This window comes from Convolutriloba macropyga, chromosome 4 (genome assembly GCF_964194025.1).
Source record: "Convolutriloba macropyga chromosome 4, txConMacr16.3, whole genome shotgun sequence".
NCBI classification, from domain to species: Eukaryota; Metazoa; Xenacoelomorpha; order Acoela; family Convolutidae; genus Convolutriloba; species Convolutriloba macropyga.
In genome coordinates, this window is record NC_134471.1 from 1,887,495 (window position 1) to 2,031,673 (window position 144,179).

The 144,179-nt window shown below is 35.7% G+C and overlaps 2 protein-coding genes across 2 annotated transcripts; one reads left to right on the forward strand and one right to left on the reverse strand.

Annotated features, from left to right (window-relative positions):
- Window positions 1–12,374: 12,374 nt before the first annotated feature.
- LOC142337404 (uncharacterized) lies at window positions 12,375–43,415 on the forward strand. Its single transcript, XM_075386579.1, has 5 exons — window positions 12,375–13,247; window positions 35,669–35,889; window positions 38,876–39,012; window positions 40,175–40,321; window positions 43,029–43,415. Exons 2-5 carry the CDS (start codon window positions 35,670–35,672, stop codon window positions 43,299–43,301), a joined length of 777 nt encoding a protein of 258 aa, XP_075242694.1. The 5' UTR covers window positions 12,375–13,247; window position 35,669; the 3' UTR covers window positions 43,302–43,415.
- A 27,251-nt stretch (window positions 43,416–70,666) lies between these two features.
- On the reverse strand, window positions 70,667–126,432 carry LOC142338205 (sialin-like). Its single transcript, XM_075387851.1, has 9 exons — window positions 126,306–126,432; window positions 125,807–125,939; window positions 123,032–123,207; window positions 99,095–99,312; window positions 96,191–96,371; window positions 91,462–91,618; window positions 82,418–82,640; window positions 74,293–74,533; window positions 70,667–70,975 (listed from the first exon to the last, which is right to left on the reverse strand). Exons 1-9 carry the CDS (start codon window positions 126,340–126,342, stop codon window positions 70,761–70,763), a joined length of 1,581 nt encoding a protein of 526 aa, XP_075243966.1. The 5' UTR covers window positions 126,343–126,432; the 3' UTR covers window positions 70,667–70,760.
- Between the last annotated feature and the right edge of the window lie 17,747 nt (window positions 126,433–144,179).

The following is a 144,179-nucleotide window of genomic DNA, read 5'->3' on the forward strand; positions in this document are numbered from 1 at the left end:
TTTTACGCTTCAAATAGTTTGCTTTTCGCTTCTGTGTTCTCAGTTTTCTACATAACCGAGCCTGAAACTTTTTGCGCAAATTTGACTTCTCGTAGATAACAAGAATTTTTTTTAAAAAAATTATGGTGAACAGAATTAAAAAATAAAACAAAAAAGACAAAACGCCAAAATAAAACTCAATTTCCTTGAATTGTATAAAACCTACAATGATTTCAACACCAGCCTAACCAGAACTTTGCAGCTGTTAATCAACAAAAAATAGATATTAAATGAATACAAGAACTGCAAATTTATCAAAATTTGAGGAAAACGCCTAAGAACACAGAGAAATGTACATCAGTACTCCGAGATTGGTTTGTAGCAGGGGTTCCCTCCCTGTAATCTCTTTTTGAATTTTTAGTGCCGAAAAAAAATATCCGTCGAGAGCTTGAAAAATTTGCCCCGATTATCTTTAAAATTTCTATATAAAATGTGATATTTACTGAAAAAAATTACAGTCTGAAATATGAATTCAGCATAAAGAATTACAGGAACGCTGAGATGTTTTTACAAGAAATAATTATAAAATAATAATATTGAGACATACGGAGCGTTAAAAAATTGAAAACTTTATTAAGACGCAATTAGATAAAATGGACAAAACAATATAGGACAAAATAAACTAAGATAATAATCCTAATAATTTTGTTCTCCACCCACGTCTTAGACTTAATCCTACGTAATAAGAACTCAAGCTCAGAAAAAAAATTATTTACTGGAATTTTTCTATGAAGAACATTTCTGAGATAAGAACATAATCTTCTTACCCCAGAAATGTAGGTACTTTAAAAACATAAGGTAGCGATGTACTTTTCGATTCAGATTTACGAAAACAACACTTAATTCAACGAAGTGTTCTCCAAAACATTCGCTGAATGTTAGTAACTCAAGCTGCAACATTAGTTTACAGGAAACACCAAAAAAGTTTTTTGGTGTGATAGTCTTGAGCAACGGTGAAATTTACACCGTTTTGAAGTTGTATTTTTCAAAAAAGAAATTCTCTCTAGAAATCCTTCTGCTAATTGTGACTACGTTTTTTTTACAAAAATTTCATCTCCTAGTTTTAAGTAGCCCAATTAGGAATTCAGATTGATTGCGCAAGTAGTCCTTCTTGAGCTAAAATATCGATTTGCATTTTTATACAGTTGTCAATAGTATAACATAGATTTTGACAAATAATAAATCGACATAGTTTTTCTCTCTCGAAAAAAACACTACACGATCGGATAATTTTTTTTCAGGAAAAATCAAAATTTTTAATAAATTTTGGAAAGCTTTTAATTTTTGTGACGGACACTTGTTTACAAATTTCAATATAAAGCTATGTAGCTGCAGTTAAAATTTTTCAATAAATCGTAAACCTAATTTAAACTTGTTTTCTAGCGCTTTTAGACCACAATAAAAATAATTTGGCCAACAATTGGAATATAACTTGGGCCAAAATTGATCCATTATAATTGGTTTTCTGTTTTCGACACAATTGAAATGCATTATCCTTATTTTATTTTTGTATTCAAACCATAGAAAAAATTGCACCACTTATATTCTTTGAATAAACTAGGATTGAACTAATTCTCATATTTGCGAACAAAAACATTGCAGAAATTCTTTAACCTACTCAACCAATTTAAACTTTGCAGCAATTAAGATAAATTTTTTTACTGTTCAGATGTATTGTATCTTTTTTATATTTAAAAAAATGTAACAAAAAGAACAGTGTCGACATTTTTTGTCTGTGTTTGTACAACAAAATTTTAAAAAACTGAACATTATATCTCTGCCCCTGTAAATTGATATTGGTTATCTTTTGTGAGAAAAAAAAAACACTTCGCTAAATGCGAAATTCGTTTTTATTAACAAAAAATGAAGTTATTGAGATTCCGATATTTGATCCCCAAAAGTCGGGAACAATTTGAAGCAATTTTGGTTCGGCTTTGAATTATCGATGTTCACCTCCCTAGCTGTAAACTAATGCCAAATTTGCAAACATGTGCAAATTTTTTCTCAAAATTGCCAAATTTGTAAAAATTTGCAAATTATCTCTTCACAAGATCAAATTTGCAGAATTTTGCAAATTAATGTTAAGTTTTTAAAATTTTGCAAACGATGTGCCGAGCTCTGCTTTATTTATCAATGTGGGTTATTTTCCTAGCCATTTCTCAGTGAGTGCTTAATTTAATTAAAAAATGCTCAAAGTACATCTTGTAAACAGTGTCCCGCTTTTTCTCCCCTATTTATTTAACCCCCTATCATTTAACCCCTATTTATCCACCCCTGTATCTTTTAACCCCTCTATCATTTATCCCCGATTTTAATCATTATAAAACAAGGAATAATAAATTAACAATATATTCATTTGGCCATGCCTCGCGGGCCACGGCCATGCCTCAGCGGCCCGTGGGACTTGATATGAAACTATCACAACCGAACGTGGGATTAATTTATCCACTTAATTATGACAAAACATGCCTTTAATGTCAACTGCTAATTGGCGGGATGAAATGATAGAGGGGCGAAATGGTAGAGGGGTTAAATGATAGAGGGGTGATTAAACCGGGGTTAAATGATAGGGGGTTAAATGAATAGGGCTGAAATGAAGTAGAAACTTTGTAAGCGATTTGTGTGGTTAAAACGCCGTACAAGGCCAACTGCGAACTATAAGAGACACAATTATTCTGACCTATTTGCAAATATTTATAAAAATTAATGCATTATTCTACAAAATTTGCACACTTCTTTATAAATAATTGCAGATTTGACATTGAGTTAAAACTAGGCTCTCAACAGGTTGAAAACACCCTTCTAAAATGGAAAAGTTACGCAACTTCAGTGCATATTTTGGAAAGCTAATTTTTGTACTTGTATTACGATTCACAAATTCCGAAAAACAAATTGAACATTTTCCGTTTTTTCAGACTCAATTCATCACGCCAACTTTGGCAAGAAAAAGACGGGACGATTTGACACCATGACTTTTAAACTAAGAAACTAGGAGATTCAACATTGCTCTTCTCTCAGAAATATTTTAACTTTTCTGTCAGGGCTCAACCATTCGCCATCTTTAAACGTATTTCTTTCTTAAATCAAATTATTTCTTTTTCATTTTCTGATTAGTTGATTAGTTAATTAAATCAAAAATCAAAATTTTGAGCTGAGTATATCGATGTATAAAAAATGGGTGAGCTTGAGATTGAATATGTTTTCACTATTATATAAAGCACAAACGCAAAAAGAGAAGAAATGTGAATAGAAAAGAATTCAAAAGTTTGCCAACTCTGAAGAACAAAAAAGAGAAAATTTGTTTGAAAAAATTTTGTCTGTGTTTGTACAACAAAATTTTAAAAAACTAAACATTATATCCCTGCCCCTGTAAATTGATTTTGGTTATCTTTTGTGAGAAAAAAAACACTTCGCTAAATGCGAAATTCGTTTTTATTAACAAAAAATGAAGTTATTGAGATTCTGATATTTGATCCCCAAAAGTGGGGAGCAATTTGAAGCAACATTGGTTCGGCTTTGAATTATTGATGTTCTCCTCCCTAGCTCTAAAGTAATGCCAAATTTGCAAACATGTGCAAATTTTTGCTCAAAATTGCCAAATTTGTAAAAATTTGCAAATTATCTCTTCTCAAGATCAAATTTGCAGAATTTTGCAAATTAATATTAAGTTTTTAAAAATTTGCAAACGATGCGCCGAGCTCTGCTTTATTTATCAATGTGGGTTATTTTCCTAGCCATTTCTCAGTGAGTGCTTAATTTAATTAAAAAATGCTCAAAGTACATCTTGTAAACGGTGTCCCGCTTTTTCACCCCTATTTATTTAACCCCCTATCATTTAACCCCTATTTATACCCCCTGTATCTTTTAACCCCTCTATCTTTTAACCCCTCTATCATTTATCCCGGATTTTAATCCTTATAAAACAAGGAATAATATATTAACAGTATATTCATTTGGCCATGCCTCGCAGGCCACGGCCATGCCTCAGTGGCCCGTGGGACTTGATATGAAACTATCACAACCGAACGTGGGATTAATTTATCCACTTAATTATGACAAAACATGCCTTTAATGTCAACTGCTAATTGGCGGGATTAAATGATAGAGGGTTGAAATGGTAGAGGGGTTAAATAATAGAGGGGTGATTAAACCGGGGTTAAATGACAGGGGGTTAAATGAATAGGGGTGAAATGAAGTAGAAACCTTGTAAGCGAATTGTGTGGTTAAAACGCCGTACAAGGCCGACTGCGAACTATAAGAGACACAATTATTCAGACCTATTTGCAAATATTTGTAAAATTAATGCATTATTTTCAAAATTTGCAAACTTCTGTATAAATAATTGCAGATTTTACATTGAGTTAAAACTAGGGCTCTCAACAGGTTAAAAGTACCCCTCTAAAATAAAAAAGTTATGCAACTTCAGTACATATTTCGGAAAACTACCTTTTGTACTTTTATTACAATTCACAAATTCCGAAAAACAAATTGAACGTTTTCTGTTTTCAGACTCAATTGATCACGCCAACTTTGGCAAGAAAAAGACGGGACGATTTGACACCATGCCTTTTAAACTAAGAAACTAGGAGATTCAACAATGCTCTTCTCTCAGAAATATTTTAACTTTTCTGTCGGGGCTCAACCATTCGCCATCTTTAAACGTATTTCTTTCTTAAATCAAATTATTTCTTTTTCATTTTCTGATTAGTTGATTAGTTATTTAAATCAAAAATCAAAATTTTGAGCTGAGTATATCGATGTATAAAAAATGGGTGAGCTTGAGATCGAATATGTTTTCACTATTATATAAAGCACAAACGCAAAAAGAGAAGAAATGTGAATAGAAAAGAATTCAAAAGTTTGCCAACTCTGAAGAACAAAAAAGATAAAATTTGTTTGAAAAAAATTTTTTGGTTTGAAAAAGGTGTGCGGTTGAGAACTGTAGTGATAAATTGTTAACGATTAAGATATTGAGGAGAAGAGGGATTCGCGATAAAAAGAAGTACAGTTGAGGCGTCCAGAAAAACAAACCAAAATCTGAGCCCCTTTTCCACTTTTCGAGCTTTTTATACAAATACATGATTCAAAACTTCAAGTAACTTCAGGTGTTGGTGCCGAAATGAGTTAATGTCATCAATTTTCAAATCGTTCAAAAGATTATCATGACTGTTTAATATTAGCTTGTTAAGGCAGACCAAATGTGGGCTCCTTTTACAGCCTTAAGGTATAAAGAGCTAGGGCTACTTGATTCATCGCGCGAAGTAGGCTTACCTATATCTCTCAGACTAACCGACTCTGCAAAACACTGAAGGTATAAATCAATTCTAACGATGTATAAAAGAGTTAGCACCGGAGTCAGAGGTATACACATCGTGCAACTACTCTATTAGACTGACTGCAGTCAGTGGAGTTACTGCTATATAAAAGAGAATAGTGTCTTCTCAGTCTCTGATTGGTTGGAGGAGCACATCAATTATTTCTACTGCTACATCCAACCGGGGTGAAGAGTTTTAAATCCGAATCTATGAGTTGTAGCAGAAATACGTCGGATGAGTGATCCTCGTTGTAGAAGGGAGTGAAGATTCGTGTTGTTGTTGAAGTGACGGTTCGAGTTCAAGCTTATTGGATATTACAATATATAATTTTTCGCATTGAATATCTTGTTCGATAAGAATTTTCACTGAAACGCAAATTTTAAACCTTTGAGATCTGATGATAAGATTGCAAAAATCTTGAGCCAACTTGTTGTTCTGCACTGGTGTAATTTTATGCAATCAATTAAAAATGGGGTCATTTTTTAGCCTTAAATCCGAATCTGTGAATTGTAGCAGAAATACGTCGGATGAGTGGTCCTCTGTGTAGGCGGAATGAAGAGTCGTGTTGTCGTTGCAGTGAAATAGTGACTTCTGTCGTTGTCTGGAATCCTTGTCAGTGAAGTGTTGACTAGTGTCGTCAGTAAATTGTCCACCTCAAATTTGTAGTCAGTAGGGGTTCCACTTGCAGGGTTTGCTGGCCAGTAACGTCAATCCTGTCAGATTACCCAACTGTCTCCCTCTGTCCTGTAAAGAGGTTTTGTTCCAATTGGAGGATCGCTTGTAGTCTGTAGTCTATGTCTGATTGTACAAGGAGATTTCTGTTTATCTCCATCTGGTATAGGGTTTTACCAGTTGGATTTAACAGCGTACCTTCTGGTAGAAATCCGTCTTTTAGCTACTGTATGAGCTACATATTCTTTTAAACTTTTAGAGAAATTTAGTGCCTGCTGAGTAAGCTCCGACCGGAGAAAAGAAGAAAAGAACTGATCCTAATCTTCATTTGTGGCAAAGAAAAAAAGATTTAAAGAGTAAAAAATATAAAAGATACATAGAAAGAAAAGAAAAGAAAATCAGTTTAGGGTGAGTTTTTGAGAACAGGGAGTCTCAGAGTTTTTGTGGGTCTGTGAGCCCGAAGTGGTAGGACTGTGGTCTACGTTCGAAATTCGAATTCGAAATCAGGGACCGATTGTGCGAATCCCCGAAGAATTCGAGAAAGTCCTACCATGCAAGACAATGGGCGTGTGCCCGTGGATAGAAATCAACTTCGCAGTGTGGTTGCAACACGAAGAGGTGGTTGAGGATCTGTGTCTCCTCTGCTCTGGTGTCGGTTCTCGATTGGCGAACTTGTCTACTATCCAGTCCCTGTGAAGGAGTTTGAATGTGTGTCCGTACATGCATTTCGTTGCGCCTCCCTATACACAGTGAAAGTATTCAATAGGGACAAGTATCAGGCGATGTATTTTCGCTTAGAGTGGCGAAAACAAGAAAAAAAATTGATGAGATCAAAGTTTCTGAGTGTTCCCTCGCAATAATTGCGTTCTATTATATAACTATAGTTTAGATAATAAGGCGATATTAGTTTAGTGTTCGCATATTGGAGACAAGAATTCATATGTACAAGTGGGTTTGTCCGGTGAAAGTGGTGTTGGAGGAAGATAAAACTGTGAATTGTGCGTAACATTTTTGTCCTGTTGACTTTCTGAGTTTAGTTGTTTACATCCATCTGTGTGGGAGGACGCATAAAAGCAAACTTTAAGTAGAAGGGGGTTGTACTTCTTAAACAAGCAGTAGGGGGTGACATCTCTCGTGAAGAAGGTATTGAAATAATCATTTTGATGATCTGCCAGGGCGAAGAATTACTTTGAAAGGTGCCAAAGGCGTTTTGTTAATCGGGGATTTATAGGGAAGTGGAAGCACTCAGGTGGGAGGACCTTATCCTGTCCTTGTTCAGTATATTCATTTTACAGCTGACCCAAGGAACATGAACTTGCTGTTGGTTTCAACGTATGGTGTGGGGCTATTGAAACGTAATTAATCCTCTCGGAGACATAAATACCGTGATCCGTGTTTATGCCCGGAGGATTTGTAAGTTGGTGGAAGTCAAAGTTGGGACCCGAGGTCCTTTGCATCACATCTTGAGTAGGGGCGAAGGGATTGACTCGACCCTTGGAGGATGAGGGCTGTGGGCCTCTGGGAGGGCTTGCATCATGCCGTGCAAGCGACTGTGAGGCCTGCATTGGTGAGGAGCGAATTGGGTAAATCTTGTGTGCCATGGCCCTGGGGCGTCGTCGTGGGAAATGGTCCGCGCAAAAATAATTATCGGTAGATGTTGGCCGATAGTAAGGAGGGGTTTGGGGAAAGGTTGATTGGGGCCGGTCTGGAGGTGTTGTCGGGTCATAACAGTGTGATGGCGGAGTAGTAGCGACAAATGACAGTGGTGAGGGCATCACTAGTGGTGGGTAGGTCAGTGGTTGGCTAAGTGGACTTGGGCCACGAATTCGACCAGAGTAGGCCCAATTTGGGACTATAGTCTCGGGTGTTGACCGACCCGATTGTGCCGCAGAGACTTCTTCAGCCCAAGAAGAGCTGTTCGGGAGTTGAAGTGATAGCTGCGTTACTGAGAATGACGGTTGTGACGCCAGGGAGAGTATCTGTGGTGATTGCTACACCTTTTGAGAGCTTAATAGAAGTTCTTGTGTTGAACTTTTAAGTCCCATTTGTGTTGGAGGGCTTGAGTGTCTCTCTATGTACAATTCTAATTCCCCTGATGAGGAAGAGGAAGTAGCGGATGAAGACAGTGGATTCACTCGCGCATGAGTTGCCGGTTCCACAGACTGTGGCTGTGGAGAGGCTCAGGCAATCGTGAAGAGGGCCGGCATTTGCATCTCACACAGAGACTTTGGTACTGGTAGAGGTAGCACCAAAGGCGTAAGAGGATAGGGCAGGATGACGTCGACATCCAGCATAATGAGGTCATTTGCTGTTGGGTTGACATTTGGGGGGATAGGTGATCCGCCCTCTTGTGTGCCAGGACTGGCCGCTGTGGTGTCCCTGAAACAAATAAAGGTGATAAATACGATTACTTGGTGAGTTTAAAATCAGTTCTTCTGAGATTTCTTGATAATCAGGATCATTCTCATAAAAATCCTTCGAAAATGATATTGCAGGTTAGCGTTTAAGTTTGCTAGGTTAAAAAATGTGTAAGTGCAGTGCTTGAAAATCAGAGTTTCGATTCGATTCTATCGGTATTTCATGGCATTCATAAATAGATGTGGGGAGAGTAGAGGCTCTATTCTTGTTAGAGTTATTGTGTACGGGAGAGGAAAAAACTTCTTAAGAAATTTTCGAATTTTCTGTGAAATAGATTCGATTCATTTTAAGATTGCGGAGTATTACAATCAACCGAGTGTTTTTGTCGTTTCCTAGTTTTTTGTTGTTTTTATGGTTTAGTGTCAGATTGTAATACATGAAAGATAGTTTGTGAAAATACTCCAACAAATCCAGAGGTGATAATCTTAGCTAACGTGATATTAGGGTTTAGTAGTGACTTAAGATTGAAAAATGCGCTACGAAATAGTCCGAACAGGCACTGTAAAAAATTAAAAACAGTACATATTATGGTTATTTCTTTTAATAAGTTCCAGGGGTATACAAACATTCCTATGAAGGATTAGTTCAAATAGTTGCCGTTGATTAAGTTACGCCAATCGAGACGACGAAGTGTAAATTCTTTTCCGTCAAAAAAGAGTTTGTTAAAATAATTATTGTATTGACTTCGTAATTGTGAGAATTGTGTTTATAATTGTGCTTGTTTTGCAAGGTTTGCAAAATTGACTGCTTGTTCTACTTCAAATTTTTCGGCGGCGTCATCTACTAATTGGTTAAATTTCATCTTATCTATTGAGTTTTCCAGTCTCTTTCACTATATATGCTAAGTTGATGTGCTGTAAAGTCCGCGTGGGTGAAGCGGATCTCAAATTCGTCGGTTGTGAAAATTTTAATGTGGTTTAGCGCTTTAATTCGATAAGGCGTTAAGCGATATGACTCATTGCCATCCGGATCAAGTGATATTTGTTGATCAAAATTTTCAGTTCGACATGGTGCTACAATAGACCAAAGGAAAGTTTTTCGTTTAACTTGGTCAACAAATTGGAATTTTTTTGATAAAATAAAGGAAAGTGTTCTAAACAATGGTTCTCTAGAACATAAAGTGTTCAAGAGACAGTTTTCATTGAAAAAATGAAACAACATTAGAGCTTTTGATTGTAGCGCATGTGTTTCTCTGTCCTGAAATAACATCCAACAAGCGGGAATTTTTGTGTTAAGAGAATAAAAGCGGTCTGTTTTAGATCGCGATCAAAATTGCAGAGTATTTTTATAAATGAATATAATTGTGTAATTTATTTCAAGTAGTACTCTTCTAATCAAATAGTTGCGTTTAGCGTCAATCTGTACATTAAGGTGTACGGCGCCAAACCAAATTTGTTTACGAAAAAATTCGTATTTTTAAGATTTTCGGTATACTGGTGGTTCTCGTGGACTTACATATCCGTTACGGATATCTGTTCTAGTATACGATGTTATTGAGGGTTCTTTATTTTGTACAGTTAAGTGGACTTCTTTAAATTCGTGTGATGATTTTCCAGTGACAAAATTTGAACCTTCGTGATCTTGTATAAGAATATTTTGACATTGTGATGCGTATTAAGGGCTATCCTCATGACATTTATAAATAGGTTTAGTGAGTACTTCAAAACGAGAGAGTGCTTACTCATCATAAAGGTGGTTTTGAAAACGACTAGTATACATGTGCGCGTTGTGTTGGTGTCCCCGATTTGTTTCGTTACGTGCAATTGTTTCAATACAGTATTCTTTTGAAATTTTATCATGTGTGCATGAGATCTACCAACATCAAAAATTCTGGAGTGATTTTTGGGCTCCCAAATAACTGTGGCTTTAATAGCGTGATTTGGAGGGTAATAGCCTCACTGGTCAATAGCCTCACTGATCGCACCAGTTATGGTGGACCCAAGGTCATCTTCTTTTACAGCCTTAAGGTGTAAAGAGCTAGGGCTACCTATTTCTGCGCGCGAAATAGGCTAACCTAGATCTCTCAGACTAACTGACTCTGTAAAACAATGAAGATAAACTTTAATTGATACGGTGGTAATACAATACAGCACCGGAGTCAAGAGTATACATATGGTGTATCTAAACTAGGAGACTGACTACAGTCAGTGAAGTTGCCGCTATATAAATGAGAATAGTGTCTTCTCAGTCTCTGATTGGTTGGAGGAGTATATCCAGTATTTCTACTGCCACACTGGTGCAATCAATGTATTGAGAGGTCATATAGCTATCTCTATTCGAGACCTGGAATTTATGAAAACACCTATTAATTCCATGTGGTCATGTGGTGGAGGGGGGTAAATATTGAATTAAAATACGCGGTCAAGGACCCTAGTTAAAGTCTAGGTTAATTCTTTTCATAGTTCCATCCAAATTCTTTCCATACAAACTTCCATCCAGCCAAATTCTTTTTTTAGAATAGCAGTAAATTTAGCGATGAATTTTTGTAAGAACTGCAAGTTTTAGCGGTGGAAACAACTTTTTCACCGTATAAGGGGTGAAAAAAAATTATTCGCCGCCTAAAATTTTTTTTCGCCTCATTCATCGCATATCGAATCTTACACTTTTTAATCAAACCCACCGCTAATCTTACATCTTTATTGATTTTTAGCGGTGAAACCTTGACCCGATTGGACCATTTTTTTACTGTACAAATGACATTTGTTGTAGCATGTCCTCACTTTTTTGAGTTCAATACTACATCGACAATTATGTTTTTCATCGACAACTTGATTTCTCTATGTTTCCAAAAAAATGAGCTAGCAAATTCCAAAACAACTGATATCGATCCAGCCGAATTCTAGAACACGTTTTTGTCCAGCCAAATTCCATGACGTATGTTTTAGTTCCAGCCAAATTCTAGGACGGTTGTTTTATTTCCAGCCAAAGTCCAGGACATCGCATTCGGCCCAGACAAATTCTTTTCATACCTTAAATCTGTCGAGGACGGTCTTTTCATACCTTAAATCTGTCGAGGACGGTCTTTTAATAATTCTAGGTCTCGACTAGGGATGTATAATACTGCTTTTTTAATACGAAAAATAATCGGAAAACCTGTAGGCACTAATCAGAGGCTATGTTCATTAATAATTTTGAGGATTTGCAACCAAGAGTATAATTTTAAGTGTTTCATGAGTTATAAACGATGTACATAAACTCTTCTGTTTCGTTTCACTGGCTGCGAGGTATGGCCGAATGATTATAGAATCAATATTAATAATACCAAACACATAAAGGATTAAAATTGGGCTGAAATGATAGGGGTGGAAATGGGACACCGTTGTTTTATTGTATTATTTGCGCAAAAATCTTAGTGTTGAAGTATATATTTAAATTCATATCTGCATGTTTTCTTCGACGTCTATGCAAATCTATGATCAGTTTAAAGTGATATCATTTTAGTAGTGGGCGTTGGGGCAGAGTTGGGGGAGGGGTGGGTTGGGTTCTGGTGACATATTCACACGATGTTTAATGAGCCCACTTAACTTTGCCCTTCTCTCAGATCTCCATCAGAAGAACAGAACAAGGGTCAAAGTTCAAATTTCATCACCCCAAGAAAGAAATTTTGTTGACCTGTTCTAATCTTGTAACTGTATCGATACACATACAAACACATTAAAACAATCTCTCTTTGCTCTGTTTTCTGATCACAAAAATCGGTCAGAAATTGGACTCTGACTTTGTTCAAAAAATGAGAATTCAAATTTCTTGGCATTTTAGTTGCAATAATATTTTTAACCGCTACATCAATTAAATGCTTTTCGAAATGCTGAAAATGCCGGAAAAAAATGCTGAAAAAAATAAGGCTTTCGTAACTCTTCAATCTGAAATTCTGATTCAATTTTTCCATTTTAAGAAATAAAACATCGGAAATCGTTTTCAAAATGGTCAAAACTTGAAAATGCAGACAAAATATCCAAGGTTAATAAAATTACTACTTAGTTATCAGTAGAACTCCTATTTATGAAATATTCAGTATAATTTATTACCAGAAATTACGAGGTTTAAAGCTTAAGCGAACTTTATTTGTACAAATTTTGCAACCTTGTCGGTCTTTATCACGCCTGAAATTAATATTACCGTGAACTCATCAAAATTAGTCCATTTTAATCGATTATTGAAAACATTTGAAGGATAACTATCTAAATATAGCGCCAACCCTCATATTAACCCAAGATTTATTGTCATAATAACTTGCCCAATTTAACAAACTGCCTAAATTTTGCAAAATTTGAAGCTGTTTCTTCGGAGAAAACTGGTTTATATCTATTTATATCCTAATTATGTATTCGACCTTATGACTTGTCGGTTTGTTGATCAAATAACCACACAATACAAGCAGTCTGAAATTGGCCTCATTTATCGACTGTTCAAGTTATGACTCTAGTTATGACTCTTATCGAAGGTTATACACTCTCAAGTCGTCTGATCTTTCGTGCCATTCAAGTACATTTCTTTGCAAATTTCAAAATCCACAAAGATCATAAATTTTACTGCTTTATCTCAATTGTAACTCCTCGAATTAAACGGATTTGACAAAAGAAGAGGCGAAGTTTCTATTAAAAGCACACACCTGTTCTTGATTTAAGAAGTGACATTGCGTTTTATTACCCTAAAATCCTGTGATATTAGCAAAATTGGCCTATTCTTAGGGACAATTTGTCGCCAAGGAGAGAACTGAAATATTCTTAGAAATCGTGAACCAGATTCATCTACGATATCCTAAATTGTTCACAGATCTACACATCAATCAACATCGTTTGGGTAAGCTGTTAGCTTTCAAAGTTTTCAAACGATGAGGTTGAACTAATTCTCGCTGTTGAACTCAAATTTATTGTAATATGAAAAAAAAATGACTAAAACAATTATCAGAAAATATTTATCGATCAATGACTTATTTGTTTGAATTTTTACTTTTCTCAGCAGACAATTTTTTTATTGCAAACCTAACTAGGTTATACAAAACAAGGCGGCTCGTTAATTTGCGTTCGCACATGATGTTTCGACCCGCGCTCATCTACATTTTTGACTTAACTGTCTTTTGACTTAAGTTTTTGACAATGAGATAAACAAAAATAGATGTTTGAGTTTAAAAAAATTGTTACACAACCAAACTAATAATTGAATTAAGTATTGCCATGCTTCATTACAACAAAATCTGCCATTAAAAAGACTACGAGAAAAAACAACAACAACAAAAAAGAGAAACAAATTGCACGGCAAAAATTCAATATCTAAAATTAAAAGAACCTATTATCAACGTCAAATTACAATCCGACAAAACCCTAACTACACAAATTTAATTTTTCCTAACTACGCTGCAAATAGTATTTTTCCTTAAAAAGACTAGGTAACAAGTTCACAAACGGAAGAAATAATGAGGCGATAATCAAAAATCAATTAACATTTTTTAAACCAAATAATTTCAAAAGTCTTAAAAAACAATAGCTTTTAACGAAATACCTCTTGATAAATTTACTAAAAAGTCATAATGAAACCAATAGGACCTGACTGTGGTTAGACTAAGCCATCGGAATGGACTAAAGAAGCAGAAACACTAAAAAATTACGATCAGCAGTTTACAAACATTCTGAAAACACAAACTATTGATGCCATTGAAATCATTAGCTATTGTCTGAAAAAAATGCACTTTTTTTCCAATTTCTAAGTTTACTAACTCAGATAAAATTATATTGAATGAACAAACAAGTTCAACTGGGCCATATTTGAAAATCATTTGGATCTGTTATAACGCGATTGTGCTAAAGGAACACAAATACACCACTCACATATTTTTTTATCAAAACGCATTTTGTCCAACAAACAAAACATCCTTTATTTCAGAATATCGGTAAAAATGATAATTTTGAAAAAAAACAAGGAATTGTATGGGACCTCTCAATGATGAGAAAAATTCACAAGTTGACGAAAAGAACCACAAAAACTGAAAAAAATGACAAATCCTTCAAAATCTTAAATATTTATAATATCATAAACTTCAAAACTATTCGCTATAAACTAATGCTTCGGGTAACATAATTTATTCGATCTTTATTTACGAGCTGATGAGAATGGTCAACACTTTACGGCTACCTAAAGAATAAAAAACACAGGCAAGAGAGCAATTTCAAAAAAAAATTGAGCGAGAAAATTGTCGAAGCTATTAAGAAATGAATTTTTCAGTAAAAACTTTTCTACTTTCAAATAGTTTTTTAACAGCAAAGGGATACTTCTTTTTAACAGTTTGACTCCAAGAAATCAACAAACTTGAACAAAACATTAAAACCACGAAATTTTTGAGAAAAACCGTAGTATCAACGCAATTAAAATCAATAGCTTTCAACGGAAGCTAATAAAGACGCTATGTTAAGTCATGAGGAGACAAAAAGGATATTTGTCATTCATAAGTCATCAGAAGGACATTACAATAAAAAAATTCACTATGAAAACCAACAAAAACAGGCAAAATCCAAAAATTAAATAGAAAAGTGCGAGAAGAAATTGTCGAAGCCGTTCAAAGCATAAACTTTTCTCTGAAACTTTTACGTATGATCTCTCTAACGTCTTCTCTAAGCCAATGCAACAATCAGAAATAGGATAATGTGTTGAAATTCCAAAAAGAACCAAAATTATGAAAAAAAATATCTTAAAACTAAAAAAAAAATAAAAATTCGTGCATCGAACTCATAACACCTATAGTTAGCAGATAAAACCGCTAAATAGATTAGTTTTAGTTGACTTAGAAAATTAGGGGGTTTGGTCATTCCTGAGACAGACTTACAGTTCACGAAAATAAGTTTAGGACTGGTTAATTTTAAAACAATTTCCCGAAAAATCATTAAAATGAATATCTTAAAAGACATTAAATTCAATAGCTATGAACGAAAATTAATAAATACGCTCAGTTATGCCTCAATTGGAGGACAAGAATTTTTGTCGTGCATAGATAATCAATAAGACATCAAAATAAGTCTTATGGCTATGGAAGCAACAACAAGTACAGGCAAAAACCAAAATTTCATTAGAAAAGTGCGAGAAGAAAGTGTCGAAGCCATTTAAACCCTAAGCTTTCCTCCGAAAAAATTGACCATGATCCATTTGAAATCTTTGCTAAGCCAATGAGAGGTATCAGTATCAGGATAATGTGAAATGAGTTCAAGAGGAAACAATAATAAAGAATATCCATTTTTTTTTAAAATTTTGAACTCTTGTGGCATTGAAGCCATATAACTAATAGTTAGAAGATGGAACCACTAATCAGGTTAATTGTTGCTTCAATAGAAAGATAGGAGGTCCTGTCACTACTGAGACTGACTTACCGCTCACGAAAATGAGTTTAGGTTCAGTTAATGTTAAAAAAAATTTCTCGAAAAATCATTAAAATGAAAGTTTTAAAAGACATTAAATTAAATAGCTTTGAACGAAAAATAATAAATACGCTCAGTTATGCCTCAATTGGAGGACAACAATATTTGTTGTGCATAGGTAATCAATAAGACATCACAATAAGTCTTATGACTATGGAAACAACAACAAATATAGGAAAAAACCAAAATTTCGATAGAAAAGTGCAAGAAGAAAGTGTCGAAGCCATTTAAACCATAAACTTTTCTCTGAAAACTTTAACCACGATTCATTGAACAATTTCTGTAAGCCACTGGGAGATATCAGTATCAGGATAATTGTAATATAATTTCAAGAGGGACCAATAATAAGAAAATATCGAAACTTTTTTTTAATTTTGAAATCTTGTGGCATTGAAGTCATTTAACGAGTAGTTAGAAAAAAGAGCCACTAACCAGATTAATTGTGGTTGCAGTAGAAAGGATGGGGGTCCTTTCATTACTGAGACTGACTTACAGTTCACGAAAAGAAGTTTAGGATCGGTTAATGTTAAAAAAAATTCTCGAAAAATCACTTTTAAAGTCTTGACAGCCGTTAGCTGTCCACTCAAAGCTCTAGATAGGCTCAATTATTGCTCCTTACGAAACTTATTGCACTTATAGTCAAAGAGTCTATGCAATAAGACTCCAAAAAATTAGTAAAACCTCAAAAAGGAAATCAAAAATTCATTTAAAATTACGAAAACTATGAGTCGTAGCCAAAAAATTACACGAGCGATTCCCTGAAAACGAATTTTTTGTTCATTGGGCTTCATTAGACTGTAAATCAGGTTTGTCATTAACGGAAATTCGATATGAGAATTGACTAGTCTCTAGGTGACTTAAGAAAACAAAAGACATATTAAAAATTTCTTAAAAAAATAATTTGAATTTGAATGAGCTCTAAAAAATAATTTGAATTTTTTTGATAGTTAACTTCCCTATGAGACCATATCTAGACTTTTAATCGCCTTTCGTCTATTAGGGACTCGTAATTGATCAAATTTGTGGCTTGAAATCAAATTTTAAATTAATATTTTTATTTAAAAAGATCTTATTTTGAAGAAAAGTTACACTAATTGTGACCAAAATCATGCTAATTATCCCGTTTTCGCACAAAACTTCAATCCTCGATAACTCCTCGAAAAACACGAATTTCAAAAAAAATCTTTTTATTTTTGAATTCTACGCTGGACGGACGAGCTTTTTAATGATACCACTCACATTTTTCTACGATGAATATATCGATCGGCCAAAATTGACTGAACAAAAAAAACCCATTTGAGTATATAGTTCCTCCCCCCCACAAGTGGGGTCGGAACAATAACAACGAACATAACTATTATTTTTCCGAAGAAAAAGTTATCTTTGATTCCGCTTTATTGGGGGTTGATGGAAAGTTGTATGCGCAATGACGTTTTTGTAACCCATGAATTGGTTTTTAGTGATATCTCATTTACACAATACCGCTTTTATCTGTCGGGAATTTTTAATCAGGATAATATTTCGGCAAAAAATAGACCGAAATAGATGCAAAATTTTTCTCAAGCAATCAAATGTTTCAATGTTTAGATGAAAACGTCTTCCACATTCTTTATCAAATAAAACGTTAAAATTGATGGCGAGTTTAGAAACAGCAATCGTTTGAGCTAAAACGGTTGTAACTATCAAAAAATTGATATCTTCTTTTTTGGCGAAGATGTAGACAGAAACTATTCAGTTTTTATGCGATTTGTTTTTGTTTTGTAAATGTAGTACACTGACAGCTTCACATGCCATACACTCGTGCCATAAAAGAGATAAACGTCATGAAACTATTGAAAACGCAAAGCCGAAATCATTATTATTTGTTAGGTTTATATCTTGATTAAAAATTATATTCTATTCTGGAGCTCGGTGGATTCAATTTCATAAACAGCCATGATTTAATTGTGGCCAGATTTCGAAATTTTCTTGTTCATGCCAATATTGCGGACACAAAACAGCGAGAAAGGTATAAAATTATTTTGGTATATTATTCAAAAATTAAAATTTTCCTGGAAAACATTCTGCCAAAATCTGAGAACTTTGAAATAAATAAGAAAAAAAGAAATGTTCTCCAATATAATTGATTAAAAGTAAAGCAAAAAATGTACCAGTTTTTTTAAGAAATTATATTGTTCATGCTCGTTTGGAAACTTGAACTATATATAAGGCTATAGTTTGACCTCAAAATTACAATTTTCTTGTAGATGATAATTAGGGAGCCTAGTACACAGTTTATTCTTATTAATTGTAATTCAATTTTCAGGGGTGCAAACCTAAAGAAAAGAAAATACTTCACTACCGCATTTTTTTTTTTTGAAATAGATCAACAATACAAAGAAGAGGTCATTGGTTGTCTACCTTCGGCGGGGAAGTAACACAGCAATTAAATATCCGCTCTTTGTGAGTCTCTGTGAATGTGTATGTAGGAACAACGAATAACTACTAGTTGAAATAATTGATTTCAAGTTGTTTGAACATAAATAATAACATAAATTTTGAACGTAGCGAAATTCCATAAATTTTTGAACGTAACGAAATTCGTATTAATCTATTTTACAAAGCTCGAAGCTTGAATTCCGTTTCTGAACGTAGCTAAATTTCTACTAATCTATTATACTGAGCTAAGTTTAAATTCAAAAATAGCTTCGAAAAATCGCTCAGCTTAAGGTTTTGAAAAAAGTCAGACACATCTCAAAATTTTAACTCAAATTTAATCATCATTTTAGCGACCGTTTAATCCAATCACTATTAAGAGCAAATAAGTGTATAATTAGCTACAAAACCGGGCAATTTAATAACACATGTTGTCAATTTTACCATTGTGGAATTTGGTTATCAAATTGTGAATTTCAATTACCGGATGTTGTTACAAGATTCCGTTTTCGAACGCAACACAATTCCATAAAAAATGAAAAACGATTTTTTTGAAGACAGGCTACCAAAGATGTTACCTGAATTGTGCAACTTATCGTTACTGAATTCCACCAGAACAAAATCAGCCAAATACAATTCAGATCTGCCTTTGAGGTGTAATGTTTTATTATCAAAAGTTGCTATGGAAATTTTACAATATTCAGCTCAATTTCAGCTCAGTTTCAGCTCTGTTTCTTTCTAAAACTCAAAACTCTAAATCTAGATCTAATCCATATATTGTCATGATTTTCAACTCTTTCGAAAATTTTTTTTAAATGTAGTTGAAACGACATTGCTCTATGTATTAGGCAGCTTCTCAATTATTTTCATTTAATTGTATTTTGAATTTTATCAAAGTAGTACACAAATATGGGTGTATGGTTTTGCGGGGACCCTAATATCCTTAACTTCTGAACTACTACTGCAATGATAAACCTTGCAACGACTTGCACGATCTTGCCAAAGCGTAAAATTTTCCACAACAATTTCTGAAAAATTTTATCAAGATCAATTTTTCGATATTTCGTGGTATGATCTTACTAAGGTTTTCAACGAACGAGTAAAAAGTTCAGAGAAACAGTGAATCATCGATATTTTGTTCATGGTACATTTCTGCTGCTTATTGGTGATATTTCAGGATTTAATTGTCTTGAATGTCTTCATAAGAGTACATAAAATTTGAATAATATTAAAGAGATAAGTTCACCGGATTGTTTATAATTTAACATTTACATGTTAAAACATGAGAACAGTCAGTGATATGGTCTCCACAGAATTACAACCTTTACCCTGGTTATTTAAGAGTTCAAAGCTTGAAAGAATCGTACAACATTTTGATTTCATTTGAAAGGTATCTTCACATTTATGATAACTCTCTTCTTAATTTGCTTCTACCTTTTCTATCTTTTTAGAGGCGGCTGTGTAGGTGCTAGTGCCAAGTGCTATATTGTATGAAGACGAGTTACCGTTGCAATATTCTTTCTAATAAAGGCTTTTAATTGCAAGTTTTTGCTAAGTGCTATTCGGAGCGCGGGTTCAGTAAAAACGCTCTTTTTCTGCTACAAGTTTTCAATTCAAGTAATTTAGTAAGCAACTGAACTGTACTGAGCAGAATCGTCTGTATGAATTTCAAGATAATAAATGCGTGCTGTATGAATTTACAAAAGTCTTTTTCAACCAATCAAAATTTAGCATCGTCATATTACGGTTCTTCAGAAAAAGCGGAGGCGATGGGTTTCGAACCTTTAATCTTATGATTATAAACAGGGTTGCCTAGTGTGCTGTGCCAAGTGGGTCTTGATTAGTGGTATTGCCAAAGTCAAGGGATTTACTGGGTTAATTAAGTATAAATGGAAAGCAACATCAATAGTGGTTTGTTCTAAGTTTTTATTGAGTATTCCAGATCAAAATGCTGAAAGTTTATTTCTGTTTGCTCTTTTGTGGCCTTTTGTTTTCTCATCTCATGTATGCGAAGAAATTGAGCTGGGGAACGCGACTGCTGTATGTTGTGAAAAGAATACTACATTCCGCGTTGGCCAAGTGGTTGTGAGTTTCGTGCCATATCGGAGCCATATTTGTCCAGATGGTGATGGAGGGATTGGTGATTTGTGTCCTCGATTCTTGCCAAGTTTTTCAATGATGTTCGTGCTGATCGTGGCAGGCATAGTACTCATGCAGTAGAAAAATAAAATCGTGCAGTTTTGTAGAAAAATAGATTCGTGCAGTAAAAAAATAACTAGATGAATTGATTTGTTGCTCTTGTCAGGTTCATCCTGAAGGCGCGTGTTCGTCCCCTGCAAACTTCTTGAAGTTTTTGTCCGTCCTCGCTCCTCTTGAGGACGAACACGCGCCGTGTAATTAGGTCCAGGTTGTGCGGTTGCCCTGGCCAGATGTACTCCACGATAAAGTAGCTGGAATAGATCGGGTTGTCCGATGCTACCATTTTCGTTAGCAGTGCCATTCTGTTATTCAAATTAAATGGAAGAGGGGGATCGGCTGCGAATAGAACAGGCATGACTGAGTTTAAAATTGATTTTTTGGGAAGTGCGTTTTGTGACTTTGACTGATGTGGATCAACAGAGATTTATGCGGGTTATTAGGTGTAGTTGATTGGTTCCTCTTCTGGGTTCATTTGCATTTTTCCCAGGAAGATTAATGTAGCAGTGATCTGTCACGTATGGCAGTTCCATTTGCTCCGCGTTGTGAGGGGAGTAAAGTAATGAAGTAAATCCCTCGGCATGGCAGTAAATGACAGTCACTAATGGAGTTTTCGCAAGTAATTCCCTCGGTGTGGCAGTAATTGACAGTCACTAATGGAAGTTTTGGAGGAAAGTAAATTGAGAACAGTGTGATTGACTGCTCTATTGATAAAGTTATTCAGAATACTTTTTACTGCGAAGAGGTCAAACTTTAATAGCGGCGTTATTCATCGACTGTTGGATATTTTATCGAAGCTTTGCAAAAACGATTAATTGTAATAACGAAGAGACGGGATATTCTATTTTATCAAAGTATGGAAACTAAAAGGTTCGTTAATTACTTATAACAATTTAGGATTTCATAGGCTAGCATTAATTTTTTTTTGTAATTTTAAACAGAATTATCGTGTTTAGAACGACACGAGGCAGACAAGATTTGCTAATCGAAATGAACGAGTTCAAACATCAGTACTACGATCGGAAAAAATTAACAAGTCTCGGATGGAAAGAAGTGGAAACAGTCGATGGGCGGGGTATAAATAGTTGGAACTCCTTAAAGAACAAGTTAATTATAGAAGGTAGAGGGGGACTGGTTGGAGAGAATGGTTGGCCAAAGGTACCATTGGCAGTAAATAACGAAGAAATTGTGGGATTACAAGAAAGTTTAGTGGAAGGGTTCCGTGGCTGTAGAGATCAGGGCGATGTGTATAATTATGTTTTTGAATTAAAGTTGGAGAGTGGTGATAGCAGGTTGTATCAAGAAGTTGGGTCGTATGCTGGTTTGTGTAATTCAATAGGTTGGACGTTTTGTGTGGATGGTTTGATGAGTGGTGTTTTGCTTGATGGTTATACTGGTGTAAGGAGAGATGCCATGGTACAATGGAATGAGTGGTGGACGGCGGCACATGTTGAGATTGGGGGTAATGATAGTGTTTCGAAAACGCCGTGTGGTGAGAAATTGTTTCTGATTTGTGGAAGTTATCAGACATCAAGGGATTTTAATAATGTTATGGGTACTCCGCAATATTTTATGGATTTAATTAAGAGGGGTCCTTCTGCAAGTGGTTTGGGAAAGGATGTTTGGTTTTTCATTCCGACGAAAGATAATGTGTTGTGCCAGCCTTCGTTGTGTGCGCATGCTGTTTTAACTTTTACAAAAGGTTTGTCGTTAGTGACGGGCTGGGAGGCGCGTGATCAATCGAATCAAGTTGTTGTTGATCGGACTTTGGGATCGTTTGCTTATGGTGTGCGTAAAGGTGCGGTAAAAAGAATTGTAATGTCAAATAAAAATAAAAAGGCAGTGTTAGACTGGGCGAAAGAAAGAGAAGTATCAACTGGTGGTGCTAGTGATGTGAATGAGCATGTGCAAAGTTTCGCTAATAGTGGTCTAATTTTAAAAACAAATAACAAACGAGGTAATCGAAGAAAATGGGGTGGGAAACGGGAAACGAAAACGCAATCGAACGAGAACGAGAATATTGTGTATTCGTTTCTTCCTCCAAAGGATCCTTCAATGGAATAAGTGAGTTGTTCAACTTTAATTTACATTTTTTTAGGGTTGGAACTATACTGCCGGGTTTTTTTTTACTTTTTTTTGAGGTTTTATTATTTCAAGCCCGTGCCCTTTCAACGTATTTTGAAAGGATTATTTTTTGTTGATACTGGGCAATCGGTAAGGGTCCTGTCTGTGTTAGTTTGGTGTTGTTTTGGAAAAAAAATGATGTTTCGTGAGTTTTTTGGGTCGTTATTTTGCACAGTCGTATGTAGTGTAAGCAATTAATATTTTGACTTTCAATCGCGTGCCCTTCGAAGTGATAACAAGGTGGGATGTTAATTTTTGTTGATAATGGTTGGGAATAGATTGGTTAATAATAGTTTGCTATGTTAGGGGTGCTTGCGCATTGTGCTCACGAGTTATGACTCGCGAGTAATTTTTTTTTGGTCAGAAGCAAAAAAAATAAATTGGTAAGAAATTAAAGATAAGAAGAGGAGGCGTTACATTTGAATAATTTGCGGTGCTTATAAAATAAGTACTACATTAAATTAATTGCGACTCATGAGAGAAAAGATTTAAAAAAATATTTCGAATAATAAAAAAAATTAAAGAAGTTTATGCAAGTCTAAGTGAATACACGGATGCCAACAGGGTCAAACTCAAGGGGGTCGTCATTGTCCATTTGAATAAAATCCCAGAATTGGTGGGTGAGTTGGGTACCTTGGGATGAAGTAATGAAGTGGTAAATGTTGGTGTAGTATTCCCAGGTTGTGTAGAAAAAACATTTTTTCGTGAGAAAGCCTGTATGGGAGTGTGCCCAGACCACGATGGTTCCATTTTGTAATATGACATATTCATTGAAAAAACATTCCCTGTATTGGATTCCTACTTTCACGCAAACGTTGATGTTGTGGTTCGTGTGTAATTTTGGGGCGATGTCTTCTGGGCCAACGTAATTTAGGATTTGGTCCCAAATGCTTGTCATGATTTTTAAGAAAATTCAGAATTGCTAGGTTTTGAGATTTGGAAATATCAGGGAAAGAAAAAGTAAATATGGTTTTAAAAAAAAGAAATTACAGGTCAAATTCGCCTTCTAAAAATTCTTCTTTGGTGTTTTGTAAGAAATTCAAAAATGCAAGAAAATTTGGATGATCTGGTTCCAAAGTGATTTTTTTGTCTTGATTATTATCCAAGAAGTTAATCCAGAAGCATAAGGTGTTGCAGGGGAATATGAAGTTTTCAGAAAAGACTGCAAGTTTTATATCAAAATCAGTAAGAAAGTAAGCATAAAGTGGAAATTGGTTTGGAATTGGAGTGATGTAAGGAATGGTGTCTTCTGATTGGTCAATTGTGGTGAAAGTTGGGGTTGGTGGATAAGACATATAAGATTTTTAATGGAATATAAATGCAAATATTTGAGGACATTTACATGGAGTCATCTGGGAATAGAATGGGTGATGGGGGAGAAATTGGAATATAGTTTAATTCAGTTGAATTGTGGTCTGATGTAGGGTCAGGGCTTTCGGGACTTTCAGAAATGTTTGGTTGCGATGGTTCTATTGCAACTGGTTCTCCTTCTGAGTTAAGATGGAAATTCACATTAATATATTTATTTCCCGATTGTATGCATTGTAGAATTGTTTGCCATACGGCTGATGTCTCATTCACTGTAAGGGGGATAAAAGAAATTGAATAAATATTGTTGTTAATATTGTCCTGTTGCATGTTAATACTAATTGTTGCTTCACGATCTGTAAAAAAGGCAATGCTGTATTCAGTAATATAAGCTGGCTGGCCGTTGAATGTAGTGTTAATGCGCGGCTCAACTTTAATTCTGAAGTGATATACTGGGTTCATTATAAAATGTTTGAAATAGTGCAAAAGGTAAAGTTTTAGTTGTAGGAAAATTGTTTAAGTTGTTTGAAATAATTTCCAAGTTTCTATCCGCAAAGAAATTGTAATAGGTTGAGAGAATGAACAGTTAGCAATGAAGAGTGCTGCTGGTAGTTAGCAGGCAGAAAGTAGTTTGAATGATTGATAGTGTTGCGGGGGAAGTGGGGGAAATTTGACATTTTGATTAATTGGGATTGTGGGGAATTATCCCTGGTTGGATTAATTAGTGTTCCATTATAGGCTGTCATTGTGACTGATAGACAGTTCGCCTTCCGGGTTAATGGATTTCCTTCTTTTTCTCGCTTTGACAGATAATTGATAAGTTTCCTTTAGGAGTTGCATCTTATTACTCGGTTGCTTAGTGCGTCAGTATAAATTCTTTTTTAAAAATAAATTCGTCGCTGGATAAAGAGGTAGGGAGCATATCCCCGACTTTAACAAGGGAGGTTTAAGGGGAATTGCTCTGTAATTTTTCCTTGTTGATTTTTCTCAAAGAATAATTCCAAGTAATGAAAATTTCGGTTTAATACTCGAGTAATATCAAAATTTTTGAATTAAGTTTTCGCAAATATAATGGTAGGTACTTTCCAGATGGAGGATAGGTCTCTCTGGTTTATTTAGGGCTATTATAAATGTTGTTAATTAATAATTGTTTTTTTTTAATTTTTTTTTTTAAAGTTTTGTTTTCCTTGCTCACTGCTAACACAAAATTTCTAATTTGCGGCAGAGTAGAAGTGAATGTAATTGATAACTTTTAACAAGTGACTTAGTTCAGTGGTTAGTATCTCTGGCCGTTGAGCTGGTGTTCCGGGTTCGAATCCCGGCGGGTTCCCGGTGCTTCCATAATGTGGGAAAATCTGGGAAAGGGCAAAGGGGTGTAAGGGTAAGCTAGGGTAAGGGTAAGGTGGTAGAGAAAAGGGGAAGGGTAAAAAAATTTAACTTTTTTTTCCTTTTTTTTTAATTTATAAGCTGTTTTTACGGACCACGCGGCCGTCCCACTTAGCGCAGTTGGTAGCGCGCTGCACTCTCATGCTGAAGTTGAGGGTTCGAGTCCCGGTCAGGTTTTTTTTTTTAAACTTTTCCTGTATTGATTGTTCTGAGAGGGTACGCTCCGTAATGGGATATCGGTGGGTGTTCCGGTATATGTGTATAGATGGGCTGACTCGGTGCGGCAGGCCTGTTGACATGATCAATTTTGATAGTTGGTTCTTCGTTACGTTTTAGTCTCCTGATGTAGTCTCTTAGGAATGTGTAAGGTGTGCGAGGTTTATTTATGTTTTCTTCGTTTTGGTTTTCGAACTCAGTTTTAATTTCGAGTGGTAGTACTAGTGAGCATTTGTGCAGGGGATGTTCTGGATGTTCTTGTAGGTATTCATAGTCATTTAATGCGACAACTTGTACTGGTTTTGTTTTTATTCGCCGTCCTTCGTGTGTTATTCGGAAAGGGAAACGTCGGTGAAGTTTTGCCCATTTGTGTAAAAGATGCGAATAAGTTAGATGTAGTAATACGCTAATCAAGAAGGATAAAAATCCGAAAAGAAGAGACATTTTCCATGGTATGTACTGTTCGAATCGGTGTTCGAGTTCTGGCTTGAATGCTCTTATTCTTTCTAAAATTGGTTCGGCCATTTGTTCTATTGATTTGCTGTTTGTTCGTCGTGTTTCCATTTGTTTAAACTCTGGTTGAATTTGCTGAAGAATTTGAATTTGTGCCTCAGATCTTGATGAGAAGTTTGGTAGTTCATCCAATGGGGGCAGTAGTTTGAAGAGTGTACTTATTGGATCTGGTAATTGAAAATCTAACCGTATTGCCGGTACTGTGTCACAAGCAGTGAGGTCTGAGCGAAGATGAACATTTGGTCCTCTAAGCTGTTTTCCACATCCCAGTGTCATGATACACACTCTGCACCCAGGATGCTCAATTCTTGCCAATGGATTGCTGCCATTACCAGCGCTTTCGATGATTGTATAATCGTCTTTGGACGATGTTATAACGACCGAAGCCGAGATTGCGTGCGAAGCCGAGATTGCGTGCTTTTTCAGTCAACAGCAATTCTACTACATCCAGTTGACAGCGTTGCAATGCAAGTAGCTCGTCATCGTGGTAAAGTAAAGTAGCCATACAGGACTGATAAGTTTGTTCTGTTGGAATGGCTTTGGTGCATATTGCGTATTTTTGGGATCCGATACAATTTGCGAGCTCGTCTTCATCGATAAACGCTAGTTCTTCTAGTCGCCAAACTTTTGGCTTCAAGTCGCCAAACTAAAGCTTTACCCGTATTTGGCTTCAAGTCGCCAAACTAAAGCTTTACCCGTATCCCCGTACGGCATTGGGATCGGAATGGCATGCAATACGTTCATAACTGTACTTTTTGAAGCCATTGGAATTGCAAGTGTAATTATAAGACCTGCGTCAATTGCCTCGACTTGTGTGACTAATTTCGTTTCATAGTACGAGAGAATCTCTTGGATTGGTACGGCTAGAGATAATCGATCCTGTTTTCCATTTTGTTGCAAATGAACAATCGTAAGAATTTCATGCAACTGCTCCCTTGGGACTAATGACATTGGTAATAGTTGATTCATGGGAGGCGTCAAGGCATTCAGTATGTTGATTCGAAACGTATAAAGGACCGATCGGTATGTTTTGATGTTAGCAAGTAGTGCTTGAAAAATATTGCTAAGTACAAGACTATGTTGATTGATTTGTTCTCTTACGTATAAGTATTGGATGCAGTTTCTCATGTGGTGCACGTTTTGTCGTAACGCCTTGAATTGTCCTTCAGCAAGTTGCCAGTTCCTGTTTTGTGTCTCTATTATTTCGTTCTGGGCTTCTTTGATGGCTTTCAGTTCACCTGATACAACATAGAATTTTTCATTGTTTTGGATTGTTATTTGTTCAACATGATCGGTTAGGTATTGAAGATAAGCCATTGCTTGTCTGATGTTTTTCTGGTTTCTAGCCACTCTTTTGTCGCATCCTCCAAACACTGATTTGATGAAGCATAGTAATTTGTTGCCTTTTCCTATTCCAATTCCCAGCACTGCGGCTGCTGCTGCTGCGGCAGCCGCACCGCGGGGTTGTCTTTGCAGTGTTGTAGAAGTTTGACTGTTTGCTCATAGTAGTGTGTTCATTTCCAATTTGAGGTTTACAATGTCGTGTTGGGCCTGTTGGTTTTCTATCATTGTTTGTTGCGCTATCCGGTGGAGGCCTGCTGTCGAGTCAGTCATATTTGTGAAGTTCAATGGGCATCCATAATTTTCTGAAGTCCACATTTTGTCTATCTCTTTTGTCAGGTTGATCAGTTTGTCTTCCACTGTTTTGTTATATATTGGGTAGGGGACCAGGATTTCAGTTTTGACAAATTTTTCTGTCAATAGAATTTTCTGGTGAAGGTTGAATAATACTCCATCTTTTGTTGCCACTGATGGTTGGTTCGTTTTCATCAAGGGTAAAAGTTGTAGTAAAAATAGTACGATATTGAGCATTTTGCTAACTAGGCTTGTTTGTGAAATTGAATCAGAGTCCTTGTGCGACCGATTTTGAGGTACAAAATTTTGGAAAATGATTTGAGCTGTGTCTTTTCTCCTTTTAAATTAGGATTTTTTTGGAGTGTTTTCATTGGTTGGTGGCGTATCTAATGTGTATGTATAATAGAGAATTGGTGCTCAATTCCTATTGGCTGTCATCTTCGAAGCCAAAAGTTTGATGAAGGTTTCCGTTGATCTCCCGACGGTGAAGTGTTAGCGGAACAATTCTTCGTCTGTTTTGAAGCGTTGGGCCAAGGTCCGCTAGTTATCTGTTGGATACTCTTTGAGGAAGTGGTGAAGATGTTCTTGGGTTGTCGTGTTGAGCAATAGCACTATTGCTTTCGTTATTTTCAATTTGTGAAATGGTGCCTCCTATAAGGGAGTGCTCATTGTTCTCGTCGGATCTCGGTTGTTGGACATCATCGCTTGAGGTTGTATTGTTGTAAATATCGTTGATCGAGTTGGTCCGGTAAAAGGTTTCGCCTGTAGTGTCTAATATTGGGGGCGTGTAGACGGGGCTATTAACGTCATCAAATAGATCGCCAAGATTTTCAGATGAATCGAACGTGAAGTCATTGAGACTCTGGTTTCGCGACTGTGAGCTTGTTGCTTGTGAGTCTGCAATGCTCTCACCGTGATCAGTTTCTGTTGTATCAATTGTCAGGTTTGGGTCTGGGATGTGGTCAAGTGGGAAGTAAGTTATTACTTTGACCTGTTCTTCCTTTGCTTTTTCCGATGGTTGCAAGAGGTTATATAGCGAGTTTTCCCGGGCCAATGCCAGATGATCATTTCTGCGAAGGTTGTATCGTCGATTTGAGCCAAAACGACTGTCGGACGGTAAGAAGTTTGAGTTGTTTGAGAAGACGTAGTCTCCTGTATCAATTGATTCTGGTGTTTCTTGCGTGTTTGCGCTTGGAACTGAGCCTTCCACGAAGAATGCATCTTGGTCAAACGTCGGTTCGCGTGTCATATCATGAAATTGTATTGGTGGGTCTTCAGAAGAAAAATTAGCTGTTTGGATGTTTGAGTTGAAAGAAACTGACTGGACATCTGGTGTTGTTATGGGTAGCTGCATGTTGTCTGCGTTAATGTGGTGCCTGACTTGATTGTCGAACAGCTGTGGTTCTCTCTCTTCTTCTGGTATGGTGGGATCTGCTTCAAAGTTTTCGGGGTCTACATGTTCGAGGTCTTCTACTTGATATTGAGGTTTCACAGGTCGAAGTCTCATTCGATGGATACATTGCGTGTAATTTGTGTTGGTTTTGCGTACAATGTAGTTTGCATTCGTTAGCAAGTTTTCTACTCTGTATAATGGTATTCACCTGCTTTGCTGTTTATTCATCACTGCTACTTGTGTTGTGCTTTTTGGGTCAAGGATCAGGCAATATGATTTGGGTTTTAGTGGTGTGGCGTTGGCTTTTCTGTCATAGTACTTTTTATAATTCAGATAAGACGAGATAAGGTTGTCTTTTACGCTGGAGAAAAGCTCCGTAGTTTTGTCTTGTAGCTCTTTAATGCAGTCGTATTTTGGGTGGGACTCCCATAATTTTGTATTCTGAAATCTGAGGTCCAAAGGATTTATCGGTGTTCTGCCGTGAAAGACGTCAGATGGCGTGCACCCAAGAGCTGGTGCAAATGTTGTGTTGTGTATGAATACTGCAATGTCAACGTATCTATGCCAGTCCGAGGAAGTTTGGTTTTCGTTAATTCTCAAGATTTGTTTGAGCGGTGCGTGGTTTCTTTCAAGTAAGCCAATGGTTTGCGCATGTTTCAGTGTGCAATGTTTGTGCACTACCTCCAATAGGTTTGCTAGTTCGCTCATTAATTCGGATGTAAACGCAGTTCCAAGGTCACATATTATTCTTGAGGGGAATGTAGGAGTGTCTCAGAAAAATTGAGACAAGGGCTCGTGCTACGATGTCTGCGTCGCCTTTCATAAGAGGTGTGGCGAAAAGGTACTTCGAGAACACGTCAATACCTGAGAGAATGTACGTGTAGGGAGAAGGGTGCATCTTTCCCACCAGATCTATTAGTAAAAGGTCTGCTGGGAAGTTTTGCAGAGACGAAAGTGGTTGTAATGGAGGTTTCAATGCAGATGTTGGTGCTGGTTTTGTTTGCAAGCATGTGAGACAGTTTCTGATATATTCTGTTAGGCGTTCAGTGAAGTTCGGGAAGTAAAATCGTTTTCTAAATTCTGCTATTGTCAGTGAGACTCCTTTGTGCCCACTCCAAACACTGTTATGAATTCTGTAGAGTACTTCCTTCTGTAAGTGCGACGGGACGCAATATTGTTTAATAAATTGGTTTCCAGTGTGTTTATAGAACTTGCGATGAAGGACGCCTTCTGTTATCGATAGTCTTGGGAACTGCTTGAGATACTTTTTTAGGTCACTGGATAGATATTGTCTTGTAGTCGGTGAACCTCTCTCAAACCAGAGCAGTACCCGTTTGATATCTTTGTCTTGTTGTTGTTCGGCACGCAGGTCTAAAGGTCCGTGCCCATGAGTGATGAATTCATCCAATGGGTTTTGTTCATGCATGGCGTTTATTTGTTGCGTTGCAGGTGAAAGAATTTGCAGTTGAACGTCAGCTCGAACATTCATAGGATCTTCTCCGCTGGTTTGTTTTCTCTCAAGTAAGTATGTTTTCATAATTTTGGGGCTATCGTCATTTTCTGAGCTGCTCAGATAACTGATTGAATTGTCAGGTGTATCTGCTGCTGTGTTGATATCGATTTCGTGCATCGGTATGCGTGAGTTGATGCGTAGCTCGAGCTTCTCTTTCGGGTTTATGTGTATTCTCGACAGATAGTCCGCTGCTAAATTGGCTTTTCCGGGTATGTGTCCCAGTATGATGTCGAAGCTGAGTACATGATCGAGAGCATTCCAAAGTGTTGGCGGTATGATTTTTGTTTGAAAGAACCTGGTTGCTGATCTGTTGTCTGTCAAAATGAGAATTGATTTTTTACATCCCCATATAATATTTGCAAAGGTATCTAGGGCAAAGTGAACTGCGAGGAATTCTTTCGCATATATCGAAAGTTTGAGTTGGTTTTGGTGGAAAATTCTAGATCCAAAACTGACGGGTGCATAAATTTTCAGTTCCTGATTATCATCATTTGTTGTGTAGTCTTCTATCATTAGTACGTATCCGGCTGCGTAAAAGGATGCATCAGCCATTATTACATATTGCTGGTCAACTTTGGGTAATCTGAGTGAAAGGTCACAGGCTGTTCTTAGATCATTTGTGAGCTTTTCCAGCATAACTTGGTGTTCTTCTTCTATCACGAAATTGGTGTCTTTCTTAAGTAGACGATAGAACGGTAAAAGTTTTTCAGCAAGTTCAGGGATAAAGGCTTTGTAAAATTGAAAAAATCCGATCATTCGTTTGACTTGTTTTGGGTTTCGCGGCATTCTGAATGTTTTCAGAAAGGTTGTAATCTTCTGTGTAATTGGTGTGAGACCCTCAGAGGTTATCGTATTACCAAGGAATTGTATTTCTCTGAGTCCAAATGCGCATTTGTCTGTTGCGAGTTTCATTCCTGATTCTCGGATGCATGTAAAGACTGCTCGAAGTTTTTCTAACATGTCGTTTGTGTCATGTGCTCCGATGCCAATGTCGTCGACGTACTGAAAGCATTTATCCGCTGTTATCACGGGGTCCAGGTTTTGACGCATGAATGAGCTAAAGGCGCTGACACTTCTGCTTAGTCCTTGGGCTAGTCTTTGAAAAGCATATGTTCTCGATGCGAAGTTGAAGGCCAGTAACTGTACTGATTGTTCATCTGCCATTGGTACAGAGAAGTAGCCGTGGCTGCCATCCATCTTGCAAAAGAGTTTCTTGCCGGCTAAGTGGGTGCCAGCATCTGCTAGTGTAGCTATCGGGAAGTTGTTATTGTTGTAGTCGTTTCTAATGAGATGGTTTATTTTTCTTAGATCTACTAATATTCTGAGCTTCCCGTTTGGCTTCCGTTTTGCAAATATTGGAGATGAGTAGCGGCTGAAGGGGAGCGTTGTTATGACTCCGTAGTACTGGAGAAGGGCTAGTTCAACAAGCAAATCGTCTTTGAGATGGATTGAAATTCTTTGAGTTTTTGAGTATACAGGTCTGTTTGTGTCTGGCGTCAATTTGACTGAGAATTTGTGAGTGTAGCCAATGTCAAGGCGGTGCCTTGTGAATATGTCATTGAATTCGATTAGAAGCTGTTCTGTTCTTTCTTTATCTTTGTCAGAAAGTACGCTGTCGCTCCATTTGAATGCGTTAAGAAAAGTTTTCCTGTCTTCGTTTTTCGAGAGTGGTTGAATTGCTTCAAGATTTTTAAATTTAACAAGTTCGTCATATATGCGTTTTTCAACTTCACTCATCTTCGATGTGTCGGGATTGGTTTCTGGGGTCGGAAACCAGAATCCGTTTTCGTGTTTTATTGTTATATGATTTATTTCGCCTTTTGCTGTTCTCTCTATAGATTTTTCTATTTGCTTTATTGTTTTCTTTGAGTCGCTTGATGGGAGAAGTTTTGGTTCAAGTGGTATCAGGTAGCGTGCTTGCTCTGGTGTGATGATTTCGAATGCTGCTACTGGAGAGTCTTGTCTAATGTGCAGTGGAACTTCTGTTGTATTGATTGCAAGTAGGGTGGTAGTTTTATTTTTTGTAAGTTTGTCAAGCGTGCTTGTTAGACCAAGGCCCAGTTTTTCAAATTTGACAGTAGGCTCTACGAGTCCAATTTGTTCTTGTGCATCAGTTTCCTCCGATGGGATTAGTTCCAGAAATTATTGTTCCCCAGGTGATAGCGTATAAGTTGTTTTGGTTTTGAGCATGATTTTTTTTCGGCTGTTGAGACGTTTTTGTTTGTTGTTGCCTTTTATGTGCATTAGATTTAGCTGAAAAGTAAATTCTGGTGTTTGGAGTAGTCTGTTGTGGGCATCAATAATAATCTCATTTTTATCAAAGAAGGGAAAGCCAAGAAGGATAGCGGAAAGTGTTTCAAACACCATGAACTGTTCCTCAAATTGTAAATGGCCAATTTTGAATGTCAGTTGGACTGTAAATAAAATGGGTGATTGGTGTAGGAAAGCTGTAGAAACGTTTATTTCAGGAGGATTTGTTTTTTCTGGTTTTTGGTAGAGGTTTCTGCTTATTTTATCAAAATGTTTCTTTGACATGGCGCTGCTGAATGCTCCAGTGTCTGCTACTGCTTTCATTATTAATGTTTCGAACTGCAGAGGTATTATGAATACATTTTCGCTATAGTTTGTCATGCTATCTGGTATATGTTGTAGAAAAACATGCAGATTATTTAGTTTTTTGATTGCTGATTGAATGGCATGTTTCCATCGCGGTATGCTGGTTGACGTTCTGGACAATCTCGGGCAGTGTGCTCATTGCTAGCACATGTTCTGCAAAATGTTCTCATTGGTGTAGGAGATCTTTCGGTACGTCCATCACTTCGGTCGTTTCGTTGGAAGTTTTACCTTCCTCTCGAATAATTTCCTCGACCTCTCTGAAAGCTTCCACGGTTACGTCCTCTGCTGTTGTAGTTGTTACTGTATCCTCGGGCATTTTGGTTTCCATTATACTGGTATGTTTGTCTGTTGTGGTTGTAGCCTCTGTAGTTATTTCCTCTTCTGTAGCTAGGGTACTGAGTACTCTCCACGCGTTGATGCGGTGGCTGTGCTACTTGCATTGATGCTATGCCTGCCACCATTATGCTTTCTATGGCTTGGGCCACAGCAGGGTTTCCTGATCCGTTTAGTGTATTGAATGCCGTGGTGTATTGCGGTCCGGGGTTTATCTGATCAATTCTGACTCGTCGTTTGATGATAGCGCATAGTTCGTTTACAGTGATGTTGTCATTCTCTTTCAGCAACACTTTCTTGTACTTGAAGGGCATGCCTTGAATGAATTGTTCTCTTATTCGCCTTGTTCTTTCGTCAGTGCGGTCTATGTGAGCTGCAGGATCGTCCACAATTGCGAGGTTGGCGAGGCGTTGCAGATCTGTGAGGAAGTCATCGGGTTGTTCTTTCACTGGATCAAACTTTCTCGATTGCAGATCGAGCTGAAAGTTTCTTCTTTGGTCTGCTCCTGCATATCGGTTGCGTAGTTGTTCAAGCGAATCGTCTAGATCGTTTCTTGTGTTTTCGGCGAGTCGAAGGTAATAGTTGAGTGCATTACCGGCTAAGTGTAGGTGAAGATATCTTGCACGTTGGTGGTTCGCTTCAGGAATTCTAGATACAGCAATGCTTGCTCTCAGTAGTCCTTCAAATTCAGGCCAGTTTTCGTTTGGTAGTCCTGAGAACCTTTTCAGATGTACGTGAGGCGGACTTGGATCTGCCATTTTCTTTTAGTCAGTTCGTTTTTGAAGTGTTTTTGTGGAAAGAGCAATTTGTGCGCTTCTCCAATTTAGCTGTGTCACAGAGTTTGCAGTTTAGGCTATTTGGTTAGTCTTTTTTGTTCTTCGCTGCAAGTTTTTGACTTACTTTTCTGTCGATTGTTTTGTCGTTGAAGAATACGAACGGGTTTCTAGGATGATAGCCTTCTAATAGTGTCATAGAAGTACTGTTGTGGCTTGAGTTTTATCTTCTCTTTGCTAGAAATGCTCAAATAATTTTGAATGGGTAAAGTTGGTTTGTGCTTGTGGTTTGGTTAATTTCTCGATTTCGGTAGTTTTGAAAGAAATTGTAAAGTTCTGAGTCTTTTGTAATACGGATCCGTTTGATATCTGTTTGATTGTCTTCTTGTGCGATAAAATAAAGGCTAATTCCGGTGTTTGTTTTTCTAATGGTTCGAAGATTGTAAGTTTTTCCGTTAATGGCTAATTCCATCAGTTGCAAATTTTTCTTTCTTTTTAACAGAAGTAAGCGTTCAACATCTCTGTCGCCATATGATAACTCTCTTCTTAATTTGCTTCTACCTTTTCTATCTTTTTAGAGGCGGCTGTGTAGGTGCTAGTGCCAAGTGCTATATTGTATGAAGACGAATTACCGTTGCAATATCCTTTCTAATAAAGGCTTTTAATTGCAAGTTTTTGCTAAGTGCTATTCGGAGCGCGGGTTCAGTAAAAACGCTCTTTTTCTGCTACAAGTTTTCAATTCAAGTAATTTAGTAAGCAACTGAACTGTACTGAGCAGAATCGTCTGTATGAATTTCAAGATAATAAATGCGTGCTGTATGAATTTACAAAAGTCTTTTTCAACCAATCAAAATTTAGCATCGTCATAATATTTTTTCCAAAATTAGAATTTCTAGTTCTCTAAATTATATGGATTTTAACAACTTACATTACGTGGCCATAGTGTCCGAAATTGTAAATTTTGCAGAGGCATACACCAAGTCACTATTTTTCAAGGATCAACGGAACCCGTTTCCAGGTAACACACGACCGTAACCCAAAATCGAGTAAACTGACTCGAGAAAGCCGACTTCGGCACGTAATGTAAACATAAATTACTTCCAGTGCTAAGTAAGGAGCAAAAAATTTTTCTGAACTACTGTTGCGAATTAATACATTAAACTTTTACCTTATTTCTATTAACAACTATATAATATTTGAAAAATAATGATGCGGCAGAATTTGGCATTAGAGAATTCTCAAGAAGCTTACTTTTGTATTTTTGTTTTCCAATTTTTTGTTCGAAAAAATTATAACATCATCTTGCAAGTGAATTGGATATGTTGCACGATTCTTGTAAGATACAATTCCATCTTTACTAGGGCTTCGTGTGCAACCTTTGATTTGTACCATTTTAGCATGACCTGTAGTCGCCCATCTCTTCACAGCCACATATCCTTACAACCCTCCTTAGTCTCCTACCCTGCAGGGTCCAAAGTCACCTTCGACTGCAAACCACCCTCTCAAGTGGGAAGCAGTGTCCCTCTCAAGTTCTTCGGGTCCACTTACGCCAAGTGCAATGGGTCCAACAGTCAGTGGGTGTTTGAGATCCCAAACCATGAACCACATTGCGAAAACGGTAAGTCAACGAGAATTTCTAAAACTGTTGCTCTTTGATCCAGTTCTGCACGTCAAATACGTATCCGAACAAAATACCCAATAAGAAAAGATATAAAACAAACTCAATATTTATTACCCTATTGTTCAAATTATCAAAAAGACTATTTACATAAGACGATAGTAATGCCTAATGTATACATGTATACGCATTATTATGCTAAATAGTCTTTTTGATTCTCCTGCAGAAGTTGATTTTTTTCTAGTCATGAGTTTGTTGACAAATTACTTGGTTGTAGAACTCTTGGTTATTTTTGATAACAAAACCAGTTCACTCAACAGCAGTTGATATTGCGAAACGATTCAATTGATTAAGACATCAAAATAGCTGCAGAAAGTCGTAAATAGGGTCGTAAATTTGAGCCAAACAACCCACATTACTTGACAACTAGTTCTTTTTAGCGAATGTATATACTCGCGCTTGTCAATGTTTTCGGCAGCGTGTCAAAGTGACACACAAGAAGGAAGACCTAATTTGTAAAAGATCTTAAAAAGTCGCTCGGATGACTAATTGCAGATTAAAACGATAATGCGCAGAGTGCGAATATCATGTCTCTTTGGAGGTTTGGTATATTAATTAGGTCATAAGCAATTAATAGCAAAAAAATTACTGAGAAGACTTCGGATAATTGAAAAAAGTTTCCGCGGAAAATTGTGACAAATAATTGGTTTTTTGAAACCTCTATTTGCCAAGTAATGGCACAATCGTATTTTTCGTTTACGGATGGCACTGCGGCAACCAGACCTCTGATTGAACGCCATTTGCATCTGGCTGTAAATAGTTTTTGTCGAACTATATCTAGTCTCTAACACCGTTGCTCATTGATAACAAATAGGTCATCACGGATATTTAACAATTTCCAAAATGACCAGAGTGCCAAAACCCAAAATGTACCCAATTTTTGCCCTATTGTCAAAATTTTCAGAAAGACTGGTAAGCATAATGGAATCAAAGCAGAATGACATTAGTATTTCTGCTTTCATCCAATTAAGCTTACTAGCCTTTCTGACAAACTTTATTACAGCATAGGTATATTGTAATATAGTTTGTTTACCAAGGTTTAGATGCAAAACACTTTGATTTAGCCAGGCCTCGTAGAACATGGCTACCCGGGTTTCATATCATACAAAACTCTTAGTAACCATACTAGGTCATAAACGATTCTTAGTAATCATACTATGTCATATACGATTTGTATGAACTCTTGGTAGTCATAAAAGGATCATATTTGGTTTCCTAGAAATCATACAGGGATCACACGAGAAATTTCAAAGCCTGAAAACTCTATGATTTTGATTTTCTATTGAAGTTGAGGAAATTTCTCGGAAATCATAAAAGAATATATATGACACATACAACTGGTGCCACAAATTTTCGTATAATGTAGTCAGAGGACATATTAAAAAATTATAACGCATTTGCTATGATGAAATGCACAGTTGATTTTTTGTGAATGCTAAAAGAATAACTTTACAGTTTGAATATATTCACAAAACGAATTTGATGTTATGTGTAAAAAAATTGTTTTTAATATTTCTTATAAATGAACATTTATACGTCTAAACTGGCTTCAGAGAAAATCAAAATTTAGTTATCTATTTGGACTTAGTCTTTTATTTATTGTCCAACTTTGCAAATCATACTGTACGCTAGGGTCTCGTAGTGGATCACAAAGTGATGCCGGGGAATCAACTAGGCGATGCCTTACCGAAAAAAATTTTTAAAAGATGGAAAAATGGTAAAAAGATATATGAAAAATAGAAGTATGATTCTTGGTAATCCTGCTAGTTTCATATATCTTTTCATGTTAATCATACAAGGGTCATGTATGATGTCCTTGTAGTCATTCAAGGATCGTACTGGGAAGTACGTGATTTGTATGACACCACATATGATCCTTGTATGACTACTAAGAAGTGGCGACTCGGGATGCCTCAGCAGCCCGTGGAACTTGATATTATACTGGAACAAACGAACATGAGATCAAATTATCAAAAAAATTATGGTAAAACATGCGGTTAAAACGGTTGGTTGCAAATTTGTAGTCGGATTAAGGAAGGAGAAAATCATAATGATTATTTTATCTTAAAATTTGGTAGATCATTTTACCATCAAATACTTCTGTTTTTTTAGTCGACAAATGATTGAAACTAATTTGCAGAAACCGAGTGAAATTGAACGTACAGTTATAGCAAGATGCGATCAAAATTCTCAGAATTGTTTGTCTAGATTTGCTCGGAGGTCTCGACTGTGCTTGTGGGGTATACACAGATCAAGCAATTGACTCCATTAGAACATAGTTTTCTCTTACATAGCCATAATTCTATTAACTCTACATAGTGGTTTGTTCATCTCCTCTTAAATTACTCAATACCATTGCAAAAAATAATTAATTTGTTCGAATCGGCTGATGAAAGCACCTGTTGATAAATTCAATTGATAAAAGTTCAATTTGATATATGAAATTTATAGAGATGTGTACTGGCTAGCTTCAAAGTGAATTATGTAATACTTTTCTCAGAACAGCTGCATGTAAATTTTGTATTGAAAATTGTACTAAAAACTAGTATTAAAATTAACTTAGTATTAAATTGTATTAAAAATTTGAGTTTATGGTATTAAAAACTAGCTCGCCAGAAATGATTCACTAAATATGACAAAAATCTTCTCATCTTTCACTCCACCTTTTTTAAGTATATTTGTTATTACTTTTTATTTTGCTTTTACATTCAACACCGAAGAAGGGAACAAAAGAATTGGGAATTGGAAGCCATTTTCAACATTTTGCTTCCAATGTCTTATTAAAGCATGGGTAACTTAAGAATTTGGTAACATTCAGAGTTTTGGTTTAATTGTGAAATACTGAACGAGACAAAGTTTCCGTATTTGGTTTAATTCTGAAATGGTCACTTAGACAATGGTTCTAGTTTGAATAACTTTGTTTCAGACGTGGGTAACTTTGAGAACAAAGTGCAGATTGTGGTGACAGTGTTTGCGTGTACTCTTATGGCATGTCTTGTCTTTCTCATGTTCACTTTTGGGTTCAAAGCTTACAACTACAGGAGAGAATACAAAACCATGCGGGTCAGTAAAAAACCCACAGTTAAAAGTAAGCAACAGTTGCCCAGGTTTAAACCTCGACTTCTGAAAAGACCATGCTCGACCGAAAAGGGGGTATGAAAAGACTGCAATCTACCCAAATCGCCTATATAATGTCTTTAACTCGATTTTAGCAAACAGTTCCCGTACCTAACTCTGAGGAAAATTTCAGTTCTGAGTCAGAGTCTAATTCAGGTCACATTTTGCACTGAATTTGTCTGATTCAGAGCCAATTCAGTGATTCATTCTGAATTATCTTCCGATTCAGAAGAACACTGAATATCTTTTCTGAATTTTGCTCTGATTCAGAGAAGTTCTTAAATCACTTCACAGTTGGTTCTCTGAAATCCTTCTGAATCAGTATCAAAAAATTAAAACTTCTCTGAAAATGTTCTGAATCAGTACTGATTGTCACTGAACCTTATAGGTACGGGTTGAACGTAAGCTCGGCAAAAATGATCCAGGCTGGATTTTAGATAGACCCAAAATGTTTTGCTCGACCCAATGTTTTGCTCGACTCAAAATACTGAGCTAAAAAAATTATTCTAGCTATAGTCAAATCACAAGTCGAGGAAAAGTTTTTTTGAGTCCGTTTTCATCCTCAAAGAAATTACGTGCACTTTCATTGCTCAATATTGCTTCTTTTAACGTAGTCAGCAAGTATACTCCTTCATATGTTGCAATTATGAACAACCACTAATTAATCGCAAATATCTGTTTCCTTATTTATTGTTTCCCAGTTTAAGAAGGGAAAACAACTGTAAGACGCCTCATTTTTGTTAAGGCTAATGGGAAAAATGCCATTACAATTGAACTGTCTAATGTCATTCAATCACCTAATGTGGCAATATAGTCCAGTTGCGATTACCTCTCTTCTTCAATGGGAAATTTCTAGCCGTCTTTTTCAATTCCAACCAGAGATGGGCTGCTCTGGGGCAATGATTTTGGGTTCTACTCATTTTATAATCAAAACTTTTATTGTGTAAGAATTAATATTAGAGAGAAATAAGGGGGTAAATTATAACGAGTCGGTAACAAAAGCAAAATAAAGCATTTTTTGGGGCATTATTTTCTCTTATTTCGTCTTTAGCTTGGACGAATTTTACAACTTCTGTTTGTTTATTTGATATTTGTTTCGTTGCTGCAGGCAGGTAAACCCCCAAGTTACAGAGATGTTATGATGAATCCACATTCATACCCTCCCTCTTCTAATGAGTCTCTCACTCTCTCGTCCTCAACCATCACTGTCTTCTCAACTGAGCCACCCTCCCCAATCAAGCCAAGTATCCGACACGTAAGTTTTATCACTAATTACACTAGCCCGGAAGATCAAACAAAAACAAAAAAACTGTGGAAAAAAATGTTTGTTTTTTTTTGTTTTAAACTTAACATATCGGCGGTGTGGTCGGTTTTGAACAGCAAAAATAGGTGTTTATTTGGTGAATTTGTGAAAACTGAACACATCGATGATACTGAAGAACAAAGGTAAGGGCTTCTGTCATATTTGTCTAACTAAAACCAAAAGACCGACGATTTCCCAATGTATCACATCGAACTTATCTGGAAAAGGATACAACTGAGTTGGTTGTCCCTGGTTGATATTTTTGTCCAGAATTATGTAAGAAAACAGCTGGGAACAGATTCCTTCCTGCGTGAATAAAAATTCTGTCTTATTTTGGCATTCATAATGATCTCGTATTCTCTAATAAAAGGAGGAATAATCCTTTGCAATTTATTTACACCATTATAAAAGATCATTAGGAGGGGGGATCTTTTCCGTTTGTGTCCCCCAATATGTCAGCCCCCAGTTACACAGCGCTTACCATTACATAGTAAATCATTATATTAAAAAATGGCACATGCGTCTGGAGGGTGCAAACAATATGAACATACTAAGCTGTGCACAAACGGAAAATATCCAAGAAAGATTTTAATTATAAAATATCAACTATGAGAAAAAAAACACTGTTCAGTTCTGAAAACAAGGACGAGTGCTGACAATATCGTGATTAAGCACTTTACGCACCTAGACCAAATTTTTCAGCATATTTACTTCAGCAAATTTCTTACAAAATTTCCAAACATTCAATAGATTTCTAACAAACTAATCCGTTTATCACACACTAAATCTTGACTCATGGTCAGGAATAAATCACTTTGATGTCATTGCTACTTTTTCGCTTCCGATGGATCAAATTTTTATCGTAACCTTTCCAAATTTGGTTTTTGAATGACTATTTCTAACTTATAATGTAAGATTAGTGTGTTTTGACAAAACTTTGTAACTTCAAAAATTGTTAGAGAGCTACGAGACCTAATAAAAGCACACAATAAAACAAAAAATATTATGAAAATATGTCACTTCAATAGAGTTAACAAGGCAGGGAGTGTCACAATTAAAAAACTCAGTTCACCTAAGCGAGTTCGTTAAACGCAACGATTATTCTGTTTGATCTGAACTGCTATTAAACCTATGAAAAAAAGCATTTATTTCCTTTAGGTGTCCCGAAACAAAAAATTTTTAAAAAATTTAGTAACAATTAACTTAAATAAACAAACTGTTGCTTTACCACATTTTTTGTCCAAATAATTTCCTGCCAGAAGCTTGCTAAAATTTACTACAGCAGGCCGTTGCTATGTACAAATGGACACATTTAGTTGTATCAGATTTTAATCTGAAAGAGAGAAGATTTTTAATTATCTCTTGTATGCCTTAATCTCCATACTGTTCCAATTTCCATTTCATGTCACTTATGAGAAACATTCTCGTTTCCGTTATATGGTACTAAATGCAAAAAGATGCGTGACAAAGATAAAGGCGTAAGAAAAATCCATTTTGAAACGTTCTCGCCCATGTATGAGTATCATAAAATGGAATGGAGTAAATTTTCCTGCATCTTAAATGTGCCAATAATTACGTAGCTACATAGCGACGGACAAAAAGCTAACTGAAATAATTCTGTTTGTATTAACACTTGTAAGTGAATGAGCGGGTACGGCATTAGATTGTCTTATTTTTTTTTTCAAAAACGTGGGAGCAATTACTATCCCTAATTTTTCGTTATGTTTCACTTCTGATTTTTTAATCAGCCTGATAGAACAAAAAATTTTCTGAACTTGAAATGACATAGTGTGAAATTGAAGTCTGAATACGCTCGCAAATGAAAAAATACCGCCATTTTTTTCTGGCCATTGGTTTTTATTAAAAAGCACCTGGCTCATTATTCAACTGCTTTCACGAGTTCTTCTCTTAAAGTCGCCTATTCTATCATCATGTGAGCAATTTAAAATCGTCGCCCAGTCTCTAAAATTTACAAAAAAATTACAAAATTTCCAAAAATTTACAAAATATACGAAAAGATGTTTCTGAATTTTGCATAAACAGTGAAACGAAAAAAAAAAACAGCTATGAGTTTGATATTTGTATACTGAAAACCCAAATAAGCCTTCGAACACTATGAACCAGTACTTCTGTTTACTTCTGTTCCTTAGTCGGGGAGTCCACTCAAGTTCCGCTCAGAAAAATGCACGAGATGACCGGAATGAGCGGAATTTGACCAGAATGAGCGGAATCGTTGAAAAAAGATGCAAGAAATTAGCGAAATTAGAGCGGAAAAAAGGCAAGAAATGGGCGGAATTCGACCGAATCAAAAAATGTATGCAATGAACGTATGAAGCAAGGAATATATAACAGATTATATTCACAATTTAAAAGTATTCGTTTTTGCATAGGATAAGATAGGTTTGTAGTCTCTATATTGCGCTTTTTTGGGTCCCATTGTTCCGCTTGAACTCCGCTCATTTCTTGCATTTTTGATTCCGCTCAAATTTCGGTTATTTCTTGCATTTTTTTGCTCATTCCTCGACTATGGTATTGCAAATCACCGATTGATTATTCAGTACTGGTACTTCTGGGGTCTTCGACCGCAAATACGAATTAAAACTAAACATTAAGTCATCTAATAATAAGTTATTTCTAATAATCATTCCACACTAACTAGGCCGCCAGTACGACAACCCGCTACTCATCAACAATCTGCTCCGCCACAACACCCGCAAGTGCCAAAACCCCACAAAGACAACAACCCCACGCAGCCCCTAGACGAATAAAAACAGTCTCGTTTTCAGACGACATTCTCTTCGAGGTCGATTCAAGAAAGGAGGCTGAACAAATTGGAACGAGCGATGAGAAACCGCCGCCTTACTCAGAAGTCAGACAGGAATCGAGTGTTGTCGGAACAGTTTTGTCCGAAGGTGAAGAAACCGATTTATGACATCATGAAGAACTGCAAATTGAAAACTAACAACTTTAACCACCCCGAAAAACTGTAGATTTGCTTTTATGATCAGGACCCCATTAGAATGTTTAAAAGATTATATTTTTATTACGCTTGTTTTTTGGAGAACTTTATGAGATTATATTGAGGACCTTGCCAAAAGTGTAAAAAAAATAGACGGATATTTCGCACAATTGGTCTCGCTTCGTCTCATATAGGCTTTCTTTCAAAAATTGTCATTTTCTTTCTGCCCCCGCCGTATCCTTTTCTAAAAAAACAGTTCTAGCCAAATAGTGTTTAACTTCATTTCAAGAAGAATCATTGGTTTGACAAAAAAAACCTTGAAATTTAATCTTAATACAAAATTGAGGTTTTAAAACTGAACCTGATTTTTCATTTTTAATGATCTGTTAACAGGTTTGCGAACCATTGTTCCATTTACCTTCCTCTGATGCTCTGAAACGGTAAATATAACTTGATTTAAAGGAAGTAATGAAAAGATATCATGTTGTTGACGATGTTTGGAAATAAGTTCATGAAACCCAAAGCAATAAAATTGAACCACTGTTAAAAAATTAATTCAGCAAATATCACTATCAAAATAAAATTCTATCTTTATATCAATTAATAATAAAATAAAACTCTAGATCAGTTTTACCAGAGCCTTCTTCATATTGTTTTGTCAGTTTTTCGAGTGAGTTTTCTCTCTTTCATTCACCAGACTTTGTGGTAAAATTGTTATTGGGTGATCGGCATGTCTCTACGAGTTCACTCCTGGCCCTAGTGTTGTAGCGTTTCTTTACCATTTTCTTTTGTTTTCCGCCCACGTGCCGTCTATGTTAGCTATCAACTCCAAATTATCTCTAGATGATTTGTGCTTCCTAGAGACGATGACCACCATTCTAGTTCTAGCTCTACAACCAAAATCAAGTTAAACGTAAACCATAATCGGATCTATTCTGTTCCCCCAGTGTTTTTTACGTTCCCCAGTTACAAATTTTATGTTGTTGTATAGCACGTTACTGTGTAAAAAATTAAAGCCCACTAAGCTGGAGGGGGGGGGGGGGCAAAACAGAATAGATCCTCAGGATCTTTATCTTTTCACAATTTTTATTTCGTTGATTTTTCTGAAGTAGTGATGCTGCTGCTGTCTGTCGTCTCCGGAGAGATTAGTGATCTTGAAGAGTTTTTTTCATAGAGGTGAGGCATTGGGTTGTACCATTGCTTTGTTTGTTTGTTTGTTTGTGAGGTGGGAGTGGTGGGACTAGAAGGCTTCTCATAAACTTATAAAAATAAAAAAAAGAAAGAAAAATAAACATATAAATACAAGCTTTTTCTTGTTTTCCGATCGGTTCTTGCTCCAAATGGGAGCAGCGAATTTCCAATAATTTACCATTTTAGATATTTGAAATCTTTACGTGCATCAATGAACAGTATGCGTATTCTGATTATGAAATCTCGAAATGAACGTCAGGTCTTAATCAGTGCTCATTCATTGAAATGCAGGTCTTGGATCAGCACTGTATCAAAGCTCTGATGATGTCACTTTTTAGACTTGGCACGTCTTAAATCAAGTCTTAATTCTTGAGCAGGTCACTGTTTGCTTGTTGGTTTGCTTTCGATTGGAAATGAAAGAAGGCCACCATTTACAGTGGACAGCCCAAAAAACTCTCCAAGGTGAAAAAAGAAGCACAAGATAACACAAGCACTCCCACAAAGTTCATTTGATAGAGAACGAAAAAAAAAATTCTGATATCGCCCAAAAATACAAGTCATGGCCCCTTTTTACCCATTGAAGAAAAAATTGTTTCCGGCGTGAATATATGGGAGATTTGAAGTTGCTATAAGCTCAAATCAGAGATAGCTTTGTCATATTAGCAACTTTTTCAAAAAAAAATTATATAAATTTTGAAAATTTTGAAATGCAATAATTATAAAAAATTTCTTCTTAAAATTCTACTTTGCCTAACTGCGTATTAATGAAAACTTGCCCAGTCTTGGTCAAGACATGACTCAAAACTTGTCAAGGCTTGGTCAGGATTTGACTCGAGACTTGCCAGGTCTTGGCCAAGACTTGACTTAGACTTGAAAAGTCTTGAGCAAGTCTTGACATATCTTCACAAGTCTTAAGACTTGAGATAATACGTGATCAGTAGTGATTTGTTAATTCAAGACGTATATAAGACACTGAAGAAGTACTGGTCCAGACTTGAAATTCTTTCCTGGATGTTTATGTTGCACTCACTACCCAGTCTCTTGACAATAATCTGTTTCTACGATAGCTCAAAATTACTAATCTTATCAGATTACATCTTATCAGCTTATCAGCTGACGCACAGTTAAATATTTCTGATTATGATAAGCAGACAATTTGCAGCGCTTCCACAAACGATTGTTTTGTAGCGATTCTAGAATTCATTGACAGTTACATTTCGAGCGCTGAAAAACTCTGAGAACAAACTAAAGGTATAAACAACCAAACTTTTTGAGCAAATCTTTCTCATTAGAATCAGCAAAAAGGTTCAAAACTTTTACAGAGCTTATTGTAGACAACGATGCTCAGTAATGTGTGTCCGCGCATAACAGTCCAACCCCGCTCAACCACGTTTTTGACTTAATTGCCCACCAAACGAGGAAGAAATAGAAAACGTTCAAAAAATCACTTATTGTTCGAAAAAAATAGTTTATCCATTTATAATATTGCTTTAGCTCTAACCACTATACGAATGAGACAAAATTTCACTTCCGATGACTATTGTCATTAAAGGGCGTAAGAGACAAGGCAAACCACGAAATCAAATAAAAAAACAGGCATTAACTACGATCAAAACTCCATGTCTATCCATTTTTTTTAAAAAAACCTAATGAGAAGGTCAAAATAGCATCAGATAAAAAATGAAATAAAAACAGAAAAACTTGCATTTCATCAGAAAATATTTGGGACCTGTCTTTATCGAGAATAAATAACAAGTAGATAGAAACAAAAAGAGCAAATTTAGAAAATAAGCTTATACTTTTTGAAAAAAAAAATAAATTCAAAGTACTGGAAGGAATTAGCTTTAAACTGAAATCTTTCAATGGCTTCACTTATACCTTAAGACGAAACTATTGAGAGTTGATATTACTAAAAATCTCACAACACTACAGAAAGAACAAATACCGACAAAATGTACAAAAGGGTGAAAGAATAATTTCTTTTTTGCAATGAAAGGGTGTCGAAGTCTATAAGATCAAAATGTATTCACTAAAAATATGGAATATAATCAATTGCGCCTTACTTTAAGGCCATAATTGTGATATGCGAATCGTCACTAATGTGCCATTAATGTGATGATCGGACGAGGCAGCAAAATAGAACCTGAAAAATTAGAAAAGTTTTTGAGAATCGTAGTACCAGCGCCAAAAATTTGTGATGTAAAAATCAAAACAGCAGTTAAGACTACAATTTTATACATTGGTAAGAGAAAGCAAGTCATCTCTTTGTTGAGATTACTCTAAAGGTTGCAAAATTGAGATTGAATCTGGTAAATCTAATAAAAAAAAACAGTTTTTTTTTAAATTCAAATACTAAGACATTACAACGGTAAACTTTCAAATAAGAAATGGCAAACAGCTTAACATGTAACTGTTAACTGCTGAAAAAACCCTTTGTGTAATGTCATTTTTGTGACTAAGTCAAAATACTACACGTCAACACTGAATACGGACAGAATTCAAAATTCCACGAACAATTTTTTGCAAACGGTGTTGAAGCCAAAAAACAAAATGCTTTTCGCTGAATCTGTTAAGTATGATCATTGCCACGTAAATTCAATTTATCGATAATTGAGGTTCGATTTGAAATCATTCTGGTCTGTAAAAAACATAAAAAACAAAAGTAAATCAAAATAATATATAAAGCGGCACTTTACAATCCGAATAATTTTTGCACTAAAAAAATCTACAACTAGACCAGCACTGGTATTTCTGTTGCTCTTCTTCCTTCAAAACAAAATTGAACAAAATCTAAAGTCAAAAATGTTACCGAAATTTGACAAAGAAGTAGTTAGAACAAAAATAATTTTAAATTGGACACTTATCGAGTTATAATAACAAAGAAAGTACTATGTATCAACCGAAAGCATTAAATAGTTTCTTTAACAGCTCTCTAGATTCCGAATTAGACGTTTAAGTCAGTCTACTTGGTCATGAAACTATGAAAAGAACATCAAATGCTGGCAAACCTCAAAAATTTAATGAAAATTTACGAAAGAAATTTGTCAAGCCATTAAAAACCATGAGATCTTAATAAGAAAACAAAATTATGTTTCATTGGAGCACTTCCGAAGAAAAAGGGACCTTAAAATAACTGAAACATTATATGGAAAAAGACTGTCTAATAATTGAGTTGAAAAAAATGCAAAAAAATCAAGAGGATAGACCCAAAACAGAAACCGAATAATTTTCATTGGAAAACTTAACGATGAGACCAAAACTGGTCTTGTTATCGCTGCGCTGCTAATAGAAAAAACAATTGTTCTAAAATATTTGGTAATAGTTTCTGGCAAACGAAAACTTTAATATATTAATAATAAACTCTGCCTTTTTTAAAATATCGGTTTAAATTAGCGAATGACCACAAAATGCGGAAAACTTTCTTGGAATCCGGAGATGCAATTAGCCCACATCCGAGACAGAAAAGATAGTGTTAACATTTTTATATCTGTACCACCGGTCCAAACAGGCCAAACGGGACAAAACGGGCCAAATGGGCATATTTGATGCCTTTTTGTTATGAGGTATAGAGAAACTGCTGAATTTCAAATTATGGGCTTCCTAAAAATTTAACCAAAACAGTTTAACCCAATCATGCTAAACCTCCGTAACTCCATGAAATAAGCGAGAATAAAAAAATATGTTTGAAATGCTAAGCGTGACAAATTTCTATTGCTACCACTCACAATCCTGTACGATGAATAAATCGATCGGCAAAAAAGACTAAACAAAAAGAAAACCCAGTTGAGTATATAGTTCCTAATATTTGATCTTCGTTGTTTTTCTTCGCTGATTAATATAGGCTTGTAATGAGTAAACTTTTAGTGTAGTTACCTTTTCTATTACAACAATATGGAATAATTATCTCTGGTGACTCTTTTTTTCGATCGTCTGCTGTGCGAGAGACTGAACTAGTAACGTATAATTAAGTCAAAAACACTACTTATAATAACATTTAGCAACAAAAAGGTCAAATAAAAAGCAAATAATATACCAGCTATTGAAGGAAACCGGACTTAGAAACGGGACTACCGACCGGACTTGGGTCGGAACAATTAGAAAAATTTTAAATGGAAGATGAACAAAAATTTGGCGGTGATTTCATTGGAGTTTTAGTAGTAGGCTGCAGCCTATTGAGATCAGCTGATTAGAGCTGTGCTTGTTTAGAGAAAATTCAAGCAGAAAATTTCAAAAAGTCAGCTTAAAAGACACCAATGTCTACAAAAAAATTTTGGACAACTCATCGAGCGAAAAGAAATATAACCAACAAAATTTTTAGTTGTCAGTAGTAAGTCAGTAGAATAAAAAAACCGAGTTTTGGCAATCTGAGAAATCAGTCACTCTATCGAAAATTTTAAATTTAAACATTGGTCACAGAGAACTGTTGTGCTGTAATTTTTTTGGACACTGAAACTATTTGTCAAAACACCTAACTTCTTCCAATCTATGGCTCCAACTAAAATATTGTGTTAGAAAATCTGTTAGAAATATTCTGTTAATTTAAGCCTAATGTCAAACATTAATTATAAAGAAGTTCGTAAATTTTGAAAAACAGCGCATTAATTTTACAAATATTTGCAACCAGGTCTGATTATTTTTGTCCCTAATCGTTAGCAGTTGGCCTTGTAGGGTCATTTGACCAAACATCGTTTACAAGGTGTACTTTACACATTTTTCAATTGAATTAAGCAACCTCAGGGAAATGGTTAGAAAATAACCCATATTGCTAAATTAAGCAGACCTCGACCGGAACGAACTCTGCCGATCGTTTGCACATTTTTGCAAAATTAACCTTATTTTGCACAAAATTTTGCTAATTTGAACTTGAGAACAGATAATTTGCAAATTTTTACACATTTGGCGATATCGAGCAAAAATCTGCAAATGTTTGCAAATTTGTTATAAGTTTTGAACTAGGGTTTACGGTTTTAAGAATCCAATTTTGTTCTTTTTTTCCAAAAGCTCACAAACATGTTGTTATTCGAAGAAATATCTGTCAAAAATCAAAATATAAGCGAAAAAGCCAACGGTCAAAAATTTGCGTTTCTTCTGAAAAAAACGATCATTTTACCAGGATCTCATCCAAACAAGACAAGATCAAAAATCAGTTTATAAATGAGTATGATCTCGCATCGTGTTTTAGCAACAAAATCAGGCAACAATACGTTTCTTTGTACCATTTCGTTTTACTGAGTGGAAAGAAAGAAAGAAAGAGAGAAAGGCAAAAAGTTATGAAAAGACCTTAAAAAAACAAGTTACCATGTCAAGTTTGGTAACTTGAAGGATCCATATGACGCTTAACAAGCAAAAACTTGAACACTTGAAATAATCTGAGCTGCGTCGAGGTGTCACCGCTAAAAATCGCAAAAAGATTTGCTGTGAATTTGTATAAAAGTGTAAGATTTACGTTCAATGCGATGAATGCGGTAAAAAAAACTTTTAAGCTGTGAACAATTTTTCGTTACCGCTTAAGCGTTGGGAGAAAGTATTTCACCGCTACCAGCAGAACGCGGTGAAAAAAAGTTTTCACTGCTGCCAGCAGAATGCGGTGAAAAAAAGTTTTTCACCGCTAAAATTGCAAATCTTACAAATATTTACCGCGCTAATTTCAACGCATAGGTTGAATTCGCAGAAATATCATTGTTGTACGTGAGAGATGGAGCAGTGGAATAAGAAGTTGTTGACATGCAGGAGGTGCGAGGTTCGAACCCGTGTACGGAAGTTTCTTTTTTGTAAGAAATCCGGTGAATGCGGTGAAAAAAATTTTTCACCGCTAAAAACCGCAAAAATTCACCGCATTCAACGCTAAAAGAAGCGGGCGCTTTGCTGTGAAAAAAGTTTTTTTTCACCGCTATTCATCGCTAATCTTACGTTATTTTTTGGTCAAACCTGGACCCGGGGATTTTTAGGTGATAGAATTGAATGAGCACTGCAACAAAAGTTTTGATGTAGAGAAGGCTTTAATTCAGTAATACGAAAAAAAAATCATTAAAAAATGAATTCATGTTTGAAAACCAATGGAATACAATCTCACACATGATAAAGTTGTTGGCACAAAAGTAGTTGCAACACAATCATACTAAGGAGGTAGAAAGAAAAGACAATATCACTATGCATTTTGTTTCAGATCGCCAGTTAAAGATACTTTTTCTCATTTAAGCCAAGCTATAATAAAATTTGACTAAAATGACAACCTTCAAATTTAAACAGCCCTTTGCAATGCATCTAACTTTTTCGTTTTATTGACAACATTCTAAGAAAATTTGTCATACGGCAATGGATACCCATCATGTATCCATATCTGTATTTTAAACTAATTTATTGTTGTAAGTTCCTTTTGAAGGGCGAATGCCATTTTAGTTCAGTGCTATATACTTCCTCCCATTTTTAGCAGTTAAGTCTGTTCATCCTGTCTGTACCGGATATATATTCATTCACGTTGTAAACAAATCAAACTTTGCTTCCTTTATGTATGATTAAAACCTGAACAAACTTTCTTTCATAATCTGTATTATCATTAACTTTCATTGTCCAATTTGCAGCGCTAACGCTCAGTTTAATTTAATCCTTGCAAAACATTTCTCGTTTTAACTGAGTAGTTCAGTTAGAGTCAATCGCACCGCGGTTGTCCAATCTAGAAAGAATCTAGTTGAAAGTAACAACTAAACCTGCCATTCGCGACGCAAGTGCCTATCTCAGTACTTGCAAGGCCATTTGCGATTCAATTGACTATACTCCTTGTGTATGAGTATAACATGGCGCAGTCAGCAGCGGACTCAAAGAAAACACCACTCCATATAGAAGCATTTTGGGAGAAACCGACAGCAACACCTTCTCTGACATGGATCAAATGGACGCAGCAATGGAAATTGGCTCTACTTGCTAAGGAAGGGATCCAATTGGATACCCTGTTGAATGATCCACCAGCAACAGTGACATACCCGCCTGAGCCTACCTATGAAGCACCGGTGGAGAACCACACACAGGCAACGGAAAGAGATCGTAAAGTCCAAAACCAGCAATTGAAAGTAAATTGGCAAAATCGTTGCGCAAAGATTGGAGAAATCGGGATCCTCTGTGGCGACAAACCATGGGGAATTTGTGAACAGAAGACAATATCATTGCTATATCTAAGCATTGGTACAGAGGGACGACGGATCTTCAAGAGCAAATACCCTCATTTTCAGATCGAGAAGCAACCTTTTAAAGATTTGTGGCGAGCAATGGAGGACTCATTCACAAAGGTTCGTAATATAACTTACGATCGCTTCGTTTTCTACTCGTGTAAACAGCAAAAAGGAGAATCGGTAGAAAGTTTCTACGGCCGTCTCATAGAATTGGCGGAGAATTGCAATCTTGGTAGTGAAGAAACTACACTAATTCGTGAAGCATTCATACTAAATATGCTTGACCACGACACTCAGAAAGAGTTGTTGAAGGAAACAGTAGATCCACCAAAAGCATTGGAGATCGCCATACAAATGGAAATGGGAGCACAGAATCAGCAGAAAATTAACCAAAACTTGATGTCAGGTAATACTTCAGTGAATTACATCAATAATAACTCAATGCGCAATCGCAACGCGAATGGACCTTCAACAAAGCGAGACTTCACTCGCTACGCATCTATCCCAAAAAACTATCAATATACGAGTATTTGTATGGATTGTGGTCTTCGCTGGAGCCACAACCATAAGCAGATCTGTCCCGCGAATGGTAAAAAATGCCATAACTGTGGTATTATGGGTCATTTCGCCAGAAAATGTCGAAAACCAAAACAGTCACAGAATCCAATTCAGAAAACTCAAAAATCAAATGTAAACCAAATCGATCAGACGCCGGAAAAAAGTGATGATGAAGAATCAGTAAACTATATAACGAGCTATCAACAATTGTACGACCAGGTGTACGATTCAAACTATGATAGCGATTCTGACGACTACGTAGCAGCAATTTCTTCGGATTCAGTTCATCAATTAGAACCATTAAACGTGGAAGTGCAAATGGAAGAAATACAAACATCTGCTATGATTGACTCTGGAAGTGCTGTGAGTATCATCACACAAAGTCTAGCAAACAAAATCCTACAATCTACAAACTGAGCCAAATGAACAGAATCGACGGAAAAAAGGAATTTGAAAACTTTTTCAAATGAGCCGATCAAAGTCATTGGACACTTGGAAACCACAGTAGTCTACAATCAATGGCAAGACAAATCAGCAATATTGACTGTGGTAGATGATGGACATAAAAATATCATCGGACGAGATCTGTTCACTACTTTGGGACTTGCAGTTGTCCAACAACAACCAGAAACTGGTAAATGTGTTTATAACATCAATAATCCTACATTTAAAATTAAAGAGTCAATCGCGACGCAATTTCCACATCTAGTATCGAGAATTGGTTTATCTAAGACACATGTAGCAAAGTCAAAGTTTCATCAAACGTTTACAGCAAAGCATCAAAAAGGTCGACGTGTTCCGATAAATCTTCAACCTAGAGTATCAAGCGAATTAGAAAGACTACAGACTGAGGGTCATATCGAAAAACTATCTAGTTGCTCTGACGAACACTTCATCTCCCCGATTGTAATTACAGTGAGAAAAGATCAGTCGATAAAACTCGCATTAGATTCAAAAGTATTAAATAAAGCATTACATAAAAACAAATACCAAATGCCTAATATTGAAATGTTAATCGACACCATATCACAACACCTCACAGATACACAAAACGGTCAACAAGCATATTTCACCACATTAGATCTCAAATATGCATATAGTCAATTAAAACTACATCACGATACAGCAAAACACTGTAATTTTAACATCATATGTGGAGAATCTACAGGTACATATAGATTCAAAACTGGTTTTTATGGACTTACAGATATGCCGGCAGAGTTCCAAAAAGCCATGGATTATACTCTGATAGGTTTACAAAACACCTATTGTTTCTTGGACGATATTATAATCGTTAGTACCGGCACTGAAGCAGACCATTTAGCCTTCGTTCACAAATGTTTAAAGAAATTAGATGACGATAACTTGAGAATTAACCTCCAGAAATGTCATTTTGCTAAATCTGAAATAGAATGGCTCGGTTACAAATTTACACAGCCTGGAATATCACCTTTAGAAAGCAAAACAGCCGCAATCTTAACAATACCACCACCAACAACATTAAAACGTCTTAGATCATTTCTCGGGTCGGTACATTATATTGGCAAATCTATACCTCACCTAGCACAATTATGTCATCAACTTAGACCACTTCTAAAGAAATCAGTAAAATTCATCTGGACAGACGAACACACTAAATATTTTAATCAGATTAAAGAAAAAATAGCAAATAGTACAGAAAATAGCCATTACAACCCTAAACTGGATGTTCGTGTAAAATGTGATGCCTCCCGTTCAGGATTGGGGGCAGCATTGGAACGAAATACACCGGACGGTTGGAAACCAATAGCCTTCGCGTCGCGATTCCTCAATTCAACGGATGAACGCTACAGTGTCAACGAATTGGAACTATTGGGGATAGTTTGGTCAATTGATTATTTTAAATACTACTTATACGGAAAAAACTTTACGGTAGTGACAGACCATAGAGCTCTATTGTCAATACTTAAAGAACACCGATCAAATAAGTCATACAATAGTCGACTGTCTCGATGGATAGATAGATTGCTATCGTACAATTTCACAATTGAGCATATGCCAGGTGCAAAAATGGGACTCGTTGACTACATTTCTAGAAACCCTTTTGCAAGAGCCAAAAAGATATCTACATACGACGAGCACTTTGTTGTAGCAACAATTTCTAGAATCCGTGATTCAATGAAACATTTAATTACCAATAGACAAACAGCAACTAAAAAATTTAGAAACATATTAAAGTCGAATTTGCCCTCACTAAAAGTTACACAACCATTTGCATCGCGATTAACCATACCACAAAGTGATAATTCAACTAATTGCGATAAAGCATCTGCATCACAATTAACCGTTTCACCATTGAAACCTCCATTCGCACCGCATTTAACACATGCTAATTCTAAACTTAATCCGTATTCTGTACATCCATTTGCGTCGCAAATGCCACCTAAAGTTACAAAATTACAATTTGTACCAAATCACCGTAAAGTAAATAATTCACATTCCATTAACAAATTCGCTGCAAAAAAGGTGCAAATATTAGACAGTAAAGAATGTGAACAATCTGAACAATTATCCTTAATGCAGCCCATTAATGGTAATAAGTCAAGTAATACACCTAACAACACTAAATTAAGCGCGAAAACACAAATCCCCAAGTATAAATACCACTTACCCAAAAATCACTCGCTTTTTGCCCAAATTCTGCCTAAGAAACACTACTTTGTGAATAAACTCAATAAACCTCTCATATCAAATAATTCAGTAAATAGTCTCAGCACGATGTCAAAAGCCAAAGCAACCCGCTCTAAATCGACTCCTACTAAAGCAAGAGTAACTTTCTCCGACACGACACCTTCAACACCCGAATCAAATGCAACAACTCATACAGGAACCCCAACTGGTAGTATGATAGATGAGGCCGAGGACATAATGTTCACCGGGACCCTAAATGAAGTGTTCAGTAGGAAGTTTCTAGCAATACTGACTGGAAAAGACGCGATATTGAAAGAAGTAAGGGACTGTGTACTTCGAAATGATGCAGAACGACTACAAGAAATCAGTCCCTATCTCTTTTCATATTGGAGAGATCTAAGCGTGAAACACGCGTGTGTCTGCCTAGATGAGAGAATTGCGATCCCAAAATCCATTAAAGATGCGGTGTTGGAAGACATTCATTCCACACATCCAGGCAGTTTTGCTATGCTTTCCTTAGCTCAAAACATCTGGTGGCCCTACATCCACAGAGACATACTGGCAAAGGCCAGTGAGTGCAATGCTTGCACGGATATTGGTAAGAATCTAAAATCAGTGATTTCGCACCGCAAATGGACACCTCTACCTAAATGTAGTGAACCAAATGACGAAATACATTTAGATTTTGGTGGCCCAATTTTAAATGAGAAAGGAATAGAACAATATTTTCTTACTAGTATAGATAGATACTCTAAATACCCCACAGCAGAAATAGTAAACAACGCATCAGGTCCAAATGTAATCAAATTCTTAAATAATTATATATATCAACATGGAGTACCTAGAACTATTAGATTAGATCAAGCTAGATGTTTTACAGGAAAAAAGTTTGAAACATTCTGTACAGAAAATAATATTACACCTATATATGCACCTGCAAATGACCATAGAGCAATCGGATTAGTAGAACGTATCATTCAAACAATTAAACGACAATTATCTTGCATGAAATCACAATTAAATAAAAAATTTAATTTAGAAAATTCACTCAAAGCAATAATACAACGACTCCGAATATCAAAACAAAAAACAATCACAACCACGCCCTTTGAGGCACATTTCGGTAGAAAATGTAACACACCTATATCAAATATTACAACTAAATCTGATAGTAAAAATCTCAACTATAATGCAATAATTAATTATTATTTAGACGAAGATACAATCCCGGGTCGTTCCTACCTTACAGATGAACAGTGGGCGGATACAGCTCTTTGTTCTGACACGGAAATTGAACGAGTCATTTGCGCCGCAAGTACCCGTGCAAGAACAGAACAAGAGAAAAGGAATGACGGGGAAGATCGTTTTATAAAGCCAGATGTCATCCACCGTGCAATTCCCTGCTCCGAACGCAGCGTACAGGCGAAGTTGGCCCGCAAAATACATGAGAACCAGCGCCAAAAGAAAAACTTGGACGGCCTCTATGAGGTATTATCACCTGGCAGCACAGTATGCAAAATAAGTCCAACAACGAGTGTCATCAAAGAACCTTCCAAACCTGAAGTACGGGTCAGGAATTCTGACATCGCCAAATTTGGAACGCGGGCTGAACGGGAAACAGCTTTAGCACAGTACATAGAACGACGCCCAAAGAAAATAAACGAAAAAACTCTCGAACAAAAAATTCAACAACATAAACGAGATCTTTTTCGAAAAAATACTGGAGAGAAAAAAGATAAAGCGAAATAGGAAACACACAGACGATGTAAGTGTCGTTTCGTCGGCACGATCTTGTATATCTACAGCTAGCAATATAGCAAGATCATTGAAGATGAGAGTACCAAAAAGAAACCCGAAATACGATGAGGCATTCCAAAATCGACCCGATCTTAAACAAATATTAAATTTCAGTCCAATCGCGCCGCAAGTGGTATCGTCTGATACAGCAGGGCCATCCGGAACACAAACAACCTCCTCAGCTCAAAAACAACCTACACCCATCTTGCGGAAGACTTCAAAACGCAAAATCACGGTCAGTGATACATCGGATTCGGATACGTCTTCTATTAGAAAAAGCAAAAGGACATTGAAAAAGAAATCCCAAAAATCGCAAACAATTGTCGAAAAAGTCCGTAGCACAGAAGGTTACACTGATTACCAAGACACTGGCATTGCGGGAGGGTCAAATGAAGGAGCTGAGTATTCGCAAAACCAACCAAGGGAGATGACAGTTCTCCAGGCCGAAAATGCTGAAAATAGCGACAGCGAGTGATCTTCGATAAAGAAAACTTTCATAAACTTTTATTCTATCTATTATTTAATGTTTTATTACTTACTAACCGGTGAATATTTATTAATTTTCTGATTTTAATCTAGTAAATTAATTTTTCTCCAAGAGGGGGAAATGTCATACGGCAATGGATACCCTTCATGTATCCATATCCGTATTTCAAACTAATTTATTGTTGTAAGTTCCTTTTGAAGGGCGAATGCCATTTTAGTTCAGTGCTATATACTTCCTCCCATTTTTAGCAGTTAAGTCTGTTCATCCTGTCTGTACCGGATATATATTCATTCACGTTGTAAACAAATCAAACTTTGCTTCCTTTATGTATGATTAAAACCTGAACAAACTTTCTTTCATAATCTGTATTATCATTAACTTTCATTGTCCAATTTGCAGCGCTAACGCTCAGTTTAATTTAATCCTTGCAAAACACTTCTCGTTTTAACTGAGTAGTTCAGTTAGAGTCAATCGCACCGCGATTGTCCAATCTAGAAAGAATCTAGTTGAAAGTAACAACTAAACCTGCCATTCGCGACGCAAGTGCCTATCTCAGTACTTGCAAGGCCATTTGCGATTCAATTGACTATACTCCTTGTGTATGAGTATAACAAAATTATTGCGAATTGCAACTCAAGATTGACTTTCGTTTTTTGAAAAAAAAGATGACACGGGAAACCTGGTTCTGTTGCATAAAAGTTCCTAAATTTTTAACTGTCTCATCTACAATGCATAATTTGAAAGGGTGCTGCAGATGCCTGCATACACAAAAATTGTTTTGGATATCCTGAGTTTGCAGATTTCAAGTACGAATCCCGATTTATAAAATTGTCATTTGTAGGCTGACAAAAATTGAGAAGGCGTAAGCTCCAAAAAATGTCAAAAGAGCAGATAAGATAACAAGGAGGCTAATTAATGTGCGTTTGCACATGATGTTACGACCCGAGCTCATCTACACTTTTGACTTAATTGTCAACCAAATGTAGAGATAACAAAAATAGATATTCGACTTTAAAAAAATCGTTACACAACCTAACTACTGATTGAATTACACGATGCCATGCCTCATTACAGTGCCGACAAGATCTGAGATCTGCCACTAAAGAGACTACGAGAAAAAAACAATAAAATACGCAAAAACAAAAAATTCACGGCAAAAACTCAATATCTTGAGAGCACCTAGTAACAACGCCAAAATGATGTCAGATAAAACCCTAACTACCCAAATTTATTTTTTTTAACTCTAGAGCAGATTGGAAATTGTTCTTAATGAGACTAGGTAGCAAGTAGCCGAAGAGAACGGATAATGAAGTCAAATTCAAAAATTAATCAACATTTATAAACAGAAAATAGCTTTTAACAAAACAATCCCTAATAAATTTACTTAAAGGTCATTATGAAACCAACAGGACCTCTTTTTGGTTAGACTCAGCCATAGAAACGGACTAAAGATGCAGAAAAACTCTTTTGCGAAAACAAACCTTTTGTGAAAACAAAATTTATTGATACCATTAAAATCATTAGCTATTATCCTAATAGTGTACTTTTGATTCAATTAATTTTTATACTAATTCAGCTGAACAATTTATACTGAGCGATTACATAAGTTCACTTGGGTCACATTTGAAAACCATTGGGATCTGTCATTACGCGATGGTGCTGAAAGAAGAGAAAAAGAAACAAAAAAAATGCCCTCTCAAAAAATATTTATGAAAACGCATTTTGTCCAACAAACAAAACATCAGTGACGACATAACATCAGAAAAAAAATTTTTATTTGAAATACAAGAAATTGGATGGCACCTCTCAATGACGAAAATAAGTTCCAAGTTGACGAAAAGAACAAACAAAAAACTGAAAAGTATGGAAAATATTTGAAAATGAATAATATCATAAACATTAAGGCTATTCGCTATAAACTGACTGCTACGGGTAACATCATCATTCATTAAATCCTCAATTAAAAGCCTATGAGACCGTTTTTGCAATTTACCGCTACGTAAGGAACAAGAAAAACAGGAAAAAATAGCAAATTCAGGAAAAATTTGAGCGAGAAAAGTGTCGAAGGCATAAAAAATGAATTTTTCAGTTCACACTTTTCTATTTTCAATTAATTTTTTACAGCAATGGGATTCTTATAATTTAACAATATGACTTCAAAAAACAAAGAAATATGAACAAATACATTAGAACCACCAAATTTTTGAGAACAATCGTAGTAACAACGCCATTAAAATCAATAGCTTTCAACGGAAGCCAGGAAATACGCTTAAATAAGCCTCGATGGGTCGAAATGGATGTTTGTCATTCATGAGTTATCAATAAGACATTACAACAGGTCATTGACTATGAAAAGAACAACAATTACAGGTAAAAGCCGAAAACTTTGTTTAAAAAAGTGCGAGAATGTGTCGAAGCACTTTAAACCATAAGCCCTTCTCTGATAACTTTAACTATGATTTTTTGAATGTGTTCAAGGAGACAATCGGAACTCTCAGTAATAGGATCATGTGATAAGTTTTAAAAAGGAACCAAAAATAAGAAAAAAAAATCCGATATTTAAAAAAAGTTTGAAGACTCGTAGCATTGAAATAGTAAAACTAACAGATAGAAGATAAAACCGCTAAACAGAATAGGGGGCTTGTCAACATTGGGACTGATTCTCATTTCACGAAAAGAGTTTAAGATTAGTTAGTGTTCAAAAAATTTTTGAAAAATTCTTTTTAACGTTTTCACAGCAATTAAATTCAAAAGATTTCAACAGAAGTCAAAATACGCTCAGATATGCTCTGATGGAAGACAATGATGTTTATTATGCATAGGTAATCAATAAGACATCACAATAAATCTTATGACAATTAAAACGAAAAGAAAAACAGGCAAAAGCCAAAAATTCGGCAAAAAAGTGCGGGAAGAAACTGTCGAAACCCTTGAAGCCATTAGATTTTCTCTGAAATCTTAATCTATGATCCATTGAACGTCTTCAGTAAGCCAATGGGAGCTATCATTTTCAGGATAATGCGATAAGATTTCAAAAGGAAACAGTAATAAAAAATATCCAAAAGTTTTAAAAAGTTTTTTCAAATGTTGTTGCATTGAAGTTTTGTAACCAATAGTTATATGATTGAACCGCTGACCAGATTAATTTTGTTGGCAAAAAGAAGGTTACATATGACGCTTAACTAGAGAAAACTTAAACATTTGAAATAATCTGACTTAAGTTGATAGAATTGAATGAGCACTGCAACAAAAGCCTTGATGCAGAGGAGCCTTCAACTCAGTAATAGGAAAAAATTCATTAAAAAATGAATTCATGTTGGAAAACCAATGGAACACAATCTCACACATGATAGAGTTGTTGGCACAAACGTAGCTGCAACACACCTATACTAAAGACGTAGAAAGAAAAGACAATATCAATTTGCATTTTGTTTCAGATCGCCAATTGAAGATACTTTATCTCATTTAAGCCTAGCTATTATAAAATTCGACCAAAATGAGAACCTTCAAATTTAAATCGCCCTTTGCAATGCATCTAACCTTTTCGTTTTATTGACAACACTCGAAGAAAATTATTACGAATTGAAACTCAAGACTGACTTTCGATTTTTAAAAAACGATGACACGGGAAATTTGGTCCTGTTGCATAAACGTTCCTAAAATTTTAACTGTCTCATCTACAAGGCATCATTTGAAAGGGTGCTGCAGATGCGTGCATACAAAAAAATTGTTTTGGATATTCTGATTTTGCAGATTTCAGGTACAAATCCCGATTTATAAAATTGTCATCTGTAGGCTGACAAAAATTGAGAAGGCGTAAGCTCCAAAAATCGTCAAAAGAGCAGATAAGATAACAAGGAGCAAGGAGGCTCATTAATGTGCGTTTGCACATGATCTTCCGACCCTTGCTCATATACAGTTTTGACTTAATTGTCAACCAAATGTAGAGATAACAAAAATAGATGTTTGAGTTTTAAAAAATCATTACACAACCTGACTACTAATTGAATTACATAATGCCATGCCCCATTACAGCGCCGACATGATCTGAGATCAGCCATGAAAGAGACTAGGAGAAAAAAAACAATAAATTACGCAAAAACAAAAAAATTCATGGCAAAAACTCAATATCATATTTGAAAGCACCTAGTAACAACCTCAAAATGATGTGAGATAAAACCCTAACTACCCAAATTTAATTTTTTAACTATAGAGCAGATTGGAAATGGTTCTTAATGAGACTAGGTAGCAAGTAGCCGAAGAGAACGGATAATGAAGTGAAATTCAAAAATTAACCAACATTTTTAAACAAAAAAAATAGCTTTTAACGAAACAATCCGTGATAAATATACTGAAAAGTCATTACAAAACCCAGAGGACCTGTTTTTGGTTAGACTGAGCCATCGAAATGGCCTAAAGATGCAGAAAAACTCAAAAAATTACAAACGATTTGCGAAAACAAAAATTATTGATACCATTAAAAGCATTTGCTATTATATGAATAGTGTACTTTTAATTCAATTGTTTTTTATACTAATTCAGCTGAACAATTTATACTGACCGATTACATATGTTCACTTGGGTCACATTTGAAAACCATTGGGATCTGTCATTACGCGATTGTGCTGAAAGAAGAGAAAAAGAAACAAAAAACTGCCCTCTCAAAAAACGCTTATGAAAACGCATTTTGTCCAACAAAGAAAACATCAATGACGACATAACATCAGAAAAGATGTTATTGTCTGAACTACAATAAAGTGGATGGGACCTCTCAATGATGAAAATAAGTTACAAGTTGACGAAAAGAACAAACAAAAACTGAAAACTTGGAAAATATTTCAAAATGATTAATATCATAAACCTTAAGACAATTCGCTATAAACTGACTGCTACGGGTAACATCATTCCTCGGTTACAAGTTTGTGAGACCGTTTTTGCAATTTACGGCTACGTAAAGAACAAAAAAAACAGGCAAAAATAGCAAGTTCAGGAAAAAAGAAGCGAGAAATTGTCGAAGGCATTAAAAAATAATTTTTCCGTTGACACTTTTCTATTCTCAAATAATTTTTTAACAGCAATGGGATTCTTATATTTTAACAATATGAATTCAAAAATTGAATAAATCAGAACGAATTAGAACCGTCAAATTGTTTGAAACTCGTAGTAACAACGCCATTAAAATCAATAGCTTTCAACGGAAGCGAGTAAATACGCTTAAATATAACCTCGATGGGTCGATATGGATGTTTGTCAGACTTGAGTTATCAACAGGCCATTACAACAAGTCATTGACTATGAAAAGCGAAAACCGAAAATTCAGTAGAAACGTGCGAGAATGTGTCGAAGCGCTTTGAACCATAAGCTCTTCTCTGAAAACTTTATCTATGATTTGTTGAACGTCTTTCCAGAGACAATGGGAACTCTCAGTATAAGGATAATGTGATAAGTTTTGAAAAGAAACCAAAAATAAGACAAAAATGTCAAAATTTTTTAAAAATTTTGAAAACTTGTGGCATTGAAGTAGTAAAATTAAGAGATAGAAGATAAAACCGCTAACCAGAATAGTGTTTGGTTGCAGTAGAAAAATAGCGAGCTTGTCAACACTGGTACTGACTCTCATTTAGTTTAGAGTTTAAGATTGGTTAATTTTCAAAAAAATTTCGAAAAATTCTTTTTAAAGTTTTAACAGTCATTAAGTTCAAAAGGTTTCAACAGAAGTCAAAATACGCTAGGGTATGCTCTAATGGGAAGACAATGATGTTTATTATGCATAGGTAATCAATAAGACATCACAATAAATCTTATGACTATAAAAACCACAACAACAAAAACAGGCAAAAGCCAAAAATTCGGCAGAAAAGTGCGCGAAGAAACTGTCGAAACCCTTGAAACCATTAGATTTTCTCTGAAATCTTAATCTATGATCCATTGAACGTCTTCTGTAAGCCAATGGGAGCTATCAATATCAGGATAATGCGATAAGATTTCAAAAGGAAACAGTAATAAGAAAATAACAAAAAATTTAAAAAATTTTCGAATCTTGTTGCATTGAAGTCTTATAACCATTAGTTAGAAGATTAAACCGCTAACCAGACTAGTTTCGTTGGCAAAAAGAAAGTTACATATGACGCTTAACTAAAAAAACTTAAACATTTGAAACAATCTGACTTAAGGTGATAGAATTGAATGGGCACTGCAACAAAAGTTTTGATGCAGAGAAGCCTTTAACTCAGTAATAGGAAAAAAACATTAAAAATTGAATTCATGTTGGAAAACCAATAGATACAATCTCACACATGATAAAGTAGTTGGCACAAACGTAGTTGCAACACAATCATACTAAGGAGGTAGAAAGAAGAGACATTATCAATTTGCATTTTGTTTCAGATCGCCAGTTGAAGATACTTTTTCTCATTTAAGCCAAGCCATAATAAAATTTGTCTAAAATGAAAACCTTCAAATTTAAACAGCCCTTTGCAATGCATGTAACTTTTCTTTTTATTGACAACATTCTAAGAAAAATATTGAGAAATAATTTTCAAGATTGACTTTCGATTTTAAAAAAATGACAACAGGCAAAATTGATTCTTCTGCATATAAGTTCCTATATTCTTAGCTGTGTCATCCACAATGCATCATTTAAAAAGGTGCTGCTGATGCGTGCACGCACAAAAAATGTTTTGGATATACTGAGTTTTCAGATTTCAAGTACAGATCCCGATTTAAAAATTAGTCATCTTTAGGCTGACAAAAATTGAAATTGCGTGAGCTCCAAAACGAGTCAAAAGAGCCAATAATATAAAAAGGAGGCTCGTTGATGTGCGTTCGCACATGATGTTTCGACCCGAGCTCATCTATAGTTTTGACTTAATTGTCAATCAAAGGAGATAACAAAAATAGACATTCGACTTTAAAAAAATCGTTACACAACCTAACTACTGATTGAATTACACGATGCCATGCCTCATCACAGTGCCGACAAGATCTGAGATCTGCCACTAAAGAGACTACGAGAAAAAAAACAATAAAATACGCAAAAACAAAAAATTCACGGCAAAACCTCAATATCTTAATCTGAGAGCACCTAGTAGCAACGCCAAAATGATATCAGATAACTCTAACTACCCAAATTTACTTTTTTTAACTATAGAGCAGATTGAAATTTTTCTTAATGAGACTATGTAGCAAGTAGCCAAAGAGAACGGATAATGAAGTGAAATTCAAAAATTAATAAATTTTTTAAACCAAAAAAATAGCTTTTAACGAAACAATCCCTGATAAATATAATGAAAAGTCAATGCAAAACCAAGAAGACCTGTTTCTGGTTAGACTGAGCTATAGAAACGGACAAAAGATGCAGAAAAACTCAAAAAATTAAAAACGATTTGCGAAAACAAAAATTATTGATACCATTAAAAGCATTAGCTATTATATGAATAGTGTACTTTTAATTCAATTGTTTTTTATACTTATTCAGCTGAACAGTTTATACTGAGCGATTAAATAACTTCACTTGGGCCACACTTAAAAGCATTGGGATCTGTTATTAGGTAATTGTGCAGAAAGAAGAGAAAAAGAAACAAAAAAATTGCCCTCTCAAAAAACGTTCATGAAAACGCAGTTTGTCCATCAAGCAAAACATCAGTGACGACATAACACCAGAAGATTTGTTATTCTTTGAAATACAAGAAATTGGATGGGAACTCTCAATGATGAAAATAGGTTACAAATTGACGAAAAGAACAACAAAATCTGAAAAGTTTGGAAAATATTTGAAAATGTTTAATATCATAAACCTTGAGACTATTTGCTATAAACTGACTGCTACTGGTAACATTATGCTTCCAATCCTCGATTACAAGCTCGTGAGACCGTTTTTGCAACTCACGGCTACGTAAAGAACAAAAAAACAGGCAAAAAAGCAAATTCAGGGAAAAAATGAGCGAGAAAATTGTCGAAGGCATTTAATAATGAACTTTTCAGTTGACAATTTTCTATTTTCAAGTAACTTTTAACAGCAATGGGGTTCTTATATTGTTATGAATTCAAAAAATGAACAAATATGAACAAAATCATTAGAACCATCAAATTTTCGAGGTAACAAAGCCATTAAAATCAATATGCTTCAAAGGAAGCCAAAAATTACGCTTAATTATGCCTTGATGGGACAACATGGATGTTTGTCATTCATGAGTTATCAATAGGACATTACAACAAGTCATTGACTATGAAAAGAACAACAATTACAGGCAAAAACCAAAAATCCAGTAGAAACGTGCGATATTGTGTCGAAGCACTTTGAACCATAAGCTCTTCTCTGAAAACTTTATCCATGATTTGTTGAACGTCTTTCATAAGACAATGGGAACTCTCAATATTAGGATAATGTGATAAGATTTGAGAAGGAACCAAAAACAAAAAAAAAATGTCCGAAAATTTAAAAGAAGTTTGAAAATTCGTGGCATTGATGTAATAACACTAACAGGTAGAAGATAAAACCGCTAAATAGAACAATTTTTGGTTGCAGTAGAAAATATTTGGGCTTCTCAATACTGGGACTGACTAAAAATTCAGGAAAAGAGTTTAAGATTGGTTAAAATTCAAAAAAAAAATCGAAAAATGCTTTTTAAAGTCTTAATAGCCATTAAATTCAATAGGTTTCAACAGAAGTCAAAATAAGCTCGGATATGCCCTGATGGGAAGACAATGCTTTTTATTCTGCAGAGGCAATCAAAAGGGCATCACAATAAATCTTTTGACTAAGAAAACAACAACAGAAACAGACCAAAACAAAAATTTTGAAGAAAGTGTCGAAGCACGCAAAACCATTAGTTTTCCTCCAAAAACTTGATGTATGATGCATTGAACGTCTTCTCTAAGCCAATGAGAGCTATCAATATCAGGATAATGTGATAAGATTTCAAAGGGAACAATTAATACTAAAATATTGAAAAATTTTTTAAAAAAGTTATTGGTAATCTTGTTGCATTGAAGTCTTATAACCAATAGGTAGAAGATTAAACAGCTAACCAGACTATTGTTGGTTTCAAAAAAATGATGGGGGTCCTGTCATCACCGACACTAACTTACAATTCACGAAAATAAGCTTATGATTGGTTAATGTTAAAAAAAGTTTTAGGAAATTTATTTTTAAAGTCTTAACAGTCATTAGCTGCCGACTGAAAGCACTGGAGAGGTTCATATAATACTCATTAGTGAATATATCTAACTTTTATTCAATGAGTCTACGCCATGGTACTCCAAAAATTTAGTAAAACATCAAAAAGAAAAACAAATCTTCAATTAAAATTACGAAAAGTCAGAGCGAAGACAAAAAAATGAGCAATACCTTGAAAACGATTTTTTTGTTCACTGGGCTTCATTTGACCGTATTTGAGGCTTGCCAGAAATGGTACCTCGATATGAAAAAATTCTATACTATTTTTTATAGAAAATAACGTAATTTGCAGAAAAATTACATTAAAGTGAGCAAAATCATGCCAAATATCCCGTGTCCACATAAAAGATCAATCCTCGGTAACTCCTCGTAAAAAAACAAAACTCAAAAAATCTTTTTAATATTTGATTTTACGCTGGACGAGCTTTTTAATGATACCACTCGCATTTCTCTACAATGAATATATCGATTGGCCGAAATAGTCTGTCCAAACAAAGATGGCTGATGTGTTAAATCGATGTTAACACCTATTTTAAACATAGGAAAATCAACAGTCCTATAAATTTGCAAAAACACCTTCTCTAGATTGATCGCACTTCACATGTTCATTGTGTCTTTTTATAAGTTTTTTGTAGATTCGCAAGTGACATCAATTTTGAATAGTGAGTTTTCAAAATTTTCCCTGGTCGAATTCGATTGACTAACATATAAGAACATACAAGTTTCTTACAAGTTCATACAAGGCAATGCATCCCCCTGCAAAAATTTTCTTCCAAAAACATGCAAGTTCGTAGAAGATAACCGTTCGACTTACAAGTTCTTACAGGTTAATCATATTTGACTTAAAAAACCTTACAATTTAACAATTCGACTTACAAGGCTCTTGAAAGTTACTCATTCAACTCACAGGGTTCAACATTCGACTTAAAGCATATGGTCTCAACAAAGTTCTTAGAAAATAAATTCCTACAAAATAACCAATCTGCCAATAATGTAGAAAAAAAGGTCGCAAGATATGAGTGTAATCATGAAAATTTACAACAAAACGCATTGATTCTGGAAGTGTGAATTGAAATGGTAAAATTGAAGAAAATGGTTAAAAAAACGAGGGCAAATGAATTTTTTTGAGAAAAGTGCTGACATGAGGTGTGAAACTTCAATCAACGTCAATAAAGGTATAAAGTTCTACCCGGACGTTCCTCTCAGACAATTTCAGCTATGATTCAGAATTTTTATATGTATTTTTTTTCTGCTAAGTATTTTGATCATGTCACTTTTCGGACTGATCCTGCTAAATTCGGAGCGTCTTTCTGCATTAATTATCCTTAGTATGAAAAACTCTATGAAGTTTCTCTGAGCAGAATAAAATTTCTATGACCCATACGCTGAACTTTATCAGAGCAGATTGAAAATTCCGCTGATTTTTTAGTGAGCTTTATGATTAAAACTAAACTTTGAGGGAACAGCAGAACAACGCCTATTGATGCCTACCTACTTGAAAAAAAAACAATAAAAAGGATTTCAAATTGAGAAAAATCAAAATTATCTGTAAATTCAACAAAATGAGCATTTTTATTTTCAGAATATAAATAAAACTATAGATTAAACTGTCCTGTATAATTGAACAATTTGAAAACCACCCATCTGTTTGGGCTCAGTTTCAGGACGATTTGATCGCAGGTATTCAAAATACTGCCCGCTACTGGCCAACCTTCCGGTGGTTCAGGAAGGAGCGATACGTCTCGAATATTCACGGAAGAATCTCAAGAGTCCGAAAAATGTAGGAATGGCTATGGTGGGGTGAAGAGGAGTAGGGGGTGCAGAGGAGTGGGGGTGCCTTTCCTGTTTCCTGAAGCTTTTGTAATAGCCCTCTTCTCCTTTTCACCCCCCCCCCCCCCCCCTCTTTTTCACCCCACCCCCCCCCCCCCCACACCCGTTACCCCGCCCACTTGAATTTGTGGGGTGGGGTAACGGGGGGGGGGGGGGGGTATCGTGAGGCATGTGTAACACTATATTTTTACATTAACACCATAAAAGCTACTGATGTTGAAATGTTTGATGCGCTTTTTGTCACTGGATCAAAACGTGTGGCCCATTTAGTAAATTGGTAGTCTAATTCAAATTGCTTTCATCCACCTTTGTTCCAGTTAGAGCAAAGAGTGATAATAATTGGACCGGAAACCTTGTTAAATCAACACTACCTTACTTTAATTGAGAGCTCCAACTGAGAACCCTATCACCCACACCCCAAAATTTCATTATTACTATGATTATACTCTGATCAGAAAAAACAATAAACTAAGAATGCCCAGTGACGATTCTTGAAAGAAATGTTTCTGGGTTCTGTCTGCCCATAATGCGAGGTATATTTACCCTTAGGTCACTCTGATTCAGTACTGATTTAACCTTTTACCATTGAATTTTAATGAATCAGTACTCAAATTCTCCAACACGAGGCTACGGGTAGAAACATTTTTTTAAAAAAAAGCAATCCGGAAGAGCTTAATTGAGATCTACCCTAGTGATTGTGGAATTTTTATCGTGTAAGATCTGATAAGATGCTGACTAGGAATTTTTATCGTGCAGATCTTACACGATAAAAATTCCTCTTATCAGAACTTACATGATAAAAATTCTGTTAAGAGCGATTTTTATCGTGTAAGATTTCATAAGACATCTTATAAGATAAACATTCCTCTTAAAAGAATTTTTATCGTGTAAGATTTGGTAAGATGGAATTTTTATCGTGTAAGATCTGATAAGGCGGAATTTTTATCGTGTAAGATCTTATAAGACATGTTTTAATGATTTCAATATAGCCGTATAACGTAGTCATGTTCCTATGAAAGTAAAAAAAACATCGGGCATCTAACCAATTATGAAACAAAAAAATGAGTGTTGACTCTGTTTTGGCGGCAGTTTTATTCTGAGTGTTAAATGGGTACTTTGACTAAATTTAGCAGTTAGAGATAGTTTCGGTCTTTGAAAAAAATTTTTCAGCCTAGTTTGATAATCAGCGCTTCAGAGAAATCCCTTGCCACTGGAATAAGATATTTTTACAATACCTTTAATGGTCTTAAAAGACAGTATAAAATACTTTTCTCTTTGTTGCTCTGACGCTTAAGTGTTGCATGCTGTAGCTTTTCGGCTACTGCTTGAAAGACACTCTGAATTGTCTTAAATTTGAAGAGCATGTCATACTTCAAGAACTTTTAGAGTCATACTTTTCCAAATGTTTATCATGTAAGATCTGATAAGAGGAAATTTTTATCGTGTAAGATCTGATAAGACGGAATTTTTATCGTGTAAGATCTGATAAGAAGGAATTTTTATCGTGTAAGAACTTATAAGAGGAATTTCTATCGTGTAAGTACTTATAAGAGGAATTTTTATCGTATAAGATCTGAGAAACGTCTTATCAGATCTGATAAGAAGATGCATCCCCTTACACGCTATTAGCAAGATGGTTTTGTCAGAAATTTGTCAGATCTTACACGATAAAAATTCCAGAATCACTGGGGTACTATCTACTATTTTTTATTAATTGAAATGCAGGTAATTCATCTCTTGCAAGAAACTTGAGAGTTCTTACAGGTTAACCATTCGGTCTCGACCCGGGTTTACATTTCAATAAGCTGAGGGAAAAAACTTGTTATATTTACAATACCCTAAATTTCGATACATCACTGTGTTTATCAAGGGCAACAATTGATGCAAGTGTCCACAAATTGACGAACTTGAAATAAAACGCGGAGAATGCCTTTTGGCGCTAATTTATCTTAATCTGCATCCGTAACTTCAAAATCTTGGCTTAGCAACTCAAACCACTGCTGCGCTTTCATCAATAAAAGCCAGAACCCGCTATTGATTCCAGTTGAAATGAACAAAATGACAAAATGCAATGATGTCAGAACTTCAAAGTTCAAATATACAGTGTAATATGGTGCAAGTTTGAAGCAACATAGCCAGGACTGAGATTTCAAACTGTTAAGTGGTCTTCCTCAATTAACTCATTTATTGTAAAATTACCTGCAATTTCAGGTACGTTCAGGTACCGCGCAGGTAGTGTGCAGGAACGCAATACTACATGCACAGTTCGGGTAAGTTTACCTGCACGTTATTAAGAGTTCTGGTCTGCCGTCTGAAAATATCTGCAATATACGTTATTTTTTTTGTAGTGTTTGCTGTGGTTTTAGCGCAAAAACCAATCACCTTTTTAATGGCTATAACCCTCAAATCTGGGCCGGGTTTATTATTAGCAGTTTTAATACGGCCTACATTTTTTGTGCAAACTGCAACAAGTTTTTTTACTTTATAATAATTCTTTCATGTTACAGGGAATACATTTAAATACACAGTGTAAAACTGATTTGCTAAAAAACATTTCAGCCTTCATCAGAGTCGACCGACAGTTCAGTTTCAGTTACAATTTGTTTTTCCACAATAGCCCAAGATTGGACCTCGCCTGATGCCAAAAGAATAAACATCAGCCCACCGAACCAACTCACAGCTGCGAATAAATAGAAGGAATATCTCCACAACTCCTCACTGTGAATATTGTCATGAGTAATCCATTCCACTAAAATTGGTGCAATGAACCCTGAAAAGAAATTTAACCCAGTTTCTCAGGATTAAAGCTGAAGAACAAAAAGAGCAGACAAGGAAACTGAGCTCTTGTCCCAGACCGAAAATCAGCATGTACAGATGTACAGCAGCCGTCAAAGCTAATCACAATCATCTAAAAGATTTTGAAGCTGTCAAGTTTAAGTTTATGTTAACTTATTTCAATTCTGTGTTTGAAACAAAACAAAATGCGCCATAATGATGGCAGAACATAACCTTGAAAAAATCAGTTCGAAAGCAACCTACAAAAACCACTATTACATCAAAAAAGTATCAGTCAGAAAAGCTAAAAAACTGTTGCAAATAAAAACTCAACTACTAATTAATATAATCATAGAAAGCGTCTTGCGTTTTAACAATAAGGCAGCCCAATATTAAGTCCGCATCCTAGACCGATGTCAGCCATAGACGAACTGGAGTTGCTGATTGGGGCGGAGGGAGGTGGCTGAGGGTAGGCCAGACCATTGCCATATAACGGACCCTAGGCCGCTCCTGATCACGCCAATCCGACCAGTGCCAGAACCCAGGCCAGGGCGAACAAACACTCAACTAGAGCAACACTCGCAGCTGATATTGCTTTGAGCTGTCCTAGAGCGGAGTGTAATATTTCATTACTACACTTAATGTGCTGATTAGTTTGCAGTGGAACTTCTGCTCTGTTTTGTAGAAAGTGTTGAAAGATATTGATCAAAGTTTCACTCAAAGATTTGCTGTCTAATCATACGAAGCTTAAAAAACTAAGGTATCTTTTTCGTTTGTACCCCTATTGTAATAGTGGATAATGCTTACAACGACAAGCACATTTTCTCTATATATAGTATCACATAATGATTAACTATGTAAAAGCACGGGTTTTTTTCAATAGGGCACCTAGCGTCCTGGGGTGAATAAAACTCCAAGCTGACAAAGGAAACTTTTCTGTGAAACCTCAATTTTTAGAAAAATGGTCTATTCGCATCGTTGTAGCACTCCGACAGAAATTGTTCACGAACCATTAGAGAAATTTCATGATAAGCAACGGTAAGTTCTCAAAAACATTCTGGGTACCGTTTTTAGGGATAAATCATGTCTCCAGGCAACACTGCCTACACTTTTATCAGGTTTAGACGCTCGGCAGCGTCTGGACCAGTTTAACTCTGCTTTTGCTAGCTCCGTAACGTCACTTGACGTATTAGTGGCAATTATAACTAGTTAGAGTCCAAAAAATGACAAAAGATTCCCGGAAAACTATGATAGCCCCAGTTCCTTGAACTTGGCGGCCTTCTCTCAGAAGAAAATTTGAAAAGTTCTCGACAACAAAAAATCTTAAACACTAATTGAAAGACAGACCTGTACGAGAGAAAAAGTGAGACTCCCATCTTTATCTCTCTGTTATTCAGCGGCATAGCTATCAGCACCACCAAAACCAGCTCTCGGACTTCATTTGACTGCACAAGAATTTTGGGTGAGTGCAAAGTACAGATATGGCGTAACTATTTATGATACAAATAGGAAATGTCCGGACTGCAAAGCTGGCAAACTGGAAAGTTATAGTGAGTGGTGATTATGTTGTTGTGATATAATAGCCAGGCATGAGAGAATTTGCGATGGATTTGTATCACCTTTCTCCGCGGCAAACTTGGCCCCAATAGTAGAAACGAAGAACCTTTTTCCAGACAGCAACTCACGGCCAGACGACATCTATGTTCATCTTGACAAGCACATAGGTCAGCAGGCTTCGACATGACTGTGACTTCATATTTGTAAAGCAACTTAGTTGCAAATGCTGGTTTGAAGGCTGGTCATGCTCTTGAAGCAGCAGAAGAGCGGAAGTATGGCACACATGAAAGCAACTGTTACGAAAGAGGAATTTTTTTGTTCCACTTGCCATTGAACTATAAGGTGGTTTCTCGCAGACATTCAAGAGGACGCTGAAGCGAATGGCTGCTATTGCTGTCACAAGAAGCTTCATTTTTGGGGGTTTGTCAGTTTTCCATAAAAAATTCACTCAACGAATTTAAGTAATTGCCATGCGAGAAGCCGCATGCATGATACTTCTTAGAGCCCTATGATATCTCTTATTGTTCTGATAAAAACTCACCTAAAAAGAGGGGATTATTGGGTCTAAACGCATTCATCAACGAAACGAAAAAACAATGAGCAAGTTCCGTACCTGGTTGTCTCACGCAATGAGTGGGAAGACTGAAATTAACTACCAAACTGCACGATGAGGCTGGTCAATAGGACAAAGCAACAATGAAAACCCGATTGTACGGGTAATAATTTCAAGCTATTTCCAAAATACAAATTGATCTGTTCATGATTTGAACTGATGGGAATTTAGCGATTAACTCAGATTCCATGAATAGATGTCTAACAAAGGAGTCAACTGAGTTTTTGTTTCAACGCACAGAAAGATTTGTAAGGCAGGTATTATATAAGTACCACGCCATAAGCGTTGAAACAAAATTTTAACATTTAGAATTAATCTGACAAAAGCAACAACCATCAGAATTTGGGCAATGATAAAGATCGCATATTGGTTCCAAAAAATAATGTGAGTAAAAAATTCCAAAGATTCCGGAGCCGAGTTTTCGTCAAAACTTAAAATACGAATTGCGGTAATTAGTTGTGAACCATTTTTTTCAGCCCGAAACGCCCAAATTCATAAGCGATAACTTCAAGGAGGGCTGTGATTTTTTGTATTATGTGCGGCTCACTTCTAAGATGTTTCTCGTAAGCCTAAATCAGATTCAATCCGCAATTATGGAAAATATATTTGTTGAATTTTTGTAAGATTTGCAACTTTTGCGGTCAAATTTTTTTTCAACGCTTAAATAGTGAACAAAAAAATTTCTATGCTAAAAACTGCAATTCGTATCAAAACTCACATCGAAAAAATTGTGATTTTTTTTTCGGTGGGAAAGAAAAATATGTGAAATTTTTATTGTTGACAGTTTTATTTTCACTGCTTTCACCGCATTTGTTACATTTTTTTTCCAATTTTACGAATTTTAGCCTGGATACCTCGACCCGTGTTAGAATAAGATCTATCAATCCTTACAGGACGTTTCTGTGTGAACGAAAATAAATATTATTTCAAGGGTCAACTTTTAGTCCTGCTCATGATACTTATTTGCTCAAAAATGCAAACTGTTGATCTGCTTACATTTATCTGATTAGTTTTAAATATAATTTGAAATAATCTCGGCTCTGTGAATTGCTATTGCATATTTGGGCCACAATTTATGCACACTAAATAACGGCCGTAAATTTATTCTCATGTGTGATGTAAATTAATTAACACAAACTAACCAGGTACAGTAGCAAAGGTGTTCGTAATAGAGTAGAGAACTCCGGCAAAGTTTGGCGCAATGTCCAAATTGTTGCAGTTGTAGCCAGACCAGTTGGCTCCAAAGAATACCATTGCTAGTACTATAAATGTTATAGCCACAGTAGCGTTGCATTCGGCGTACCCGGCTAGTACCAGGAACAGACCAGGGAATAATGAGCCCACAAATGCGTTGATTTTTCTAATTGCAGTAGTCGAAATGTACTGGAAATTTTTCGGGATTGCTTTAGATGGACAATGTTTTTCAATGTTTGGCCTTTGCACTTTACTATATTTTTTTCGGTTTTGTACTTCGAATAAAAATCTTCAAAATGTTACAGCGGACCTACAAACAGTACGGGAAAATGAAAAGAATCTTTCGTATAAACATTTAGAAGATGCAATTGTTTTGCACAAGTGGGGTGTTAGTTTTTGAAAAACTTATAATCTTGCAAGAATTTTGCGAGAAATTTTACAACTTCATACCTCTTGAATTAATTCAATACTTCTTGAATTTCTTGAATTAATTCAATACTTCTTCTTAAAGGCGAAAGATGTTATGATGCTAATTTCCCGGTTTTTGCTTCCTACTTGAGTACAATTTGACGCCGCCATAATATGTGCGTAATTTGTCATGATAACTAGTTCCACCAGTTGAAGCTGAATTTTTAGTTACGGAGCACTATCAAATTTTCTCCTGTATAGATTTATACTATATAAGGCTCTCGATTACCCTGGTCGAGACAGGATGTTAACCTTGCAAGATCATGCAAGATTCCTGTAAGAAGATGTTAATCCTGCCAGATGATTTTAATCTTGAAAGATCTTGCAAGAGGATGTTAACCTTACATGATCTTGCGAGAGGATGTTAATCTTGCAAAAAAATCTTGCAAACAATGGTTAATCTTGCAAGGTCTTGCAGGAAAATCTTGCAAGATTATGCAGAATCTTGTAAGATCATACAAGACAAGGCGGCTCAGCAATGTGCGATGGCACATAAGGTTCCGACCCGCCTATCCACAATTTTGACATAATTGTCTACCAAATGAGGAACAGATAGAAAACCCAAAAATTATTTTTTGGGAATCCCAAAAAACCCAAAAAAGCCCAAGTATTTTTCAAAAAAATTGTGTATGAACGATAAGATAGCCTCAAAAGCAAGTAACTCAGTGGAGTAAATATTGAAGCATTAAATTGCTGTGATATGCCAATATTAAGAAAGCGAGTCAAGACGAACAGCAAAATCAAACAACAATAACAACAAATGTAAAAGAAACCAATTTGTCAAATTAAAATTACTTCCAATACTTAAAACAAACGTTTTCGAACTTTACGTTCATCGTCAGGTTAAAACTGTTTTACAAATTGTTAAAAGATAAAATGAATATGTATTTACATTTGTCTGAGATGACAATTAAAACAATTCTAGGAAACATTCTAAAAAATTCAATCGAAAATTTTTCCTTATATACAATATTTAGCCTATTTACAACACATATTTACATCTGTTATCAATTTACATAAAAACATTCCTATTCCGGATTTTTCGATTTTGTCCATGTTCTTGTATTTTTAGGGTTATTCCGAATTTGCCCTAACCATAAGTATCCCTCTTGTGGAGGTTTTGCAAATTTCGTTTTGTCATGCACAAAATGTTTTTTGCCCTATGCATTCTCATTTAGTCAAAATTATGATTTGAACTAATATTTTAGCGTGAGTTCCCTCCCCCTATATTCGTCGCGTGTGTTTAGTGCCGGCTTCAGCTTGCTGATATATATAGCTTCGATGATCATTAGTTTTTCTACTGACCGACAGGCGTCCAGAATTATCCATTCAATGTCATTCGTGGCGCCACGACATTCAACTAGATGTTGACCCACCTGTGAATCCTTCTTTTGATGTTCTGTTATCCTTGTGGTAACATGCCGGCTGGTTTGCCCAACATAGATGGATCCGCATCCATTACATTTAATTTCATATACCACGTGGGATTTCAGATCTCTATCAAAGGATGATTTCAGGGTGGGGAGGCACGATCTTAATTTTCGCGTTGTAAAAACTACTTGCAATTCGCATAGTTTCTTCAATTTGCTTGCGAAGTTTTGAGTGAGGTTGCCTCTGTATTGTAGAAAAATAGTTGGCTTATCATTAGATTTAGTCTTGCTTTTTTGATGCTCTTTTGGTGTTGTTCTTAATTGGTCTTTACCGCCACTTATTATTTTTTCTAGAGTCTGATTCACAATTTTTGAAGACCATTCCTCTGGATATTGATTTTTGGTCCAGCAAGATTTGTTCTTTTCAAGAGCCTGATCGAAGGCCAACCAATTAGAGGTTGCATTAAAAACCCTGTGAACCGTCCCTTGAATCACATTTTTCTTATGTTGAAGCGGTGCACAGCTGCGAAAATTCAGTATTATTCCAGTGTCAGTTGGTTTTTGATACCAATGACAGGTGATATTATTTTTGCTGCTCACATTTACGTTAATGTCAAGAAAAGCCAAACCCCCATCCATGTTCACTTTTTCTAAGGTAAATTGCAGGTTGTTGTGTAATGAATTTGCAAATTTTAAATACTCATCCGGGTCACCACGAACCGTGCAGATAATATCATCCACATACCTTTTAAACAATTTCATCTCCTTATCGTGTCCCACTGTCTGTTGGTTGCTGCAATAAGTACAAATCCAAACCACATCCTGCATGTTGGCGTATTCCTCATTCGATAATACTGTCTCCAAGGTCTTAATCTCCAGCCCAGCTTCCTGATGCAGCTGAGAATACTTTCCTGGCTGCGTCTTCCTTTTTCTCTTCGAAATCAGGTGCTTGGTTACGCTTAGCACCAGTACCTCGGACTTCAGCAGCTCCTGAAAAATATCCTCTGTGCCTATACGTCGACAGTACACAATAGCACAGAAGCGGTCTTTGTTCGTTCTAAGAAACGATGTCAACTCCGGCACGCTGCAGGGTTGGTAGTTGTTTGACTTGTGACGTGAGATTGTGTTGTTTATCAGGTCGTGCCACACTACCAAGTCCTTCCTCTTGCTCAGATGACCCTTCTGAAGGAGATTTCTCGCGTTCTTGAACCAATTTCTGGAATTTCTGTTGAAGGAGAATCCGGGAACTGATGTTACTTTCCCTAAAAACTGTTTCTTGCTTGAATATGGGAGACTATTTACGGCGTGATGAAGCGAACTTGCAGCCAAAATATGCACCATCTCGGTAAATCTATAAAATTCATACTCGCTAAAACACTAAAACAGTGAAAACTTCTCAAAGTATTATGTAATGAGCCCCTCTATAGGCCTTGTTTTCAAAATATTTGACAAAGTAAATAATGTAAAAGAAACCAATTTGTCAAATTAAAATTACTTCCAATACTTAAAACAAACGTTTTCGAACTTTACGTTCATCGTCAGGTTAAAACTGTTTTACAAATTGTTAAAAGATAAAATGAATATGTATTTACATTTGTCTGAGATGACAATTAAAACAATTCTAGGAAACATTCTAAAAAATTCAATCGAAAATTTTTCCTTATATACAATATTTAGCCTATTTACAACACATATTTACATCTGTTATCAATTTACATAAAAACATTCCTATTCCGGATTTTTCGATTTTGTCCATGTTCTTGTATTTTTAGGGTTATTCCGAATTTGCCCTAACCATAAGTATCCCTCTTGTGGAGGTTTTGCAAATTTCGTTTTGTCATGCACAAAATGTTTTTTGCCCTATGCATTCTCATTTAGTCAAAATTATGATTTGAACTAATATTTAAAACAATTAACTTCAAGGTAATTGTTTTAAACGTTAATTTTTTTAAAAAACAATTACTTTCAAGGTAATTAAAACCATTAGAAATCAATATTAGTTCAAATCAATATTAGTTCAAATCAATAACAACAAACATTAATTACATCAAAAACTTTTTGTCCGTTTTAAAAAATAAAATTTAATAACAAAGTCAACATACCGTCAGATGAACCTAAAACTAAGCAAAATAACTTATCAATCACCAGAAAAGATATGGACCAGTCTATAAAAAGTTTTGGTAACAATAAGACAATAAAGAACAAAAAGAGTAATGTTAAAAAAATCGCTTTTTTAAAACAATTAACTTTTAAAACAATTAACTTCAAGGTAATTGTTTTAAACGTTAATTTTTTTAAAAAACAATTACTTTCAAGGTAATTAAAACCATTAGAAATCAAGTAAATTATCCCAAAGGCTTACGATTACCAATGCTACTATAGAAGGGCAAAAGGACCTGTCCTTATTCTTTTTTTTTAAGCGGCTAAAAAGAACAACAAATAAACAACAAAAAAATTCAATTGAAACTTGCCAGAAAACGCTGTCAAAACCGTCAAGCCATATTTCGACCCTCAAAATATATTCGTTTGCGCCTCCTTCAAACACCGATAATGTAGTATTTGGCCATTTACTAGTGAGACTAGGTAACAAGTAGACAAAAAATTATATCCAAAGTCATGAAAAACATTAATTACAAAATGAAATAATTAAATACGGTCGTTTTTTCATCTAAAGGAATTCTCTGAGACCTGCAATTATCCAGAATAATTCTTGCGTCTACAAAAAGAATGTCAAACATGACAAAAATCAAATTAATTTACTTCTTTTGTGAAAAACAGGTGTCGAAGTCAGTAAGGTCATAACTCATTCTCTTAAAAAATGGATTTTGTGACATCAATCCCTTTTGACAACCTCCCCTGACAACCATAACGTCATATTTGACCTGTAATTAACGAGATTAAGTAACAAAAAGAAAAATAAAAAGAACAAACTTGAGAAGTTAAATAGTTTTTTTTTTAGTTTTGGAAAACGATTGTTTTCAAAGTCATGAAAGCCATCTGCTATCTACTAATATCAGAATATTGGCTCGTCTATTCTTCCAGAGAAAGCCAGTGAAACCTATCACTGTACAGGAAATTTCATACAAATGAAATGACAAAGTAAAAATGACAGTTAAAGACAAAATTAAAAAATTCAATTAATTTCTTGAAGAAAGACGTGTCGAGGCCGTTAAAACGATAATCTGTATCTTTAAGGATTTTAGTATGTTCAATTGTGTTTCATTTTGAACGCTAGGAATGTGATATGAGACTTGTCAGTAATGTGATAATGTGACTAGAAAACGTGAAAAACTGGAAAATCACTAAAAACAAGAAAAAATCTGATATCTAGTGGTATCAACGCCAGAAAACAATAACTTCAGGCTCAAAAACGCAATCGAAACTAAAATTCAAATCAGCATAATGGAGAAGCATTCTTTCTTTGCTGCAGGTTGACCAAATTAAGAAAAAAAATGGAGGAAAACTTCATTAAACCATTATTTATTTAAGAATCATTTTTTTTAAAAGTCGAAACGATCATAAACTTTCAATTAAAAAACTAAATGCATTAGCTTGGAGCTGCTTAGGAGGCCAATTGGACCTATCACTCCTGAGCTTTCATTTGATATGTTCTGTTCTTTATTATTAAAAAAAGGGTCTTTTTTCAAAAAAAAAGACCGACTGATTGCAATCCGAACTCTTTTTGGATTGTAACAGTCCAAGATTGGCCCAAAACTATCCCTGCTAATGCTCATTGTCCGTTAGGAACTATTGATTTTCCGAATATTGTAGATATAGATAATTTATTAGTTGAAAACTCAAAAAAAAATTCTGCATTTTTGATAATAAACGATTGAAGCTAGCAAAAAACGGCAAAGTTTTAATTACAGAGCACTCTCAGTGGAAGTTGAAGTAGGAATAGCCCCCTTCGGAGTCTATAAAGATTGTATTAGTGTTGTTTGGGGGTCTAGTGTCGGCCAATTTTATCAAAGTGGACTTCAGTAGCTTATTTTGTGCTATTTTTGATGAAAAAGGCTGAATTTTGGAAAATTTATTCAGAGTTTTTGACCAAAAAAATTAAATCAGAATAATCAACAAGGCTTGTTTGTCCCTAAAAATAAAATAAAGGGCGCTATTCGTAAAAATTTTAAAACTTTTTAGCGAAATTGACCAAAAATTAGGCAAAAATTTTGGAAAATGTGAATAAAGCAATTATCCAGAATAATTCTTGCGTCTACAAAAAGAATGTCAAACATGCCAAAAATCAAATTAATTTACTTCTTTTGTGAAAAACAGGTGTCGAAGTCAGTAAGGTCATAACTCATTCTCTTAAAAAATGGATTTTTTGACATAAATCCCTTTTGACAACCTCCCCTGACACCCATAATGTCATATTTGACCTGTAATTAACGAGATTAAGTAACAAAAAGAAAAATAAAAAGAACAAACTTGAGAAGTTAAATAGTTTTTTTTTTAGTTTTGGAAAACGATTGTTTTCAAAGTCATGAAAGCCATCTGCTATCTACTAATATTAGAATATTGGCTCGTCTATTCTTCCATAGAAAGCCAGTGAAACCTATCACTGTACAGGAAATTTCATACAAATGAAATGACAAAGTAAAATTGACAGTTAAAGACAAAATTAAAAAATTCAATTAATTTTTTGAAGGAAGACGTGTCGAGGCCGTTAAAACGATAATCTGTATCTTTAAGGATTTTAGTATGTTCAATTGTGTTTCATTTTGAACGCTAGGAATGTGATATGAGACTTGTCAGTAATGTGATAATGTGACTAGAAAACGTGAAAAACTGGAAAATCACTAAAAACAAGAAAAAATCTGATATCTAGTGGTATCAACGCCAGAAAACAATAACTTCAGGCTCAAAAACGCAATCGAAACTAAATTTCAAATCAGTATAATGAAGAAGCATTCTTTCTTTGCTGACAGTAAGCTGCAAGTTGACCAAATTAAGAAAAAAAATGGAGGAAAACTTCATTAAACCATTATTTATTTAAGAATCATTTATTTTTAAAAGTCGAAACGATCATAAACTTTCAATTAAAAAACTAAATGCATTAGCTTGGAGCTGCTTAGGAGGCCAATGGGACCTATCCTTCCTGAGCTTTCATTTGATATGTTCTGTTCTTTATTATTAAAAAAAGGTCTTTTTTCAAAAAAAAAGACCGACTGATTGCAATCCGAACTCTTTTTGGATTGTAACAGTCCAAGATTGGCCCAAAACTATCCCTGCTAATGCTCATTGTCCGTTAGGAACTATTGATTTTCCGAATATTGTAGATATAGATAATTTGTTAGTTGAAAACTCAAAAAAAAATTCTGCATTTTTGATAAAAAACGAGTGAAGCTAGCAAAAAACGGCAAAGTTTTAATTACAGAGCACTCTCAGTGGAAGTTGAAGTAGGAATAGCCCCCTTCGGAGTCTATAAAGATTGTATTAGTGTTGTTTGGGGGTGTAGTGCCGGCAAATTTTATCAAAGTGGACTTCAGTAGCTTATTTTGTGCTGTTTTTGATGAAAAAGGCTGAATTTTGGAATATTTATTCAGAGTTTTTGACCAAAAAAATTAAATCAGAATAATCAACAAGGCTTATTTGTCCCTAAAAATAAAAAAAAGGGCGCTATTCGTAAAAATTTTAACACTTTTTAGCAAAATTGACGAAAAATTAGGCAAAAATTTCGGAAAATGTGAATAAAACAACGTGAATTCACTCTACTTTTTTCAGAAGTTTAAACCTCGATAACTCCTCGAAAAAAAAACGAAATTCAAAAAACTCTTTTTAATTTCGAATTCTACGCTGGCGAGCTTTCTAATGATACGAGTCTCAACTCTCTACGATGAATATATCGATCGGTGAAAATTGACTGAACAAAAAAAGCCCATTTGAGTATATAGTTCCTCCCCCCTCAAGAGGGGCGGAACAATTAGTGCGAGAATAACATCCTGAATCGACTAGGGTACATGTTGCTAATGCTCGAACATCGGCAGTTATCTCGCAAGATTCTGTTATCTTGTAAAAATCTTACCAAACGGTTATCTTGTAACATTTTACAATTACCGTATAATCCTAGAAAATATAGCGGAAGAAGATGGTTATTTTGCAAGACCGTATACCACATTTATAGCTGGATTAAATATCAGTTTAAAAGAGGTTTTCAAGATCATGTAAAATTGTTGTAACATTTGTCGTTAGACTATGGCATTTTTTAACCATTGTTAAGAGGTTACAGCGATCCCTTTTGTCCTCGGAGGTAGTCAGTCACCCCACATATAACCCAAGTAGAGATCCAGGAGCAGAGCCAGGGCAGTGAAGTGAGAAACCCATTTGAAGATATGTCGAAATTGAGAACATTGGAGAGATATTGTGGCAAGAGTGACATGAGACCATAAAATTGGAAGTTGCAGCTGAAGTGGCAAATCAGAAGACCATAGAACGCACGACAAGTCAACATTTCACGCCTTAAAAGACAGCCAGCGTTGAGGACCCCTGGAGGTTTTATTTTGTGGTACAGTAGTACATTTCATTCTGGGGCTAATGATTTGCTATAGCAAATCAAGTTATGTTAGTTAAATTTAAATTAGTTCACTTTCCTTCGCCATTTAATTTAATCATAATTTTAGGTCTTGTTTCAAGATCAAGTCTTGAGTTTTCACGTTTTAACAATTTGTTTATATCCTGTGCCTGATAACTTTGTCTGTTCATATTGTTCATGTCGTCTTGTGATCTTGAGTTGCCGCAATTGGAATTCAATTGTCGTGATCAAATTGTTGATCAATTTTAGTTATTTTAATTTTATTTCATTCTGCTCATTTTCTTAATTCAAATTAGTTGTCTCTCTCTTAAACTAGATTTTGCTCCGCCAAAGCATTAAATTGTATCAGATCATTTTGAGTCCTATTTCGCTAAGCGAAATACCAGTCTAATAATAGAATTAAATTCCGCTCCGCCAAATCTACGCATATTCTGTATTCAGAATACTGAATCGTTCAGCTACATATTAATAGTAAATTCGCCCCGCGAATTAACCAATTAATTTGGAATAGTAAATTGAATAATTCGGCACCGCGAATCAACCCAGATTACAGATTTCGAATCTATATGACATGGCGCAGTCAGCTCGTGAATCTAGAAAGACACCATTGTCGATAGAGCCAATTTGGGAACGCCTACCAATCAGATGGGAGAAATGGCGGATTCAAGTAAAGCTTGCGATTCTCGCGCGCGAGAATATCACACTGGACACGCTATTGCAACCGAAACCAACGATGGTACGATTGCCAGCTGAACCAAAGTACGAGATGCCAATTGAAGATGCAACAAATGAAACGGAGAGAGACCGTCAGATACGAAACAGCCGATTGAAGTTGCAATGGGACTTAAAATGTCGAAACATAACAGAAGCGGGAGTACTATGCGGGGAACGATCATGGCATCTTTGCGATCAAAAATGTGTGTCTCTTTTGTACCTCAGCATCGGTACAGAGGGAACACGCTTATTAACACAAAAATTCCCTCATGACAATATTTATGACCTGACTACCCTCAAACTTTGGGAGATGATGGAGATGGCTTTTATCCGCCCGAGAAATATTTACATTCGATCGGTATGTGTTCTTCTCAAGGAAGCAGAAAAAGGGTGAAATGGTAGAACAATTCTACAGCATTTTGAAAGCATTGCGGAAAATTGCGATTTTGAAAATCGTGAGGAGGTGATCATCAGGGACATTTTCATCACAAACATGTTGGATGATGATATTCAACGCGAACTTCTCCGCGACACAGTTGACCCCGAAAGAGCACTTAGTATTGCAGTCAATATGGAAGTGGGCCATCAGAATCAGCAGAGAATATCATCAAATAACGGTGCAACTGGCAATACGGTGAACGTAATACAATCATTCAATCGATTTCGCGGCGCGGGTGCACGTGGAAATCAACCAGGCAGCGTAGCAGTTAACCGTGCATCAGTTGGTCAATGTAGAGGTTGTGGTCAAGCTTGGACAACAACGCACCGCCAGGTTTGCCCTGCTATGGGTAAGAAATGCAATCATTGTGGTTTGCTCAACCATTTCGCCAAGGTATGTCAGAAAAAACTTAATAATGCACGAAATTGACGTCAAAATAATCGTATTAACAATCTAGAATCTGCCAAAACTACAGATCAAAATACAATTCAGGTAAATCAAAACGTCAATTATATTAATTATAATGAACAATTTAATTCTGACTATGATTCCTTGGACGACAATTACGTTGCGACAGTAGAAAACGTTAGATCACCGCCAATAGCGTTGCAAAATATGACGATAACGATCGGCAACACAGATTGTCATTTGCTCCTCGATTCCGGTAGCGGTTGTACGATCATCAATATGTCGCTCGCCAGAGAAATTATGTATAACTGTGCGCAATCACAATGGTCGGAGAAAAAACTACTAGAATTAAAGTCTTTTTCTAATGATAATGTCGAAACTCTAGGCACTTTAAAAATGCCAGTTCGGTGTAAAGATTGGAAACTTCAAAAAACAAAAATCACGGTCGTAGCTGATGGTTTTCGTGCAATTCTCGGACGAGACCTCTTCGATAAATTAGGCATAACAATATCACAAAAACCTTGCCCGAATACGGAAGTCAATAAAAAAGAACCACCTTAAGCAATTAAAAAATCGTTTGCAAAGGAATTTCCAGAATTAATCTCCCGAATAGGAAAATCTAAACATCACACGGTCAACTCAAAATTCCACAAAATGTATCGAGTTACACATCAAAAAGGAAGAAAAGTGCCAATTCATCTCCAACCGAGAGTGAAAATCGAACTTGAAAGATTGCTAAACGAAGGACATATTGAAAAACTAACTAATTGCTCTGATCAATTTTTTATTTCTCCAATAGTCATTACGGCCAAAAAGGATCAATCAATTAAAATATCATTAGATTCCAAAAACCTGAATAAAGCTATTCACAAAAACAAGTACCAAATGCCTAATATAGACTCGCTAATTCAAACGATTTCTCAAACACTGTCAACCCCGCCGCAAGAGAAGGCTTATTTTACAACTATAGATTTGCAGTACGCATACAACCAACTCAATTTACACATTGATACGGCCCGCCATTGTAACTTCAACCTCGTAAGCGGAGATATGACCGGCACATATCGTTTTAAAACTGGATTTTACGGCCTTACGGATATGCCGGCTGAATTTCAAAAAGCGATTGATTGTACTCTCGCAGGCCTGGATAATACTTTCTGTTTTTTTGGACGATATATTAATAGTCAGCAGAGGAGGCATAGAAAACATCTCGATTTAGTACGAAAATGTCTGATAAAGTTAGATCAAGAAAATCTCCGAATAAATCTTGCTAAATGTCATTTCGCAAAAAATAAAATCGAATGGCGCGGACATAATATTACACAAACAGGTATAACACCATTGTCAAATAAAACAGATGCAATCGGAAAATTATCAGCACCTTCCAATCTCAAAACACTCAGATCCTTAATGGGTTCAGTTCATCACTTAGGAAAATTCATTCCGAACTTGTCGCAATTATGTTACCCACTTCGACCTCTGCTTAGAAAAAATACAAAAATTATATTTACTGATCAACATGAAAAACAGTTCACATTAATTAAAGAGAAGATTGCAGAAACAACCAAAATTAAGCATTTTAACCCTGACTTAGAAACACGTATAAAATGCGACGCTTCACGTAAAAGTTTGGGGTGTGCATTAGAACAACGAACCCCAAATGGTTGGCATACTGTGGCATTCGCATCGCGATTTTCGAATTCTGTGGAGGACAGATATAGCATTAATGAGCTCGAACTGTTGGGTGTTGTCTGCTCCGTTGAACATTTTAAATATTATTTATACGCAAACCCTTTACCGCAATAACTGACCATAGGGCTCTTCTTTCAATCATGAGCTAACAAATACTACAATAGTCGGTTTAGTCAAATCCTACAATAGACACGTTGGGTAGATCGACTACTGCCATTTGATTTTACAATTGATCATCTCCCTGGCTCAAAAATGGGATTAGTAGATTATATCTCTTGCGACCGCAACAAAAAGCTGTTAATATATCTTCATATGACGAGCAATTTATAGTAGCAAAATTGGATGTGATTAAACGCAGTGCGAAACGCTTCTTATTAAATGCGGAAAATTACGTCGACTTCTCAGCGCGAAATCCGCTTACAAAACAAGCCTCAAATACTCCAAATTCGACTAACAAAATAGGCAGTGAATTCGCACCGCGAAATCCAGAGTATTCTTCAATTACGGACAGTGATAACTCAATTAACAAATCAACAACAAATGACTCAAATTTTAATATGCAAATCGAGACAGCTAACATTCCTCACTCGCGTTTTGCCTTAAATCGCCCTACCGATCAGTTGCTATCCCAATTGAACAATTTTCAACGAATTGCCAATAAATTTAAAACAGTCTACATGATGTCACACTCGAACTCAGATGAAGAAACTTTGCTGCAAATCAAGCAATCGACGCCCTCCAAAGTGAGATTTGCGGACGAGGCAGGACCATCGACAGCTCCAGCGGTACCAGCAACGCCAGTCACTCCTAATACAGACACAACAACAGTAACGTCCCCCTCAGTAGACGACCTCTACTTGGATACATTTAACTTCGCCCTTTCGAAGATCTTTTCTAGCACGCTAATGGCCAGCCTCAACACCAATGATGCGATATTAAAGGAGATACGAGACTGCATCTTAACTGAAAATGAAGATCGCTGCAAACAAATATCGCCGTACATAAACTCATTCTGGAAAGACTTTCATGTCAAGAATGGATGTGTCTGCATCGACGACAGGATAGCTCTCCCTCATGCAATCAAAGATGCCTATGTCGAAGCCATACATGCCACTCACCCTAGAACATGGGGGATGACAGATATGGCAACCCGCGCATGGTGGCCGTACATGCACAGGGACATAATCAGAAAGACGGCAAAGTGCAATCCAGGTGTAAAAATGGGTAAACATTTAAAGTCTATTTTTTCTGCTAATGAATGGGCACCATTAAAGTTATGCAAAGTTCTAAATGAAGAAATTCAAATTGATTTTGGAGGACCAACTATAATGAAAAAAATCAAGAGATTTACTTTCTGTACTTTCTGGCATGTATAGATCGATTTTCAAAATTTCCAACAGCAGAAGTTTTTGATAGAGCTACTGCAGATAATATTTTGAAATTCCTACAAGAGTATGTTTTGCTACACGGAATACCCCGTTCACTTAGATTACATCAAGCTCGATGCCAAACGGGACAACAAATTAAAGCATTTTGTAGTCAAAATAATATACAGTTAATTGAAGCACCAATACACGATCACAGAGCAATTGGTTTAGTTGAGAGGCTAATCCAAACAATCAAAAATCGCCTAGCTTGTATTAAAACGGCGGCGCGAAATCAATTTAAAAAGAAAGAATCGATAAATTGAATTATTTACCAGTTACGAATATGCCGTCAAAAGACTATTAATGTATCACCATTTGAAGCCCATTTCGGTAGAAAGGCTAATACTCCATTAAGTAATATTTCGACGAAACCTGACCCAAGTAGTCTGACATATAAAAATATTTTAAATAAATATTTAGATTTGGAGACAGTCAGATGGGAGGAACTAATTTTCGAAGAAAACTGGGACAACGAGGAAAGGAGTGACACGGAACTCGAATTGAACAGAGATAGATTAAGCAAGGTCGCAGGAAAACGGAAAAATGAGGACACAAACAAAGAATCCAGAGTGATCCCCCATACAGAATTCGGACTGTCGGTGCCACGAACTGAAGCCTCTCTGGAAATTAAGCTCGCCAAAAAGAGACCACGAACGAAACGCTCCAAGGAAAGCCTGGACGGACTATACGATGTGTTAGCGCCCGGTTCTTCGGTAATGAAGACAGATAAATTTACATCAGTGATAAAGGAGCCTGGGAAAAGAGATGTGACCATTCGTAGTTCACATTTGACTAAATTTGGCACAAAGGCCGAACGCCAAACTGAATTACAATTGTATGCGAATCGACGACTGAAAATACCAACGGGAAAGATTACTGAAGATCTTATTAGTCATCATGAAAAAGAGTCCAGACAAAAATTAGAAGGAGGCAAACGAATGAAACACCGGAAACTAGCAGACGATATCAGTGCGGTCTCCTCAATACATTCAAATGTAACTCGAGCTCTTCGAGTACGAATGCCCATAAAACCAAAACGAAGAGTTATAACAGCGCCACCAAAGCCACCAGCAGAAGTAACAAGTGATTTCGCGGTGCCAATGGAGATGCCGTTGTCATCTATCGTAATCGCGGAGCCCCCTAGTAGACCGAAACGAAAAGCTGCTACCAAGGCTTCAGCGGCACTGAAACCGTTCAGAAGACAATGTTCAACGCCTTCAGTAACTGAGTCGGACGAATCATTTGCGCTTGTGCAAATTTGTCCACCCACAGCCTCTAGTTCCAGTGCACCCTCGCGAAACAAAAGGAGACAAATTATTAAGCAAACACAGATCCAAAACAGGTCTATCATTTCAGCTATAAAGACGGCCGCAGCTCAGAGTCAGCACAACGAATCAGATTTTACAGTCGGCCCATGCTCCCCTGCACAGTCTTACCCCACACAGTACTATATTTCGCCTAACTACAAGGGACCAGAGACATCAATGACGGTCGGCGAGGCCAAAAGATTTTATGAGAGTGACAGTGATTAAAACTTGCCGAACGTTAAACTGCTTTGAATAAAAATTTTTCAGAAATAAAAACATTATAGTAGTAATTATAGTAACTAGTAAATATGTTATTAATTTTATGATAAATAACTTCGTCGTTTATTTTGTCAAGGGGGAAATGTGGTACAGTAGTACATTTCATTCTGGGGCTAATGATTTGGTATAGCAAATCAAGTTATGTTAGTTAAATTTAAATTAGTTCACTTTCCTTCGCCATTTAATTTAATCATAATTTTAGGTCTTGTTTCAAGATCAAGTCTTGAGTTTTCACGTTTTAACAATTTGTTTATATCCTGTGCCTGATAACTTTGTCTGTTCATATTGTTCATGTCGTCTTGTGATCTTGAGTTGCCGCAATTGGAATTCAATTGTCGTGATCAAATTGTTGATCAATTTTAGTTATTTTAATTTTATTTCATTCTGCTCATTTTCTTAATTCAAATTAGTTGTCTCTCTCTTAAACTAGATTTTGCTCCGCCAAAGCATTAAATTGTATCAGATCATTTTGAGTCCTATTTCGCTAAGCGAAATACCAGTCTAATAATAGAATTAAATTCCGCTCCGCCAAATCTACGCATATTCTGTATTCAGAATACTGAATCGTTCAGCTACATATTAATAGTAAATTCGCCCCGCAAATTAACCAATTAATTTGGAATAGTAAATTGAATAATTCGGCACCGCGAATCAACCCAGATTACAGATTGCGAATCTGTATGTCAGACTTACAAAACCTGATAACTAGATAAACTTTGCAAAGAACTTCCCAACAAAGAACTACACAACAAAAAACTTCCCAATAACTAGTAGATCAGAAAGCAGCAAATTGAAGAAAGGTTTAAGATTTTTAATTTTTGTCGTTTTTGTCAAAGTCAAAGATAAGAACACTTTTTGGTTCCTTTGGTTAGGCTTTGCCGTTTTTACACGTTGATCGTCATTTTTTTCGTGGTTTTTGTTGAGAGAAGAAGTCGGCTTTAACTATTAAAACTCAACGATAAAAAAACACGCAGACTTTAATTGCTTTAAACACGCAGACTTTAATAACTAAAATCAACAAAAAAGCTTTTATCCAAAACTGCAAAACTATGCAATCTCGAAACAGATGGAAAAGCTTCATCAACCGAACAACCTATTTTTCTTCCTCCACACGGGCTTTTGGCAAAGAAAACTAGGAATTAAAACAGATCCAATAAAAGATTATTGTCCCCAAATAACAACACACTTAAATTAAGATATATGAAGATGAAATTGCATCAAACTATCAATACGATGTCTATATTTACTATCATAAAGCTTGGAACAGTAAAAACAATAAATGAAATGTTGACTCTGTTTCAGTACTGAATTTACTAAATCTTTACAAAATTGCAACTGCTTTAACGCAGCTAAAAAAGTTATCGAAGCCTAAAAATCATCAGATAAAATCCGAGGTGTAAACAAGATTTATCGTATAATGGGGATTTTTCTCGTGTGTCACTTTTCCCGTCAAGTGATAACACACATTTGGTATCTTTTCTGTTTGTGTCGCCTCCCGTTCGTTATCCACCCCCAGAGCACACGCCAATACATAGTAAATGATTGTGTGAAAATATGACACGAGCGTCTGAGGAGTGCAAATAATATGCACATTATCAGTCGGCGGAAACAACTGGTAACATTACGCGGCCGATGTGGGATTTCTTGAGTAAAATTACTTGATATTGTCACTATTTTCCATGACCATGTTTAAGGATTAGGGTTATAAAGCTGAGTGAAATTTCAGAACAGTATGCAATCTTAGTTCAAATTTGCTTCAAGTTTGGATATATACGCAACTAGTTTTCACGAGGCCAACGGGAACAAAAGTGACAAGATTTTCTAGTAATTTTCACGCAATAAATGTCTCATTTCATAGCGTCACCTTTTTCCACAGTTACAGTATCTCTTAACTAAGATATTGTAAATCAGAACAATACGAAAAAACGCGTGTGGTTGATTTCAGAAATGTTCCTCCCAATACTAATTGAGAATTATGATGACAAATAGCGGTTTTTCAATTACCCCTACCACTAATGGCAACAACAATTAGGTCTTTGAATTGGTCTCAAGTAATTACTATTGAATTTCGGAGAATAAAGTTCTAGGCAAATCATATGCTCAAAATCCTGGAATTGGGTTATGTTCATCCGTGAATGCTCGTGGCAAACTGTTAACCTTTTTAAAAGGTATCGGTAACATATATCAATAATTTCTGTAACAAAATTTTAATGTGGAAACTGGTTATTCAAAATAAAAATTGGTTAACAAATATTGTCTCTCCTTTCCACAAAACACTAATTTTTTTGAAATTTGCCTGCTCAAACATTGGCCACAAAATGAAAGATGCCACATTTTTTGGTTAAACATTTCGCTTTTTGGAGTGTTTCATAGGCGAAGCGTGTGATTACGCTGCTCTCGAAACTGTCACGTTTTGACCACTTCTGATCTCCAAATACTTACCTGACTTCGAGAGTTATAAGTTTAAAACTGAAATCTTACCACGGTATAGATAGAGGTTTTTGTGTCTCTGATATTCCGGCTTTGATGTGACGTTTCTCTTCATCCGATATTCTGGGATGTTCTTCGGGCGTCTCGGATATTATGACACACCAAAAGACGTACCACATGAGTGTCAGCGCTCCATTAACGTAGAAACCTAAATTGACATTACACGCCGTTGGCAGAATATGAGATTTTTTCCCAGCAGAACGGCTTTTGGATACCTTTTATTTTCTTCAATCCAACATCACTCGGATTTCAATTATATAAAGCATATGAGACGCATTATCTTTGTTCGTTTATATGATAATAACTTCAAAAGGCGGCAAATCTTAAAGGAAAAGCTCTTTCAATGCTCTCCCATATATGTTAAGTTTTCGAAACAGATTTGCAATCTAAGTATTTTCTCTAGCATAATACAAACGGAAAATTAGATCTGGCAGAGGCCTGCAGTGATAATGGTTGAGTATTAAGAGAATTTAAAATTAATATAAATATGGTCTTTATTTCATGTTTACTAAATTCGAATATCGGTGCTGTGTGTGGTAAAATTTCAAATTTTCTAGGAGTTTTGTTTTAAAGGTAAAAAACTTTAACTTTTTGTAAATTTTAATGTAATTTGGATACTGCCCAGCTAATTTCTACAACCAATTCAAAGGTATTCCGTGAACAAAGGGAATAAAAGGGGAAACAAATTTTAATTTCAATCGCAAAACCTACAACTAATTTCTCCGAGCACTTATAGTACTTTCTACAATCAAGTAGTTTAGGCAAAACACACTGTATAGGCAGAATCATATTGTGATTGATATCTAACCCGAAGCTCGAGCAAAATCAAAGCAAAGTGTCGGAAATAATTGAGCTGAATCAGAGAAACTGGGCAAAAACTCAACAGAACCCAGCCAAAAAACTGAACAACATTCATAGAGATAGAGCACTTAAACAACAACGGAACAACCTTATCGGCATATGATACTACGGTTCTACTTCTTTTCACCCCGATTCATTTAACCCCGCATACTTTAACCCCGTATCTTTTAACCCCTCTATCATTTAACCCCTATATCATTTCACCCCCCTATCATTTCATACCGCCAATTAGGAGTCATTAGGAGTCGACACATTAAAGGCATATTTTGTCATAATTAAGTAGATAACTTAATCCCATGTTCGGTTGTGATAGTTTCATATCAAGTCCCACTGGCCGCTAAGGCATGGCCATGGCCCGCGAGGCATGGCCAAATGACTATATTGCTAATTAAATAGTCCTTATTTTACAAAAGATTAAAATCGGGGTGAAATGATAGAAGGGTTAAACGATAGAGGGGTTAAATGATGGAGGGGTGAAAAAATCGGGGTTAAATGATAGGGGGGTTAAATAAATAGGGGTGAAAAAGCGGGACACCGATACTACAGGGGGTTGAAGAGAGAACGCTAAAAATGCAAAAAACCACATTGCGGTTGCAGTGATGAATGGCTGCATGAGTTCCAGCTTTCACCGGTCAATGCGGCAAATTCGCTGAAAACATTTCTTTCACACGCTAAACCTGCAAATCTGCAACGGGAAAAATGTGACTGTTTTCCTTCGAGAACCAGTCAAAGGATTGCTTTTGGTTAAAACAATTCGTAAATGCTGTGGGAAAAAATCACACCTAAATTCAAAATATTACAAAAACTCACTCACTACATTGGTCACTGAAAAAATCGGGCATTTTGATGTGAACAAACACTTTTCACCACACTCTGTGAAAACCCTTAACTTTATCTGTGAAACCCTGATCCGAGTTATCCTTTGACCCGATTTTCTAACCTAATGACTGAAATTGATCTTGTTATTACAAAATAAACCTGGCTGGATGACAAAATTCAGGATTGAACATACCACAACGGATAGTGTATTTTCAAAATTCAGCATTGAAGATGATGACCTGAGAGCCGAAAAAAATTCAATTATTGAGCCGTTATCATCATACTTGATAAGCAAAAAAGATGATGATGAAGAACTTTTTGGGGTTAAAATCTATATGCATTACGTACATCTGCCGGCACCAAATTTTTGATTAAATTTACTCTATTTTGTAACCAGATTTCACTTTTCCTATCTTAACACATTGTATTTAAGACATGTACTTACAAATGGATAATATTTAATTTGGAATAGAAATCAGGAATTCTTTTGCAATTAATGAAGAAAAATTATTACTGTGCTTTCTTTTCTTGTTTGGGGAAACAGATCAATCAGCCCCAAAATTGTGGACAATTAGGGTGTTGAAGTCACGTTGTAAACTTAGAAAACATCTCCATTATTTGTACATAATTATGAGTACTAGATTTTCGTGATCTCCTTGCATAAAAACCAAACCCGACAAAAATTTGTTGAGCTGATATTAATTGTCCTAATTCGCTTCACTTTAAAAAGGACTAAACTTTTGTGAAAAGCCTATATCGCCGAACGTAACTACTATTCACATTTCTTTGGAAGTATTTTCCATCTTAGGCCGTTTAGTTGCCGTGTGGAAACTATTTACACGTAGTATGAGCGCTTTCTACATTGGGTGTCAAAAGACGAGAGCAGGTGCCAGCCAAATTTTTTGTAACTAGTTACCTTTTGGTAGCGGTAGACACTCAAATATCTACAGCGAGAGAGTAAAAAGTGCAAATTTTAGAACATTTTAACCTGGGAAACTGTGCTTACTAGTCTTGAGCGAGTAAAAAATATTTTCTAAAATGATTTTTGTGCTTACGCAGATTGAAAGTTATTGATTTTGACAAAACTTTTTGCACCCAACTATAATTTTTTAAGATAACTTTCCACAAAAAAGTTTTTCTGCAATAAGTTAGTTGACCGTAAAAAAATGGGGTATGAGAAGAGTTTGTCGACATTTTTATTTTTTACTCTCATTATTTTACAATCCAAATATTTGGATTGTATCGGTGAGCTGTCTTCTTTTAAAGATCTGTTTACTCTTTTTTAGGTTTTTCTCGTTTATTAAAAATCAAATTAGATTGGTGTTATTAGTAGCGCTGAATAACTAAAGGCAGCAAAAAACCGGGTAGGGCGTTTAAAAGTGGAAAGAGAAATTAGTATTTGAACAAATTTTTTACGGAAGGAACTTTTCTGCACGTGCTTCAATTTGATTTCTTTTTTCACTCTTTCTTTTCTTGACTGCCATTGAAGCGATGCATTTGTATTGTAATTAGGCCTATTTTCAATTATTTGACTTAAACTACAGGCAATTATAGCTCTTTATGAATTTAGCACTATTTGTAGTCAAAAAATTTGAGTCAATATTTGAAATTTGCCATCTTTTTTATTCATTACCTATGTTCTAATTTTAGTACCCTTAATGACAGGTCTTTCTCGTTTCTAATCAAGCTTAAATGAAAACAATTAATTGTATGAGTCCATAGTTATGGTTTTCATGATTTGATATTATTTGTTCACAAATTTTTTTCAGAGTTTTTGAGTTTTTTGTGTAATTGCCGAATTTTTTGTTGTCTTAACATTTAATTGTATTAGAGAAAGATCTCTAATATGTCTCTAATAGACATGAAATTTATTGTTGAAAACTGTTCATCTTTTTGAGTTCGACACTCAGTGTTTTTAAGAAATTTTCCCGAGTTTTTGTAAACTTTTTCTAGTCTTCTAAGTAATGTTATTGTCACTTATTTGTCTTATCTCTTAGTTTTATTAAATACAGAACTCATGAGTTCCTGAGAATGCTTCAACCCATCGAATTAATCTTGTCAGGTCATAGCTAATGCTTTTTATGTAATATACGCTGTTAGTTTTTCAGTAATTATTTATTTCCATTTTGTTTTCTTATCTCTTAGCTTCTTTATTGACAGGTCTCCTGAGTTTCGAAGAGGGCTAAAATCAAGTTAACTTTGTCAAGTAATAGCTATTACTTTATTTGAATTATACGCTGTTTTTTTGTAGAATTTTTGTCGACTTTTTGGCTTTTTGTCAGTTTTAATTGACACTTTTTTTTCTTAACTCTTAGTTTCATTAATGAGACGTCTCATCAATTGATAAGGATTCTTAAATAAATCAAATTATTTGCTTTAGCTTAAAACTACCGCTTTCTTTGAATTATACGCTGTTCGTTTTTAAAAAGTGCCAAAGAATTTTTTTAGTTTTACATGTAGTTATTGCAATTATTACTGCCTTTTCGCATGTTCTCAAAAATAACTGGCCTTATTGGATGCTAAAAAAGATTTATTTAATCGAAAAAATTTTTTCAGTGCCTAGCCACCGCTTGTGCTGACATTTGTACAAACTGCCTGAAATTAGTTGCCTGAGTTCACACAAACTGATTTTTATAAAAAAAATATAACTATCTTTTTAAGAAATGAAAGTTGATTTGTTCTGGATTTATTTTGTTGTTTTTTCGCTCACTCTTATTAACATGTCTCTCACTCTAAACAAAATACCGTCCTAATTGACCTTGTAGTGCGGCCTGGTTTTAATCAATTGGGTTTTATGTTTTTGTGTTTTGTGTTGCATATTGAAAACTGCATATTGAAATACCTATTTGGAACAGGAGTTTTGGTTGATTAGCTTTACTTCGGCTAAGTAATTTTAGATGAACTACAATTAAGATTTCAGCTATGGCGAAGATCTCAATTAGGTCATACACACACATCCAAGCATGCAAATAATCAGCCATACTCTTTCATAACAAATAAATTCCATCAAAACAGTCCCCCCTCCCCTAACCCTGCTTACCCAACGGCCATCCATCCCATAATGGTACAGTGCACAGGTAACCTACAATTGGGTTCGTGATCACGTTTCCCAAAGTGGAGCCTGAGTAAACAAATGCGGAAAAGGAACTCCTCTCGTACTTAGGAGCCCACAATCCCATCAGGTGGTTGAAGGCTGGTGACGTCACTGCTTCTGTCATACCCTGGACATAAATTTTATAGAAATTAATTGTCTCCTAAGTGAGATCTATCCAAAAAAAACTGTTCTTGATTAATCACAGCAAAAATTCTTGTTGCTGCTCAGTATAAATATTACGCCAAAACTATTACAAATTTTTCTGGTGGATTGCAAAACACGTTTTTCAAGATTCTGCTGATAAGCAGTTCGCCGCGAAATGTTACTTGGTAAACAGCTGAGATTTTGGACGTATTTTGCCAATATTTGGTCACTACTTTTCAATCTAAAATCTAGTGACGTCTGTATAATGAACACATCATACAACTTTGATACGGGAAAAATCAATCAAAGATGAAACAGATGAGCATGCAAAAGTGCTTCAACGCCCTTGAGCTAAACTACGCTCTTATATAGAACTTATTTCCACACTTTTATCTTGTAATTCCTTCAACTGTGACTTGAACAGTATTTGTACGTTCCGTAAAGTGACTTAATAACCATTTGAGCTTAACACCGTAGCATATGAAAAATTTAAAATTCAAGTTTGGCTTTAATTCAGATCCCATTAGTATAAAAACAATTTGGAGTGCATTTTGGTCTAGTAAAGGTATTTTGGTATAGTAAAGTAGGTGACCGCCGTATTTGCCAACAGGGCGTTTAGCCGACAACCAAAAAATGAGAAAATTAACCGACAATTTAAGTAAAATGAGCAATAAAACTTTTTCTGAAGCTGTGATTGGCCAATTTAAAACAATATTTCGTGAGTGGACAAAGTGGAACCGTATTTAACCGCATCTGGCCATGCCTCGCGGACCATGGCTATGCCTCTGCGGCCCGTGGGACTTGATATGAATCTATCACAACCGAACTACTGATTTATGGACCAATGAAGACTTTTATGCCCAATTATGATAAAACTGCCGGCTAAATTCTTCATTTTTTGCTTGTCGGCTAAACGCCCTGTCGGCCAATTTTCCTAGTACCAGTAAAGTAATGTATAGTATAGTAAAGTTTCACAAAAACATAGGTAAAGCTTATTAGTCAACGTTTTAGGTTATAAAGGTATCAATAGCAATTCCAATAAAATAAACCTAATTATTTATTACCACACACTAGAACTCTGCCTGTGCATTTCTTCTACTGTGACTGCGCGATTGATTCAATAAATCTGAAGCAGTTTTTGGAAAACTTTCAGTTAACTGTTTTAACTGAACGGAAAATTTACTTCAAATACAGCTTTGAATTAAAAGGTTTCTGATAGAAAATGATGTTTAGCAACAACTAATACCTAAAAACTAGATATTGGTGTCTTAATGTATCCCTGCAACGGGAGAAATAGATAAAGAATTCGCAATTTTTCAGAAAAAAATTGTTTATTTTTGTAAATTTTTCACAAAAACCAATTTTCTACTTTCTACATCATAAAAATATAATTGGTCTACCAATTGGTCAAGCTAATTTGATCTAAATGTTTAATTCTGTTAAGAAGGAAGGGACTGTCCGTTCAACTATTTGAGCCTAAAACTTTTTGAAGCTGTTCTTTTCTTATTAGTTAGAAATGAACTGACAAAAATTTTAAACAACATTCTGGCTCTCTGATCTCAAAAAACACCATTCAGATTAAAAATTCTCAACATTTTGAAAAAGTTTGGATTTCCGACCTTAATTTTTAAAAGTCATTAGTTAGAACTTTAAATTATCATGCATTTTGAAAATTCCTTTATTGAGAGAACGTATTACAAAGCAATTTTTCAGCCGCGTCTGTAAACCTGGAGAGTATTTTTTTTCAGTTTTCACAATCTGATTTGTCAAATGAACACTCATTGTCATTGTCTCTCCCCTCATAAGTAGCCAATCATACTCTTCATAAAGACAGAGCGCCCGGGTCGAGGTGTGAGCGGGAGCCAGCGGAAAATTTTGTGAGCGATAAATGCGCTGAAAATGCTGAAATTAAGTTAGCAAAATGTTGAATTGAATGTGTTGAAAGTTTAGCTTCAGTCGCTAAATGTGCTGAATAAAAACATTTTCAGCATTTGTCCTACAAAATTTAGCACATTTTTCAGCATATCTAACAGATAGTTTTAGCACTTCTCAATAAATTGATTTCGGCGCTTTCAGCTCATTCCTTACTCAATTTCGGCTCATTTTTTACAAAAAGGAGTTTTTTCAGCACATTACTTACACAAAGTCAAGACTTCAAAATATCAGCACTATTCTTACATGATTTTAGCACTTCAGAGAAATACAGAATTTCAGCGCTTTCAGCTTATTCCTGACATAAAAATTTTACGTGCAATTTTATTGATGCTCGCTATTGCTTGTAACGTAGTCAGCTTGTTCGCTCCTTGATCTTTTCAAAATTCTGAAGAGCACCACTAACCAATCAAAAATCTGCATGCATTGTTTTTAAAATAATTTTTGGGAACGAGAACGACTGAAAAATGTCACTCTATTGTCTTATCTAACGGAAGGAAGACAACTATACATAAACTACCCGATTTCATTCAATCATGTTATGTGGCAATATACTCCAGCGGCTATAACTGTTTTATCATAAGAGTTGACAAAAATTCTTTTGTCTTTGGGCAGTTGTCCTGCTGTTTCTTAAGTTGTTATTGTGCAATACTGTTTAGTCTTGCTCCGTTGCTGTTTATGTATGTGTCAAACTTCTGTAGTTTTTTTGTTAAACTAGCCTCTCGGGGAAAAAAACTTGCAGTATATCAATATGCAATAATTCGAAAATGTTACCTCAAGTATTCGCAGGGCAATCAGCCAATAGACTCCCAAGTGGGATGCCAGAGGGGTGAGAAGGGTAAAGATTCCAGATAGCAGAATGCCCAGGCCAAAGAACAGTTTTCCACCATACCTTCTGGCTAGAATTCCAGCAGGGATCTGAGTCACGGTGTATCCATAGTAAAAAGCGCCCAGAACAGTGGCTTGCTGGCTTGTTGTCCAATCGAAAGTGCCTGAATTATAAGGTAATAATGAAAACGCGAAAAGATTCAATTTGATGAGAACAAATGAAATTATCCATCGGCTTCCACATTGCGAAAAATTTACATTTCTCATTCAATCCCTTACATGTTAACTTTTTAAACCTAAAATTGAATTGTCAACCCGGACGTTAAATTTTACCGGTCTAAAAGTGAACTGAACACGAACAAAATGTTAACTTTCAGTAACTAATCTCCTTGAAACTTTAATTTAATACCTTTCTGAGGTATTAATTTAAGTTCTTCACTCCCAAACAGAGATATAAAGACAAAAGGACGAAAAAAATTCCCAAACATTACTTTTAATTTTTTTCAAACAAAATTTTTATCCTAGCTACAAACTCCAAAAAAAGGACAACGCAAAGTCTCAGGCTACCATAAAAACAGCTCATCATATAACAGAAAAACAGATAACAGCGTGAAATGTCGGAAAGCATGAAAAACTTTGCATTTTTTCAAAATTATACTTGAAGTTTTTGTTAACATTGCCCTCAAAAAAAATTTGATATGCTAAAAACAAACTAAACTGCACGATAAGAATAAAGTCAGTAGGACTCACATTAACGCTAAGAAATTTGTTGTAAATACGAATTTTGGTGATTGAAGAGAAAAGCCAAATTCAATACGCATTTTTTGTAGTTACCAACTACAAACACATACACCTTAAAAGTCCCTATCAAAGACAAGTTCATACACTATATGCAGTACCACTCTGTAGATTACACTGCTAACAAAAATACAGACTAGGTGGCAGTTTAATATATGTGTAAGTCACTCACAACTACAAAACCGTTTTGGATTCCAAATATGTAAATCAAGAAAATATAAGCAGATGATTAAACTTTTCCATGTTTCGCCCAATAAATTGACTGTACTGAAAAATAATTGGTAAAAATATTCATTCGCCCTTCATTTCACCCAATCATTTGCAGCTTCACCTCTTAGGTGCAAATCGTGCAAGTTTTAGGTTAAATTAGATTTAAATTCAGATGGTAGAAGAGACAAACAATTATTGTGAAGCACTAATTGAATTCATCATCAAAGAGACCACTCGAGTCAGATGACTGACGACTGACTCTCCAGAAGGTGCCCGAGGATCTACATAGACCTGCACTACCTAATAAAGCATATCAAAAACATCTTTATTATCCAAACTATATGTTCGAAGGTTAGTCCGAAATGAAAAAAAAACTTCATTTTTATCTACGCAATTTTGGCAAAAGATTTTCTTTATCAAGGAAATTGAAAATTTTATAATCGGAGATCTAAAGGATTTATCCTAAGTCTGTGTTTTGATTTTTGTTATTTGAACTTTGAACGAGAGGATTAACGGATGACCGTGTGTTTGGCCTGTTACCAACAACCTTGCGAAAATCAAAATAACAATTTTTTGCTATCTGATCCAGGACCTTCTTTACAAGACTGTCAAGACCTAAATCAAAAACTGAAAGCGTATTGCAAAGCTTGAAAAGGAAAAAATTTCCCTTATTGTTCTTAAAATGAATTTTTGTAGACAATAAAAAAGTAATCAGTTAGTTTTGATGCACAGACGTCAGCAAAAATGCCATACTACATAAATGGCTCGTCATAGCTTCTATATCATTGAATTAAAAACGCTTTCGAGAAGAAATTTCTTGCTCGAAATAATATTTCGTTAATTTTTACAAGTATTTGCAATTTTGTTTAATATGGAGTTTGAAATCGAGACGTTTGTGAATGGAAACCCAAAAATAATTGACGGAAACTACAGCTTAGAGTACTTCGCGTAATTTATGGGTTGCATGCATTTCTGCCCAAGCCCATATTTCTGCTTTTTACTGTTGATCACACGTTTGTTCTTAAAGACAGATTTTCGATTTCTTTCGATGCTTTCGGTTATTTCGAACCTATTTTCATCTGATATGAATTGTGGTAAAATCTGCAGAGAGTTTTAATTTTGAATCGTTCGCAACAAATCTTGGCAGTTAAATAATATATAAAAGAAAAAAGTTTGGACCCAAACTAGATCCTTGAGGAACGCCTACTTTATTTTTTTTGCGGACTGTTTTGATCCTTGGTCTACAAATTGTTTTCTAATCGAAATAAAAAAATATCGGTGTTTTTATTTTACCCCAAAACCCCATTCTTTCCAATTTTTTCAGACGAAGTGTATGATCAATTATGTCTAACGCAATTATGTCTTCGAAAATCTATGAAACAAGCAAAACCCACGTTTTGCGAACCTAACACATTTCGAATCCTATTCGTAATTCAATCAAAAGCATGTGCGCATGAATGTTGTAAACGAAAACCGAACTGTTCGGAAAAGAGAAGTTTTTTGTTTTTCAAGTAAAATCAACTGTTCTTGTGTTCTGAAATTCTTGTCTTCTGCTCAAACACTTTGACTAAAGATGACAAGAAGCTAAATGGCCGATAATTTGAGGGGTTTCCAAAGCAAACGTATTTGTGCAGTGGAATTACGTTTAAAACAATAAGACAAACCGAAAATAAATAATTTTGCATGCTCCTATTTATCAATTTAGCCAACTGAACACCAACGAGTGATTGTTTATCCCATCATGGCCAGCTGATTTTGTGTTTTCTATAAAAAAAATTGGCATTGAAATTTTGTCAACAGGAAGTAAGAAAAAAGTCTTTTCATTGAATTGTAGACTTGTCTCATTGTTTTTCTCAAATTTTTCTTTGAAGTGAGTGTTACCCAAATTTATCTCTCTATTAACAAAAAAATTTTTGCAAGATTCAGCATCAATGTCTTTTTTGATTATTTCTTTAGTTGACCCAAAAATTCTCCGAAAATTTTACAATTCTTTCATGGATCTCTACTTAGGCACAATTTTTGTTGCAATAGTGTCGTATGCAAGCGTTTCGTACAAACTTTGGGAACAAATTTCGTTTAGTTTATTCCGTCTTTTTAGCTTATAAGATTTTTTGAAAAATTGTTTGTCAATCAATCTTTTCTTACAAATTTTGTTGAAAGCTGACCATTTATCATCATAAGCTTAAAAAAATAGTTTGGCCTAATTTTTACTAGAAGCAGATAGAGAAAAGGTAGTTGTTTTTGTTCCGTTTAGGCGTTTTAAAAATTACAGCCATAAAAAGTTCATCCCTTTGACATGACGCAACGAAGACACCTAAACCAATTAGCCGACAGTAAAAATCGCTAAAAATCTATTTCGGTGTTACAACGTTAATGAATATTTTCGATAAAACCTCATCAATACAATTGCTTGACAAAAAATTTGTTTTGTGCGCTCGGTGTTTTGTAGTTCAAAGTCAAATGACTCAATCATATTGTTATATTGCTTATGATGCGTTTCAGATATTTCTATGTGGAAATTGCCACCAATAAATGTTTCAAATTTCCGTGCAATAAATTTGAAAAACTGATTTTTGAATCTTTCAAGGAACGTTTTCATATGCTTGGAAAAAGGCCGGTAGCGAAGGGCAAACCTTTCTCATTGTTTTTTGCTTTTTTTGTAAAGACCACAAGTTCAATGTCCACCTGAAACGAGAAAGCATATTGCACATTACAGCCTTCTCGCAAAAAAAATCTATGCCTCCTTTTTTTGTCGTTTCTGTTTTTACTGTCAGCGGTTGGTACCCTGATGAGGAATATACATATACTTATATCATTGTTATCAGTGAGCCAGGTTCTGCATAACACAAATACAGCTGGTTTGGTCACTAGTGTGCACAGAGATAGTCATGGTGGAGTCTCAACTATTGCACGTTTATAAACAAAAATGTTAATGATTTTCCCATTTCCAAGTATTAGACGATTGTCCAATTCTTTGTTGCGAAAAATTTTTTCAAAAGAAAAGGAGGACCAAAAAGAATAGAAGAACTGCGTCTAGTTTTCTAAGCCGCGTTTTTTCAATGAGTGGACAATCATCCATTGGACGGAGTGCTGTTGTCATTAAGTTTTTTTCCCCACAAAGTGTTGCTCCCAGGTGATAAACTGCATCACAGCTATCTCAGTCAACTACATCTCCGAGTCCTTTGTTCTGCGTTCGATTTGGAATTAGGCATGGTTTTGAATTGTTAAGCTGGTTACTTTGAAAAGGAGATTTTTTAATTGCACGGGATCTGAAAGCTAATGAAGTAAATATAGAATCAACCAAAAAATTAATATAAATTACAAACAAACAGTCAATTTCTCACCTTAAATCGCACAATTAATCCAGTCATCATTTACTCTATAAATTGCAGATATCGACTCATATAATTAAATCAATAATTCAACAAAGTTTTTTGCGGGAATCACTTCTAAGACCTATTTCTATAACTAAGTTGTTAAGTTGAAGAAAATCATGTAAATTGACAGGATTTTTCGTGTAACCTGATTTATCATGGGTAGCTGCCATAAAATATTAACACGAGTATAATAATAAGTAATATAAGAATAATAAATTTTAAAAAAATTTAGATTGTTGATTTTTTTAGAAACTCTGCAAACCAGACTGCTGATTGTTGGAATCATTCTTAGATGTGCTAATTGGACAGTTCTCATTGGGAGTAGAATTCTCATTCTCTGAAGAGTCGTCAACCATGTCGACCAGTGCCACACTTATGTTCACACGCATCGCATTCACAAGCAGAAATCCCAGAAATCCCATGCATGCTAGGGTAAATCTAAGTAGTAAGATAATAGGGTACTAAGATAGGGGGGTTATCCTTCGAATTAATACGTGGGATAATAGGGGGTTATCCTTGGCGGCGCTACATGTAAAACAACGGCCGTGCGTGATACATGTAAATTGGCATGTAGGTTGATTTGTGCGGAAAAGCCTGGCTAGAGTCATTTTTGAGTGAGCGTTCTTAAAATCATATGGCTACAATTGCTACAGTTGATTTGAAGAGTATTCGCGAAACTTATAGGGAAATCGAAAAAGAATATTCACAATACGGTGAACGGTTTTTATACTTTTTGACTACTTGTCTTCATTTGGATCCTGAGATTGATTTAGATATAGCTTTGAAACTACGACCCTATGGTGGTTTGATTGGCATCGACAATTCAGCCCTCGACAAATATTTTAAATCGTTCAAAATTTTGAGACTGCATGCGATACTTCACGACGCTTCCGGTTTTGTATATGAATATAGTGAAAAGGGTCCAGGCTATTCCTACGTATTACCTTGTTCAGTCACAAATGAGTACCTTGGTCATGTGACTGGAATTGCTTTTTGTTTATACGTAAAATCCTTCAAAAATATTTTATTCAATTTGCTGCAATGTTGAAATCTGGAGCAGTTGTTCTTGATTTTGAAGGCTTTAGAAGTAAAAAAATCTGGATTTATAATAAAAGAACTTGCGGTATCTACCAAAAATTACAACGATACAATTTCGTTTTTACCTCCAAACTCATTTAACATACTTTCTTCGAGTGAGCAAAGATCTTTCCTGTGGGTATCTAAATTTCTTCATGGTCTCTCGTGGGAGACAGGAGAGTACCCTTATAATTTTTTGCAACAGATTTTTCAAAGTATAGTTCTTCGATTTCCCTTTTCTGATTTTTACGCAAAAGGATTAGAAAAAACGGAAACTTTACGGCAGCTGTTACAGAGGAACGTTATCAACTTGGAAACTTTGTTTTGCCCAAAAATTGAACACTTGAAATTATATCGGGAGACACCAGTTTGTAAATTACATGCATTGAGTTGCCCAAAACGACAAAGAAGCAAGCATTGTGCCAATAAGAAGGCAAAACTCTTTTACCAGTGGCTGACGAATGAATCGTCGGTTGGAGAAAACAGCTCCGTCTCTACTTCAAGTGAATTTGTCTCCAAATTTGACAGTTTACAGTTGCATAACGCCTGAAAATCAGTTAACAGTTACTCTTATCAAGGAAGAAAAAATTGACACAAGAGGGCAAACAGTTTTGAGAAAACAGCAGATCGTGTGTGCGGGTGCTGAAATAGAAGCTTTCAAGAAGTATCTTTCTCTACTGGAGTACTTTCAGTTGTACCATGTCTTTACAAGAGAAAATGAAAAGGTTGAAACTAACCCCTTTACCTACGCCCAAGCGTGCAGTGCCAATTCTGATGTCTCTGGACGATGAGACTCTTCCCGATGAAATCAAGCAGCTGATTAAAGAGAACAATGTAGAGTCAATTGTTTTTAGAGATAAATAAGATTCGATGAATGCAAACTATACAATCACTTACAAACAAGGAGACAACGACTCTGGATATGTTTTGTATGAATTTTTTATTGTTGAATAATTATGTAACATTCTTGAAAAGCAATTCATTTTTTGAATAATTTTGTTTCAAAATGAGTCAAACCGAAGATCAACTAGATTCGGGCGGAGGCATAACTGACATGGTTTTTGACGCTGACCACCAAGAAAGACGATCTTGGAGGTTTTGCAATTCGAGATTGCCTCGATCAGAGGTTGTATACTTTACACAAATCTTAATAATAATTTTTCTTATAACTGTGTCTCTCGCCAAGTTGTTTTTTTTTCAGTCTCGACTGTGAAGAATCCACATTTTGGTTTTCACTTCTCTCTTGTACAGTTGGATACGCTCTTCCAAATCCAAAGTTATGAATAAAATTATTTCCACCTCTGACCGGTTGTTCATGGCTGTTTGCGGGCCATCTTGTTGCGGGAAAACAGCTCATTTTCAAAATGTTATTAGTTGGCACTTTTTTCCCAGAATTTCAAACAATTTATTATATTTATCAGCACGATCAGCCCAAATTCCAATCGTTAGAGAAGAAACTGAACATACATTTTAAAAAATTCTCTAATTTTGAACTCATTTCAGAGTTAGACAACTGCCTCCTTGTGTTCGATGACTCATGTGAAGAAATTTTTAATGACAAAGAATTTTCAAAATTAGCAACCGCAGGGCGACACAGAAACATCAGTGTAATTTATGTTAAACACAATTTGTTCCAGCAAAGCAGATGGTCGAGAACAATTGATCTAAATACAACACATATCATATTGTTTAAATCACCACGTGACACACAACAGATTACTTTTATTGGTAGACAGTTGAATAACTCTCAATTTTAAAAAGAATGCTATGAGCTGGCAACTAAAGAACCGTTTGGTCAATTATTAATTGATTTGGATCCCAAAACATCAGACGTCTTGCGCTACTGTTCAAATATTGTTCCTCCAGGACCATCAATTTTTTATCTGCCATCAGCTAAAGCCGTTATTACAAGTTTAAGCGATGAGAGAGAAAGAAGTTTGTATGCTGGGGCGGCTGCTAAACATATCGGATACAAAACTAAAAGAGAAGATAGAGAGAGCTCCAAATCATTTCATTAAATTCCTTTGCGAATGTTTGCTCAACATTGTCAATGGTAATGTTCCAATACGAAAAAGTTTTGTGCAAGGCTATGAAAAATCATTCAGAAAACTATTGTCTAGACAAAGAAACTTGAAAGAAAAGAGGCAACTTTTTGCTATAGAAACAGATTTGGTCAAAACTGTTGGTTTCGCTTGTTATCGTTATTTGACAAAATCGTAATGCACACCGAAGAATTCATTTTAATTCCAAAACGAATGTTTGCTTCACATCAACCGGTAAAAAAGAAGTTTTGGACAATCCCCTTTACAAACAGAAAGCTGCAAAGCTGTCTCTTTGGCAAAGAAACCAGTCGAATTCAATGGAAAAACCAGAGAAAGCAGTTGAACCAGTTGAGACTGCAGACAAAATGATTGAAGCAGCAGAAGAGGCAAAAACAGAACCCATGAGCGAAGACAGCGAGATTGAACCAGTAGTGAAAAAACAAAGAAAAAGCGAAGATTTTGACTCCATATTGTTAGAGCTAGATTTTAGGAATAAAAACCAAATCAAAAGATCAAAAATCATACTTGACTTGATTAACCAATCTGAAACAGTAACTGTAGAGTCGAACGACGTTCTTCACGTAAATAAAGAAAGACTGGGCGTTAAAGCTTCAACATTTCTGTACAATCTGCAGCAACCAACTAAAAAAATTGACATTGAAAAATACACCAAAATTTTAATTGCTCTTAATATCTCTCCTCATCTTGTTGCAAATACACATGCCAAGCAAATCTTGGAAGCCTCATCTGAAAGTGAACAAGAGTTTTTCCCAAGTAGAGAACAACCCAGTCGGCAAGAGCTCTTCTCTAGTAGAGAACAACACAGTGGCTCGAAACCAACCCAAAAAAGATATAAAGAAGAACCGGACCAAACGACAGACAAAGAAGAGACCAGTCAGAAGATGTGGTCTTTCTTTTCCTGAAGTAAAAAAATTGGATCAGTTTTATTTAAAAGGACCAGCATCGTATGGAAGCATAAAGCGGTTACAGACGCAAAGCAAGCTCCATCTGGGTAAAATTCAGTCCTATTTGGAGACAAAGCCGTCTTTCACAAAGTACCGTTCAATTCGATTAAAATTTCCCAGGCTTAAAATTTTTGTAAAAGACATCAACGAAATTTGGTCACTGGATTTGGCACACGTTGATAAACTGGCAAAGTATAACCGCAATATAAAGTATCTTCTAGTAGCGGTTGATTGTTTATCAAGATATTTACGAGTGGAACCAATGAAAACAAAGTATGCAACCGAAGCAGCTGAAGCATTCAAAAAGATGATCAAAAACAAACAGCCCGAAAAAGTATGGGTTGACGATGGTACAGAATTTCTGGGAGCATTCAAACAATTGTGTACCAAACGTGGAATTCATTTATATAGTACCTTTAGCGAAAAAAAAGTCAGCTTTTGCAGAGAGGAACATTAGATCTCTCAAAAAGATAATTCATCGGTATCTTGAAGAAAAGTGGACCTATAGCTACATTGACCAATTAGACCAATTTGTGAAAACAATCAATTCAAGAGTCAATCGAATAACAAAAATTGCTCCTAACAAAGTTACAAAAACGGATGTGCCACGACTAGTGTCATTGGCAGCACAAACAAGCTCAACTCAGAAGCCCAAGTTTTACATTGGAGACTTTGCGAGAGTAGTTAAAAAAGATAAAGCATTCAGGAAAAGTTATATGCAATCATTCACAGACGAAGTCTTTGAAATAACGGGAATACCGACATTAAGCCCACCAACATACACCCTAGCCGACGCAGACAAGGAACCAATTCAAGGAAAATTTTACCAACCAGAATTACAACTTGTCAGGCTCCCTCTTGTTTAAAATGTCCAACAACCGGTTTGAAGACAAGTTTACAGTTCACGTTGTTTCATCAGCTTCAACGAAAATATTTGATTCAAATACACTTGCATCATTTCGGATTTTTTTTCAATGACGAAATTCAACTTGCAGGTGATTGGAGAGTGGCGCTAAATGAAATCATATTCCCAACAAAAATAGAAAACATAGTAAACGGAAATCTAATTGCGTACAACTATTTCTAAACCTTATAGTGGACAGTAATTTAGTTTTATGCCAGGAACCTTTGATACAGTGGCTCAACTTCTTGCTACAATTAAGCGCACAATTGGCCTGAGCCATTTTTCATTCAGAGAGTTGAAGAGCTCTGGGAAATATGAAATTTTGTTTGGCAAGTATGAGGGAATTACGTTTCCCAGCGAAGAAATTCCAAGCATTATTGGATTTAAGGGTATTCCTGACGGTAATGGAATACACATTGGGTACAAAATGATTCCCAATGCGAACAGATTTATGAAAAGTGATGATACGAAAGCTTATTATGGGGAGTTCCCAGCTGACCTTTGTGCTGGAAAACATCTAATTTTCATCTACACCAACATAATTGAATACCAATACGTCGGTGACACTAAGGCTCCTCTTTTGCGAGTCATTGATTCAAAACAACGTCTGAAAAACGGTAGTGTTTGTGAGCTTAAACCCACTCATCGGATAGTTTTTACAAATTTAGACTATAAGAAGCTCCTAACCAACACAATTCAATCGATTTCAATTGAACTGAGAACGGAAACAGGACAATTAGTTCCCTTTTTGGGAACTGGAAAAGTTATTCTAACACTACAATTCAAAAAATTTTCCCCTTAAAATGGATTCTTATTATGCCAATCAAGCAACGTCTTTGCCTCACTTCTCTGGACATTATCGTCAAAGAGGAAGTGGTTTTGGAGCTCTAGCTGCAGGCATTGGTCGTGTTGCGCTACCTTTAGCACGTCGTTTCATTTTGCCTACAGCGAAGCGTATCGGGAAAGAGCTATTGAAACAAAGTGTTCCAGAGATTTTGGATGTAGTCGGAAGCAAAAAATCTCCTAAACAGGCGTTTAAAAATACAATCTCAAAAACTGTCAAAAAACAGACAGGAGGATCTCGCCGAAATACTTCACGTCGGAGGAATTCAATACGAGTCAAGCCACAGAAAGCAATCAACAAACTCAAAAAAACCATTTCAACGCAAAAAGCTCCAAAAAGAAGTCGGTCACATTTTTTTGCTAGAGTGAACGATGATCGCTAATTTGTTACCATCAGAGGCAACTCACAGTTCTTTGGATTTGTTCGAAAAACCTTCTCTCTTAGTAACTTTCGATGGTAGTTTTTGTCAAAAGTTGGGCCCAGTCTACAGTCCAAATGGACCCATGTTAGAATTTGAAGTCGCCGGTGACCGAAATAATTTTATTGACTTACAGAAAATTTTCTTGGAAGTGAAATGTAAAATTGTCCAGTTATCAGAAGCTGATTTGAGATATGACGCAGGAGCAGCAACAGATGTTACGAAGACAGATGCTCCCTATTTCTGCAATAATGTTTTACATTCACTCTTCTCTGACTGTACAGTGTCTGCTAATGGACTAAAAATTTCAAACGCTAACGGAAACTATGCTCATAAAAGTTTTATTGAAACAAAATTTTCACAAAACAAAGATGCAGAAAACACCTGGTTGGCATGTCAGGGCTATTCCTACAAAGCAAATCCAGGAGCGCTGTCAACTGGAGAAGTGAACAGAAGGAAAGCCTTAGTGAGGCAATCGGCTGAGTGCACATTTTACGGTAAAGTTGCAGTTGACTTTTTCACTTGTGACAGACATTTGCTAAGTGGTGTGACACTTCGCATTGCATTTAGACGGTCAATAGATGATTTTGTTATGATGTCTGACGATGCAGCCAAGCACTACAAAGTAAAAATTGTCGAAGCTAATTTGTATGTGCGCAATTTGACATTGAACGATGATGTCGTATCGGCTATAGAAAAAACTTTGTTAACAAGTCCAGCTTCGTATCCCTACTTGGAGACTCTCACAAAAACATTTCTGGCATCAACGGGTCTCCACAGTTGGAAACAAGAAGATATTTTTGCCAGAGAACCGATTCGTAGACTAGCAATTTGTCTGAACACTAACGAAGCGTTTCTTGGTAACAACAGACAAAGTCCATTTAATTTCCGTAAATTCGACCTTGAGCAGATTTATATTTACCGAAACGGTTTACCTGTGGCAGACAGTCCAATATCAACAAGTGATGACAAACGTCTCTACTTTAATACAATATCGGATTTAGCTTACATCGACAAAGGTCATGGAATAAGTTTGACAGAATACCCGAACCATTTCATAATGGTTTTTGATTTGACCAGCACCCAACAAGCATCCCATGATTTTATTCATCCTGAGCTTACAAATTCGTCAATTTCTATTGAGTTGAAATTTTCTGCGGCCCTACCGAACAATATAGAGATTTTCATTATTGGCGAAAAAGCGAGCACAATTTTTGTTGATAGTGCAAGAAGAGTATCAAAGAATCACAAGCTGACAAATAATGATGGATGAAGATGATATTAATGATTTAATCCAAGGCTGCAAAACTCTTAAATACAAATTTCATGGCGTGTTTGCGGCCAACAACTTTCCGGAAAAAATGAACAGAAACAGCTTCCTTATTGTTAATGCAGCAACTGCTGAAAATTTTGGCACCCACTGGTTACTTTTATGAAGAAAGAACAATCAACTTCTGTTTGCCGATCCCCTTGGTCGGCCCATTTCATCGTACAAACACCTATATCAAAGAATAATTTCTGTTGGCAACAATCACAATATCTATCAACTCTTGGAGAATCAACCAATTCAAAATGCAAACTCTAAACTTTGTGGACTGTTTTGTATTTATATTGCTCATTTTGTTTTCAATGCTCAAAAAATTGTAAATATTAGCGGTAATGAATTGATTCGTTTTGCTTTTCATATGATGTTCTAACCTTACTAACTTGAAAAATTTATTTTTTTTTCAAAACTTTACTTTTTCTTCATACACAAAGCGAACACTCACTAAATCAGAATCAATATTCAATTTTCCATATCCACTCAAAAAAATATCCATAATTTGACAAAAAGCACCAGAATGAGGACCATACAAAATTGTTTCAACTCTGCGTAAAGTTTCACTATTAACAAAATCAGTTTGAATTTGTTTTGATGGAGGTCGACAATTGTAGAGTCTTTTGGGCAACTACTGGCATCTTGGCACTCGTTTTGGGATTGACATTTGTTTGTTTTGCAGAGCTGCTTTTCGATAGAGTGTTGTTGTTGTTGTTGTTGTTAGCAAAAGCTGGTAGTCGTTTGCGCACTGACTGTGAATCAGTTTTTTCTGCAGAACTGTTGAATTCGATTGCTAATTTAAGCTTTGAAAACACATCTCCATTATTCTCCAAATTTGGTGCAGTCCAAAACAAGAACTTGAAATCTGTATAAACACAAGGCACAGGAAAGCTTTGAAATCGTTTCAATGTTTCGTTTTCAAAAGTAGTTGTATCAATCAGAACGTGATAATGGCTACTTACTAAATTGCAAAATTCGGAATCAAAATGTGCACACACTGCATAACAATTTCCAATAGAAAAGGTAGGTTTCTCTTCCACAATGAGAAATTTGAACTGTTTCTGAAATTGTTTAAAGTAATTTGGAGAACGCTCAAACATCGCTTCAACCATCGTTGTTGACAACTTCTTTTTGAATTTTTGGTTTCTTCGCTGGTGGTGGTTTTGGCGATGACTGCTGATCAGTCACTGAGTTCTGTATTTTGCTAGCTGAACTGACCAAATTTTCAAACTCTCCAAGAGTTAAGGAAATTCTCTGTTCAAACTCGTAATCGTCTGTTGCTTTTTTGAACAATTTCAGAAATATATATGTCCCTGTCCTTTCATAGGTTTTCAGCGTTGTTCTGATTAAGCGCTTATCAGTTTTGGAAATATCGAAATAACAATCTCCAAACTCCGCGTCTTTAGTGGAAGTGAAAGGCATAGTGTGCAACTTGTTTTATTACTTTCAAGTGTTATAATGTGTAAAACTACATTTCAATGGGTGCGGCAAGTTGGGATTAAACAAGTGTCGTCAAACTGCCTAATTAAATCCAAATGATTTGTGAATACAGTCTCAAGTACGCCTATGGCGTACTTAAGTCTGTCTGTTGTTCAAATATTGTATAATTAACTTCAGCTGTGACCTTAGAGATAAGACAAAAAACATATGTGACCCTAGGTGTGTACTTGAACCAGCAGTGCTGTGTACACTGTTTATTGGAATTATGTGTGGACCATATGTTTTGGTTCTATAGAGAAAACAAATGTGACCCTGGGTGGGTTTTTGACGTCATTGAGGATTGTAGTGTACACTGTTTATTGGAATTATATGCGGGCCATATGTTTTATTTCTCTAGAGAGAACAGAAGTGACCCTAGGTGTGTATTTGAACCAGCAGTGCAGTGTACACTGTTTATTGGAATTGTCCATATGTTTATATCTTGGAACAGATGTGACCCTAGGTGTGTATTAAAATTGGAAACACATGTGAACCTACAGCAGTAGGGAAATTCTGATAAGAATAAACATTTACCAGTGTACAATGAAATGCTAATAATAGAATACGTTCTAGATAAGAATTGAGTTAGTACAAACTATAGACTGTATCAACCCCTGTATAATAACAAATGTAGAGCATGTAACAGAGCATATACATTACCAAAATTAAAACCAATTATGACCCCAGACATAAACTGTTGAATTACACGTTGTACAATACAACTTTAGAACTAGGTATTCATTTTCTTTAAACCTTGCGTTCAGTGCACTTTGCTTTCTTTCAAGAGTTCGTTACCAGACAAACATTATTTTTCAACCGTCTTTTATCAAATTGGTTTTAATTTCTTTCTTAAAATTTGTGCAAAAAATTATGTCAGTTCAAATACTTGCTGAATCTGTTATTTCTTTCGAGCGAACACTGGTTTATCAGACAGTGTTCGAAAACTTTGTTGTGCTGATACAACAGAAGAGACAAGGTGATGTTTGGCAAACTTACCAGCACTGTTTGATACCTAAGCTTTTCATTAACGCAATTGCTTCTTTACCAGAGAAGACAGAACCAGCAGAATGCAGTGTTATTACATCAGGGGGACATTTACCTCCAAAAGCTTTGCCAACATTTCAACATTTTGACATGGAGTCATTACCTAACGACGTTAAACGAATTTTGTTTCGTTACGATTGCGACTGTGTGCCTCTGTTTGAAAACCAGTTAGGGGCTTATCAAGCTTGCGAAAACTTAGCTGACATGTGGGGCATAAAGTCATCACCTTGCTCCCCCAGAAAATCAACCGCAATTGGACTCAGCCAGCTTGCCAGTAACACCAGCAGTTGATCCGAGTCCCATTTTGACGCCGACATCTAGTCCATCTTTCTTTGCGGGAATTCACAAGAACAATTCTACCGCTCTGCTCAGTGAAAACCAGTTTGATACAGCGTTACTTTCAGCTACACAATTTCAAACACCAGAGCCAGCACGTGTTTTTGGCGTTACAGACACTCCAAAGATTTGCAATGCACCAAAGAAACGGCTACCTGAGAATTCTTTAATGGAAATATTTGATTGACTTAAAAAACTTTGATGAATCACCACAAACCTCTTTTATATAGTGAGTTGCTAACTTGATTTTGTTTCAATAAAATGTGATTTCAACTTTTTGAAAGCTGAATTTAACTTTTGATATCTGTTTTTGTAGTTTTAAAATTTCTGAGCTAAAGAAATTAAAATTTCGCAACTGATCAAGTTCGAACATGTTCAGAAAGGATTTTGATTATGACGTAAACATTCGTTTCCTAACAAACACTCAATTATTGCAACTACTATGACGTGGTGTGTGAACTATATCCATAAATACACTTCTCAATCTACAAAATTTTTGCTAACATTAAATATTAAACATAAAATTTAAGAGATATAGCCATATTTTAGAGTAAGCGGTATTGACGCTAATTACATGCAAACTCCATACCACAGCTGTAGCATGGATTGATTTCCAAATTCAATTCATAAGTTGAAGAAATTTTCGAAAATTGAAAAATAATCAAAGAAAAATTTTGAAAAAATGCATTTCAGACGTCAATTTTTAACACTTAATTCAGTAGATGCGCTCTCCAGCTTACACTAGAATCACCTCCCATTTGTTACTTGGGAATCAATTGAAAGAAAAAGAGCATGTTTGTTAAAAAAACAAAAAAAACTAAAAAAAATATTTTTTGACACATGACCTCTGACCTTTGACCCCAAAAAAGACGGTTCCAAAAAATACTTGGGATGAAACTGATTGCTCAGTAAGCCTCAGCATACTCTGAAGTACAAAACATCTCATCACACTTGTCAAATTTTACTCATCCGTTATGGAGATAATTAACCCCTAATTAGCGACTAATTAAGGGTTAATTAACCTAATTGATAATTACTAGAAAAAAAAATTGAAATTTTTGCAACGGTTTTGTAATCACTGCTTGATGCCTGACATTATTGCTCATAAGCATCATCATCAAAAAATGGCTCCTTCACCGATTTTCAAAACATCTGGCAATCAATGTCACATTAACATCTGGCATTAATTAGCGTATGAAGTACCCTAAGGAAAGATGTTAGATCGGCTTTCTTCACATTTTTGGACTTGATGGGTCCTCAGTGCAAATTTATCTCATAACAGCTGACATCAAAAAAGCCTCAGAAAAAAGACACATGTTTATGTCATGTAATTGTCATGTACTTGTTAATTAATGATTTGATTGACAGAAAAATAAACTTTTTTTCTGTTTTTTTTGAGCAATTTTTTTATTTTGGTCCTATGTTTTTAGACACGGGGAGCATTTTTGCTCATCACACTTAAGCACGTAGGACAACTCTAACCACCCGTAATTGAAAATGCATAAGATAGCGCATTTTATTACAATTTTAAAAATTATCATGTTTTTCCAGCTTCTCCAAAAACGTTTTTTGAAAAAAAAATGATCAGCAATACTCTGTAGGGTTCCTTATGGTGATATATTTTGGCATAGATTGCAATGGAGAGTAGAAAACACATCTTTTTTCTCTCATAACTAACAAAATTTCGAAATAAAGGTAACCGCCAAAACCGACCAATCAGATTGCAGCATTTTGAAATTTTGAATTTCGCGCACAGAAATTACATTCGTGTTTCAGTTTTGGAGAGCTTAGTCATTTCCGAGTTATTTACTTGTTATCAAAGTTCTGTTAGAATTTGAAATTCATCAAAACTATTAGAAATGGTCTATTCATGCAACTTCTGTTCCGCTACGTTTAGCACTCGTGGAAACCGTTCAAGACATCAACATAAATTCCATCCAGACGATGTTGGCCTTCCTGTTTACAACTGCTCCCTATGTGTGTTCAATTCACGGAAACTGTCTGAATTGGAACAGCATATGCGAACTTGCCACTCGAAGTTTACAAACTGCTGCCGATCGTGCTTCATGGGATTCAATGATGCGCACTTGTTTGCGCAGCATATGAACTCCCTTCACTCGCTGCCCGTATTTGGACCTGAATACCAACCGAAAGAGGCTACAGCGGAGACAGCCTTCAACGGTGTGTTACAAATTTATGAAATTGTCAATAACACAGCTGACAGAGATCTTGAGAGCTTCATGCTCAATCAAAGATCTGCAATTGCAACGCTAATTGAGCAAAGGCTGAGCCAAGGACCACAGAAAGTACAATTTGCGGTAAAAGTACAGTTATTGAAGCTGCATCAAGATTAAAACGCAACCGAAACGGAGGAGCGCATTGAAATTTATGCCAACTCTCTCATGACGCCCATTTACGTAGAGGGTCTCACAAACGAGTTGTACTGGAGCATGGTGGAGAAAATGATGGCTGTCTTGTCTACGTTTGCTTCATCTGGAAGTGGTTGGGTTGTTGAAAAAATAATCAAACTTGACATCAAATTTGCCCGCTACCGACCAATTCGCGGCTCATCCTATCTTGCCTTACCCCATAAGCTCGCAAACTGTCGCGGATTACTCAACATTCGAAACCACGACGATGCCAATTGTTTCAACTATTGCTTCGTGGCAGCGTATCATGCGCATCATGGAATCAGTCTTGATAGAGATGACAGGAACTGTCATATTAACAAAACATCCCCAGCAACATATCAGCAAGAGAACATTCACCAACCTGTAGGCGAATTTGAAATGCCAATGGGAATTGAGCAAATGAAAGCCTTTGAAACCCTCAATGATGTGGCAATCAACGTCTTTGGTTACGATAAAGGACAACTTTACCCTCTACGAGTCTCCTCTTTTGAATCAGATTTTGTTATGGATCTTTTACTTCTTTATGATGCCGACATTTATCACTATGTTCTCATTACTGACCTTGTGAAAGTCGTTTGTAAAGTTAGAGACCTGAAAATCAGATTTGGTTTTCGCATTTGTCGTAATTGTTTCTGGTTGTGTCGTGATGGACTGGAAAGCTATAATATTCATACTGAAAATTGTTATCTAAATGCCCCTGCAGTTATTCAAATGCCATCACCAGATAAAATTGAATACAAGTTCTCAAATTTTTCAGCTACGTGGTTTGTTCCTCTGGTCATTTATTTTGACTTTGAATCTTTTCTCCTACCCGTCGCTGGATGTGATGCAGCAACTGACCAATCATCAACACGCGTGATTGAAAAGCACGAGCCATGTGGATTTGCTTTCGCAGTTGTTGATCATCACTCGAACGTTCCCTATTTTCATCATGTGGACAGCTCAGAGGATTGTATGGGCAACTTTGTTCGAATGCTGCATTCGTTAGCAAGGGACATACATGAACGCAAAAAACAGTTTCCTTTCTACAACGGAAATCGGAGAAGCTTGGACAAAAAGAGCGCTACACACTGTTGGATATGCGAAGAACCATTTGACAGCGAGCTTGACCCCAAAGAGAGCATAGATTTAGACCATTGTCATTTTAGTGGCCAATTCTTGGACTGGGCACACGAAAAGTGTAATCGAGCGAGACGGTATGTCAATTTTACGCCTGTGGTCGGTCATAACATACAAAACTATGACTTACATCATATTTGTTTTGCTCTGAACAACTGTGAGTCTACCACAACAATAAAAATCATTCCGTCAACAGATGAGAAATACATATCAATGACATTCGGAGTTCTGATTGATACTATTACAACTCAAGAAGGAAGAACACAAAAAATTTACGAGTATTTAAGATTCATCGATTCGTACAAAATGATGAACATTTCGCTGGAAAAACTTGTAGAAATTTTACCTGACACACATTTCGATATCATGAAAGCAATGTTACCCTCGGTTTCCGAATCAAACGCACACTTACTCGAACAAAAAGGATATTATCCTTATTCATATGTATGTGATCGTACAAAGTTTTCTGAGCAATCTCTACCACCCCTCTCAGAATGGCGCAATACATTAGAAGGCGGAAAATTGGCTGTTAGTGAAGAAAATTTAGGTCGTGCTAACCAAATGTGGAAGTTATTGGGGTGCAAAACTTTACAAGACTATCATGACGCATACCTTAAACTTGACTGCGCATTATTAGCTTGTGTATGTGAGTTTCACCGTGGACTTAGCTTTCGAACATACAAACTCGACTGCATGCATTTCTACACTCTCCCCAATATGGCAAAAGAAGCGTCACTAAAGATATGCAGGGCAAACATTGAGCTGATGACAGAACGAGAACATTTGGACATGATTGAACCGGCAATACGAGGAGAAGTAACATCTGTTTACGAGGAGCGTTATTTTGTTGCAAATAATAAGTATTTATCGGATTACCGGCCCTCTGAGGAGTCAACTTTTGCGCTCTGTGTAGACGCAAATAATCTCTATGGAGGTGTCATGCAAATGGACATGCTACCAGTGGGGGAATTCGCCTTCAACGTAGAAATTACCCTTAACGAAATCTTCAATACCCCTAACGACGCTTCAGTTGGTTATTTTCTTGAAGTAAGTCTTGACTTAAATTACCCTGTCCACTTACACGATGACCACCGAGACTTTCTCCTTGCCCCTACCAAAGAAATTGTTCAAGATGATTGGCTGGGCGAATATCAACTTGAGCTAAAAGAACAACAAAGATTACCCAGCTCGAATGTTAGAAAGTTGCTTCAAACGCTATTCGACAAAAAGAACTATGTATTGCATTACAAACTGCTAAAATTATACGTTAGTCTGGGATTAATTGTTGCCAAAGTACACCGTGTCCTACAGTTCAAACAAGTGAATTGGTTAGCACCCTATATAACACTCAACAGTAATAAACGTCAAGCCGACAGCAATAAATTCGAAGAGAACTTTTATAAGCTCATGAACAATGCAATATATGGTAAGAATTGCGAATCGAAACGCCGACAAAGTAAGCTTACCATTGCACGAGATGCTGATCAAGTTCTGAGTTCCATTTCAAAGTTTGAGTTTGATCGGTTCATGATATTCGGAGATAACCTGGCCGCATTGTCCTTCCGCGCTAGAAAGATTTATTGGAATACCCCAACAATAATTCGAGCAACTATACTTGATATGGCCAAGTATCAAATGTACAGTTTCCATTACTTCACAATGCGCGCTCATTTTGATTGTCGTTTGTTATATAGTGACACGGATAGTTTACTATATAAAATCCGGAGTACAGACTTTTATGAGGAATTAGCAAGAAAGCCCGCTTCAGTTGTTAGTGAATTCGATTTCTCCAATTATCCGAAGGATCACTATTTATACAGTACGGAAAATAAACGGTTAGTCCTCAAGTTTAAGGACGAATTTGCAGGAGATTTTATTACGGAGTTTGTGTGCTTAAAGCCGAAACTATACTCAATACTCTCAAAAAGTAAGTATTCTTTGTCTTTTCTAATGCATGTTAGTTCTATCTTTAAATTACAAAGGTTGTTTGTAGGCTCCTGAATGGTATTAGTTTTATTATTATATACATAGGGGTTAGTAAACATATAAAGACTTGATTAAAGGCTTTTTTTCTCTTTAGGTTGTGGAAAAACTTTCGGCTAAAGGAGTAACAAAGGCTGCTCAACAACGTCTCCGGCGTGATGATTTCTTGAGCACACTGACGACAGGGAACGTGTTTCGCACTGAAAACACACGAATAATGTCCGATCATCATGTATTGGAAACTGTTACTACCAACAAAATATGTCTTTCAGCGTTCGACAACAAAAGGTTTATTCTACCCTGCGGAACAAAAACTCTACCCTTTGGACATTATGAGACCGTTGATTGTGGTGTGGATGAAATTGATTGGGGTAGTGATGATATTCAGTGGGATAATAACAGTTACTCAAACTTACTTCTCAGCTCTAGTCCAGAATGGGATAATGACTTTGTAGTGTCCCCAACTTCCTCAACAGCCGCTCTCTCAGTGCCAGACTCCACCACCAGCTCTTGGGAGACTCCCGACCCAGGATTAGTAGTAACTGAGCAGATAACTGAATCTGATATTGATACTGACGATATTGCAGATATTGACGCCAGTTCCAGTGAAAGCTCCTCTCCTGACAACCCCTTCATAAACTTTGAAGCTGAAGAAGCAAGCAGCAGCGAAGAAGCACGCAAAATAAGACGGCGCTAATGCCAATTTAATTGCATGCAATTTTGGTGAAACTGCGTGTAGTAATACACAGTGTAAATATTTAATTTGCTTGGAGTGTTTAGTTTGGTTTCAATTCAATCTTTTCTTACAAATCTAACAAACCGGAGAAAGGCGCAAAGGGAAAGGAATAAAAGCGGAAGAAAGCTAGTTTACATGTATCACGCACGGCCGTTGTTTTACATGTAGCGCCGCCAAGGATAACCCCCTATTATCACACGTATTAATTCGAAGGATAACCCCCCCATCTTAGTACCCTATTATCTTACTACTAATCTAAAAACGGAACTAGTGTAGACTTTAGACCAACGAAATCGTTCATAGAATACTATCCGCCCTGTAAGGCTTTTTATACTCAAAGTTATGCAATCATTGTTGCTAAATTATCAAATAATGTCAGAAATTTTCGAAGAAAATATGCAAGTCGTGGCAAAATCAACAAAACTTAGCAGTGATCTTGCAGAAGTTCACCAAAGTCACAGTATTTTACGGCAAAAACTATATAAGATACAAAAATGATTTTTTACAGGTACTAAATGGAATTTTTACATAACAATACGATAATTTTTCGATTCAGTTCAGTTCAGTTCATTTCAGGAATCCTAATTTTTAGGATTCAGTTCAGATCAGAGTTAGAGGAAAGCGTGTAATGTATCAGCTTCAAGATAGCGTTGCTAAACTTATAAAAAATGAGCGGCTAGCCACACGTAAGTCTGGTAGCTATCAGACACTCAAGCTTTATATTAATACTTGGAGTTTTTCACCTCCCTCAAAAAATTAGATCAAACGCCGAGTTTATCTCACTCTGAGGTGTAAAGAAGTAAACAGCGATCATAAGCGAGCTACTCACCCCAATCTTTGTTCCAGTCATCTCTTAGAGAAATCATGTGTCGTAGAATAAATAATTTGTGAAAAACTGTGATAAAAGTGGCTTGTCTAGCAAGTCTTGGTTTTCGTAGATATTATGATCTCTAAAAAAACGAAAACTGACTTAAAAATTACAATGATTCTCAAAGCATATTTCCTAAAATTTTCTCCAAAAATTTTCTCGGTTGTAAGGCAACCGCTTTTTTATTGAGGACCAGTTAACATCGTTTAATCTGTATTTTTAACAGTAATTCGTGATCATGGTATGTCGACGGCTATCTAAAAATAGATACTTCAACTTCAAACGCCAATGAATTTGCATGTTGCAAGAATAGATTGCACGACCGTGTAGAACTAACTTTGTTATTCTATTTTAACTCTCGTACGGCGAAGTGGCTCTCGATGACAAACAAAAATATCAGTACCTGCAGTCAGGAGAAAAGAGACGGAGAGATCCTTCTCTTTAACTGCTCTAGCTGAAAAAATTTCACAAATTCGCAGATTGTTCCCTTTGTTCTCGATTCACAGTTCTGAACCAAAAATGTAGAATAAAACGTACCATTTCACGTGGAATGGCACGTATATTCGTATCATTTTAAACACGATAAATTGATCACTGATGAATTCAAATCAATAATGAAAGCAAGTTGTTTGCGGTTATCAAATCTCTAAGATTCGACCATTTAGAACTATGGTCAATTTTTCCAATATTCACATAGCTAAAAAACCAATTGAAAATTCTTTCTGATACATTTTATTTGTATTGCACTCTGGTCAACCATTAGAAACAACTGTTGGTCAACCATTGGAAAACACTGGAGTCTGGACTGATTTGCAGCATAGGAAATAATAATCACCGATCAATTTGAAGATTCTTCAAGTCATCAGAGCCAGATTTTGTAACGCAATGAGCTTTCGGCATCTTAAAACTTCCAATATTCATGTTGCAAGAATACGTTGATCGATTGCGTGCAGTTAACTTCGGTTTTCTATTTTAACTCTCGTACGGCGGCGTGGTTGGTACCCGGCGGCGTACTGTCAGTGATTGGTACCCTGATGAGGAATATACACACATATATTTTTTTATATATATATAAATATATATATAAATATATATATATATATATATATATATATATATATATATATATATATATATATATAAACAATTGTTATCAGTGAGCCAGGTTTCGCATAACGCAATTACCACTGGTTTGCTCTCTAGTGATTCTATTTGTGCAAAGAGATGGTCATGGTGGGATATTAACTATTGCAAGTTTAAAAACAAAAGAAATCTCAATGGTTTTCCCATTTCCAAGAATAAGACTATTGCCCAATTACTTGTTGTGAAAAATGTTTTCAAATGAAGGAGAGGACAATAAAGAATAGATAAACTGCGTCTAGTTTTCTAAGCCGCGTTTTTTCAATGAGTGGACAATCATCCATAGGGCGGAGTTCTGTTGTCAATAAGTTTTTTCCTCACAACGTGTTGCTCCCAAGTGATAAACTTCATCACAGATATCGCAGTCAATTACATCTGCGAGTCTTTTGTTCCGCATTTGGTTTGAAATTAGGCGTGGTTTCGAGTTGTTAAGTTGGTTACGTTGAAAAGAATATTTTTTAATTGCACGGGATCTGTAAACTAATGAAGCAAATATTGAATTAACCAGAAAAAAAATGTAAATTACAAACAAACAACCAATTTTTCACCCTAAATTGCACAAATAATCAAGTCAGCATTAACAATTAAATCAGGAACTTAACAAAGTTTTTTGCGGGAATCAAATTCTGAGAACTAATTATAGAATTAAGTTATTATGTTGAAGAAAATCATGTAAATTGACAGGATTTATGGTGTAACCTATTTTATGATGGGTACCTGCCATAAATTATTAACACGAGTATAATAATTATTAATTTAAGAATATTACATTTTAAAAATTTTTAGATTGATGATTTTAAGAAACTCTGCAAACCAGACTGCTGATTGTTGGAATCATTTTTGGATGTGCTAATTGGACAGTTCTCATTGCTAGTAGAATTGTCATCCTCTGAAGAGTCGTCAACCATGTCGACCAGTGCCACACTTATGTTCACACGCATCGCATTCACAAGCAGAAATCCCAGAAATCCCATGCATGCTAGGGTAAATCTAAACACGGAACTAGTGTAGACTTTGGACCAACGAAATCGTTCATAGAATACTATCCGCCCTGTAAGGGTTTTCATACTCAAAGTTATGCAATCATTGTTGCTAAATTATCAAATAATGTCAGAAATTTTCGAAGAAAATATGCAAGTCGTGGCAAAATCAACCAAAACTTAGCAATGATCTTGCAGAAGTTCACCAAAGTCACAGTATTTTACGGCAAAAACTATATAAGATACAAAAATGATTTTTTACAGGTACTAAACGGAATTTTTACATAACAATACGATAATTTTTCGATTCAGTTCAGTTCAGTTCATTTCAGGAATCCTAATTTTTAGGATTCAGTTCAGATCAGAGTTAGAGGAAAGCGTGTAATGTATCTGGTTCAAGACAGAGTTGCTAAACTTATAAAAAATGAACGGTTAGCCGCGCATAACTCTGGTCGCCATCAGACACTCAAACCTTATATTCATACTTAATTGCAGATTTTCACCTCCCTCAAAAAATTAGATCAAACGTCGAGTTTATCTCACTATGAGGTGTAAAGAAGTAAACAGCGATCATAAGCGAGCTACTCACCCCAATCTTTGTTCCAGTCATCTCTTAGAGAAATCATTTGTCGTAGAATAAATAATTTGTGAAAAACTATGACGAAAGTGGCTTGTCTAGCAAGTGTTGGTTTTCGTAGATATTATGATCTCTACAAGAACGAAAACTGACTTAAAAATTACAATGATTCTCAAAGCAGATTTCCTAGAATTTTCTCCAAAAATTTTCTCGGTTGTAAGGCAACCGCTTTTTTATTGAGGACCAGTTAACATCGTTTAATCTGTATTTTTAACAGTAATTCGTGATCATGGTAAGACGACGGCTATCTAAAAATAGATACTTCAACTTCAACCGCCAATGACCGTGCAATCCGTCACTAAATTTCAAGAAATACTCTAGGAGCCAGAAAAAAAACTTCACTCAAAAAGCACTTGGAGCAAATTTTTATCCCCATGAATGCAAATCATCAAACCAGAAATGGGAAATTTTGTATAAAAATAATTCACGGAGTTATTGCTGCGATCAGAACTGCTTAGGGAACTATAGTTAATTTTTCCAATATTCACATAGCTAAAAAGAACAATCGAAAATTATTTCTTCTTCTATAATATATTTATATTGCTCACGTGCCCAACATTTGAAACAATATTGCTGGTCAACTAATGAAAGACACTGGAGTGTAAAATGTTTTTCAAAAATTCACGGGTAAATTTAAAGATTCCTCAAGTCTTCGGTACCAGATATTGTAACGCAATGAGCTTTCGACATCTTCGAACTCTCGATATGCATGTTCCACGACTCACAAATTCAAAGATTACTCCCTTTGTTTACCATTCAGAGTTTTGACCAAAAATGTAGAATACAACATACAATTTCAAGGAAAATACCACGTAAATTCGTATCATCTTAGACGCGATAAACTGATCACTGATGAATTTAAATCAATAAAGAAAGCAAGTTGTATGCGAGTATCAAATCTAAGATTAGGCCATTTAGAACTACAGTCAATTTTTCCAATATTCACATTAACATGTTCACATTTCCAAAACAATTGAAAATCCTTTGCTGCTACATTTTATTTATATTGCTCTCTGGTCAACTACTAGAAACAAAATCGCTGGTCAACCATTGGAAGACACTTGAGTCTTGACTGATTTGCAGCATAAGAAATAAAAAATTTTGGAACAAAAATGTAAAATATTTGACAAATTAATTGATCAATTTGAAGATTTTTCAATCCATCAGAGCCAGATGTTGTAACGCAATGAGCTTTCGGCATCTTAAAACTTCCAATATTCATGATGCAAGAATAGATTGCACTACTGCGTAGAATTAACTTTGGTTTTCTATTTTAACTCTCGTACGGCGGCGTGGTTCTCGATGACATCCAAAAATTTTCGGTAGCGACAGGCAGAAAAAAAAAGATGAAGAGAATCTCTTCGTTAACTATTCTAGCCAAAAAAGACTTCAGAAAGTTTGAACTTTGTTCGCTTCGTTTACGATTCACGGTTTTTCGCCAAAAATGTAGAATAAAACGTACAATTTTTCGCGTAAAATGTCTCTTTTCATGTACGAATATTCGTATCATCTTAAACGTTCACGATCATAACCAGATTTACAGACTCATTTTTTTAATTGAAGTTAATTTTTTACCCTCGCAGTATTTTGAACAAAGTTTTAGCAGCAAACTAATAAAAAAAAGGCTTTAATTGACAAATAATGTTAGCAATAATCTTTTTTACTCGAGCCTAAATTTAACGTACCTTTCCTCTGTCAAAAATCAGACTCATATATTTTACTAAGAAAGCCATTTAAAACCAACTCAAACTGATTTTTGATTTTTGAACAAAAATGTCAATACTTAATTTTTTCAACAAAAATACAAAAATAAGCTATTAGTGTATGAAAGTGGTGAGTACTCTCACTATGTGGTTTGAAATTTGATTTATAATTGGGTTGAAGAGCTTTATAGATGTTTATGTAAGCTTTAATTGCTGTTTTTTCTTTCTTTAATTTTGCCAAAATTATCTCGTAAATTAAGCAATCATACCTGGTTGAGCTGATAGTGGATAAAAGAGCATTCTTCGTATTTTTCTCTCTATTATCCACAAAATCATCCTTGCTAGAAAAGGGTGAAAAGTCATCTTCGTTGTTATCGACTGTTGAAACATTCTCCTCTGCTTCTGATTGTTCAAAAAACCTCCGATAGTCGCATTGAAATTTCAAAGTTTTCTAAGTTTTAAAAAATTAATTAAAGCTGATACTTATCGATTGCAATTCATCGATAATCAACTTCATTTTTCATGTAAATTATTTTTCCAATCGCAGGAAAGAAATATTCGAAGCAATGTGCCAACCGATTATTTTGTTACATTCGTTTGCAAGTGAAGAATTGGGGGTTTTAAAATGTCATTAAATCTGCTGCGTAAAGAATTTTTTTCTTGATATCAATTCTGGAGTTTTTCTAAAGATTTCCTAATTAATTTCCTAATTTAAAAAAATCCGTGAGTTGATTTATAGATCTTAGCGACTATCTCAATAAAGATTACTGAATTGTTGATGGTTAACGAGGTCAATACTGGGCATTATTTATAGTAATATTGTCTGAACAAAGTAACGAAGTAACGACTTGTTGTTGAATGCTTCTATCAATCATTTCAGCTGATTTAGTCAATGTTAAAGTTCATAAAACTGGACCAGCTGGGGTTCAACAAATACTCTGTTAGCAACCTAAAGCAAGGATTTAATTCAATTACTTAAATCGAACTGTTTGGTGTCAAAAACAATGAATAATAGCTTTGCTGATCTAATAAAGAAATGAAAGCGCGTCTTTATCCTTATAGTACCCCCACCCGCCGCTTAGTGGTCATATACATAGTAGGTAATGTTTTTAAGGTGCACAGTAAAAAAAAGTTCAGGTAAATTTACCTGAAAAAACACCTTAACTTACCTGAAACATTCAGGTAGTTTTGCCTTACCTGAACTTACCTTAATTTACCTGAAATTTACCTGAAAAAACTAAGAGGCACCACCTGAAAATTTACCTGAACATACCGTAAATTTACCCGAAAAACACACCTGAACAGTTAAAGTTAAAATTAACGGAACTTACCTTAAAAACTTGCAAAAATTACTTTAAAATTTAAGGTAAAAATACCTGAAGAAATACCTGAAATTCACCTCAAATATAGCTTAATTTTAACCTGAACTTTAAAGGTAAATAATTTGAGTTAAGGTATTTTTACTTTAAAAATTAAGGTAAAAATTTAAGGTCTTTTTAATGTAAGTTAATGTTCGTTCAGGTAAAAGTTCAGGTGGTGCCACTTAATTTCTCAGGTAAATTCAAGGTAAAAACTAACAAAAATAGGGTAAATGTAGGGTGAGTTCAGGTGTGATAAGGTAACGCTCAGTTAAGGCACAACTACCTGAACATGTTCAGGTAAAAATTTTCGGGTAAAATTACCAGAAAAACTAAGGTAATTCCGGTGTACACAGGAGAATGATGGAAAAGTCTCTAGCGTGTTCATGAGAATCTTTAGATTCTTTGATGAGTAGAAAAGATGCATTACTGTGGCCCACGAAGGAGTTGCACCTAACTAGAAGTCATTCTAATCAAAAAAGAAGAAGGAGTCCCAAAAAGGCTAAGAGAAAACCAAGAAGGGAGCAAGAAAAGAGGTGTGGTAGGCGTCAAAAAAATGCACAAAAAGGGTTGCGGTAGGCGCGACAAACAAAAACAGAACGTTTCAAAGGATGGGAAGGCGAACAAAAAGGATCATTTACAAATTTAACCTTGAAATGACAAAGTTCGGGTTTTTGGGATCAAATTTTTTGAACAGTCTAGTTCATCTATTTCTACAACTCAAAAAGGATCATTTACAAATTTAACCTTGAAATGACAAATTTCGGGTTTTTGGGATCAAATTTTTTGAACAGTCTAGTTCATCTATTTCTACAACTCGAAGACGAGTATTGAAGGCGTGCTAGATTATATTATGCGGGCCTAGCATTTTTTTTTTGGTAGTTTTACTGCGGAACGTTTCAAAGAAGTCAGAGTAATTTAAGTTATTCTTGTTTTTTTAAGAATAACCCCTAAAAATACAAGAACATGGCCAAAATCGAAAAATCCGGAATAGGAATGTTTTTAAATAAATTGATAACGGATGTAATTATGAGTTGTAAATAGGCTAAATATTGTACATTGGGAAAATTTTCTATTGAATTTTTTGGAATAGTTCCTAGAATTGTTTTAAGTAGGGTCTCTGACAAATGTAAATACATATTTATTTTATCTTTCAACAATTTGTAAAACAGTTTTAACTTGACGATGAACGTAAAGTTCGAAAACGTTTGTTTTAAGTAATTTTAATTTGACAAATCGTTTTCTTTTACATTAAGTTATTTTACCCTAACAAAGTTAAGGTGAATTTTTACCTTATTTCAAGTTTAGGTGGAGTTAATGTAAACTTTACCTTTACTTTGCCTTAACAACAGTTTTCCTTAACTCCCTTAAGGTAAATTTACCGTAACTTTATTTAGTATGTAACGCTTAGCTCCTCAATTAACGTAATTAAACCATATTGGGAGGCTATGATTATGGTGGGGGTGGGGCTTTTGATTTTTAAAAGCAGTTATATGATGGTTTTATTTCAGAATTAAATGCGATAGACCAAAAAAAAGTTACAAAAAGACCATGCTTGACCCAAATTAAATATGAAAAACTTTGCATCTACCCAATTGACGCAGTGTTTTAGCTCGACCCTGATTTCTCTTGATTGATATTATTCAACTCCTTTAATTTTGTAGTTCTGGAATTATACCAGACCAAAATTTCTGATTGAAATGTCAATGGACACAAATTTAACTACAAAAAGGGATCGAGCTGCGACCATCTCGCGGGAGAATTTTAAAAGATTCTTTTTTGACGTCATAAAGTATTACGTGCACTTCCTATGTCAACAGTTGATTCTAAAATCATCAGAGGGCGTGCTGTGTCAATTATTGCGATGTTGTAGCGCTCTCATTTACAGGAAAAATTTTTATTAAAAGTTTGACAATTTCATAGTTTTAGTAAAGAAGTGATCGAAGCATTTTGAGTGCCATAGGTTGAGTGCCGGTACGACAAGACCAAGTAGTTTTATTAAATGGTTAAATGTAACAATATAACCCAATTGCGACAACTAAATGTTCCGACCCAATTTAGTGGAGGAGGAATGATATGCTCAACTGGTTTTTTTTTCTCAGTCAATTTTGGCCGCTCGATATATTCATCGTAGAGAAATGGGAGTGTATCATTAGAAAGGCCGTACAGCGTAGAATATAGGATTGAAAAGAATTTTCTGAATTTCGTTTTTTGCGATGTTTAAAATTTTGTGGACATTGGAATGATATCTGTTTTAAAACATATCTCTAGTCTAATCATTTGTTAATTTGTTAAAAGAGCACGTCTAAGTTTCACGTTGTTGGACAAAAGAGTCAAGGTTTTGTTGCAACTTTGGCGGTTTTTGAATCATCTTGAAAGTTGTAATAACATTGGCAACATGCTGCAAGGGCACAAAGGGGGCATCAAGGGTTTTCGGAGGCATCAATTGATTGAAGTCTTTTCTCATCTTCTTTGAAATTGGCTCTGAAACTGTAGGCTGAAATGTTGTCAATATGGTCAGTACATCAATTTGTGGGAAAGGGGTAACTCACGTTGCCTAAAACCGGAGCGAGAAAAATCAAAAAAAAAACTACGGAGAAAAAACGCGTGCGAGACCGGAAACGGGGCGAACGAACGTGCCGTAAGCCGTTTTTACCTTTACGACTCGTGTTTCTCCATCTCGTCCTGGCGTTGCCTCCATGACTCTTCCCAGTGGCCAAATGCCTCTTGGTGTTTGGTCTTTCAACACCCAAACAATGTCGTCCACTTTGAGAGGTCGATCGTTGCTGTTTGACCATTTCGACCGTCGGCTAAGCGTTGGCAGATACTCTTTCACTAAGCGTCGCCATATATGGTTCATCAGCTTCTGCGTGTTTTTCCATGTCTTCAAGCTTGCAGGTTGCTGGTCTCCAAATTGTCCTGGTGGCAAGCTTTTGAAGGGAAGCTGGATAAGAAAGTGGTTTGGAGTCAAAGGTTCCTCGTTGTCAGGCTGCTCAGCAACGTTAGTCAGTGGTCTGGAGTTGAGGATTGATTCTGTTTCCACCATAATTGTTAGGAAAGTGTCAAAAGAGAGTCTTCTGGATCCTAGAATGAGGAGGAGCGTTCTTTTGGCGCTCTGGATCAAACGCTCCCAGACACCGCCAAAATGAGGGCCGTATGGGTGATTGAATTTCCACGTTGTATTGGCTACTGCTAAAGCTTTGTAGATTCTGTCATTGTCCAAGGCTTTAACAGTTTTCTTCAGTTCTTCAGAAGCGCCAACGAAAGTTTTCCCGTTGTCGCTGTAGAGAAGTTGGGGCTGGCATCGACGACTGCAAAATCTTCTGAAGGCATTGAGAAACGTATCTGTATTGAGGTCTGGACACGTTTCTAAGTGAACTGCTCGCGTCACCATGCATGTAAATATTAGACCATAATGTTTTTCTAAAATGCCTTTGGAATCTTCGATGTAGAAGGGTCCAAAGAAATCTACACCAGAATTAGCAAAGGGGAACTGTGTTTTTTTTTGTTGGAAAACGAAAACTAGGTAATGGTGCCATAATTGGTTGAATGTTTTTCGTGTCAAAGCGTCGACATAAGAAACAATGAAACCGTACACTTGCTAACGCTTTCCGAAGGCCAATCACATGGTAACGTTGTTGAATGAATGCTTTTGTTGGTTCTGTGGACTGGTGAATACATATTTGATGGGCATGTTCCAAGTACAAACGAACAATTTTGTCCTTGGCGTGCAAAATTTTTGGACGTTTATCCAAATCCAGTTGTGTTGGTGCATACTGCAATCGACCACAAGATCTGAGTAATCCGTCCTCATCCAATAGCGGATTTAAGCATCGTGTTTTGCACTTAGAATCTAGTTTGATTCCACGTTGTAAGGAATTAACGGTCGAATGGAAAAAACTGTCCTGAGATATTTTCAGGAGATAATTTCTTGATAATTGAATGTCTTCAGTTGTGTATTGGTGATTGTTCGTTCGCATTTTCTTTGCTATATTAATTAGGTTGAAAACTGTTGCAACTGTCAGAAGAAGTTTGTTCCATGTTGAGAATTTACTCGGATCGACTATAGGTTTAATTGTCTTGGGACTTCTCGTGACTGCCGCACATGTTGCGCGTGGTTTGTTTATCTCATTCCAGGTCGACTCGCTTTGGCAAAGAAATTGGGGTGGATCTAACCATTTCTGCTGAATTTCGTTTGTCTCAAGACTGCGAGTTCCGTGATCGGCGGGATTGAGATAAGTTGAGATGTGATGCCATTGCTGGGGTGAAAAACTTTTATGAATTTCTCGCAATCTGTTTGAAACAAAAACGTTTTGCTTCTTATTTGAGGCTATCCAGTCCAAAACTACTTCACTGTCGGACCAGATAAAAATTTGGTCGAATGTCAGTGTCATTTCTCTTTGGATCAGTTGTAGAAGGCGCACTCCTATAACAGCGGCTTCTAGTTCCATTTTTGGCACACTTATTTGTTTAATGGGAGCAACTTTGCTTTTTCCCATGAGAAAGCATGCTTGTGGCGGAGTGGTTTGACTATTGGTTGTACGAAGATAAGCAACGGCTGCCATAGCTGCCATTGAGGCATCCACAAATATATGAAGTTGGCTGCTTGTGATTTTACTGAAATTGTGAACAGTTCTTGGTATTCGGATTTCGGGCATGGCAAAGTAGTTGTTTAGAACTTTCTGGAGGTCATGGTGTAGTTCATGTGGTATCAAATTATCCCATTTTCTTCCAAGTTTCCAAATCTGCTGCAAATCCATTTTGATTCTAATTGTCAGGGGAGACAACAGGCCGAAGGGATCGAAGATTGAAGATACCAAACTGAAAATTTTCCTTTGTGTGTACACTGTTGCATCTTTAGGAAATTGTTGTAGGGGAAACATGACAAAATCGTCAGTTGTTATGTTCCATTTTTGACCAAGGACTCTTATGATCTCTTTTGTTTCGTCTTTGTCGTCGGAAGAGATTTCAGCAAGTACATCTTCAGCAAGTACATTTTGTCAACCTGAAGCCACCATTTTTCAGGCATCTTGTTGTCTGTGATATGACTTCTTTGGCTTCTGAAATTGTTGGCAGGGACTGAATGTAGTCATCCATATAAAAGTGGTGTTTAATAGCGTTCAAGGCGGCTGGAAATTCTCTTTTGTTGTCTTCTGCACATTTGTTGAGCACATAAATTGCGCAAAATGGTGAACATGTTGCGCCAAAGATTAATCTAGTGAATTGAAATTGTCGAATGGAGTTGTCTATCATCCAAAGGAAACGAAGAGCAGACTGGTCTTCTTGTCTCACGGCAATCTGCATAAACATTCCTTCGATGTCTGACAAAACAGCAACCGGGTGTTCTCTGAATCTCAACAGCACTCCAACTAAGTTATTTAGCAAATCAGGACCAGTTAGAAGATTTGAGTTCAGTGATTCACCGCGGAATTTTGATGCTGCGTTGGCAACTCTTCTCACTTTTCCGGGTTTGTCTGGATTAGTGACTGGATGATGAGGTAAGTACCATATTGACTCTGGGGGTGGTGCTTGCATTTCGACTGGCTTGACAAAATTTTTATCCAAGTCCGTTTGGAGTGTCTGGTTGTACTTCTGATTGAGACTGGGATCGTTTTGTAGTCGTTTTTGTAGACTTTTTAGTTGACTGACTGCTGAGAAATAGTTATTCTGGAGTTTCTTTACAGGTTTCCAAGGAAGGCCAATCTGATATCTTTCACCGTTGTGACAGAATGAGTTTTCCATTGTTTGAACTGCTAATTGGTCTAGTGAGCTGTCTTCATTCTGTTCGCGTAATGTACCTTGAGCTTCTATTTTCCAGAATCTTTGAACTAAGTCGTCCAATGGTTCCTCTTCAGTGTCTTTCCGGCAGACATGGTAAATGAATGGTTGGCGAGGGGGCTTGTTTGCGTTCATTGTTTTAGGAGATAGCTCGTACTCTCCAGCGAGAGTCCAACCAAGCTTTCTTTTTACGCCGAATGGACGCCTTTTGCTACCTTGGATTACGTCGACTGGATATGTGAAGGCGAACGTATTGACACCAAGAAGGGCGCCTATTGCACCGTTGGCTATGTCAGGGAAATAAATGTGACTAAGCTCCTTAAAGGTGTCGCATAATTGATTGAGTTCAAGTACGTTAGCGGGTGATACATTGAGACATGGCGTGCTATAGGCTCTTGCAATGCTGAAGTGTTGATTGATTTTGTCATAAGGCGTTACTGTCACTGTTTCACTAATTTTGGACAGTGGCATTTCATGTTCAGTGTTTAGGTACTGCAGAGTTGTTGATGCTTGTGCTTCGCAGGGAAGCTCAAGAAAGCTAGTAACTTTATCCAGCAGGAAGGTGAACTGGCTTCCGGGGTCAATCAAGGCGTAGTCATCAAACACTTTACTTCCGTTTACAAATGAAACTGGTATTATTTGTAGTTGTTCATACCATTCAGGAGGAGGAATTGTATTTCGGTTGATACTGAAGTTTTGGGTCGGATTCGAAGCACTCAAATGGGCGCGTTGAATGTTTTGTTGCTGGATTGTCTTTTACCAGAAAACGATTGACCGTATCTTGTCTGCTGGCTCTTTGTACTGCTGACAGTGTCAGTACTTTTGTTTTGATTTTGTTGTTGAAAGGATGGCTGTGTTTGGGGGCTTGCTAGATTTTGTGTCGGCTGATTGGGATTGCTTGTTGAGAAGGCAGCGGTGCGCCGCTTAACTTGTTTCGAAGGATCATGCAGAGTTGTGTGGTGAAATCTTTTACATGTTTGCCATCGTTTTGTGGACGGACATGACTGCTTAAAATGTTTGTTGCTTAAACAGTTCGAGCAAATTGTTCTTGCTCACAATGTCATACCTTTGGTCTGGCGCACATTTCTGGTATTCAGAGCATGTTGCGAGTATGTGACTTCCTTTGCATTTCTCGCAAGACCTGTTTGACTGATCAGCATCTTTACGCGGAGGAAAGGGTGGTTGACAATGCTGGTTTGCAGGGCGACTTAAGTGCAATGAATTCGGTTTCCAATTGTTTTTGTGAAGTATTAGAAAATTGATTCATAGCATTGCTGTTCCTATTATCATTGTTGTTGTTGATTCTGCTAATGCTATTACTGTTAAGACCGAAAATGTTCCAATTATTAAACGGCTTATGAACATTTTCTCTGTTGATTTTGTCGTATACTTGGGCCTGTACTTCAAGCCACTTCTGAAAATCAGAGACGGTTGGTTGATTTCCAATTGATGTTATTGTATACTCCGTCCATTTTATCAGAATATTATGTGGAATTTTTTCTTTTACCTTTTTCATCAATCTTGAACTTTGCAAGTCGGCTTTGAAGCCTAAATATTCAAAAGCTTGCACTAATCGTTTGAGAAAGGAAGCAGAAGATACGAAACTCTGTTTGTTGTAGTCATTGTTCGGACGCCAGGCGTCCAGTTGATTGATGAAAGCATTCACAACAATGCCGGGATCTCCAAAGTGATCCATGAGCTCTTTCAAAGCAATCGCGTAGTAAGCTGGGTCACACGAGTAGGCTTGAATTTTTTCTTTGGCTTTTCCTACGACCGAGTTCTGTAAGTATGTTATACGGTGTGTATCCGTAAGGCTAGTATTATTGTGAACTAGGTTGAAAAAATTGTTTATCCACTCATGGTATTTCAGTGGGTTACCATTGAAATTTGATATTGTTATTGGTGGAAGTTTAATGGAATTTTTGTTTGTGGTTTGTAAATTAAAATTATTATCAAACGGGATTGTTTCTCTTTGTAATTCAGTTCGTGGCTGAAACAGTTGCTTTCCGGAAAAAGACCAAATTGGAATTTGTTTTGAATTTTCCGAAATGTTTGGTTGGCTATTATGTTGAGTAAAGGGGGGAAGAATGGCTGTTTGGTAGTTTGTAAAGGGATTTTCCGGAGTAAGCGGACAATTAGGCGGCTGAGATGATGTACAGCAAACAAGGTTGCTACCTTGGTTGTTGAGTGTTGTATTGGAGGGCAAAACAATTCCATTGTTTGGTTCCTCCGTTCGATTTCCATTGCAAAAATGAACTCCAGTTGGGTAAAGTGGGTTCTGAAATTGTTGGGAAACGTTTGTTTGCGCTACTGTTGGTAACAACATTGCTGACGCCAATTTTCCGCTGTTCTGGTTTTCACTTATTGGAACAGCTGAAAATTGAGTGTTTGAAACAGTTTGAGCAGTTGCACTTTGATTGCGGTCAAAATGTAGGGGATTGTGACGACTGTCTTCGTAACAAAATGGATTTGGCGTGGTCTCATTTGTAACTCTATTTGTTCCTTTTTCTGAATGAAATTGACGCTGAAGCATTTGCTCATTCAAATTGCATGAAGTTGTTGTTTGGTATGTTTTGGTTTTGTTAATTGACCAGTTATGTTGAAGTGAGTTTTGTAAATCTAATGCAAGACGTTGTATGCTTTTATCTTCTCTTTTGTTATTTAAGAGAACAGAAGACTTTTCTTTTGGGCTAACTGTGGCGTTTGCTGGTTGATTCATTGGCATTTCGGGCAATGTGATCAGCTTTGAACTAGAGAACGGTTTCAATTCTCCAATTGACGAGTGAATTAATTCCGGCTGGTTATCAATAGATTCAACAGGAAATAAGACTGCAGTTTGATTCATTGGAATGGAGGGTTGTTGAATTGAAGCAAACTGGTTGAAAGTGTTCTCTTGCTCTCTGAGAACCACTTTGTGTTCTGGGGATTGAGGATTACTTAAGACAAATCTGTCCTGAATGTTTGCTCTGGATAATAGGGTTGATGCTGGTGTTGGGGCTGCTAACAACGACATTGATTGATTTATGTGTTCAGCCGTCGTAAAATTTTTTACTGGTTCTTCAGTCAATTCTCTAGTATCCTGCGCAAATTGGCTGTTGCTCTGAAGGAATTTGGAGAGAAGGTTGGGTTTATTTTTTCCTTGCGGAAGGAAAAACGATGGTTTCGCCGGTCTTGGGGGCACTGGAGGGGAGACATCGCTGGCAGGTTTCTTTACTGTCATGTTGTTTTGCTCTGAATTTTGGGAAACCGGTGTCAATCGATGCAACTCGAGTTGTCTTCTTGAGGACTGTGAGATGCAGCTGATGTCATCGCGCACTCGAGTTGATGATTGACTCAATTGACCATCATCGTCGAGACTGTTGACTTCTAGTTCCAACTTCTAGACGAGGGATCAAGTTCGATTGACGTTTCATGACTGAATTTATGCTACTGGAGCTGACTTTTTCCATCATGATGCTGTCAAGGTTTGTCTTCAGCTCTTCAACGCTCTCCTTGATTTTATTGATCAACAAAGAAAGAGTGCGGAAGCTTTTTCTCTGCTGAACGCATGTCTGTAAGAGATCAAGCTGAATTTTCAAGTTGAGTTCAGTCATTTTGAATTTGTTCAATGCGTATTGTAACTTCTGGCTGTTTTCTTTTGTCATCTTGATGAACCGGCTGTAGTCAACTCGTAATGGTTCTGTCGTATTTAAAGTAAAGGTAAAGAACGGCTCGAAATTTAAGGAGCGACAACTTTTTGGTAAATTAAAAACCTCTTAAGTTTTTGTAGGCTAATCAGCCTAGCTCTTTTCGTTCAAAAGTAGCAACGCAAATTTTCACAAAAACAGGAATCCTAAAGGTGTTTTTTTGGTGCTAAATCTAGCTAAAAACTTGCTTGAAAAAAGGAAAAACTAAGCGTTCGCGCGTGTGTACCGTTGATTTGTTGAACAGGACCAAATAATTGCTTTCAATTTTTTTTACATATATGACTTCGCAACGATTCTCCTGTAAAATTTAGTTCTCCTTTAATCACAATCAAAGTACCAGAAAAAATTTTACTGAAGTGTTTTCTTTTTTGTGTGTGGAGATTTAGGACTAATAAAACCTAAAACCAAAAAAACTAAATCTCTATTGATACTTCTTCAAAATAAGTTAATTTTTAAGCAACTTTTTTTAGAACTTAAGTAACTTTTAAGTAACTTTTTTTTACAATTTAAAATGCGGTGCGACCAGGCAACGTGAGCTACAGACAAGCAGAGAAAACTGGTTGCTTAAAAGCTGGGTCTACTTTGAAGCTCTTTTCCAAGAAGTTCTGTTTTGCGATTCTTATGAAACTAAGGAAAACTGCTACCATTAAACTGCCTATATTTGTTTCTGGATATTATCTGCCACCTATGAATTGCTCATCTTTACTTTGGTGACTACTGCGACTCAACGGAAACACACTCCTCTTCAGTTGGTGACTACTGAGACCAAAGGGGAAAAGGGACTTCTTTCGGCAACTTCTGAGAACGCGGACAAAAAAGAAGAGATGTTTGAGCTTTCCAACTTAAAGGGACTATATGCGTGAATAAATTTGAGTGGGGAATTATTCGAGAGCTTTTGATTTACTTCTTTTTGAGAAAAAAGGAAAATAGATCTTATCTTCTCTTTTTATTTCTCTTGAGAAGGTATTTTCAGTGTATACTACTCAATTAACTAGATGCGCGGCTAGTAGTATGCAAAATGAAAACAAAATAAGTGTAAAAGTCGGGTTTTCTTAGGAAAGCATACTACCCCATTCACTAAGCTCGAGGCTAGTAGTATGCAATTAAGATCAAAGAAAACACAAACATCTTTGAAGGTTTTTTTTGTTAGAAGCTTTTCAGTAATTTTCTGTCTGTTCTCTTCGGTTTTGCAGAATGGTTATTTAGTTTTTCAGCTTGTTTTGTAATGAACTGCGGAGGTATATAAAATAGCTCTTTTTTTGAAAACTGATTGATTTTTTCTTTAATAAGAAAAAAAACGTTAGAAAAAACGTTCTTTAATTTTTATATAAGAAAGAAACAATTCTGCCACTTTTCTGTTGCTTCTTTGCAGTTTTGCGAAGAAATGAAATAAATTTTCAGATTGTTTTCAAACAAGCAGAAGGAGCTGTTTTGAACGCTTTCTTGTTATCTACTGAAAATTTCCAATAAACATTAGAAAAATGTTTTTTGAGTTTTTTAAGTAAAAGAAGCAAATTTGCAAATTGCAAATTGCCTCTTTACAAGTTGGTATATTCAATCAACTGATTTTGAAGCTTATTTTCCAACAAAACAAAGGGGGCTAATCAATGAGTTTCAGTGGAACTATTAAATGTTTTATTCAAAACGTTAGGAAAACGTTTTTTGAATTTTTTGATTCAAAGAAGCAATTTTTGTCAAAATTGAGTTGCTTCTTTACAAAATTGCGAAATCGATAAACTGATTTTGAAGCTTATTTTCCAACAAACCCAGGGGGGCTAATCAATGGGTTTTTTGGATTTATTAAAAGGTTTTCCCTAAAACGTTAGAAAAACGTTTTTTGATTTTTTGTAGTCAAGGAAGCAAATTTTGTCAAAATTGAGTTGCTTCTTTACAAAAATGCAAAATCGATAAATTGATTTTGAAGCTTCTTTTCCAACGAACCCAGGGGGGCTAGTCAATGGGTTTTTTGGATTTAATAAAAAGTTTTCATTGAGACGTTAGAAAAACGTTTTTTTTATTTTTGACGCTCAAAAAAGCACTTTTGCGACTTTCTCATTTTTGAGCAAAAATTTTACATAAGGTGTTCAACCAAAATAAAGTTGATTTTAAGTCCAACTGAAGTGTTCTATTCAAATAAAAGTTTTACATTCATTTAGATTTTTTGCGACAAATTGAGAAAATTGTTTTTGAGTTTTTCCGATGCAAAAAACGCTATATCGTTTTTTCGGGCAATTTGTGTTTTTTTTCGTTACATGCTGACTTGTAGTTGCTCACGGCTATTTCTTTCATAAACCATCTACCAAAAGCTCGTTGGGGGACAATTTTTGTGTGTTTGAGATTTTTTGTCGCAAAAAAAATCACGTTTTTTTTGGATACGTCTAACCGGGGAAAGGACTTCTAAGATAACGTCTGGAACCTCGGGCGATCATCTCTTGGTGACGTCTGTAACCAAAAAAATGTCAGGCCTTCTGGGTTGGGTGACGTCTGAAAACCCTTGAAAAAAAACTCTTCGTCTTTGGTTGGCTCGTCTGCAATAAGAAACTCTTCCTCTGTCGTAGTCTTGGATATTAGTCTTGGGGTGTGCTCATGCCCCCTCTTTGTTTCAAAAAAAAATTTAATTCAGAAGGTTTTATGTCCTTATTATCAAGGCGGATGGTCGCCAAAATTATGTTTTAAAACATATCTCTAGTCTAATCATTTGTTAATTTGTTAAAAGAGCACGTCTAAGTTTCACGTTGTTGGACAAAAGAGTCAAGTTTTTGTTGCAATTTTGGCGGTTTTTGAATCATCTTGAAAGTTGCAATAACATTGGCAACAATATCAGTTAATTTTGTTCATGTGTTCCAAAATTTTTGTCAATTTTGCACAAATTTATTAATTAATTGTCAACGATTGTTTAATTCGATTTGCCTACAAACACAGAGGATGGTTGCTGGCTTGTTTGATCTGACACTTCTTATTCAAGATGTGATAATTTTTTCAAAATTCAGCCAAAAAAATGTCACAAAATGTCATCAAAATTGTTTTTGTAGCCAACTGTTTTTCAAATTTGCCGGAAATAGAGCCCTAACAGCAGCTGACAAAATGCCAGTTTTACTTCCTTCTCCTTTAGGTGTGTTCTGGAATTAAAATTTTGCCGGTTTTTCGATAAGCTAAAACTATCATTTTCAATGCATCATTTATTTTTGATATGTTGAAAGTTTTAATGCCAAGTTATCTATTTCGCTTAAAATTGGAACAATTACTTGTTATTTTGAACGCGCAAAAAAGTGCTAGTTTTGATCTAATCGTAGTTTTTGACAAAAAAATGGTTACACTATTGCAGCGATGTCTTTTTTGTTCCGACCCACTTAGGTGGGGGAGGAACTATATACTCAAACATGTTTTTGTTCAGACAATTTTTGCCGATCGATCTATTCATCGTAGATGGCTGTGAGTGGTATCATTAGAAAACCCGTCTAGCATAGAATGTGAAATTAAGTAGTTTTTCAATTTTCGCTTTTTAAAGAGAGTTAGTATGTTTTAAAATTTTGTGAATAGTAGACGGATATCCATTATTTTATTCACATTTTCCCTTTTTTGACAAAATTTTTAGTCAATTTTGCGGAAATTTGGTAAAATTGTCAATGAAAATGCTACTGAATTTAATAAATTTAATAATAAAAAGTTTTTTAATATCGTTTTTTTCCACGCAGTTATCGAAGTGTAAACTTTAGTGAACGTTTGAATGATTTTCTTTGTTTCTGTTCACATTCTACGTTTTTTTTCTGCTATGTTTTTTGCAGATTTGCCCAAAGATTTGTTGGAATGGGTAACCATAGTTTTGTTGGTTTTACCTCTCAAACCAAGCGTATTTTTCAACTGTTTGCTCTAATTTTTTGCTAACATTTCTGCTATATTTGTAAAATTTCCGCATTATTCCACCAAAAATGGCTCGAAAAAGGCCCTTGTAGTTCACTTTGTTTAAATATAACGCAATAACACACCTAAAAACTGCTGACTTGGTTTTCGCTACTCTAAAACATGCTAGTGGTAATTTTAGATCCTTTGAAAGTGTACGTCAATTAAACGTTTGGCGGTTATTCGCTAATTTAACTCTTTAGTTATGCAAAATGCCTCATTTGCGTTTGATATATTGACTTGTTATCAATTAATCCATATCCACAATATTTGAAACAATAAAGTATTTGAAGTACTTCCAATAGACTATCGGCAACAACTAGGCTGGTTTTGGTCTAATCGTTGTTTCTTAAAGTCCAAAAAATCTTTTAGGAATCAAACGACGTTTTTTAAGAAACATATACGCAATTCACATTTTTAACGTTAACTACAGAAAGGAACAAAAAAATCAAAATGTACTAATGATAGGCCCAAATGGCTTCCTAGGGAGTTTCAGGGGAACCTATTTCGTCTTTTACTTAAAAAGCTTATGGTGGTTCTTACTTTTAAAAATCCATATTTTCAAATTGATCAGTGGAAAATTGAGCTTTGCGACTCTTTTCCCTATTTTTGGTCAACCTCTACTTCTTGCTTGCAGTCAGCACAAACAGGTCACATCGGGCTTTTAATCGATTAAAATTTATTACTTACTGCGGTTGTACCTTTTAAGTAATGGTTTTTCTGCTATGGTACTACGAATTTTCGTACAAAATTTAAAATGTTTGGAATTTTTTCGATCATTCAGTTCCTTTTCACGCTCCTGTCACACTTCAGATCAGGTGTGAAATGTTAGGCATTTGAAAGGAAATCAAAATTGGAAATATCTGGTTTTTGGTGAATAGATTATGAATATAATTGCTTCGACGCAGTCTTCTAGAAGAATTTATTGCATTTTTTTGTTTTTGGTCATTACTTATCGTTCTTTTTGTAGTCGTTTGAGGAATTCTGGATAGCTGCAGGTGTAATTTGGTCTGTTTGCTAATTAAAAATGAAACTTATCTACAGATTTTGGTTGTTTGCTAAAGTTTTTTCTTGACTTTGAAAACAAATGATTTAAAAAAAGTATACAGATTTATTTTCAAACTTACATTTCGCTGTTTTTTTTCCTTTTTGTTAACTCCTCTCAATAAACACAAGCTGCATATCAAACAATTGGAGATGAGGAGAGGCACAACTGAACATATATCATTTCTTTGATGCATTGCTTGTTGTTTTAACGGCCTCGATACCACTTTCTTGCAAAAAAAATTAATGTTTTTTTATTTTCGTCTTTGTTTGTCATTCCTTTGTAGTCGAATGAGAAGCACTACATAACTTTGTTTTTTCTTTTTTGTTAACTCCTCTCAATAAACACAAGCTGCATATCAAACAATTGGAGATGAGGAGAGGCACAACTGAACATATATCATTTCTTTGATGCATTGCTTGTTGTTTTAACGGCCTCGATACCACTTTCTTGCAAAAAAAAATTAATGTTTTTTTGATTTTCGTCTTTGTTTGTCATTCCTTTGTAGTCGAATGAGAAGCACTACATAACTTTGTTTTTTCTTTTTGTTAACTGCTCTCAATAAACACAAGCTGCATATCAAACAATTGGAGATGAGGAGAGGCACAATTGAACATATATCATTTTTGTGATGCATTGCTTGTTGTTTTAACGGCCTCGATACCACTTTCTTGCAAAAAAATTAAATGTTTTTTTTTATTTTCGTCTTTGTTTGTCATTCCTTTGTAGTCGAATGAGAAGCACTACATAACTGCAGATGCTAGCAGCTTGCTGCTATGATAGAATTATGTGCTGATTCATTCGACAGCTAAATCTTTTCACGACTTTGGTATAAGTGCTTCTTACTTTGGTATAAGTGTTTTTTCTTTTTTGTTAACTCCTCTCAATAAACACAAGCTGCATATCAAACAATTGGAGATAAGGAGAGGCAAAATTGAACACATATCATTTTTTTGATGCATTGCTTGTTGTTTTAACGGCCTCGATACAACTTTCTTGCAAAAAAAAATAAATGTTTTTCTGATTTTCGTCTTTGTTTCTCATTCCATTTCAGTCGAATGAGAAGCACTACATAACTTTGTTTCTTCTTTTTTGTTAACTCCTATCAATAAACACAAGCTGCATATCAAACAATTGGAGATGAGGAGAGGCACAATTGAACATATATCAGTTCTTTGATGCATTGCTTGTTGTTTTAACGGCCTCAATACCACTTTCTTGCAAAAAAATAAATGTTTTTCTGATTTTCGTCTTTGTTTGTCATTCCTTTGTAGTCGGATGAGAAGCACTACATAACTGAAGATGCTAGCAGCTTGCTGCTATGATAGAATTATCTGCTGATTCATTTGACAGCTTAATCTTTTCACGACTTTGGTATAAAATATTTCAGAAATTATATAAAGATGTATTCATTAAGGTTGAATTTTGCTGTTTTTATTAATGTTAATTGGTCTCATAAACTACAACTCGAAAAACTTATTATTGGTGTTGAAGAAAAGCACAATTGAAACCATCTAAGGTATTTAGTGCTATGATTATTGTTTTTACGCTTTTTAATACCAGTTTTTTGCAAAAAATAATTTTTAGTTCTTTAATTCTGTCTATTTATTGTTCTTTTTGTAGACGTATGACATATTCTAATTAATGGCATATATTAGGAACTTTTTAAGGAGAAAAACCTTATTCAGTGATTACAGTTATTATCTAAATTTTTAATGGCTTTGAAATTATTTGTTATTAGAAGAAAATATGAATTTATTTTCAAACTCCTCACTTTTGTTCGTTTTTTTAAAAAAACTTGTTACCCAGTCTCATTATTCAGCTGTCACATATCTATTTATTGGTTTCCAAAGAAGACGCAGTTGACTACATTTTAATTTTCACGGATTAGATTATGGTTCTAACTGCGTCGACGCCGTTTCCTTGCAAAATTTAACGGAATTTTTGTTTTTTGTCTGAATTTTTCGTTTATATTTGTAGAAGTACATATTCTAGAAACTGACTGGTCTCAATTTCTTTATATTTAGTTTAAAAAAACGTATTTAATTATTCCATTTGACATCTAATGGATTTCATTGAATTAATTGCATTCGAGAAGACAAACTTGTTTTTTTTTAACGTCTTTTTTGTTTTTAACGTCCTTTTTGTTTTGTTTGCTTGTTACCGGGTCTCATCGAAGACTGGTCACATGTTTTTGCTAGCAAAAAACAACCTAGTTTGTTTAGTTTAGGTCTTTCATTCTATTTAATTAGCCTTTTTTTTTCAAAAAAAGACATTGAGTTTTGGATGCAATTGCTTTTTGTTAATTGATATTTTGTTTGTCTCGTCTCGTAGTCTTAATAATGACGGGTCTCATCGGCCCAGTAATGCGGCATTATTTCCTTTGATAAGTGATTTGATTTAGAGTCTTTTTTATTTATACACCAATTAGTTTTGTTCAATTTATGAGAATTTTGAAAGGTCTATCTCTGCCTCAATTTTTCGACAATTGAGCCAAACTTGTGGATATGCGGGGTCGGAACCTTATGTGGCAGCGAACATTACTGAGCCTCCTTTAAAAACTATTATTTTTTCTATTTTTATTACAAATCAGAATTGTTTCAAAGCTCATCAACTTACATCTCTAATTTAACGTTGAAATGAGCCACAATATTTTATATTACGTTTTCGCATAAATTTTTTATTTTTATGGCTTCGAGAATGTGTTTTTGTATCTTTGGTGCCCTCTGAGTTTTACCAGTTTATCCCGGTTTCGAGCAAAAAGTCAAATGAGTCAGAACAAAAATCGGTCAAGCAAAAAACGATCGTTTGGGAGCAATTAAAATGATCTCAAAATTTGTACCGATGTCTAAAAAATTTTTCAAATAGTTGTTTC

What these genes read in the sequence shown, in the direction of transcription:
- LOC142337404 (XM_075386579.1), top strand. Translation starts at nt 35,670, where the DNA reads ATGACCTGTAGTCGCCCATCTCTTCACAGCCACATATCCTTACAACCC. An exon ending in TGAACCACATTGCGAAAACG is followed by an intron (nt 35,890 to 38,875) that starts GTAAGTCAACGA and finishes ACTTTGTTTCAG; the next exon opens with ACGTGGGTAACTTTGAGAAC. An exon ending in TCAAGCCAAGTATCCGACAC is followed by an intron (nt 40,322 to 43,028) that starts GTAAGTTTTATC and finishes CACACTAACTAG; the next exon opens with GCCGCCAGTACGACAACCCG.
- LOC142338205 (XM_075387851.1), bottom strand. Translation starts at nt 126,342, where the DNA reads ATGCCCAGTATTGACCTCGTTAACCATCAACAATTCA. An exon ending in CGTTAACCATCAACAATTCA is followed by an intron (nt 125,940 to 126,305) that starts GTAATCTTTATT and finishes TTGAACAATCAG; the next exon opens with AAGCAGAGGAGAATGTTTCA. An exon ending in CACCTTTGCTACTGTACCTG is followed by an intron (nt 70,976 to 74,292) that starts GTTAGTTTGTGT and finishes ATTTCTTTTCAG; the next exon opens with GGTTCATTGCACCAATTTTA.